Source organism: Phyllostomus discolor, chromosome 4 (assembly GCF_004126475.2).
Source record: "Phyllostomus discolor isolate MPI-MPIP mPhyDis1 chromosome 4, mPhyDis1.pri.v3, whole genome shotgun sequence".
In the NCBI taxonomy this organism is placed as follows: Eukaryota; Metazoa; Chordata; class Mammalia; order Chiroptera; family Phyllostomidae; genus Phyllostomus; species Phyllostomus discolor.
The window spans coordinates 90232855-90377033 of NC_040906.2; the positions used below are offsets into that span (position 1 = coordinate 90232855).

Genomic DNA, 144179 nt, shown 5'->3' on the forward strand with positions numbered 1-144179 from the left:
AGGTTCTGGTTAGAGAACAGGCACCAATTTTTGAAGAACGGGAGTCCTGCACAATATGAATACCCCTTCCCTTCTTGGTACTGGTTTTGTCTTACCTCAGGCACGTCTTTTTTCCTCTCTTTTGGCTTCAGTTTCCCCATGTTTTTAACACAGCTGGAGCCTTCCAGGAAGGTATGCTTGATGACTGACTAATTGGTCAGATGCATGAACCATCTGACAGAACAATCAGAAGAAGCAGCCTTGGAGATAACCTTACTTAATTTCTCATTGAAAGAGAGGGGAACTAAGACCCAGAGAGGGGAAGTATGAATTACCTTCCAGGTAGATACCCACAAGCAAATGAAGAAGGCATATGTTTAACCAACACAAAATGTTAAGTCTGTCTAGGCTGCTTTGGTCCACGGAAATGGCTAGAAATAGCCTTAAATTCCCCCAGATGCCACAGAGGGGTCTCCAGTGGAGTATTTTCTTCTTTCCTTCTTCCTTCCCTTCTGCTCTATCCCTCTCCCTGTCTTATCTTCTGTGATCGTCAGGATTCTGGGTTGCCCCAAGAAGACCTGGGCTCTGACTGTCTAGGGCAGTATATTGGCCCTCACAGAACCTTGGGAGGCCAAAGAGAAACAGGCGGGAATCACAGGCCACCAAAACGACAGCTGAGGGCATGTGCCAGGACACCATGACTGTCGTTGTGGATACCAGATGCCACCACTGGCCTTGCTGCTTTTGCTGCTGAGGGAAGCAATGCCACCTCAGCCAGTAGGACTTCTGACCTGCTCTGCTCTGAGTGTCCTTGCCTCTAGGCTTAAGTCACTGGTGGGAGCCTCCCATCATCTAAACCTAGGGCACCTATAGCTGTCCAGCTGTCCAGGCCAAGGGAAGCAAGTTAGGGCCTCTTAACCTTTTAAGGAGGAGGCAGGGGCAACCCCTCCCCAAGTCTCACCCACTGGCCCATTTCTGAAACATACAGAGGTTGTTGGGATACTAGGTGCATCTACTATGTTCTGCACTTACTTGGCCTCCCATACCCACCCCAACTGGGGCATGGTCCAGAGAGTTCAAGGAGCTCACAGTTCATGAGAAGGAAGCTTGAGACTGAGTCCCCAGGAGACTCAGACTGGGCCCAGCACTGGCTTCTTTCATCCCAGGAATGCTGGAGAGGAGACCCAGTGTCACGCAATATCTCCAGGAAGCATCTCAGTGGGCATTCCAGGACCAAATCCCCCCCGCCCCCCCCAAAAAAACCCACTTCATCAGGGGAGAAGCATGTGGCTTCAAAATGGCCAGGGGCTCATTCCACCCATAAACTATGTATTAAGCAATCAAGGACACAAGACCACAAGGGGACCTCAACAACAGTGCAGTCTTCTCCCTCCCTTCCCCCTCCATAAGTTACATTCAGTAAGTGACAACACAAGCACATTGCTTCCCTTCCCTCTGCTGGATAAGATTGGCACACCCGGTAGCAGATAAGCCACAGATCTGTATCTTGCTTCCCACCTCAGCAAAGTATACGTAGATCACTCCACATCAGAACATGGGGAGCTGTCACTCTTAGGGATGGTGGCAGAATATGCCATATTCATTTATCTCCCTTTTAATAGAGAGTTCGATGGTTTCTATGCTTTGCTTTTATAGTGTTGATGGGTTTTTGTACATACATATGACTATATTTGTAGAATAAATTCCTAGGAGTGGAGTGCTTAGATTTAAATGGTGTGCCCATTTAAAATGTTACTGTATATTCTCAAATTGCCCTTGAGTGGAGGCTGTGTCAGTGTGCACTCCCATGAGCACTGGCTGGGAATGAGAGTATTTGCTCCATGTGCCAGGGTATTGGAATGAAGGGAGGGTAGAAAAGGTCGAACAAGGTGGCCAGTGCTAGTCAGACTCACCAAAATGGCATTGCCTTGTACTTTGCTGGGGCTCGGGTTGTGTTATAAATGTTCATTTTCTGAATGCAAAGTGTCTTGTCAGGACTTTCTCATCCTGATGGCAGAATTGGTGGAGGGCCTCTGTTAGTCCGTAGGGTGATGGCTGTCAGGGAGAAGGAGAGAGAGAGGGAACGTTCCTCTAGCTACACATTCCCTTGCATTAAAAGCTGATTCACCCTGTGGCATGCTCATTGCTCAGTCAACAGGAAGTGGCTGTGGCCCAGATAGATTACTCTGGAGCAAGCAATTCTTCACTTGATCACTGACCCCATATCTCAATTCATCCATCCGTCTGTCTGTCCATCCATCCATCCATCCATCCATCCATTTTTCCTTTTATAAAACATTTCTGAGAACCTGCTCTGGGCTAGGCATTGTTCTATGTTCTTGGAGAGCAATGATATAAGGAGAAGGGGGAGGAGGTGTAGAAATGCAAATAACTAACAACACTGATGTCCTATGTGCTGAGGTAGAAGAAGGCTGGTTACAATAGATCTCACTCCTTGCAGACCCCCAGAAATGATGAAAAAACATCACCTCTCCCCTGAAGAGCCAGGGTCTCCTAGGGAGGAAGAACAGTCGTGCAAAAACCAATAATAGGGAAATATATTCCTCACTGAAAGGGATTAGTTCTTTCTGGCAGTGAAAAAATGCCACGTTATTTTCTCTGCTGTAAATCAAATTAAACTGGCTGCAAGCCCCCATTTCTCAAGATAGATGAGAAATCTGTATCTGTCATGTTTTGGGTGTACTTCACCCAGGGAACATTCAGGGAAAAGCCCTCTGGTCTTCTGCTGTCATCGGTTCCTCTGATAAGGGGTGGTGCCTCTGCTTCCATGTTGGACTGAAGCTGGGGACCTTTACTAAGGTTGGGAGCTTCAGTAAGGTCAACCTCTGCAGGTACCTCCTGTATGGAGTTTGCTGTCTGCTTTGGAAAGTGTTACAAGGAAGGCCCAGAATCCTGCAATATCAGAGAACCCATCCCCAGAATCTCTAAATTTTAATTTCTGGGTCCTGGGAAGACTAATTCCTCCTTTCCTCCCTGGATTTCAATCTTCGCGAACATTGATGTACTTTCCTTCTAGAAAATTCCACTCTATCAATGTCAGGAACCCAGACTTTGAAAACAAAAACTTTTGTGGCCTTTGTCTCCTTGTGAGCCTGGGCAGCTTCTGATTTTCACTGGCTGAGCAGCACAAAATTGTTAGTGACCCGGGAACGAAAGGCTTGTTACTGTCTCTGCAAAGGGGAGGCAAAAATACCTGAAGTAGTATAGGGGACACTGGTTTGATCCCCTTGATCCTTTTTACCGTGTCTGTGTACCCATGCCTTGGTTTCTGAGGGCCTGGTGTCAAATGTCTGTACCTGTGATTCTCTTCAGCTGGCAGCCTTCAGGCTGCTGGAACCACCTTGTTTCACACATGCACAGAGGACCCAGGCCTGTGGAGTGGGTGGCACCCACCTAGGGCAGCCCTGAGATAATAGCTGACTAGGGCTGGGATAGGTAGGCCCTGACTTGCTCTCCTGAGCCAGGGTAGCTGGTTGGCTGTAGGTGTCCGAAGGTCAGATGATGAGGGGTTCCTACCAATGATTCAGGACTAAGAGGAAGGGGCACCTAGAAGCAGGGCAGGTCAGAATTCCTGCTGGCTGAGGTGGCATTGTTGCCCCCAGTAGCAGAAGCAGCAGGGCCAGTGGTGGCATTTGGTTATCTATGGTGATGGTCACAGCATCATGTCATATGCCCTCAGCACCATCTGCTTAGCTTCTTCCCTTTCTCTGTCCTGCACTCCTACTCCGTATCCTCTTCTCCTTAACTATTTACATGAATCTGCATCTCAGGGTCTGCTTCTGGGGAACCTGACCTATAACAACCAGTGAGGACAAAACACAAATTATGGCCTATTCCTGATGCTTCCCTAACAAATGCAATAACTGTGGTTTCAAAACTGAGTTTCACAACTGAAGGGACCCTGAACCCCTTCCAGTCTCCTTTGTCTTAGATGCATCAACCAAATGAGCAGCACAGACCAAGGAGAGGTGGCCTTCCAGGGCACAGGTGAGAATGACATGATTTTTGCTGACTTCAAGGACAGGGCATTCAGCTACCCTGTATTAATGAATGCCATCATGCAGGGTGCTAGCAAAGCTGGAGTCCAGAGTGAAGGAAGTGAAATCCTACTTAAACCAGCAAGATCATATGTCCCTGAAGTTGTAGGCTCAGCTGGAGGCCGCAATAAAAGAGGGACATTAACTCTCTGGATGGAACCTCCAAGGTGGCCTAGTCCTCAATGGTGAAGGGGTTAGAAACCAAAGTGTGTGGCCCAGGACAGCTTGCTCTCTCAAGACAAGGTGCAAGGTGATCTTTCTTTCTTTTTTAAAAATTTTTTTAAAATATTTTATTTATTTATTTTTAGAGAGGGAAGGGAGGGAGAAAGAGAGAGAGAGAGAAACATCAATGTGCTGTTGCTGGGGGTCATGGTCTGCAACCCAGGCATGTATCCTGACTGGGAATTGAACCTGTGACACTTTAGTTCGCAGCCCATGCTCAATTCACTGAGCTATGCCAGCCGGGGCAGAGTGATCTTTCTAAGAGGACTGAAGTCTGGATAGAGTAAGTGAGGCTTGCGCTTTGAAGGATGAAAGGGCAGCCATTTGAGACAGAGAGAGCTTGCCTCAGACTTGCTGTGTAACCTTGGACAAGTTATTTTACCTCTTTAAGCCTTGCTTTCCTTTTATGTAAGATGAAGGCAATAACAGTACAGTGAGTCCTAACTTGATGTTGTTGATAGATTCTTGGAGCTGCAGCAAAATGACATATAATGAACCAGTTTTACCATAAGCTAACTAATATAAACAAGTAAAGTTCCTACATCATCTCATCAACACTATAGCAAAAGGGCATTGAATTCAACAATGTTATTCAAGGATCTGCTATACTTAATTCCTAGAGTATTGTAAAGATTAAGTAAACTCTTCAAGTGGAGAGCTTAGCACAGGGCCCAGGGCATAGCAAATGCAGAGGAAACATTAGCCATTATTATAATATTTATATGAGAAGATAAAGAACCGAAGGTGTTTGAAATGTCTACTTGACAAACACCTATAGGTATATTGCAAGAAGTAGACCAAATGGAAACATCTATTTCTTTTCCCTTCACTTTAGAACTGGTCAGCCCCTCTAGGTGTCCCAGGATGGTATGCACCCTGGAGTGGGTGCTATAGTGTGCCACACATATCTTCCTTCTGGATGGAGACCCTCATGTCCCCAGCTGCCTAGGGTATTGCTGCAATGGTGCAATGGTTGTTAAGCCCTCTCTGGGAGTGCCATTAGCTGAAGGCAGATGCCTTGTCCAAGTTCATACCATTGCTGGGATCAGCCCACATTCTAATTCTAGGGGAAGGGAAAAGGGAAAGGCCAGTCTTCCTTCCTCAGTTCGAGACAAATCCAGAGGGCCATCCAGCTCAGAGCTCCTAATAGTCAACTGAGGACTCTGGTGTGACTGCATCTCTGTTTATCTTAACTTCTGCCCCATCTTGCTTCTGTCATTCCCTTACCAGTGTCAAACTTCTGCATGCAGACCTAACATTAGACACATCTCTGCATTTTCTCCATGTCTGTTTCCTCTGATAAAACTGGTGAACTTTAGGCAGTCAAGGGCATATGTTCTCCTCACCAGTGTCCCCAGCACCTAGCACAGAACAACACAGCATATTAAGATTAGTCCAGATGCTGTCAGAGCCAGAGGAGAAAGTGCCCAGATAAAAGGCATGGCTTCCAAGTGGAGATGGCTTCTGAGCTAAGTTCAGTGCTAGCCCTGGGTGTGCCAACTTGACTGGCCAGCTAAGCTCAGGGGACTCTGCTCAGGTGAGGGACTCCAGGACTGGTACCCATCAAAAGGCTGCAGGTTCCTGAAGAGGGTGGTGATCATGAGCTCCCAGCGCCCTCTAAGGGACACGTGCTGTAAGCTACAGTGGGAAGAATTCACAGGGAGAGGTGTGTGGGTAGCCATTTCCATCAGTACAAAAAGGTGGAAGGAAGCAAAGCTGACCCTGGAATCTCCAGCCCGAGTGGGCAGGGAGATGGGTGTACATTTATCTCCAACACAGCTTCTGGTGGTGGGAGTGTGGAGAGAATGGGCAAAGCCTATGCGAACACATATGTGGAACTGAGGAGATTTTGGGAAGAGCTCTACACATAAATTGGATAGGCATCGGGGTAGAGGTAAGAGCTGAAACTCAGAAAGCCAGCTGGATAAAGTATTGTAGAGTGAAAGGAGAAGGCCAAAGATCTGACATGGGGCAGGGGAGGTATAGGGGTGGGTACTGATGGCCAAGATGGGAGGTCAAGGGGAAATGAGACAGAGGAGAGCCAAGAAGGTATCAGAAACCAGAAGTGTCAAATGTTGCTTAGATATCAAGGACACTGAGGCCAAGGAGATCCATGGGCTTGGTTTGGGGATGCCCTTGGTGGCCTTGTGGGGATTGACTAGGGCAGGGATTTAGAGCATGGGGTTTAGAATCAGAGCTGAGTTCAGACTGTAGCACTTTTACTTGCTGCCTGTGTGTCCTTGGGAAAATCACTTAACCTCTCTGGTCTTTGTATCTGGATCTGTAAAATATTTATTTATTTTTAGAGAGAGGAGAAGGGAAGGAGAAAGAGAGGGAAACAAACATCAGTGTGTGGTTGTCTTTTGAACGCCCCAAACTGGGGACAACCTGGCCTGCAACCCAGGCATGTGCCCTGACTGGGAATCAAACCCACGACCCTTTGCTTCACAGTCCAGCGCTCAATCCACTGAGCCACACCAGCCAGGACAATGATCTGTAAAATATGATTGTCACAGGAACTAAAGGAGATGATAGTTGAGAATGTGCTTGGTACAGTGTCTTGCTGTGCGGGGAGCCAGTTACGAGCAGCTGTCATTATTGCTGGGTAGAGCAGCTTCTGTAGAGGGTAGAAGCAGGGAGGTGAGGATACTTAAGAGCGCACCAGGGTGAGAAGGATTTGTAAAGCTGGGGATGCATTTCACTGTCAATGTAAGGGGCACAGGAGTGGGCAGACTGAAGATTCAACTGTGGGGAAGGTAACTAATCTTGGAGATGTGGCAGGTGCATAGGTACAGAGAGGGGAGAGCCTGAAAGCATTCCTGGGTCCCTCCAGGCATGGAGGAGGGGAGGGGGCAGGGCCCTTTGTTGGCAGTGGCGTGAAGCCATTTCCCCTCATCATGAGTCTGATCATGGTCATAAAATGTGGAATGACACTAGATTTGGCCATTAAGTAAATGGGATCAAGGAATAATTGAGAAATGAATCCCTGCCCAGAGGGAGTGCAATTGTTCCCTGTGTTATTGTCCACATCCTGCTCCCTGAGAAATAAGGAGAGCCGGGTTAGTACAGACACCAGGCTTAGGCAAGGTGAGAAACTCCACCTTGAAAACAGCCCAAAATAAGCCCGGACTGGAAGAGCCTTTGTGTCCTGAACAAAAGGAGGAAAAAACCCCAAGTGTTTTTTGGGAGTGGGAGGAAAGGGGAGGAAGGGCACAGCCACAATGAGTTCCTGAAGGTTAAACTAAACCTAATGCACCCCTGGTCAAGGGCCTCATGGGGTGGCCAAGGGGCTGGGATGGGGGACATTCAGGCTGAGGGAATGTGGAGGAGGTGGGTTGTGTGAGGAGCACAGTACTTTTGTCTTCAAGTCAATTCATCTGTCCCTTGGCTCCTGCAATTGTCATCCTTATGCTCAACCCTCAGCACACTCACCAAAACAGAGCTCCTCCTTGGTCTCTCTCTGGTGGGCAGAAAGTTGGGGTTATGGTTATCCAAGACACAGCCCTGGGAGGAAGAACTGGTTTTCTGGTGGAGGACCGGTATGGAGAGGGTGGATGGGAACCTCATCTTTCCCATATCCCCCTCCAAAACCTTTACAGAGAACTGTGTTGTATCAAAATGCCACTCTGATATGCCTGTGGGCTGCTTCAGACCTGACCTCTGGCCCCAGTCCCACCCTCACTCAGGAACTCACAGCCTAGACTCCCATTCCACATCCCTCCCACTTTTGACTTATTAAATGCTCCAAAGCAGAAATGGTGCTCTTTCCTCCTGCTGTGTCTTCCTGTCCACAAGCACTGTATCAGACACTCACTGGTCTTCACAACATTTGCTTGGCTTCCCTCTAAAAACAAGTCAGGGGCAGCCCCAGACAGAGATTCCTAACTTCAGTCAAAGACGAAGTACTATTTATTTGCTTTTCTATCTCTAGATTAGAAGAGCGTGTCCCAAGGCTCTCAGATGGCTGTAATATCAGGCTCACTTCACGTACTTGTTCAAAATACAGATTCTTGGGTCTCACCCCAAAGCCATAGAGCCAGAACCCCAGCATCAGAACTGTATTTAAATAATCAGATTCTTAACTTGAAAGGGAAGTCTCTGCTTAGAATGTAGTGTCCCCAGGTAAGGACAGATTTGTCTGCATGAAAGTATGTGCAAAAAAGTTACAGAATGGTCCTTTGTTTTACAAAAAGTAAAAACATTGAGCCCTGGCTGGCGCAACTCAGTGGATTGAGTGCGGGCCTGTGAACTGAAAGGTTGCTGGTTTGATTCCCAGTCGGGGCACATGCCTGGGTTGCAGGCCTGGTCCCCAGCTGGGGGCATGCGAGAGGCAACTGATCAATGTATAGCTCTCATACATTGATGTCTCTCTCCTTCCCTTCCCCTCTCCCTAAAAAAAAATAAATAAAATCTTTAAAGGTACATTGAAATTCTCCAAATAAGATATACAAGGATTCATTTTGATAAGCATTGAGGGCAAAAAAAATTACTAGAAGATAAGAATGAAAGTAGAATGAGCAAGCTAGTAATGGAGAAAGGGGGAATTTTTTACCAAAACAGTTTTTTCTCACCCCATCTCTATTTGATATCCATGGAAACAAATCATTGGTCATGTAGCAAAAAATAAATTTTTAAAAAATGTGCTATGCCTGTGCACATGCATTAGTGGCTTTCTGTACAATGAAGGAAATGAAAGGATAGTGGGAACAGTAGTAGAGTCGTCAGGATGTGGTCGACCCCTCCTGCCTGCTGCTGGAACCCAGCAGCTCTGTGTTTGACCTCCACGGACACCTGTATAAGCTGTTTCTTTCACTGGTGTTGCCTATGGAGTCCCAGTCTGTGCTCACTAAAGGTTTTACTGAGTAACCCATCCCTCTTAACTGAAATAGAGAACAGGCTGACAGTGACCAGAGCAGAGAGGGGAGGGAATTTCAGGGGAAAAGGTTTGCTGGAACAAGTATAAAGGACACATGGACAAAAACAAGGAGGGGGGTGGAAATGGGAGGGAGCTGGGGAGGGCTTGGGAGGTGGGCTGGTATGGGAGTAAAAGGCAGAAAACTGTACTTGAACAAATAAAATAAAATAATAAAATAAAATAAAATAAAATAAAATAAAATAAAATAAAATAAACACCTCACCACAGGACCATCCTGCCCTGCCCCTTTCACATTAATGTGGAAATTGTTTTCAGACATGACACTGTCCTTTGGTTTCTCAGGAGCCATAACCAGTGAGATCCCCTCAGTTGTCCTCACAAGAGGCACTCAATCTGCTCAATCTGCCTCAAGGGAATACCTGAGCAGCACCAGTGGGAATCTGTCTTCCTAATGTGTGCTCAAGAGATTTAAGACATATTAAGTTGGGGGACCCATGGGATGAGATGTTGAAGGTCTCTTGCAGTCTTTTATGTTTCTATTGCCTTTCTACTTGGAGCCCTTATGGGCCTTCCTCCCACTCCTTGCCCACTCTCAGCCCCCTCCCCAGAACTCCTGCTATAGCTGCTCCTTATCATTAACCTTAACTGTTGCTCTAAGCGCAATCCTCAATCCGCCACATCCCTGACTCAGCTCCTGCCCCTTTGCTTTCAGTTTCCATATTCCTTTTATTCATTTTAAAACACTTATTGATGTACAGGAAAATTCACATTTCTTGTGTATGAATTTTGAGGATTTTGAGAAATAAATATATTTATGTAATCACTTCTGTAAGCAAGATTGAGAACAGGTCCAATTCCCCCACGATGACCTCTTACCATCCCTTTGTAGTCATTTTCTTCCCTTGTCTCTAGCTCCTGACAACTACTGATTTGTTCCTATTATTTTGGCTTTTGCAGAATGTCATAAAAAGTCTATGATATTTTCCAGAATCTCATAGAATCACATAGTACATAGCCCTTTGATTCTGGCTTCTGTTACTTACCATAGTACATTTGAGATTCACTGTGTCGTTGCATATGTATCAATAGTGCACTCCTTTTTATTGTTGAGTGGTATTTCATAGTGCATTGTATGGATATACTGGTTTGCTTATTGGTTCACCAGCTGAAGGATGTGTTGGTTATTTCCAGCTTGGGGTGATTGTGAATAAAACCACTGTAAACACTTGCATACAGGTTTTTGTGTTCACAGTATGTTTTCTTTTTCTAGGGTAAGTGGGATTGTTGGGTCATGTGATAAATTTAACTTAGTAAGAAACTGCCAAGTTCTCTTCCAAAGTGGCTGAACTCTTTTGTGTGTATGTGTACACAGTGTATGTGTACACACATGTTCATACACAGGATGTATACACAACAATGAGATCATTGTTTTGTTTACATGTATATATGCATGTACATACATATGTATACATGAGCAATGTATGAGAATTCCAGTTCCTCCATACCTTCTTCAGCATTTGTATTTTTTTTAGTCATTCTATTAGGGGTATAGTCATATTTGTTCTTTTTAAAATGTATTTTATTGATTATGGTATTACAGTTATCCCTTTTTTTCCTCTCCGTTATTCCCCTTTGCCCTGTACCCACCTCCCACCATCATTTCCTCACCTTAGTTCATGTCCATGGGTCATACATATACAATCTTTGGCTTCTCCATTTCTCATACTATTCCTAACCTCCCCCTGTCTATTTTGTACCTACCATTTATGGTTCTCATTCCCTGTACCCTTTCCCCCATTCTCCCCACTGACAACACTCCTTGTGATCTTTATTTCTGTGAATCTGTTCCTGTTCTAGTTGTTTGCTTAGTTTTTTTTTTTTTAGATTCAGTTATTGATAGTTGTGAGTTTTTTGTTATTTTACTGTTTGTATTTTTTATCTTCTTTTTCTTAGATAAGTCCCTTTAACATTTCATATAATAAGGGCTTGGTGGTGATGAACTTTAACTTGACCTTATCTGGGAAGCACCCAGATAAGGGTGCCAACCTATTCTAAATGATAGCTTTGCTGGATAGAGTAATCATGAATTAGGTTCTTGCCCAGTCATAGTTCACTGTAGTCTTAGTTTGCATTTCTCTAAAGACTAATAATGTTAAGCATCACTTTTATCTGCTTATGTGCCATCCATATATTTTCTTTGATGAAGTGTCTAAAATTTTTGCTCATTTTAATTGGATTGTTTGTTTTCTTGCTATTGAGTTTTCAGAGTTCTTTTTTATTCTGATATAAACAATTTTTCAGAAATGTGTTTTGCAAACATTTTTTTTCACATTCTGTGATTTGTCTTTTCATTCTCTGAACAATGTCTTTCACTGAGCAGAAGTTCTACATAGAGATTTTTGCCTAATCCAAGATCAGGGATATTTTCCCTTATGTTTTCTTCTAGCACTTTTATAGTTTTAGGTCTGTGTTTAGTTTTCCTTTGGATTTTCTATGCAATTAGATCATCTGACAATAAGATATCTTTATTTCAACTTTTCTAATCTCCATGCCTTGTATTTCTTTTTCTCAACCTTATTGTACTAGTTAGGACCTCCAAAACAATGTTAAATAGGAGTGGTAAAACTGCACATTCTTTCTTTGTGTTGAGCTCAGGAAAAAGCATTCAGTCTTTCATCATTAAACACAATGTCAGTTGTATGTTTAATTTTTATTCATTATTTTAAAAAAGATTTTATTTATTTATTTACTTTTAGAGAGGGGAAGGAGGGAGAGAGGGAAAGAAACATCAATGTGTGGTTGCCTCTTGTGTGCCCCCTACTGGGGACATAGCTCATAACCCAGGGATATACCCTAGACTGGGAATCGAAGCGGCAACTCTTTGGTTCACAGGCTGGCACTCAAACCACTGAGCCTCACCAGCCAGGGCCGTATTTTTTTTTAAACATTTTATTTATTTATTTTTAGAGAGAGGAGAATGAAGGGAGAATGAGAGGAAGAGGAACATCGATGTGTGAGAGAAAAATCAATGTTTGCCTCTTGCATGTCCCTGACTGGGGACCTGGCCTGCAGCCCAAGCATGTGCCCTGACTGGGAATTGAACCTGTGACTTTTTGCTTTGCATGACAACGCCCAACCAACTGAGCCATCCCAGTCAGGACAGTTATATATTTTTTGTAGGTGGGGGATGTTTCTTTATATTACTAGATTGCTGAGAGTTTTCTTTTTATCACACATGGATGTTACATCTGTTACATGCTTGTCCTGTATCTATTCTGATTATCACATTTATTTTTTTGATTTCTTCAGTTTGTGATTACTTTGATTTTTTGAATGTTGAACAAACCTTTAATTCCTGAGATAAATCCTAAATCTTCATGATACAGTATCATTTTTATATTGTGCTGGATTCAATTCATTAGTAGTTCATGGAAGATTTTCACATGTGTTCATATTTTCATTCCTGATATTAGTAATTTGTGCCTTTTCTCTTATTATCTTGGTCAGTTTGGCTAGAGAGTTATCAATTTTATTGATCTGAAAGAACCATATTTTAATTTCATCTATTCTCTATTATTTTGAATTCTTTGTTTTATTGAAACAATTCGGTTGTTTTTCTTTTTTATTATTTATTCTACTACAGTTGTCCCAATTTTTTTCCCTTTTTCCTCCTGCACCCAGCCCACCCTTCTCTCCCACAGTTAATCTCCTCTCCATGTCAGGTCCATGAGTCATTCATACATGTTTCTTGACTAGTCCTTTGCCCTTCCTTCCTCTCCACCACTACCATCCCCTCCTACAGCTATTAGTCTGCCCCATGTTTCCATGTCTCTGGTTCTATTTTTCTGGTTAGTTTATTTTGTTCATCAGATTCCAATTATTAAGTGAGATCATATGGTATTTGCCTTTTGTTGACTGGCTTATTTCACTTAGAATAATAGTTTCCAGTTTCATTCATGCTGTTGCAAAAGGTAGGCATTCCTTCTTTCTTTCTGCTGTGTAGTATTCCATTGTATAAATATGTAAAAAAAAAAAAAACAGTTGTTTGATCCACTTATTCACTGATGGGCACATGGACTGTGAAACAATTTGATTATATTCTGACCTTTATTATTTCCTTCCTTCTGTTTGTTTTGGGTTTAATTTGTTCTTATTTTTCTAGTTTCTTAAGGTGGCAGTTTTGTTAATTGATTTGAGATCTTTCTTTTTCTAATATAATCATTAATAGTATAAATTTCCTTTGAAGTGTTACTTTAGCTGCATTTCACAAATTTTTCATAATATGAAAATATTATGTTTTCATTTAATTAAAAATATTTTCAAATTTCCTTAGTGAGATTTTCTATGACCTATGTATCTCTTTAAAATTTTGTTGTTTAATTTCCAAGTATTTGGGGATTATCCACATATTTTTCTGTTATTGATTCCTAATTTAATTTATTATGTCTGAGAAATGTTTTGTATGATTTCAATTCTTTAACATATTAAAACTTTTCCCCTCCAAGTGGTTTGGAAAATATTCTTTGTGGAAAGTGTTTTTTGTGTATGCAAAGAGAATGTATGTTTTGCTATTATTAGTTCCATTAGGGCAAGCTTGTTAATAGTATTATTTGGTTCTTCTATATCTTTACTGATGTTCTGTTTAATTTTTCTATTAGTAACTGGGAGAAGAGTATAAAGCCTCCAAGTATAATTGTGTATTTCTCTGTTCATGTGTTTTGCAAATTTCTGTGGATGTGTTTTGCAAATTTGTTTTTCAGTGTATTTATATTTAAGATTATATTGACTCTTTCATCAGTATGTCATATCATTCTTTATGCATAATAATATTCCTTGTCCTGAAGATTACTTTGATATTAATATAGTCACTCTAGTTTTCTTTTTTAAATTATATTTTATTATTTATTCTACTACAGTTGTCCCAATTTTTCACCCTTTTCCCTCCTCTAGACACTCCTCTCCGCTCCTTCAGGCAATTGCCACACAATTGTCCATGTCCATGGGTCATGCATATACATTTTTTGGCTGCTCTATTCTTTATGCTGAACCTTATTTTAATTATTTTAATAAAGAGGGGAAGGAAGGGAGAAAGGAAGGGAGAGAAACATGGATGTGAGAGAGATACATCAATTGGTTGCCTCTTTCATGCCCCCATCTTGGGGCCTGGCCTACAACCTAGGCATGTGCTCTGACTGGGAATTGAACTTGTGACCTTTTTGTTTGCAGGCTGACACTCAATCCACTGAACCACACCAGCCAGGGCTCTGTGCTGGTCTTTATATCCCCATGATTATTCTGTTGCTCCCAATTTATACTGAATCTCTTCACCTTTTCTGCCCTCCCCCCTAACCCTTGCCCCACTGGCAACCATCAAATTTTCTCTATATCTATGATTCTATTTCTGACCTGCTTATTTGTTTATTTTGGTTTTTAGATTCAATTCGTGATAGATATGTGTTTATTGCTATTTTATTGGTCATATTTTTGATCTTCCTTTTAAAGAAGACCCTTTAACATTTCATATAATGCTGGTTTGGTTGTTTGAATTCCCTTAGGTTTTTCTTGTCTGGGAAGCTCTTTATCTGTCCTTCAATTCAAAATGATAGCTTTGCTGGGTACAGTAATCTTGGTTGTAGGTTCTTGCTTTTCACTGCTTTGAATAATTCTTGCCAATTCCTTCTAGCCTGCAATGTCAGAGAAATCAGCTGACAGTCTTATGGGAGCTCCCTTGAAGGTAACTAACTGCTTTTCCCTTGCTGCTTTTAAGATTCCCTCTTTGTATTTTAACCTTTGGTATTTTAATTATGATGTGTCTTGGTGTGGGCCTGTTTGGGACTCTATGAGCTCCCTTAACTTGTATGTCTATTTCCTTCACCAAGTTGGGGACATTTCTGTCATTATTTTTTCAAATAGATTTCCAATTTCCTACTCTCTATCTTCTCTTTCCAGAACCTCCATAATGTGAAGTTATCTAAGAGCCTCCTTATCAGGGGTGTCCAAACTTTTGGCATGTCTGTGGCATGGAAAGAAGAAGAGTTGTCTTGGGCCACACATTAAATACACTGTAACACATAATCACAAAAAAAACTCATAATGTTTTAAGTAAATTTATGGTTTTGTGTTGGGCTGCATTCACAGCCATCCTGGGATGCATGTGGCCCACAGGCCATAGGTTAGACACCCTTCCTTAACACTATTCTAATTTTTTTGGATTCTTTTTTCTTGTTGTTGTTTTGATTGCTTGTTTTTTGTTTCCTTACAGTCCAAATCCTTGATTTGATTCTTGGCTTCACCCACATTACCCTTGTTTCCATATAAAGTGTTCTTTATTTCAAGAACCTACTTTTTTTTTTCTTGAAGACAATATATGGTTTGATATTTTTGAAAAAAATCCAGTCTGATAATCTGTTATTTAATTGGGATTTAGATAATTTATATTTAATGTCATCATTGATATAGATTTATTTTATTTATTTTCTATTTGTTTCTCTCTTTTTCCTTCTGCTTTCTATTTTTTGTTTTCTTTTGATTATTTGAATATTTTTAGTACTCCACTTTAATTTATTGGCTTTTTACCAATGTCTCTTTGTATTTTCTTATTTATTTTTAGTGGTTGATCTAGAAAATATATGTAAAATTCTATTAGTTTCGTCTGGGTGCTGTAACAAAGTATCACAAAGTGGGGGCTAGAAGTCTGAGGTAAAGGTGTTGGCAGGGCCATATTCCCTTTGAAGGAGAGTATGGTAGATCCTTCCCTCCTAGCTGCTGATAGTTCTTTGGCTTGTGGTAGCACAATTCCCATCTTCACATGGCATTCTCCCTGTGTTTCTGTCTCTGTCCAAATTTCCTCATTTTATAACTACACAGTTATATGGGATTAGGACCTACCCTAATGACCTCAATTTATTTCGATAACCTCTGTAAAGACCCTATCTCAAAATAAGGCCACAATCTCAGGACTTCAACATGTGAATTTGGAGGAGTGACAGGTCAATCCATAACAGTAACTAATTTTTTTGTAGTCTACTTATAGTTAATATGTTATTACTTCAAATAAAATGTGCAAGTAACTATACAGATCCTTTTATTCCATCCTCCCACTGGCCTTTTTGTTATAGTTTTCATATTGCACATGTCCTACACAAACTACTCTAGATGCTATTAAAATTTTTGCTTTGACTAGTCATATGTACTTCAAAGAACTTAAAAGCAGAAAACCTTTTTCTATTTATACAGATATTTGCATTTTTGTGGCTCTTCTATTATTTTTTATTTCTATTTTTTTACAAGTAAAGATTTATTTAGAAAGTCACAGAGGTAGAAGAAGTGAGCCAGCTTGGTACATGGACTCAGGAAACAATTTACAGAGGCAAAAGAAGGTCACTTGGAGTTTAGGAGAAAGAAAACAAAGGTATGTGCCTTGAGGGAAGAAAGGGAATGAAAAAGGTAGAACATGCTGAAGAGATGGAGAGAGCCTGCTCTTCCTTCATTCTTGATGTTTCCAGTTTCCAAGTGGTATTATTTCTCTTCAGCCTGAAGAAATTATTTTATTGTTTCTTTCTTTTCTTTCTTTCTTTTTTTTTTTTTTTAAATAGAGAGGAGAAGGGAGGGAGAAAGAGAGGGAAACATCAATGTATGATTGCCTTTTGCATGTCCCCTACTGGAGACCTGGCATACAACCCAGGCATGTGCCCTGGCTGGGAATTGAACTGGTGACATTTCAATTCACAGGCTGGCACTCAATCCACTCAGCCATACCAGCCAGGGCATTATTTTATTATTTCTTTTAAAGCAGGTCTGCAGGTGATGATTCTCTTCATTTTCCATTTTCTGAGAATATCTTTATTTTGCCTTCATTCCTGAAAGACATTTTCAGGGGATATAGAATTGTGAATTGGGAGGTCTTTGCGTTTAAAAAATGTTGTTTCACTGTCTTTGGCCTCTGTGATCATTCAAATTATTGTTCTCCAAGAAAGCAATGCTTTTTTTTTCTAGTGCTTTCAAGATTTTTTTTCCTTAACCTTTGGATTTTACTAGTTTTAGTTTGATGTATCTGGGAATATTTTCTTTGAGTTTACCTTGTTTATTTTTCTATGAACTTCTTGAATCCATACATTTATGTCTTTTCCCAATTTAAGACATTTTTGGCCATTATTTATTTTTTCTTTCTTCTTGTGGTTTTTTTTTTTTTTTTGCCATTGTTTCTTTAAATACTTTTTGTGTCTGCATTGATATCTCTCTCTTCTCCTTCTGGGAATCCAATGACACACATTTAGCTCTTTATATTATCCAACAGGCCCCTGAGGCTCTCTTTATCTTTTCAGTCTCCCCCTCCTTTTCTGTTCTTAAAATAGTATAATTTCTATTGAGCTATTTTCAAGTTCACTGACCCCTCCTGTCACCTCTGTCCTGCTATTGAGATTCATCCAGTGAATTTTAATGTCTGATATCATATTTTAATATTTTATAATCTATTTCTGTGATGAGAATCTTTCCATTAATTTCAAGTGTTTACCACTCAGAGTACAGTTATTGTGGTTGCTTTTATATCTTTGTCCGATAATGCCTCACTCCAAACAGAGCACAGTAGAATTCACCTCATTGTCTTCACTATTCCCAATTTCAGAAGCTCTTTAGCACAGAAAGAAGGCTTTAGCAGCCCATGTCTCAACCTCTGTCAACGAAGTCCTTTCAACCACTTCCCTCAGAGCACACTCAAAACACCAGAGCCTACAGTGCTCCTTAAAGTAACTGCTTATTAGTATCACAGTCCAGAAAGCTCTGTTCTTGTTCTGATGTTCCTGTTCTAACTTCTCCATATTCTGAACCATCTTTAAGCTCTGAGAGAGTCTCACAGAGGTGGCTTGGTTGAAAACAGATCTGAATGGCATCAGGGCACATGAGAAGATTTTACAGGCTAGGGCCATCTCAATCTGTGTGGATATTCAGGCCTCAAGGTTCAGAGAACAGGTTAGGGTGAAATCAGATGGAACTTGGAGTCCAAAGCATGCCAGGGAGTCTCAGGGGCTTAGGTCATACCTGAATGCTGTCATGAAGAAACTTGGGAAGCTTGAAGGCAGCTTGAACATTAGAACCCATAAAGGCTGAGAGGATCATCAGATCTGAGTACAAAACACTGAAAGGACAATGCCCTGAGGGTTGGGGTAGGATATCTTCTGGGTCCTGAACCTTGAGCTTACCTGCTAGATAGAAGCTGAGCAGTTTGCTGAGGGCAATGAGCGTAAAGCTGGCTTTCTTGTCTTGATTTGTGGGAGGAAAGATTTTAAACAAAACACATGAAGAAAAAATATACAGGAATAAGTTAACAATAAATTTGATGTCAACACGAACAACTTTAACATGACAAAAGAAAATAAAATTAAAAGACATGTAAATAATGAAAGAGCATATAAGAAAGTTTCAATATACAGAATATATGGACTCCCACCAGCCAAGAAAAAGGCACAATCCAATAGAAAAATGAGCAAATGAACAATCAGTTCATAACATAGAAAGTACAAATGGCTGGAAAATGCCTTGCAAGAGGTGGAGCCATTTGATCGATGTCAGAAATGCATGAGCTGTTGAGCTGTGTGAAGAGTGCAATGACCTATAAGTGGATGCAATGCCTGGTAAGAGTGAGCTCCTGCAGATGGTGGTAAGCAGCGGGAACCAGAGCCATCACGAATCCTTCCCTCAATGGACCCTGCCACAGGTTGAGGAGGAAATCCAATGGAGGAGGAGGGAGCCCAGCCAATGGTAGAGCCAGAGGGTAAAGGAGGCCATGCTAAAGACCCCAGCCCTGAGCAGCATCCAGGCCACATTCAGGTTCCTGACTTGAAATCGAGCACAAGGTGTAACAGGATGCAGCCAAGTGGGATGGTGGGGGGGGGGACACAAATGGGGATTTATAATGGTATCCAGAACTCAGGGTATCCAGGAAATATTAGAAAAAATATATATATAGGATGTCCTCACCCCCACAAGTTTGAGTTGGGGGATGGGATGCATGGAGCAGGGCCATTGAGAGTTGTTCTGAATAGCAATAGTTTTGCAGATAACCTCTAGAAGGGTCATTTAACATATCTGTAACCTTTAACTGGTTTCATAGATATGTTAAATAACTGTGGCCTTGCTTTGAGCCAGGGGGATGGAAGTGACTTCTACCCAAGACGTAACTGGGAACTCCCCCTGGTTACAGTGCCTGAGAGCTTGAAGATGACTGGCTCCATGCCATGGGGCTGTGCCTGTCCAGACTTACTATGGCAGCCCAGTAAAGCTGGAAGAATAGGGAACGCTGGCAGGTATAACTGATTGTGGGAGGAGTTGGAAATGGTGCTGCTGAGGAAAACTGGAGCTGGGATTTAAACCCTGATGCAGCAGCCATACTGGGGCTTTTTGGGACCATGCGACTTTGGCAAAAGTTGGGACTGTGCAGCTTTAGGGTGCTCCCTTTTTGCCACATGGCTTAGGAAGGAGGAGAGACTTTGCCTGGAAGAAAAGGGCAGTTCTGGGGGGCTGTTGGACTGTTGCTGGGGGGCCATAAGAAGGTGCCACATGGTTTTGGATTAACTGGAGATTATGGTGGCAACACAGTTGATGTTGCCGGAACCAAGGGGCTGCCTGAACCATGGACTTCTACTTCTTTTCCTGAGATATGGTACCCTGGACTGGGCAAAGGCGGGAAGAAAGGGCTGTGTGTGTCTGTGGGTATTCTAAAGGACTTTAGTGTTTTTAATGAAGACATTAAGTCATTACCCAAAGTCTGTATAACCTTTTAAATAAATAATTCCTTTCCTTTTCACCAATTTCTGACATTGAGAGACATCTTTCCCTGGTGGCGGGCAAGGTATGGGGGGGGACCTCCAGAACAGAGGGGTGGGTTCATTCAGTAATAGTATATCATTCGCCCCCCTCCCCGGGTCTGTTCTGTAACAAAGGGAGAGGAATTTGGTGACTGGGAGGACAGCTATAACTATCTGGAAAAGGAGCTGCTGAGTTGTGTAGGCTACAGAGTATCAGCCACCCGTGAAGAAGCTAACAAGATGTTTCTGAGAATATCCAGAGCAAGAGAAGCTGCTCTGGATGGAAGTTTTGGAAGCATTAGGAGAAGACTCCATTTGATCAGTTGGCTTTTATTGAAGAGCTTTTTTCAGTTATGGTTGTCAATCATCTGAAGGAAGAACTTGGCTGTGATTATTGACAGAGGGTAATTAAATGCAGTTAAAAGAGGAAGAAACTACCTGAGGAGAGACCCAACATTCCACTCTTTCTTGGGTTTGTTCCAAATAGTTCTGTGTCAATGAAAAATTTTCTTTTCTTTTTTTAAAAATTATTTTATTGTTGTTCAAATACAGTTGTCCACATTTACCCCCCACCACTCCCCCACCTACCCCAGCCATCCCTACCTCCCTCCCCTGCTTCCATCCCCTCTTGGTTTTGTCCATTGTGTCCTTTATAGTTATTCCTGAAAACCCTTCCCTCTTTTTTCCCCTATTATCCCCTCCCACCTCTCCTCTGGTTACTGTCAATTTGTCCTTAATTTCAATGTCTCTGGCTATATTTTGCTTGCTTTTTTCTTTTGTTGATTTGTTTCAACTTTTATAGGTGAGATCATATGATATTTGTCCCTCTCTGTCTGGCTTATTTCACTTAGCATAATGCTCTCCAGTTCCATCCATTCTGTCACAAAGGGTAGGAGATCCTTCTTTCTTTCTGCTGTGTAGTATTTCATCATGTAAATGTACTATAGTTTTTTTACCCATTCATTTACTGATGGGCACTTAGGTTGCTTCCAGCACTTGGCTATTGTAAATTGTGCTGCTATGAACATTGGGGTGCATAGGTATTGGGAACTGCCCTGCCTGGTTTCAGAAGATGTAACCCCCCATAGCTAAGGCAAAGTAAAAAGACTTCAGGACCATAAGCCACTAAGGAGACAAAGCTTATCTTCCTGGCAGGGGCCCCACCTCTGCCCCTTTTGCTTCACTTTCCTTGGCCCCAGGCAGATTGACTGGTTAGGCAATGATAGATAAGATTCCTCATCTGTCAACCTTAGGTTGTCCCCAGAGAGGGACAACCTAAAACAGGTGTGGTTGTGATGGGGCCATCAGGAACAGACTTGGAGGACTATAGAAAAAGGGGGTGATGAACCTTCACCCCTCAATTTTGACATAACCTGAGTCCTCATACTGTCTGTAAGAAGTTTCCTAATCTCTTGGCTGCCTTACTTCTCCTGCCTGACTTAAGCCTGAAACAATGCTGCAGGGTGGTGTAGCCCTGGGCAGGAACAGGAGGTTGCCCAGGGCAATCAGGCCTAAGAAAGAATGCATAAAATCCTGTAAAAGCAGCTTTGTTAAGAATGCCCTCAATTTTCTGATAAGGGTCCAAGCATAAAATGTATTTGTTTCCCAAAGTTTTATGGCCCTTTAGCTATCTGACCCTGACTCAGAATAAGCCCTCATAGTTATTTGAATATTATCTATTGTTTGATCATTACTGACTGACAATGACTAATGAGCTTTACCTGTATTCCTGTGCAAAATGAACCCAATAAAAGCCCATTGAGGAAAAGGCTATTGGTCCTTCTCCTTTGAGAGATCGGCCATCTTTCCTCCTCAAGCAGATCATGTCTTGGTGGACTTATTCTCAGCCATGGCAGCCAGGGAGAGGGGGTGCTCTGTGGGTGGGGATCTCCCACATATAGGTTGTTTTGGATTGGTGTTTCAGGGTTCTTAGGATATAATCCCAGCAGTGTAATTGCTGGGTCAAAAGGCAGTTCCATTTTTAGTTTCCAAAAAATTTTATTTTTTAAAAAAATTGTTGTGCAGAAGAGGGCAGTGACTGCAGTTGGGAAAAAGGAAAAAAAAAACCTGTTAAACAAAAAGGATCTTAGAGGATTATTGAAAACTGTTTTCAAGAATGCCCTGAAATATCTATGGTTTTGACTGTTATTGATCTAGAATATTTTCTTTGCATTGGAAAAAATTACTTTCATATTTCATTGTAAGAAATGGTTTTGAAAGAATAAGTCATGACCAAGACATATTGCAAGGACAAGAGCCTGCTGATGATAATTACATGACAGAAAGTAATGTATTCAACTTAGGACACTCAATGTCTTTGTGTTATTTGGACTAAAGCCTACTGAGAAAACTTGGAAGATTCTGCTTTGTGATCTAGCCAAGCCATAGTTATCAAAGGCTAAACTTACAGTCTACAATAAATTGAGAATTCTTAGTATACCAGAAAGATAAACATACTACTGTCAAATAAGTATTGTGTGTTACATCTTTTTTTTTCTCTGAATCCCACTCTTCTCTGCAAATTGTGCCACCTCCATTTCTCTGAACTTTAATATCTGTCTCCTCAACTCAGTGAGACCACTGTGTTCTGCTGTGTTCCCTTTCCCTGTGCAGTGGCCTGGACAAAAGCAGATATATACTGATATAAAGCAGGTATGATTTGGGGGCTTGTATAATGAATTTCTCTTCCCTCCTGGGCTATACTGTCTGGTGCACATTGAATGGAATCAGCTCTTTCATACGTTTTGCCCAGTTTTCTAGTTAACCACTGCAGAAAGGGAAATTCAGTACTAGTTACTATGATGTGGCCAGAAACAAAAGTACTCCTTGGAAGTTATATTGATCTACTAACACATAAGAAGGCATAAATCATAGATTTTAATCTCCATGTGTTGGGATTTTTTTCCATGTGCAAGCATTATCCTTTATATTGGCACATTATAATCTTCTTAAATTATTTTGATATTTTTTCTTTTTTATTTAATTATTGTTCAAGTAGTTTTCTATCTTTTATTCCCATCCCAGCCAACCCCCTCAGCCCATTTCCCTCCCACCTCCACCCCTCCCCAGCCTCTGTCCTTGTGTCCTCCACACTGTCCCTGCAAGCCCCTCCTCCCCCGAAACTCATCCCCTTCCTTTGGTCAGCCTGCCCTCCATTTCAGTTTCTCTGGTTATATTTTGGTTGGTTGTTTGTTTTGTTGATTAGGTTCTCATTAAAGGTGAGATCATATGGTATTTATCTTTCACCGCCTGGTTTACTTCACTTAGCATAATGCTTTCCAGTCCCATCCATTATGTCGCACTGGAGGGGCTTCTTTCTTTCTGCTGCATAGAATTCCATTGTGTAAATGTACCATTGTTTTTTGATCCATTCATTTACTGATTGGCACCTAGGTTGCTTCTAGCTCTTGGCTATTGTAAATTGTGCTGCTATGAACATCGGGGTGCATAGATTCTTTTGGATTGGTGTTTCAGGGCTCTTAGGATATAATCCTAGCAGTGGAATTGCTGGGTCAAAAGGCAGATCCATTTTTAGTTTTCTGAGGAAATTCCATACTGTTTTCCATAGTGGTCGTACCAGTCTGCAGTCCCACCAACAGTGTACTAGGGGCCCCTTTTCTCCACAACCTCTCTAACCCTTGTTGTTTGTTGCTTTGTTTATGATGTCCATTCTGACTGGTGTGAAGTGGTATCTTGCTGTGGTTTTAATTTGCATCTCTCTGATAGCTAGCAATATTGAGCAACTTTTCATGTGTCTCTCGATCCTCTGTATGTCCTTGGAGAAGTGTCTGTTCAAGTCCTTTGCCCATTTTTTAATTGGGTTGCTTGTCTTCTTAGAGTGGAGACGTGTCAGTTATTTTTATATTTTGGAGATTAAACCCTTGTCTGAGGTATCATTGGCAAATATGTTTTCCCATATGGTTGGTTCTCTTTTTATTTTAATACTGTTTCTTTTGGCTGTGCAGAAGCTTTTTATTTTGATGAGATTCCATTTGTTTATTCTTTCCTTTATGTCCCATGCTCTAGGGGACATATCAGTGAAAATGTTACTGCATGAAGTATCTGAGATTTTCCTGCCTATGTTTTCTTTTCCTCTAGGACTTTAATGGTGTCATGGCTTATATTTAAATCTTTTACCCACCTTGAGTTTATTTTTGTGTATGGTGTAAGTTTGTGCTTGAGTTTCACTTTTTTGCACGTAGCTGTGCAGTTCTCCCAAACACTGTTTGTTGAAGAGGCTATTTTTGCTCCATTTTATGTTGCTGCCCCCTTTGTCAAATATTAATTGACCATAGAGACTTGGGTTTATTTCTGGGCTCTCTGTTCTGTTCCATCGGTCTATGTGCCTGTTTTTATGCCAGTACCAGGGTGTTTTTATTACTGCGGCCTTGTAATACAGTTTGGTATCAGGTATTGTGATCCCTCCTACTTTGCTCTTCTTTCTCAACATTGCAGCAGCTATTCAGGATCATTTATGGTTCCATATACATTTTTGAAGTGTTTGTTCTATGTCTGTGAAATATGCCATTAGTAATTTAACAGGTATTGCATTGAATGTGTAAATTGCTTTGGGTACTATGGACATTTTGATGATGTTGTTCATTCTTCCAATCCATGAGCACAGTATATGTTTCCATTTGTTTGTGTCTTCCTTGATTTCTTTCTTCAGTGTTGTGTAGTTTTCTGAGTACTGGTGTTTTACCTCCTTGGTTTAGGTTTATTCCTAGGTATTTTATTTTTCTTTTTGCTATATCAAATGGGATATTTTTCTTGATTTCTGCTTCTGCTGTTTCATTGTTGGTATACAAAAATGCCTTGATTTCTAGATATTGACTTTGTATCCTGCAGTTTTGCTAAGTTCACTTATTAGGTGGAGCATTTCTTTGGCGGAGTCGATAGGATTTTCTATGTACACTATCATGTCATCTGCAAACAGTGAGAGTTTTGTTTCCTCCTTTCTGATTTGGATGCCTTTTATTTCCTTTTCTTCTCTGACCATTGTGGCTAAAACTTCCATTACTATGTTGAATAGAAGTGGTGAAAGTGGATAACCTTGTCTTGTTCCTGATCTTAGTGGGAAAGATTTTAGTTTCTTCCCATTGAGTATGATGTTGGCTGTAGGTCTCTCATATATGGCCTTTATTATGTTGAGGAATGCTCCCTCTATTCCCACTTTGCTGAGTGTTTTTTTATCATAAGTGGGTGCTGTACCTTATCAAATGCTTTTTCTGCATCTATTGATATGATCGTGTGATGTTTGTCCTTGCTTTTGTTTATGTGACGTATTACATTTACTGATTTGCAAATATTGAACCATCCTTGCATCTCTGGAATGAATCCCACTTGGTCATGGTGTATGATCTTTTTAATGTACTGTTGGATGCCGTTTGCCAATATTTTGTTGAGGATTTTAGCGTCAGTGTTCATCAGTGATATTGACCTGAAGTTTTCTTTCTTTGTTGTGTCTTTATCTAGTTTGGGATTAAGATGATGCTGGCTTCATAGAAAGAGTTTGGGAGTCTTCCATCATTTTGGATTTTTTGGAATAATCTGTGAAGGATAGGGGTTAGCTCTTCCTTAAATGCTTTGAAGAATTCTCCTGTGAAATCATCCAGTCCAGGACTTTTGAGTGTCAGGAGTTCTTTGATTACTGCTTCAATTTCATCTGCTGTTATTAGTCTGTTCAGGCTTTTTGCTTCTTCTTCATTGAGTTTTGGAAGACTATATTTTTCTAGAAATTTGTCCATTTCACCTAGGTTTTCAAATTTCTTGGCATACCATTCTTCATAGTAAGTTCTTACAATCCTTTGTATTTCTGTGGTATCAGTTGTAATCTCTCCTCTTTCATTTCTGATTGTGTTTATTTGGGTCTTCTCTCTTTTTTTTCTTGATGAGCCTGCTAAAGGCTTGTTTATTTTGTTTATCTTTTCAAAGAACCAGCTCCTGGATTCATTGATCCTTAGAATTGTGCTTTTGGTCTCTGTGTCATTTAATTTTGCTCTGATCTTGGTTATTTCCTTCCTTCTGTTTGCTCTGGGCTGCCTTTGTTGTTGTTCCTTGAGTTCTTGTAAATGTAGGGTTAGGTTGTTTGTTTGAAATGTTTCTATCTTTTTTAGTTAGAAATTTAGGTCTGCATTGCTATGAACTTCCCTCTCAGGATGGCCTTGGCTGTGTCCCATATGTTTTGGGTTCTTGTGAATTCATTTTCATTTGTTTCCAGAAACTTCTTGATTTCTTCCCTAATTTCATTCTTGACCCATTCATTGTTTAATAGCATGCTATTCAATCCCTATGATTTTGAGTGTTTTGGGTTTTTTCCCTTGGGGTTGGTTTCTAGTTTCAGTCCCTTGTGATCCGAGAAAATGCTTGGTATGATTTCAATTTTCTTGAATTTGTGAGGCTTGTTTTGTGTCCCATTATTTGGTCTATCTTTGAAAATATTCCATGTGCATTTGAAAAGAATGCATATTTAGCTTTTTTGGGATGAGGGGCTCTATATATGTCAGTTAAGTACATTTCATCTAGGACATTGTTCAATGCCACAATATCTTTGTTGATGTTTTGTTTGGAAGATCTGTCCATTTTTGACAGTGGGGTGTTAAACTACTATAATTGTGTTGTTGTCAATATCTTTCTAGAAGTGCTCTATGACTTTCTTTATGTATTTGGGTGCATATATGTGTACAATGTTTGTTTTCTTGGTGGATTCTTCCCTTGAATATTATGAAGTGACCTTCTGGGCCTCTCTTTATGGCCATTTTTTGGAAGTCTTATGTCTGATATGAGTATTGCTACCCTGGTTTTTCTTTCCTGTCCATTTTCTTGGAAAATTTTTTTCCAGCCCTTCACTTTCAGAGTGTGTAGTCTTTTGTCCTGAAGTGGGTCTCTTGCCGGCAGCATATGTGTGGGTTATGCTTTCTTATCCATTCAGCTATTGTATGTCTTTTGATTGGAGCATTTAATCCATTTACTTTTATGATTATTATTGAAAGGTACTTAGTTATTGCCGTTTTCGTACCTGTGTTTCTTTCTCTCTTTTCCTTCCTTTCCTTAAAGCAGTCCCTTCAGCATCTCTTGCAGAGCTGGTTTAGAGAAAGTGTATTTTTTTAGATTTCTTTTGTCTGGGAAGCTCCTTATTTGGCCTTCTATCTTGATTGAGAGCCTTGCTGGGCAAAGTAGCCTTGGTTGTAGGCCTCTGGATCTCATTACTTGGAATATTTCTTGCCATTCTCTTCTGGGTTGGAGTGTTTCCATTGAGAAGTCAGCTGCTAACCTTATTGGGGCTCCCTTGTATGCTACTTCCTGTTTCTCCCTTGCTGCCTTTAAGATTCTCACTCTGTCTTGGTATTTTGCCATTTTAATTATGATGTGTCTTGAGATGTGCCTCTTTGGGTTCCTCTTGATTGGGACTCTCTGTGTTTCTGGATTTGTGTGACTTTTTCTCTCATCAAATTGGGGAAGTTTTCCATCATTACTTTTTCAAATAGGTTTTCTATCCCTTGCTCTTTTTCTACTTCTGGTATCCCTATTATACTGATATTATTATGTTTCATATTGTCTTGCATTTCTCTTAATCCCTCTTCATTCTTTCTGAGCCTCTTTTCCTTTTCTTGCTCTTTCTGGGTGTTTTCTTCTACTTTGTCCTCCTGCTCACTGATCCAATCTTCTGCTTCTTTGACCCTGCTTTTGATTCCTTCTACTGTGTTCTTCAGCTCAGAAATTGTACTCTTCATTTCCTTTTGGCCCTTGTTGATAGTTTTTATTTCCTTTTTCATGTTGGTATAGTTTGCAATGAATTCATTGTAGTTTCCCTGTAGTTTCTGATAATTCACTGTGAGCTCATTGAGCTCCCTGATAACCATTGCTTTGAACTCAGTATCTGATAGTTGAGTTGTCTCTATTTCATTTATCATCCTTTCTGAGGCTTCCTCCTTTCCTTTCATTTGGGGATTGTTTCTTTATCTTCCCATTGTTGGTGAGACTCTTCTTGTTGGCCTCAGCTTCTTAAGTTGATCTGTTCTGATTCCCTGGGTGTATAGTGTGAACTTCTATGGTAGAATACCTGTAAGATTCACTGGTGCAGTTCTTGATCTCCCAAGCTCACTGGTTTTGGGTTGTCATTTAAATTGGCTCTGTGTTTGTTTTTGGGTTTTGACTGTTGTTGTGTCTTTCTTTGGTGGGTTGTTCCCACCAGCTGGTTAGGGTAGCATCACTCTCTCCACCATCTCTTGTATTTTGTTTTGCTGGTGAGGGCAGGTTGTGTTGAAGTTGTTTCTTCCATGTGTACAAGGTTTCGTGGATGCTCTTGTTCAGTTGTTTGTTCTGAGTAATTTCTCCACTAATTAGTTATTTCCAGATAGGTCCTGGATTGAGGTTAGTGTGGCTTCCACTCCCTCCTTCACCTTCTTCTGTTGTTATCTGTCAGTGGTTCCTTTGTTGTTGGGTTTCCTCTTCCAGCAGGTATCCTGGTGTTCACAGCTTCCACCTACTCTTTTTTGTAATCAGTTGGAGGGGAAAGGCAAAATGGTTTAAGATAACAACACAGTATTCTATGATATTTACAGTATCAGCTGGTAGAGAAGAGATAGGAGATCCTTTGGCTATGTATAGTGTTAACTGTGATATTCCACCCAATTAGCCACTTTTTTGAAAGGTTAGAGAGAAGATAAAACTCTTGTTGGGGAGGTAAGGGTTGTGAGTTGGATCTAGAAGGCAGTGAGGTTATGGGAAGTCAGATTCTGAAGTAAGGCGAGAGTAAAGGATAGTAAATAGGTGTAGTGTGTTAGAGAATGGAGTTAACCATTACAGTAATAGAGTTCAGGAAACCATGAAGTTGGCTAAGATCTGGGAGGGGTGTTGTGAAGTATTTACAATTGTGTGGAACAGCTATTATTTACAATAATATTAGAGCAACAATCATATGACAGAATCTATGTGATTTGGATAATAAGAATAGGGAGTATAGGACCTTGAATAGTGTGCTAATGGAACCCAAGTGAAGTGAAGGACAGTAAATTAGCAAGACACTATGAAAGAGAGAATAGCAGACAATTGTCAAATGATACAATATAACCAGCCAAGCAAAGAAGGCTAAACAGAAAGAAGAGGAATACAAAAATACTATTAAAATAAAAGATGTAAAAATAATGAAAAATAATAATACAAATATATAATAACTTGCATGGTCTCTGTAATAGCACAGTGAAATTTGTTGCATGGTCTCAGCTGTTGAGATGCTCCCTCTCTGGGTCCATCCCTGGTCTTTTCACAGTTCCAGGGTTTTGTTTTTTTTTTGTCTCACTTTTGGGTATTTAAAAAAAGAGAGAGAGAGAAGCAGAAGAAGTAGGAAGAAGAGATAAAATTGGAAAGAAAGGAAGAAGGAATAAAACAAGAAAATGGAGAGAAAGGAAGAAGGAATTGAGAGATTTATAAAAGAAAAAAAAGTCCTCTTGGTGGTTTCAAACTGGCCACACTGGTTTTTCTGGTCTTGCTGGCTGCAGCAGGCTGAGGGGCTTTTTTCCCTTCCTGATCAGTACTCAGTCAGTCTCTTGCGCACTCTCTCCAGAGCTAGCCTGGCGTCTTTCCTTGGGGCCCTGGGTGTGGGATCCAGGCCTTCTGCAGAACATACTGTCCCCTTGTGGGTGCCCACGCTTGGCCAGGCCGCATTGGCCCCAACCCTATGGGTTTGGGCCTGTGCCCTTCCCAGTGCTATGGGGGCATGCAGGGCTTCCTACGCCCCCTTAGAAGTGCTGCCTGGCTTGGTGGGAAGGAGGCCCAGCGACTGTTGCAGAAGAATTCCCCAAACAGTGTCTTTTTTCATTTTTTCTTTTTGTGAAATTTCTCCTACTCAAGCTTGCTGCTCAGTACAGTGGCCTGGCCTCTCACACAACCCAATTCTCCAGCCAGACCAGGACTATTGGGGTCAGGGCTCATCACAGCACAATTCTCAACTCTCCCCAACCGGCATCCACAGACTCTGTGGGTGCTCATAGCCCCTATGTGTTTGCCACTTAGTCCTTAGTCCCCTCTCTGTGACTTTAAGCAACCAGGTCTCTCCCATTGCTTCTGAAACCTCGTTTGGCCCGGGAGGGAGCAGCCGACCCAGCTCTCTCCCAAGAAATCTGTGGCAGACCTGGTGGGCACTGGGCCTGGGGCTGTAGCTGCCCTGGTCCCCACACTGGTCCCTGGGATTTTATTGTCCTGATGCATTCTCCTTACTGTCTGGTTTCTCAATGCCCGCTATAATTTTTGGTCTCCTATTTTCATATATGCTGGGGTACTATTGGCTGTCTGCTTTGTTCCTCCGCAGATTGGCTACTAGGTTTTTCTCCCGTATGTAGGGGAAAGTGGAATCTGCTCCCTCCTACCGCACCACCATCTTCCTGCATTGTGTGTTATATCTTTAAAATTTTTTATTGATTTAAGAGAGAGACACAGAGACAGAGAAACATTGATTTGTTGTTCCACTTACTTGTGCATTCATTGGTTGCTTCTTGTCTGTGCCTTGACCGGCAATCAAACCCACAGACCTGGAATATTGGTATGATGCTCTAACCAACTGAGCAACCCAGCCAAGGCCATGTGTACTATATCTTAAAGTGCTTCTAAAAGCATCTACAATTTTGTTTGTACATATGTCTTGACCATTTATAAAGCAGTTATGATCTACAATTCAAGAAAATTCATTAATTTGACCATTTAAAAAATATATACTTTATTGATTATGCTATTATGGTTATCCTGATTTTTACCCATTTGCATCCTTCACCCAACATCCTCTACTCCTCTCGGCAATCCCCACACCATTGCTCATGTCCATGGGTCATACGTATAAGTTCTTTGGCTACTCCATTTCCAATACTGTACTTTACATCTATCTCCATGGCTATTCTATAACTACATATTTGTACCCAGCTGCCACCTGTGTGCCCAGGGTCTGCCCACTTCCATCTTGCATACCTGGTGCCACCGCTTTTTGTGCCATGACCGCTCTCCACCTGGCTGGCCATCTGACTCTGCCCTGCCTACCAGTCTGGATGAATGTATCTATTTTAACTCCTTGGTTGTCAGACTCCCATACAGTTCGATTTTCTGTCAGTTCTCATTGTTATTTTGTTTCTAAATTGTTGTCCTTATTTTGGTTGTGCGAGGAGGCACAGTATGTCTACCTATGCCTCCATCTTGGCCGGGAGCTCTCTTCCTTCTTTTCTGTTTGGTTGTTTCTTTCTTCCTTCTGGTCCACTCCATTGATTTGAGTCCCAGTTTCCTTCCCATCACTATTGGTTCCCTGTACATTTTTCTTTATTTCACTTAATGTAACCTTCATTTGTTCATCTAATATGCAACCAAATTCAACCAATTCTGTGAGCATCCTGATCACCAGTGCTTTGAACTGTTCATCTGATGGGTTAGCTATCTCTTCATAGCTTAGTTGTATTATTTCTGGAGCTTTGATCTATTCTTTCGTTTGGACCATTTTTTGTCTTGATGAGCCTGGTGCATAGTGAGAGGCAGAGCCTTAGGTGTTCACCTGGGTGGGGCAACCCATTTGCTGGGTTGTGATGCAGTATGTGGGGGAGGGGTCCGAGAGGGAACAATGGCGCTTGCTCCACTCTCTGCTGGATTTCAGTCACTTCCCCTGCTTCCCCCAAGCCAATTGGGCCCTTCTGGTGCTGATTCCTGGGTGGGTGGGTTTGTGTATGTTCTAGGACCCTGTGGGTCTCTCCAATGAATTCTCCTGTGAGTCTGGGAGTTTCTACCGGCACCTCAAACCCCACAATTGGTGTTTTGAGGCTTTATTTCCCTGAGCTGGAACCCTGGATCGCACAGTCTGTCTCCCTCCCCAGTTTCACCTTGTTTATCTGTCCATGAATGTGGGACTGCCTAGTCTGCCAGCCACCTTGTGCGCCAAGCCCCTCCACAATCTGCCGCCTCACTGGGTCTGCTGGCTGCCACCTGTGCACACAGGGTCTGCCAGCTGCCGCTTTGCCGAGAGTCCTCTCCACCCAGCTGCCCAGCTCTGCCCCTCCTACCAGTCTAGATGAATGTTTTTTCTTTAACTTCTTGGTTGTCAGACTTCCATATAGTTCAATTTTCTGTCAGTAGTGGTTGCTTTTTGGTTCTAAATTTTTGTTGTCCTTATTTTGGTTGTGCGAGGAGGCACAGTGTGTCTATCTATGCCTCCATCTTGGCTGGAAGTCTCCCTATTCATATTTCTTAATCCCTTCATCTCTTCATCCATTCTTCCTACAATCCTCTCCCATCTGACAACCATCAAAGCCCTCTCCATGTCTATGATTTTCTCTCCGTTCTTCTTGTTTGGGTAGTTTGTTTTTTTAGATTCAATTGTTGATAGGTATGTATTTTTGCCATTTTATTCTTCATAGTTTGGTCTTCTTTCTCTGAAAGAAGTCCCCTTAACATTTCACATAATAATGGTCTGTTAATGATGAACTTCCTTAGATTTTGTGTGTGTGTGGGGGGGTGGGGGGAGCTCTGTATCTTCCCTTCAATGGTATCTTTCCTGGGTAGAGCAATCTTGGCCATAAGCCTCTGCTTCTCATGATTTTTGAATATATCTTGCCAATCCCTTCTAGCTTACAAAGTATCTTTTGAGAAATAAGCTGACAGTCTTATGGGGATTCCCCTGTTGGTAACTAATTGCTTTTCTCTTGCTGCTTTTAAGATTAATTATCTCTTTTTCTTTAATCTTGGGTAACTTAATGATGATGCGCCTTGGTGTGTTCCTTTTTAGGTCCAATTTCTTTGGCACTCTCTGTGCTTCCTGGACTTGCATGTCTATTTCTTTCACCAAATCAGAGAAGTTTTCTTTCATTATTTCTTCAAATAGATTTCCTATTTCTTGCTCTTTCTCTTCTCCTTCTGGCACCCCTATGATGCCAAGGTTGGAACACTTGAAGTTGTCCCAGAGGCTCCTTACACTATACTTGTTGTTTTTTAGATTCTTTGTTCTTGTTCTGATTGGTTGTTTTTTTTGTCCTTATGTTCCATATCATTGATTTGCTTCTTGGCTTTATCCACTCTACTATTGTTTCCCTGTAAATTGTTCTTTATTTTTGATTAGTGTATCTTTTGTTTATGACTGGGTCTTTTTTATTCTGTTGAGGCTCTCACCAAGTTCCTTGAGCATCCTTTTATCCAGTGTTTTGAACTCTGTATTTGACAGATTGCTTATCTCCATTTTGTTTAGTTCTTTTTCTGGAGTTTTGATCTGTCCTTTCATTTGGGTCATGTTTCTTTGTCTCCTTGTTTTGGCAGTCCCCCTGTGTTTGTATCTATGTATTAGGTAGAGGTGCTTTGACTCTACCTCTAGGTAGTGTGGCCTAATGCAGTAGGTGTCTAGTAGGGTCCAGTGGCACAACCTCCCCTATCACCTAAGCTGGGTACTTGAGTTGTATCCTTTGTGGGGGCTGAGTACACCCTCCTCTTGTAGTTGACCCTTGGTTGCTATTGGTTCATCAATGGGAGGAATCTACCCAGGCCAGTCAACTGTAAGGATTGACTGTGATCACTGACCACAAACATCTGCCCTCTGTGGAGTATCAGCTGCACAGGGGCAGAGTGTTGGTGTTCTGATGTGGTCTGTAGCTGTCCACTGGGTGTGCTGGTCTTGGGGTTTCCCAGCTGGTGCGGACCAAGGTCAGCCCCCCACATATGTTTTTCCCAGGGCCACCCTGCCTAAGCCATAAAGCAATCAGAGATGGCTGCTACTTGTGCTGGGCTTGGAGATTCCCAAGTGACGCAAAATTGTGAATCTAAGCTGGCTGATCCTAGTGCCAGACCTGAACCTCACTGAGGACAGCTGTTGCTTTTTTGAGAGGAATAAGGAAGTTCTGCAGTATGAGCCAAGACCAGCCACTCATATGGAATAGCAACTTTTGTAGGTCCATAAGTTGGGTGGGGCAGAGTGTCTGGGGATCTCCAAGGCAGTCAAACAGTGTTAGCTAGGTGATGGAGTCTCAGATATGGAACCAGGTTGCTGGCTCTGTGGCTCTGTAGGGAGAGCCTTTAGAAAAGGGACAATAACCTTTGCTCGCCTTGATGCCAGACACTTCAGTTTCTCTCAGTATAGCACTGGTGCCTTTCAAGGTGCTTTCACATTGTTAGAGCTCAGAGGGAATAAGTCTGAGTAGGTGAGTCCATTTGTGTGTTCTTTAAGAGGAACTGCTTGGGGCTCCAGAAATTTCTTCCACCAACTCATCCCTATTGGTTTTTGCAGCCAGGAGTTGTGGGGACTTATGTTCCTGGAACTGGAACTCTGTGCTGGGGGCACCTTGTGTAGGTCTGGGACTCTTTGCTCCTAAGATATGCCTGCTGAATTTTTGTCTAACACATGTGGGTATGGGACCAGCTTGTTCCACATCTATGCTCCTCCTGCCAGTCTGGATGGCTGTGGTTTCTTTAATTCCATAGTTGTCATACTTTCATTCAACTCAATTTATGACAGTTTTGAGTGATGGCTGCTCTATATTTTATTTGTAATTTTGATGTGGTTGTGTGAGGAGGTGAGCCATGTCTGCCTGTGCTACCATCTTGACCAGAAGTGACAACCATTTTTAAAAGTCAAAAATGAAGAAGTCCTTAGTAAACTTTCAAATTCAAACATTAAAATATATGCAAAAGTATAAGGAAAACAAACTATTTCTAAGACCCTCATATATTGGAGAAATTTTCTATTTTACTCTCTGTTTTTCATTTAACTTATAGGCTAAAGACTGGTTGAACTTCATAAAGTAAGAACTGTTAAGTAAAAATTGTCAAGTGAAAGGAAGGCCCTACATTTTAAAAAGATCATGAAACTTATATCATCAACATTTAAAGTTTTAAACCTGTTCAGAAATTCACCTCAGTATCTGAAGTTCCCCTCTGTGTCTTCTTCTAATTAGCTTGTTATTGGTTATGCACCATCATTTGAGATAATAAAATTTCTTATACTGTGTCAAAAAATACAAATGACCAATAATCATAAAAAGGTGACCAATTGCACTAGTAATCAGGGAAATCTAAAGGAAAAAAGTGGTGAGGGAATACCATTTGCAATCATCATATTTGTTAAGAGTGAAATTGGACAATACAAAGTGTTGGTGAGAAAAGATATGAAGAAATGGGTACTTTGTATACTGACACAAGAAACAAATTGTACAGGCAAATGTGAAACTGAAAATTAACAGTACACATGTTTAGATATTAGATCATGGAATCTAGAGTTGTAGGTGTAGGCTTTAATGAAATGTTTCAATTGCTTTGGTTGTCATGTAGCTTGTAGTCAAAGATTAAGAAAGTATATTAGCCACTTATAGTTTAAAGATTAAGAAAATATATTTTTCATGCCCTGAAGGCCTTCCTGTAACATGAATTCCAGGAAAATATGTTTCAAAGTACACTTTGCTTAAAAGTCAAGCATACATACGATGGAATATGACTCAGCCCCCCGCCTCCACAAAAAGAATGAGATCTTTCCATCTGCAACAACATGGATAGACCTAGAAGGTATTGTGCCAAGTGAAATAAGTGAGACAGAGAAAGAAAAATAGCATATGATTTTACTTGTATGTAGAATCTAAAAACAAAATAAATGAACAAGCAGAATAAAACAGACTCATAGGTACAGAGAATATTTTGATGATTGCCAGATGGAAGAGGGGTTAAATGGATGAATGAAAAGGGTGAAGGTATTAAGAAGTACAAACTGGTGTTTACAGAATAACCATGGGGACGTAATGTATAACATAGGGAATACAGTCAATAATATTGTAATAACTATGTATGGTGTCAGGTGGACACTAGTTTTATCAGAGTAACCACTTTGCAGGTTATATAAATGCCTAAAACTAGGTTGTACACCTGGTTGTACACCTAAAACTAATGTAATATTCTATGTCAACTGTAATTGAAAAATAAAAAAATATTAAACAAAACAAAACAAACAAATGAAAGAGTGCACTTTGTTTGACATAATAGGAAAATGGAGCTAGTTATGCATAAGCCAGTGAAAGCTTAAACAATAAAAGTGATTAGGAGATGTTCAGTTTCTGCTTTTGCTTTAAATATCATGTCACACAACTGATACACAATCATAGATACTTTTCAGAATCTTGGTTCCTCACCCTGGTTGGATGGCCCAACCACAGTTAGGAAAGCTCCAGACAAGATGATGTCAGGAACTAGGTTAATCAGACTTAGGAGCACCTCTGAAGCTTACACAAGAACTAACCAATCATCTTCATTTGTGACTCCTGGTCTTTAACCTTCAATCTTGCCTTGAAAATCACTTTATTAAAAATCATCAGGGGAGTTTGGCATTTAAGTGATAGCTTCCTGTTTTCCTGGCTTGATGCCCTGCCAACAAACACTTTAACAAACTCGATGTTCAGTGTTTGGCTCTGCCACCCATCAGGTGGGTGGGTCCTCTTCATTTTAGTAGCAAATACATAGAACAACTTGACTTTTACAACTAAAAATGTTTATATCCCTTGACTCAGCATTCTATTTCTAGAAATATACCATACAGAAATATTTGCACCCATGTGCAAGAAGCAGCTTCGGGCATGTTTATGCATCATCATCTTTGACCAAAGAAAATTGAAATAAATGTTTGTTAGGAAGGAAATGGATTCATAAAGCATATACACGGATAACATGTATTTGGTGGATTTAGAAGTTAAAAGCAATGAACTGGACCAGTGGCTCTCAAACTTTTTGGTCTCAGGCCCCCTTTACATCTTCAAAATTATTGATGCTCTTGGAAAGCTTTCGTATATGTAGGTTATATCTACTAATATTTATAGCATTAGAATTACAAAACTGAGAAATTTAAAAAATATTAATTAAAAGTAATAAAACCATTATATGTTAACATATTTATATTAATGTGAATAACACTTTAATTTAAAAAAGCTATATTTTCCAAAACAAAACAATTTAGTGGTGTCTACATAAGAACATCCAAAGCTGTGGAGAATTTTTATAAAAATTTATGTGAACCAAACAGAGGACATGTCTGGAAGTAAGATCTAAGCAGACTGAGAGCCCTGGCTGGGTGGCTTAGTTGATTTGAACATTGTCCCATATACCAAAAGGTTGTGGGTTTGATCCCCAGTTAGGGAACATAAATAGGTTGCAGGTTCCATCCCGAGTCTAGAGGCAACTGATGCTTATCTCTCCCTTTCTCTCTAAAAATCAATAAACATATCATCAGGTGAGGATTACAAAAAAAAAAAAAACAAGGAAAAATATGGAGTTCTGGCCAAAATGGAGGTGTAGGTAGAAATGCTTCACTTCCTTGAACAACCAATAAAAGGATAACAACCAATCTAAAAACAATAAATGACCAGAAATGCTAGAAAATCAAATGACATAGAACTCTGACAACCATGGAATTAAAGAAACATTCACTCAGACAGGTAGGAGGAGCAGAGATGGGCAGCTGAGCGGAGAGGACACCTGGCAAGGCAGCGGACTGGTGAGATGGGCCTGGCTGAATAGAAAACTAAAGACTTGACGCTAGCTGTAAACTACTGTGGGGGTTGCCATGGTGGGAGAAACTCCCAGTCTTACAGGAGAATTCCTTGGAAAGTGGGGCTAGAGTGGAGCAAGCCAGTGGCATTGTTACCTCTCTGACCTCTCCCCCACAGACAACAACACAATGTGCAACAAGGAGGGTTGCCCCACCCTGGTGAATACTTATGGCCCTGCCTCTTTACAACATAACAGGTGTGCCGAAACAAAGAAATATGGCCCAAATGAAAGAACAAAGCAACACTCCAGAAAAAGACTAGGCGACAAAGAGATAGACAACATATCTGATGCAGAGTTCAAAACACTGGTAATCAGAATGCTCACAGAAATGACTGAGTTTAGTCACAAAATGAAGGATACCCAAAGTGAAATAAAGCAAAATATACAGGGAACCAACAGAGAAGGAAAGGAAACTGGACTCGAATCAATGATTTGGAACAAAAGGAAGAAATAAACATACAACCAAAACAGAATGAAGAAACAAGAATTCAGAAAAATGAGGAGAGCCTTAGCAAACTCTGGGACATCTTTAAACAGTCTAACATCAGAATCATAGATGCAAGAGTAAGAAGTTGAAAATTTATTTGAACAAATAATGAAGGAAAACTTCCCCAGTTTGGTGAAGGAAATAGACTTCCAGGAAGTCCAGGAAGCTCAGAGTGTCCCAAAGAAATTGGACCCAAAGAGGAACACACCAAGGCACATCAGCATTAAGTTACCCAAGATTAAAGATAAGGAGAGAATCTTAAAAGCAGTAAGAGGAAAGGAGAGAGTTACCTACAAAGGAGTGCCCACAAGGTTATCAGCTGATTTCTCAAAAGAAACCTTGCAGGCCAGAAGGGGCTGGAAAGCAGTATTCCAAGTCATGAAAGGCAAGGGCCTACATCCAAGCTTACTCTATCCAGCAAAGCCTTCATTTAGAGTGGAAGGGCAGATAAAGTGCTTCCCAGATAAGGTCAAGTTAAAGGACTTCATCATTACCAAGCCCTTGTGATATGAAATGTTAAAGGGATTAATCTAAGAAATAGAAGAAGATTAAAAACTATGAACAGTAAAATGACAACAAACTATCAACAACTGAACCTAAAAAAAACAAAAACAAAAATTAAGCAAGCAACCAGAACAGGAACAGAATCAGAGAAATGGACTTCACATGGAGGGTTTTCAGTGGGGAGGAGGAGGGGAAAATGGGGGAGGAAAGGTACAGGGAATAAGAAGCATAACTGGTAGGCATTAAATAGATGGGGAGAGGTTAAGAGTGGTATAAGAAACAGAGAAATCAAAGAACTTATATGTACAACTCGTGGACATGAACAAGGGGGGAATGCTGGAGGGTTGGGGTACAGGGCAGAGCAGGCATAAAGGGGAAAATGGGAAAACTGTAATAGCATAATCAGTAAGATATACTTTAAAGAAAGGAAAAAGAAAACTATAAACAGACTGAGAAAAATATGTCCTAGAATGACAGTTTGCATTTTTTAAAATGTATTTGGAATTAAATGAAGGTGGGAAAAAGCTAAGAGAGGATTGGGTAACATGATAGTTAACAAGATCTGTACTCCCTTGAGGGTGATCATGCCTTCAAGGTGTCTGAAAAAGATGATTATTCTGGCATTTCAAAGATGCACAAGAACAATGGACAGGACTTGCTTAAGGCAAAGTCCTTTTTCTGAATAAACCTTTTTCTGAAGAAGTTATATGCCTGGGACATGACAAACCACTATGATCTGTCCAGATAGGAATTTATGAGCAGATCACTCTGTGAGGTTGCTTGACCTTTTTCATCCACAGGGAGAACAATGGTATCGTTTTACATTTTTTTTCAAACCTCTTTAACTCCTGGTTTATTAGAAGACACCTAGATTCTCATATTTGCTTCATGCTATTGCATGTACAATATAGTTTCTTGAAAACTTCATTGTAGACTTGTGAGAGAGTAAGAATGAAAAGACAAGTAACCTCTTAGTGAGATGGTGAAGTCGGAAAAGCCAGCATTTGTGCTGCCTGTCACTACCGGAACCAATAAGTAGAGACAGGGGTTGGATCTTTATGGGCACTTTATTGAGATGCCAGTGATCTGAGAATATGGTGTGTTATGTACCCTCAAAAACTATCTTAACATCTTTCAAGCTGACCTTTTTGTAAGGAGAAAAAAGGGTGGATAAGGGGGTTGGAAAAAGGGTTAATTGGATGAGTTGCAGTCTAGGGCAACTTTTCCTGGTACTTCTTTATTTGTTGATTAAAAACTCAGATACCATCTTCATTGCTTGCAGACCCCCTGGGGCACAAAGGTTAAATTGCTTGTCATCCTCCTGGAGTCAATGTGGTTATGCATTCCAGTTCATGGAATAATAGCTCTCCCCAGGCATTCAACACTTAAGCCTATCAACTAAGGCTAATGATTTTAAGTCTAGGGTTCCCTTATCAATTATGGAAATAGTTTTGACCTTGTGGACCCTCAGAAATTGTCTCTAGGACTAGGCCTCCAGTCCACGTTTTGAGATCCACTAAAGAAGATCAATATATATTTATTTTATTTTACTTTTGTTGTTTTTATTTTTATTTTTTTTTTTTAGAGAAAGGAGAAGGGAAGGAAGAGAAACACTGATACTCGAGAGATCATTGATAGGTTGCCTCTCACATGCCCCCAACTGGGGACCTGGCCCACCACCCAGAAATGTGTCCAGACTGGGAATCAAACAAGCGATCTTTTGGTTTGCAGGCTGGCACTCAATCCACTGAGCCACACCAGCCAGGGTGATATATAGTTTTCTTTTAACGATATTTTTAATTTAGTGTTTCAGCTTGGGTTCCACCAAAAACCTGAGATAAGGGATTGATTGCATTCAGGAGATTTATCTTTGTTTTTTTAAATCATTGTATTTTTTAAAAGATTTTATTTATTTATTTTTAGAGAGGGAAGGGAGGGAGAAAGAGAAACATCAATGTGCGGTTGCTGGGGCCTGTGGCCTGCAACCCAGGCATGTGCCCTGACTAGGAATTGAACCTGCAATGCTTTGGTTCAGAGCCCGTGCTCAATCCACTGAGCTACACCAGCCAGGGCTGAGATTTATCTTGGGAAGTATTTCTGAGATTAGGAGTTCAGGGACTGAGAAGCAGGAAAAGCCATTTCAGTGGTGTGTTATTAAGCCGATGACTGCAGTGGCAATTGGGGTGCATTTTTTTTTTTTTTTTGCTTTTGTTTATTTTCGTTAAAATTATTGGGGTGACATTGGTTAATAATATCATATACGTTTCAAGTGTACATTCCTATGATACGCTTAAATGCATATTGCATTGTGTGCCCAGCGCCCAGTCAAATCATCTTCCATCACCATATATTTGTCCCCCTTTGCTCTTTTTTTTTTTTTATTTCAATCATTGTTCAAGTACAGTTTTCTGCCCCCTACTCCCGTTTCAGCCCCTCCACCCAACCCTCCCCCCTTCCCCCCACCACCCCCCACCCTTAGTTTTTGTCCACGTGTCCTCCAAATTTGTTCCTGTAATCCCTACCCATTCCCCCCTGAAATTCCCTCTTCTCTCCCCTCTGGCCACTGTCAGACTATCCCCTATTTCAGTGTCTTTGGTTATATTTTGCTAGTTTTTTGTTTTGTTTTGCTTTGTTGTTTAGATTCCTGTTAAAGGTGATATCATGTGGTATTTGTCTTTCACTGCCTGGCTTGTTTCACTTAGCATAATGCTTTCCAGCTCCATCCATGCTGTTGCAAAGGGTATGAGCTCCTTCTTTCTTTCTGCTGTATAGAATTCCATTGTGTAAATGTACCATAGTTTTTTGATCCATTCATTTACTGATGGGCATCTAGGTTGCTTCCAGCACCTAGCTATTGTAAATTGTGCTGCTATGAACATCGGGGTGCAAAGGTTCTTTTGTATTGGTGTTTTAGTGTTCTTAGGATAGAGTCCCAGCAATGGAATTGCTGGGTCAAAAGGCAGATCCATTTTTAGTTTTCTGAGGAAGTTCCAAACTGCTTTCCATAATGGTTGTACCAGTCTGCAGTCCCACCAACAGTGCACTAGGGACCCCGTTTCTCCACATCCTCTCCAACACTTGTTATTTGTTGCTTTGTTTATGATGGCCATTCTGACTGGTGTGAAGTGGTATCTCATTGTGGTTTTAATTTGCATCTCTCTGATGGCTAGCGATATTGAACATCGCTTCATGCGTCTTTGGATTTTCTGTATGTCCTCCTTGGAGAATTGTCTGTTCAAGTCCTTTGCCCATTTTTTAATTGGGTTACTTGTCTTCTTAGAGTGGAGTCGCGTAAGTTCTTTATATATTTTGGAAATTAAACCCTTGTCTGAGGTATCATTAGCAAATATGTTTTCCCATACAGTTGGTTCTCTTTTTATTTTGATACTGTTTTCCTTAGCTGTGCAAAAGCTTTTAATTTTGATGAGATCCCATTTGTTTATTCTTTCCTTTATGTCCCTTGCTCTAGGAGACAAGTCAGTAAAAAAGTTTCTGCGTGAAATATCTGAGATTTTCCTACCTACGTTCTCTTCTAGGACTTTAATGGTGTCACGCTTTATATTTAAGTCTTTTATCCACCTTGAATCTATTTTTGTATAAGGTGTAAGTTGGTGCTCGAGTTTCATTTTTTTGCACGTAGCTGTCCAGTTCTCCCAACACCATTTGTTGAAGAGGCTATTTTTATTCCATTTTATGTTGCTGCTTCCTTTGTCAAATATTAATTGACCGTAGAGGCTTGGGTTTATTTCTGGGCTCTCTGTTCTGTTCCATTGGTCCATGTGCCTGTTTTTATGCCAGTACCAGGCTGTTTTGATTACAGTGGCCTTGTAGTATAGTTTAATGTCAGGTATTGTGATTCCTCCTACTTTACTCTTCTTTCTCAAAATTGCAGCAGCTATTCGGGGTCGTTTATGGTTCCATATAAATTGTTGAAGTGTTTGTTCTATGTCTGTGAAATATGCCATTGGTACTTTAATCGGTATTGCATTGAATGTGTAGATTGCTTTTGGTAGTATGGACATTTTAATGATATTAATTCTTCCAATCCATGAATACGGTATATGTTTCCATTTGTTTGTGTCTTCCTTGATTTCTCTCCTCAGTGTTATGTAGTTTTCTGAATACAGGTCTTTTACCTCTTTGGTTAGGTTTATTCCTAGGTATTTTATTTTCCTTTTTGCTATTTCAAATGGGATTTTTTTCTTGATTTCTGCTTCTGCTGTTTCATTGTTGGTGTACAGAAATGCCTTTGATTTCTGGATATTGACTTTGTATCCCGCTGTTTTACCAAATTCATTTATTAGGTCAAGCAGTTTTTTGGTGGAGTCTATAGGATTTTCTATGTACACTATCATGTCATCTGCAAACAGTGACAGTTTTGTTTCCTCCTTTCCGATTTGGATTCCTTTTATTTCTTTTTCTTGTCTGATTGCTGTGGCTAGAACCTCCAGTACTATATTGAATAGAAGTGGTGAAAGTGGACATCCTTGTCTTGTTCCTGTTCTTAGTGGAAAAGATTTTAATTTTTGCCCATTGAGTATAATGTTGGCTGTAGGTTTCTCATATATGGCCTTTATTATGTTGAGGAATGCTCCCTCTATTCCCACTTTACTGAGTGTTTTTATCATAAATGGGTGCTGTACCTTATCAAATGCTTTTTCTGCATCTATTGATATGATCATGTGGTTTTTGTCTTTGCTTTTGTTTATGTGATGTATTACATTTACTGATTTGCGTATATTGTACCATCCTTGCATACCTGGAATGAATCCCACTTGGTCATGGTGTATGATCTTCTTAATGTACTGTTGGATGCGGTTTGCCAGTATCTTGTTGAGGATTTTAGCGTCAATGTTCATCAGCGATATTGGCCTGTAGTTTTCTTTCTTTGTTGTGTCTTTATCTGGTTTTGGGATTAAGATGATGTTGGCCTCATAAAAAGAGTTTGGTAGTCTTCCATCTTTTTGGATTTTTTGAAATAGTCTGTGAAGGATAGGTGTTAGTTCTTCCTTAAATGCTTTGTAGAATTCTCCTGTGAAACCATCTGGTCCAGGGCTTTTGTGTGTTGGGAGTTTTTGGATTACTGCTTCGATTTCTTTTGCTGTTATTGGTTTGTTGAGGCTTTCTGCTTCCATTTTATTGAGTTTTGGAAGGTTATATTTTTCTAGAAATTTGTCCATTTCATCTAGGTTTTCAAATTTCTTGGCATACAGCTCTTTGTAGTAATTTGTTACAATCCTTTGTATTTCTGTGGTATCTGTTGTCATCTCTCCTCTTTCATTTCTGATTGTGTTTATTTGGGTTTTCTCTCTTTTTTTCTTGATGAGTCTGCTTAAAGGCTTGTCGATTTTGTTTATCTTTTCAAAGAACCAACTCTTGGATTCATTGATCTTTAGAATTGTGCTTTTAGCCTCTATGTCATTTAATTCTGCTCTGATCTTGGTTATTTCCTTCCTTCTGCTTGCTCTGGGCTGTCTTTGTTGTTGTTCCTCGAGTTCTTGTAGACGTAGGGTTAGGTTGTTTGTTTGAAATGTTTCTAACTTTTTTAGGTGGGCCTGTATCGCTATGATCTTCCCTCTCAGGACTGCCTTGGCTGTGTCCCATAAGTTTTGGGTTGTTGTGAGTTCGTTTTCATTTGTTTCCAAAAACCGTTTGATTTCTTCCCTAATATCATTCTTGACCCATTCATTGTTTAATAGCATGCTGTTTAATCTCCACGAATTTGAGTGTTTTGGGTTTTTTTTCCTTGTGGTTGGTTTCTAGTTTCAGTCCCTTGTGATCTGAGAAATTGCTTGGTATGATTTCAATTTTTTTGAAATTGTTGAGGCTTGTTTTGTGTCCTATCATGTGGTCAATCTTTGAAAATGTTCCATGTACATTTGAAAAAAATGTGTATTTAGCTTCTTTGGGATGGAGGGTTCTGTAAATATCAGTAAAGCCCAGCTCGTCTAGGGTATTGTTCAATGCCACAATATCTTTGTTGATGTTTTGTTTGGAAGATCTGTCCATTTTTGATAGAGGGGTGTTAAAATCCCCCACAATAATTGTGTTGCTGTCCATATCTTTCTTGAAGTCCTCTAAGATTTTCTTTATGTATTTAGGTGCTCCTATGTTGCGTGCATATATATTTACTATGTTTATGTCTTCTTGGTGAATTCTTCCCTTGAGTATTATGAAATGACCTTCTGGGTCTCTCTTTATGGATCTTCTTTGGAAGTCTATTTTGTCAGATATGAGTATTGCTACCCCGGCTTTTTTCTCCTGTCCATTTGCTTGGAAAATTTGTTTCCAGCCCTTCACTTTCAACCTGTGCAGATCTTTTATCCTGAGGTGGGTCTCTTGTAGACAGCATATGTGTGGGTCATGTTTTCTTATCCAATCAGCTATTCTATGTCTTTTGATTGGAGCGTTTAGTCCATTTACGTTTAAGGTTATTATTGATAGGTACTTATTCATTGCCTTTTATGTACGTGTGATCCTCTCTCACTCTCTCTTTTCCTTTCTTTCCTTAAAGCAGTCCCTTCAGCATCTCTTGCAGAGCTGGTTTAGTGGAGGTGTATTCTTTTAGACTTCTTTTGTCTGAGAAGCTTCTTATTTGGCCTTCTATCTTAATTGAGAGCCTTGCTGGGTAAAGTAGTCGTGGTTGCAGGCCTCTGGTTCTCATTACTTGGATTATTTCTTGCCATTCTCTTCTGGCTTGGAGTGTTTCCATTGAGAAGTCAGCTGTTAGCCTTATTGGGGCCCCCTTGTATGTTACTTCCTTCTTCTCCCTTGCTGCCTTTAAGATTCTCTCTTTGTCTTGAAATTTTGCCATTTTAATTATGATGTGTCTTGAGGTGGGCCTCCTTGGGTTCCTCTTGATTGGGACTCTCTGTGTTTCCTGTATTTGTGTGACTTTTTGTCTCATCAAATTAGGGAAGTTTTCCATCATCACTTGTTCAACTAGGTTTTCTATCCCTTGTTCTTCTTCTTCTCCTTCTGGTATCCCTATTATACGGATATTATTACGTTTCATATTGTCTTGCATTTCTCTTAATCCCTCTTCATTCTTTCTGAGCCTCTTTTCCCTTTCTTGCTCTTTCTGGGTGTTTTCTTCTATTTTGTCCTCTAGCTCGCTGATCCGATCTTCTGCTTCATCGATCCTGCTTTTCATTCCTTCTACTGTGTTCTTCATTTCAGAGATTGTATTCTTCATTTCCTCTTGGCCCTTGTTGAGAGTTTCTATTTCCTTTTTTATGCTGATGTAGTTTTCATTGAGTTCATTGTAGCTTCCCTGTAGTTTCTCGTAGCTCATTGTGAGCTCATTGAGCTTCCTGACAATCACTGCTTTGAATTCAATATCTGATAGTTGAATTGCCTCTGTTTCATTTAGCATTCTTTTTGAGGCTTCCTCCTTTCCTTTCATTTGGGGAGTATTTCTTTGTCTTCCCATTGTTTGTGAGACTCTTCTTGTTCACCTCAGCTTCTTATATTGATCTGTTCTGGCTCCCTCGGTTTATGATGTGAACTTCTTTAGTAGAGTAGCAGTGAGTTTCAGTGGTACTGTTTCCTTGACCCCCCAAGCTCGCTGGTCTTGGGCTGTTGTTTAAGTTGGCTGTGTGTTTGCCTTTGGGTTCTGATTGTTGTCGAGTCTTTCTTTGATGGTTCCTTCCCTCCAGCTGGTTAAATGTGGGTCACTCTGACCACCACCTTCTATATTTTGTTGTGCTGGTGAGGGCAGGTTGTGTTGAGGCTGGTTCTTCTGTGTGTACAAGGTTTAAAGAAATCTTGTTCAGTTGTTTGTATTGGGTACTGTCTCTACTGTTTAGTTGTATTTCCAGATAAGCCCTGGATTGAGGTTTGTGTGGTTACTACTCCCTCCTTCACCTTCTTCTGCTGTTATCTGTTAGTGGTTCCTTAGTTGTTGGGTTTCCTCTTCCAGTGGGTATCCTGGTGTTCACCTCCTCCACCTATTCTTTTTTGTCATCAGATGGAGGGGAGGGCAAAATGGTTTAAGACAGCTACCGAGAATTCTATGCTATTTACAGTAGTAGCAAGTAGGGAAGATATACGAGATCCTTTCACTATGTATAGTGTTAACCGTGATCTTCCACCCAGCTAGCTGATTTTTAGAAAGGATGGAAAGAAGATAAGACTCTTGTTGGGGGAGGAAGGATTGTGCGTTGGGTCTATAAAGCAGAGAGGTTGTGGGCGGTCAGATTCTGGGGTAAGGTGAGAGTAAAGGGTAGTAAATAGGTGTAGTGTGTGAGAGAATAGAGTTAACCACTACAGTAATAGAGTTCAGGAAACTTTGAAATGGGCTACGATCTGGGGGGGGGGGGTGTTGTGAAGTAATTACACTTGCATGGAACAGCAGTTATTTACAATAATATTATGGCAACATTCATATGGCAGAGTCTATGAAATCTAGGTAATAAGGATATGAAGTACCAAACATTGAGTAGTATGCTTATAGGACACAGGTGAGTTAATGGACAGTAGATTAGTAATACGGTATAGAAAGAGATATCAGGGGAAAGCTGTGAGGTCATACAATAAAACCAGCCTAGCAAAGCAGGCTATACAAAAATAAGAGGGATATAAAAATATTGTTTTAAAAAAAAAAAAAGGATGTAGGAACACTGGAAAAATAATAATAATACAAATTTGCAATAACTTGCAGGTTCTTTGTAATAGCAGAGTGACATTTATCTCACTGTCCCAGCTGTTGTGATGCCCCTTCTTTGGGTTCAACTTTGGTCTTTTCACCGTTCCAGGCTTTTGTCTCACTTGTAGGTATTTAGGAAAAAATTTAAAAAAGAAAAAAAATAGAAAAGGCAGACGAAGGCAGGAAGAAGAGATAAAATTGGAGGACAGGAAGGAGGAAGGAATAAAACAAGAAATCAGGTAAGAGAGGAAAAAGAAATCAAAAGAGAATAAAAACAATAAAACTTAAAAAATTAAAAATTGTTAAAAAAATAGAATCAAATTAAAAAGTCTCTTGATTTCAAAGTGGCCAAACCGGTTTTTCTGCTCTTGCTGGCTGAGGCAGTCTGAAGGTTGACTTGTTTGGCTTTTCTTCCTAGGCCCGTGGGGTTCGCACTGGCTCCGCGGCCCGGCCGCCGCCCGGCGCAACCAGCGCGACCCTCGCTCCCCGCGCTCCGGTGAGCGGGCGCGGCCCGTCTGCGCCTGCACGGCCGTCTGCCGCACGCCGGTGCCCCCGTGGGCGGGCGGGCGCGGCCTGTCCGCAGCCTGCGTGCTCACAGCTGGGGAGCAAACAGGCCAGAGCCACTGATCCCTTCAGGAGAATTCCCCAAACAGTGTCTGTGTCCATCCACTCCTTCCTCTTGGGAAATTCCTCCCGATCGAGCCCGCCGCTCTCCAATGGCCCGGTTTCTCTCACCGCCAAAGCTCCAGCCAGAACGGTGACCCTGGGAGTCCGGGTCCGCAGGGCGACTTGGCTCTGGCGTTCACCGCCTCCAAAGCTGCTCGCCACCCGTTGTGCCCGCCAGCACCTGGACTCCTCCCAGAGCCGCCCAGACCTTGCTCGGCTGGGGAGGGAGCAGTTGACCTGGCTCTCTCCCACTAACCCTAGGGCAAACCCAGCCGCGGCCCCCGGGCCTGGGGCTGCAGCCCCGGTACCACACGCCTGTCCCGGGAGCCTACCTTGATGCAGCGATCTGTTCTTTGTTCTTTCGGTTCTGCCTCAATCCTTGGTCCTCCGTTCTCAAAAATGCTGAAATATGTTGGTTGCTTGCCTTTCCACTCCAAAGATCGGTCAGGACTCTCTCCCCTGAGCAGAGGAAAGCCAAATCTGCTCCTTCCTACTCCGACGCCATCTTAGATCCCCCTTGGGGTGCATTTTAATTGGGAATCCTGGGGGGACCATGTAGAGAAGTGATTTTTAATCTTTTTCATCACATGGCACACAGAAGCTAATTACTAAAATTCTGCAGCACATCAAAATATATACTTTTTGCCTACCTGACAAAAATTAGGTATAATTGACTCTTTTATACTGAATGTCTATTGTTGCTTTGAACACTGTCATTTTTTATTTGACAATCTCAGGGAAAAGAGGTAAGTGCCCCTGACTAAATAATCTGGTATGGCATGTTTTAAAAATTCTTGTGGCACATCAGTGCGCCTCTTGCGGCATACTGGTTGAAAATCGCTGATTTAGAGTATGTGATAGAATTGAGTGCCTGAATCTTGGAAGTGTGAAATAGTGATTCACTGGCTTCCATCTTCCAGTGGTCAAGGACTGCTCCAGGGAAGGTTTATTCTTTGGCATTTCTGGGTTTACTGGTGTACCAGAATACCTGAGCCAGAAAGGAAGACATAGAAGGTACAGCTGAAGTAAAGCTGCCAGGCTACACCAGGGAGCAGCTGGTTGTCACAGCAACTGTTATGCAAAAGGCAAGCCAAGAGAGTGTAAGACAAGGGCCTAAAAGATGTCACATCATGTGGGAAAACCAAGTTACAGAATAATGCATACAGTAAGATACCATTTGTGCAAACAACAAAAGCACCAAAATGATAGTATATATATATTTAAGATATACATATGTATGTGTGTGTATATAGGTATGTATGTATAAATAGCTCCTTTTTAATTGGTGTATACATATATACACATATGTATACATGTATGTGTGTATATAGATTGTACACAATCAATTTTAAAGATCTGGATTGGGGACGGGGGTCATCTAAAAGAATGTTAGCTTTTTCTGTGATGTACTAATATTTCTCAATTCCCCAAGCTTTAAAAACAGAAAATTTACAAACTTAAACAGATTCACTGAAGTTAATTCATGGATTTTGTCTGTTTGCCCCCTCTCTTCAGGTGGGGTGGGGTTGGGTTTAGAGCCAAGACAAGTAAGGGACTCCAAGAGAATAGCTTGTAGAGTGTGGGGCGCCACAAGAAGGAGGAAATGTCTTACATCTCTGAGCAGAATGCTTGCCCCAGGGCACCAGAGTGACTGGCCAGTGAGGAAATTTTGGGAAGAGCAAACTGTGTGTCCTTTTTCTTGAAGCTTTTTACAATATCTTTCTTTGGCCAGAATCCTAGGGGAGATTTCAGGGGAACATCTTAACAGAATATTCATTGGCTTTTCAGGTGTGTCTTTTAATATGTTGATTCATCAAAATGTGCGTGTAGAGGGATCAGGGGTTATTTTCAGTTTAGTTTCATTTTTAAAGAACATCACTGAGGAGGGACCTGGACCGTGGCTGGTCTGTCCCAGATGGTCTGGAATGTGTGAACCAGTTGCCCCTAGGGGTCCTTAGTTAGAGAAGATAAAAACCTTGTGATTCATTAGCTGGCTATAACTTGCTCAGACTGGCCTTCTTTAATTATATTGTCTCAGTTTCCCTTTCCCACTTGTGAAGGAGTTTCCCTAGCTTCTTACTATCCTGTCACTGGTGGGTCTGAGCTGGAGGTTGAGGAGAAGCTTATGCCAGACTGAATCTTGATGTAGACAAGGCTGTGCTTTCTGTGCTTGAAAATACTACTCTGATTATAAGAGCTCAGCATGTCTGTAAAAGCTGTGGGACTGCCAGTGTTACTAGTCCTCCAGGGTGAGGAAACGAGCCCTGATAGAGCAGAGCTGAATAACAGCAAAGAGAGGAAAAAGAAAGCCATTTGTTGTCTATGCCCATTGAGTGCTGCCCATTTGGTAAATCAGCTATTCCTATTTGTATTGAAAAATATGTGTGTGTAGGAAAAGCTATAAGCAAATATGTCCAAATGTTACTTGTGTTTAGCAGACTGCAATTCCCTGTTCACCTCCAATCGTGTCTGCATTTCCTACAGAGCCCCACTTTTGTCCAGTATCCAGCCAGCTCTGTGAAGTCCCATGGTCAGGAGAGCCAGGTGGTCTAAGTCAGTAGTTCTCAAAGGACGTGGCACCATTCCTTAAGTGTATTCTGGAAATTGGTGGGGGCTTTTTTTGGGAAAGCCCCTACTATAGACATTGAGTGAAGGGGGTCTAGGAATGCTAAGCATCCTAGTGTGTGAGGCAGTCCTTCTTGGTCCTTCTTAAGAGAATGGCCCCATATGATACTCGAATTTCTGATGTCCTTTTGAGACATTCATGCAAGTGAAAAACCCATTTCTAAGCCTAAAACTTTATTCCATTTGGCATATAAACTCTGAGTATCTTTTTGCATGTTTTTAAATATGCCATGACTTTTCTAGGAAAGTAACTCCTGCATAAATCAAGGGATAATTGCACTGTGCTTTGAAACTTTATCAAGAGTTGTTCACCATTTTGGAAAATTGTTGTGTCAGTGGCAGTGGCCTTGTACTAGTTGAGTCATCTCTGGCATCTGCCTGCATTTCTAGCTGCCAAGGCCTTGGCATTTCCATGTAGCTGCCAGCATCTCACTGATTCATCATGTCCTATAGAGTATGCTGCCTGTGCATTTGCTTATTAAAAGATAGATTAATTTATTATAAATTACCTTTACTTTCTCCCTGTATTACAGCTAAAGCATCACTTTGATTCTCTTTTGAAATGTATATTTATAGGTAAATTATGTTATCTATGAATTTGGTTTATGAATTGAAGGAGGGTTGTTATAAAAATAATTGTTTTTAAGAGGGCTAGCTGGTGATGGGTTGAGCAATAGTCCTTGTTCTAAGACATTCAAGGTGTCCCTTTCCCTTGCCAGTAGCAGATTTGGGTGTGAATACGGGACATAATCTAGATAGTGAGATATGTCTGCTAGAAGACTTTGGGGGAAGGTTTTTTAGTTCTCAAAAGAGACCCAAGGAAGACATGGCTTTTCTTCTACTTCTAGGCATTGTCCTGTTTACTCCTTACCTTTTTTGGGGTAGCCATGAGGTTAGGAAGTCTGAGGACAAAGTCCACATGCTGAGGGGCAACACGGAAGGACCTGGTCTTTGGTCACATTGGTGAGCCACTAAATAACCAACCCTAGAGCCACCCTCATTTGCCCTTAATCTACCTGGAAATCAGTTGATATTAGCTGAGACTACAACTGAATGTCATTGCCATCCTTTTTCTTATTAATAAAATTTTTTTGCCTGCCAGAAAAAAGAAAACAAAGATAGAATCTCTTCCAAAGGAAAGAAGTAATAACACACATAAAAAATAAAGCACTGTATAAAAGTGTTTGTCAGCTGCTTTCTATCAGTCTTCCCACTCCCTCCATCAGTCAGCCAGTCTCTTTCCTAGAGATAACAAATGTTGCCAGTTTTTAATGCCTTCTTCCAGAAATATTATATGCACATATAAGTATTTATACATATGTATACACACACACTTCATTTTCAAATTATTTGGGAAATTCAGATGTGGGCCACACCTTGGCAGGCAGGGCCACCTGTTTGAACTTTCCCCAGGGCTTGTACGTGCTCATAAATTGTGTGGGTAGGTCACCTGCCACACCAGTGCTCCCCCAGCACTTCTTCTGGTGGCCTCTGGAGGGTGAATGGTCCTGCTCAGTTTCCTCCAAGAACATCAGATAAGCCCCTTCAAGTGCAGAGAGTTGGGTAGGACAGTGAGTCCTCTGCAGAGGAGCAGGACATGAGAAGGAAAGACGACAGTCAGGTGTGGTAAGGGCCAGGAGACATCTGGGTGGTGATGGCTAGCGACCAGACTTACACGGTGACAAATGCCAGGGTCAGGTTGTGTGACTGAGTGGCAGGCCAGTTCCCAGAGAGATGAGAGCTGCACCAGATCATGAAGGAGCAATAAGGAGGAGGACCTAGAGCACAGGTGACAAACATAAGGCCTACAGGCTGAATCCGGCCCTCTACCTTGTTTTACCCAGCCTGGCACCTTGATCCTACCCAGTGGCAGTGCCGAGCTCTTGCTTAACTGTTAAGGACTAGTTACATTTATACAGTCCTAAAATTACATTTGGCCCTTTGGAGGCAACAGTGAGGCTGATATGGCCCCCAGTGAAAATGAGTTTGACACCCCTGAGGTCCTACAGGCTAGCAGAAAGGGGGATTTCCAGAGGGGCACAGGCCACAAAGCAAGGTCAAGCTTGGGGATCAAGGGTGAACAGCTCCTCTGGTGGACCTCCCAGAAGGTACATCAGCAGCCTAGAGCATGGGTGTAGGTGGCATCTGTGTGGGGAGCAGAATGAAAGCTAATGGTGGCCCAGAGACATGGTGAGACGGGCAGTCCCATAGCAGAGGCCAGGGTAGGAATTTGGAAGAAGAGTGGAGATCCTGCCATTTAGCTTTTCGGGCCCAGTAATTCAGTGTACTTAGAAAATCACTGTTCACATGCAAGTTTATTGTGGGATGTTGGAGGGGCTGTGGGTGTGCAGCTGGGGCTGCCTGTGAGAAATGCTGAATGGTCTGTGTCCTAGTGCAGGACTCTCCATTATGCTTGGTCATGGGGTGAATAAAGAGGAGGTGCTAAATATTTGGGTGTCTGGAGAGATATGGGGAGACCATTACTGATATTTGTGAATGCTGGTTATGAGAGAGGGCTGGAGGCCTGGAACATCTTGTCACACCACACAGAAAAGGATGCTCCTAAACATTGCCAGGACGTGGTCACAAGCACTTAGGAGCCCCTCTGACCAAAGATGGGAGTATTTGAATATGATTAATGCTAATAACTACAATGAATTGAAAACTACCAGATAGACTTACGTCCACAAGATAGGGCAAAAGTAAACAAACAAAACTCCCAAGATACCCAAACCTGATTGATGCTAAAAGCAAGTATATTACTAGGAAAACTGGTAATTAAAGAGAAAGAACAAAACATCTTGTCTCCCCCATATAAATGTTACCACTGAGTAACCAAATACTATAGTAGATGAGAAGAAGTATCTCTTCATAAAAGTCAATAAAGATGGAACAATAGGTTTGGAATATCTGTATTGTAACCTCTAGTTAACGAGGAGTTTAAGCACTGAGCACCAACCACTGCTATCATCACAAAAAGAGAGGCAATCAGATATAATGTGCCTTCCCATGGAAGAATACTTGCCAAACATCTAACCTCCACCTGAACAAGGTCCAACTACTAATTTATAGCAATACAGAGAATAAAGAAATGAGTAATTTACACCATGGGGTTGTAGTCAACAAAATTCAGATGGTAGAAAATTTAACAGGAAAATCAATGCAGTTTTTTTTCAGTAATTAAATCACAAGTGGGGAGAGAGCGAGCGAACATTGAGAGCTGTGGGAATCCACAGACTAAATGAAGCTTAAAAATACAGATCTAGCAGTAATGCATGGATCTTATTTTTATTTTGTTTCAAACACACAAACTGTAATAATATGGTGTATTTGAGACAACTGCAATTGGAACAGTGACTAAATATTTCATGATTCTAAGTAATCATTGTTAATTGTTTTAAGGCAAGATAATGGTATTGCGGCTATGTGTTTTTTAAAAGTTCTTATCTTTTAGTAAATTCCCCTAAAATATTCACAAATGAAATAATATAATGTCTGGGATTTACTTCAAAATAACAGAGGAGGGGTAGAGTGGGTGGCAGTATGTGCAAGACAAGATGGGCCATGTGCTGATCATTGCTGGCACAGGGTGAAGGGTACAGGAGATTTTGGTACATTATTCTATTTTTGCATATACTTAATTTTTTTCATAAAAAGTTTTAAAAATTAAAAAGTGAGGGCTCAGGATCAAAATGGTGGGGTTCTGCCATCCTGGTTCTGCCATACCCATCACGTGCTTTGGGCATGCTCCTTAACCTTTCCCAACCTCAGGTTTTTCAGCTACAAAGATGGACAACAGTGTCCACCTTACAGTGCTGTCAGTGAAAATTAAACAAGTTAACATTTGTAAAGCATGTAGAATTGCCTGAAACATAGTATGCACTTGATGAATGTTAGTCATATTGCTATTGTTATTTTGTTACTCCCCCTGTCTAGTAGTCTTCAGCAGAGACTTATTTGAATGCTCCAGCCTACCTGTGTGGGGGTATAATGGGAAGGCTGGCGCATCCCAGTTGGGCCATTGTACCCAAGGAAGGCGCTGACCCCACCAAGAGGCCCTGTGGTCATGTCAGCAGGAATCACCTGGGGGTACAGGAGAAAAACTGACTCCAGCTCCTGGACATCAGATCCAGCTGGTCCTCCTTGGCAGCTGCCTGCGCTCTCCATAGGCAGAGCCAGACCCTTTCTTGCACCACAGTGGGTTTCCTGCACACACTCTAGTTGCATCATCTGACTGCATCCTTTACCTTTTAGTGTTTTCAGCTAATCTGGAGACCCTTGGGGCAGGGGCCAGCTGCTCTCTCTGGTCTCATGCCCACTACCCTGTGAAAGTACTTTGTTGCACCTGTGCTTAAATCCTCGGGAGAGCACAGGAGGCGAATCTACGGACTGGAGGTTTTAGGGATACTGTGGGAAAGAATTGGGGGGAACTTCTCTCAGAAGAACAGCACGACCCATAAGCAGTCCCTGTGGTTGGAGGGTAGTCGGCATGTATGTATCCATGCTGGCTCTGGGAGATAGCACTGGGGGTGAGCCAAGGGCTAGGTGTAGACTCAGACTCTTAGGTAGACGAGCACTGGGGACCTGACAGGACTTAGGTCCTCTCTTAGCTTCCTGGTGAGACGCATGCTTGAAGCAGGTGCAGCTATATCACAACAGGGCTGTGTTCTGGGAGAGGGACCTGACACTTGCTGCTCCCCTTTTGTAGGGTGACCTGAGTCATGCAGGAGGTTACTTGAGTTGCCTGGGCCAGAGTGGGGCACCTCCAGTCCCAGCTAGCTCCTTTAATGGGAAGGCAGGAGAACCTTCAGGGTCATTGGCAGCAGCTAACCATGTCCTCTCCCCCCACATGGAGGGCACTGAAGCTTGCACTTAACTTGAGGGCCACCATTTTAAGCAGAGTGACAGGGTCAGATTTCCATTTCAGAAAGTCACTCTAGAAGACAGGAGGAGAGAGTCAGATAATTAAGGTGTGGAGTCTGAGAGTTTGGCCAGGGAGGGACACTGTGTGGAAGACCACCAAGGCCCAGGCGATGACAACATCACACTGTCATTTGGGACAACTGCACGGAACACTCCTTGCTGGTTCGTCCCACTCTGGCTTCGGCAGGCAGCACTAGACAGCTCCAGGCTGGTGGGACTCAATCTCTTGCCCCAGCTATGGTTCTTGTCAACAAAAGCTGAGGGCAAAGGGTCACTAACAGCTCCATACTCTACACAGAGGAAACCATTAGGAGAGCCAGACCCCTCCCAGGATGTACAAACGGAAAGCCTCATCAAACTACTACATAAGCAGAGAGGGAGCTAGAGAAAGGGCAGGTAGTGAGTGGTTGGCCTGGGGGAAGCAGGACAGCTATCCCTCCTCTGGGGCAGGGCCAGAGGCCACTAGCCTCTGAAGCCAGGGAGGGGCTGAGGAGAAGGCCTCTCAGCCATGGGGGTGCCTGCAAGAGAGCAGGCTGGTGTCCCCTTCCTAAGAGACAGGAGTGGGGATGGAGGGGATATGCTGGCTGAGCCTGCAAGTTTGGCCTGGCAGGGTGCTGCAGAAAGGAGCATCACTGGTGCCCACCCTGTAGTGCAGAAGTAGGGGGTGGCAGAGGAAGGAACTAGATGGGGATCGCCCATGAGAGCCACACAGCCCTCAGAAAACTTCAGCAGACAATCCACCCATGCCCCAGAGAGTGGCATGCACTCCTCTGGACATTAGCCATACAGATAGTGTCTCCAGAGAGACAGTGACAGCTGGGAGAGGCCAGAGCAATACCTGTCAGTAAGTGATTATCACTCTTAGCCCCCTCCCAGCCCACCCCCCACTGTCCCCAGAGAGAGAAAGTATCTTAGCAGAGGGAAGGCAGGGGAACGAAATGCAGACCCGTCTCCTTTCTGCAGGGACCCGAAGCCTGGCCCAGGCTGGCTGTGCACAGAGGAAATATGTCCGTTGGACATGAGACTATGGTTACGAATGGGGCTGGACCTGCCTGAGATGTTCTTAAGAGACACAAAAAGGGGTTTTGACAAAGCCCAAATGAAGACAGGGACTGAGAAAACAGAGTCATTTTACACCTCTACCCAGTGCAGTTGAGTCTGTTATAAACTTGTCCCAGGATATCATTGCCCTCATTTCATAGGCAAGGACAAGGCACAGTGAGGTGGAGAAAGTGCCCTGAGTTCACACAGCTAGTAAGGGACATGGGAGGCAGTATCTGAAAGGGCCCCAGTGCCCCTCGCCTCCTGGATTCACCCACAGGTCTGTCTCTCCACACAACCAATCAGAACCTCCTGTGGAGCCCCCAGAGCATGGAGGAGTGGTGGTGGTAGCTTCCCAGGCCAAGTCACAAAAGGCCTTGCCATCACTGTGCCATGAGGTCTCTCAAAGAGCTTGTGATGAGGAAGTGAGACTCCCAGCCACTAGCAGGCACCAAGTTGCCAGCCATGAAGGTGAGTGAGGCACCATGGAAGTAAATTCCCAGTCCTCATTAAGCTCAGTGACGAGTACAGTCCCATTGACATCTGACTACAGCCTCTAAGGGACTCCAAGTCAGAACTGCCTCGCCACGCCACTCCAGAATTTCTGACCCACATGACCTGTGGGAGACAATCCATAAGTATGGTTGTTTTGAGGCACTTAGTTTTGGGGCAATGTGTGACACAGTGTCAGAACACTAATACATTACCAGAGTTGGGATTTGAACCCAGGTAGTCTATCTAGTTCTAGAGTCTAAATTCTTAACCACTTTGCCAGTGGGGTGCATGCTCCATGGGGGTGTGTGCGCGAAAACCCCTGGAGGTATAGGAAAACTATGAGACTTTTTATTTCTACATATTTTTTAACTGAAATTAGAAAAGACATGTACGGTGGTCTTTCTCAACCTGTAGTACAGATTGACTAGGCATCCTGGGTGGTCATGGGACATGCACATTGCTCCCCCACCTGTCCTCAGGGAAGGGGCTCCCCAGTCTAGAGGAGACTGGATCCCTGGCTGATTCCCTTCCCAGACTGCTGGGATATGTGTGGCTCACCCATGCGCAGGCAGGCACACTCACCAAGCAAACCTCCCAAAGCAGACACAGCTCAGAAAGATGCCAGCCAAGTCACCTAGGGCTGACCAGGATACTGAGAGGGGAACCCAAGTGAATGAAAAGGAAGGGCAGAGCAGACACCCTGCTCCTAGGGGGAGCTCTTTATCAAGCATAAGGAGAAAAAGAAGTAACTCACTAATCAGATCTGACAGTATCAAATACATACCTTGCTCTCACTAACAGTACTTTTTAACATCTTTTAGTGAGAACATGAAAAGGCTCTTATTGGGTACCATTAAGACATAAATTATAACATTATCTTGAAAATCTTTATTTTATTGTTATATCTTCCTATTCAATATGTAATTTTGCACGTGCTTTATAATACATATAATGATTAATGCCCTATATTAAAAAAATAAACGAATATGCAAATATACACTTGAGGGTGCTGAGAAGCATGCATAATCAGGAAAGGCTGGGGCTCATGGCACCACTCTGCCTGCCTGGAGAAAGGCCACAGGGCCACCACCATCCCAGAGAGAAGTGCTTTAGAAAGGAGATGGGAGTGAGCACCTGGGCTGCTGTGGAGCAGAGCTTCCCACCGGGCGCCCCAGTGGTGTTGGTAGAGCCTGACAGGTGAGATGCTGGTTCTCTCTGACCTTGAAGGGTGGGTTGGGGCACCCACAGTCCCCTGGTTACCTCCAGTGCAAAGCAGCCTCATCCTATGATCCCAGTGTGCTATGAAATGTAAGGTGGGTACACTGCCCAGAAACCTGAGGGTCTACACATGTGCATAGGTTTGATTTACCTACAAGTCCTGGGGACCTTGGTGGGAGTAACTTCCATGGTTTCAAGGGGCAGGAGCCACATGGCAAGCTGAAAGCAGGAGGTGAAGTCAAGGAGCCCCTCCCTGGCACTGTTTTGTATTCTGCTCCCTACCCCACACAGACCACACCCTAGCCCTTCTCTGTGGCTTTGTCATTGCTCCCTCAGCTGCCCAGCACTCATGCTCCTGTGCCATCATCCCTCCATGTGGCATCAGTCATGGACTTAACCCCCCTCCGATGGCTGGACACTTAGATGGGTCTGATTTTTCATAATTATGTACATGGTTGCAAGGACCTGCTTTAATAAATAAGGCTTTTAAGAATTTAAAAATATTTTTTGGTGAATTATTTGTGGCCCTTCTTACTACTCCATTCCCAGCCCCCTTGATTTACTTTGCCTCTTTTTAAAAAAAGATTTTATTTATTTATTTTTAGAGAGAGGGGAAGTGAGGAAGGGAAACATCAGTGTGAGAAACATCACTTGGCTGTGCAACTGGGGACCTGGCCTGTGACCCAGGCATGAACCCTGGCTGGGAATCAAACCAGTGACCTTTTGGTTCACAGGTCAGTGCCCAACCCACTGAGCCACAGCAGCCAGGGTTCTTTGCCTCTTTTCTTGAACCTTCCTCCCTTCCTCCCCTCTCCTCTTCTCCTAGCTTGTCCTGTCTCCTGCCCCACATTCCACTGTGGTACAGTGAAAAGAGCACTGGGTATGGACTTGGAAGAGCTGAGCCTAAGGTAGTATTTGCCACTTCCTAATTGTGTAGCCCTGGGTGCAGTCTGCCTAAAGCCTGTTTTATTTCTGTCTTTGAAAACAAGAAAAATACAGATGGGGCACACAGGGTATTTAAAGCAGTGAAATACTATAATGATAGATACAATCATTACCCATTTGTCCAAAACCATAGAATATAGAACACCAAGAGTGAACCCTCGAGTAAGCTGTGGACTTTGGGCTCTACCAAAGTGTCAGTGTAGGGTCATCAAGTATGACAAATGTACCACTCTGTGGGGTCATTGATAATGGGGGAGGCTATGCACATGTGATGGTAGAAGGCAAATAAGAAATCTCTGTACCTTCCTTTCCATTTTGCTGTGAACCTAAAATAGCTCTAAAAAATAAAGTCTTTATAAAATATGTAAGAAATAAATACCGGCCCTAAATATCTCTGTAAATTTAATAAAATTTTAGAAATAAGCCAATAATTCATCAATAGGAGACTATATAAACTGAGTGGTAAATATAAACAAAACATCTATAAATCATTTCATATGTTAGAGCACTGTGCATTTACCAAAAACAGTGAGCTTAGAAAGATGCACATGTATGGTACTTACAACTGTGAGTTAGCACAGAAGTTGCCAAGCCACGTATGAAGCACAATCCCCCTTTTAACAACTATTGTTCCAAATATTAATGCATTGCAAAGAGGATACACAATAAATTATTAACGACATAATCTCCTATAGACTGAGAGTAAGGGAGAAAATATCTGGGGGTGGTTTTTACTTCATACTCTTATCTAAATGTTTCTAAACAAACATGTATTAATTTTGTAATATAAATAATTTTTGAAAAAAAACCCCATCTGTTTGTCCTTTTCCCAGAGTGCTGAAAATCTACTGACATACTAAACATGAAAGCCCTTGGTATTACACAAATGTGTGCATAGTTATTAATTCTACTCTTACATTGCTCTTGGCCTTCTTTGCTCTCCAGCCCCCCTCCTCAAGCCTTCCTCTCTCCTCCTTTCTCTCTGGTACCTTCCCCTTCAGTTCCTGTTATCCTTTTCAGCTTTTCTCTTCTTGTAGATAGTATGTGACAGAGATGACAGGTTGGAGGAGGAGGATGAGTCTTAGATCCATCCTAGTTCTCTGTTCCCCACTCACCCCTCTTCAAGTTCTGCTCAGAGAAGGACAGAACTGGAAGACATGAATGCCAATTCCCTGTGGCTGCCCTCCCCAGCCCCCCATTACCCAGGGCTACATCAGCTGGTCTTGGGATGCTCCCAGCCTGCAGTGCATGTGCTCCAGAGCACTCTGCTCACTGAGACACCCGTGACCAGAGTCCCCAGGTCCCTACAGTTACCACGGAAGAGCCTCTTCCCTAGAGCAGGGCAGGAGCAGAGCCCAGCACTGCCAATGGGGCCAAAGCCCTCAGGATTTGCTGTGTAGTGCTGAGCTCAGAGCTGACAGATGGAGTCATATGAGCAAACTAATTATATTTTTCTTTTCTTTTTTATCCTTGGCATTTGTGAGTCTGTGTGAGCTTAATTTTGTATTAATTACACCTCAGAGCTAAAAGAGGGGGCTAGAGTGCCTTCGACAGCCTTTGCATTTTATTAGGAAACATTGCACACACGTTTGGCTTTGTGGAAACAGCTACTGAAGCTTCCTTCTGGGGAGCTGGGGGAGCCTTGGGGGGCCTTGCTGGAGACAGGCAGTGCAGGTGGGTGGCCCAGGTGGAGCAGCTTTAGGCCAGGCTTCTGCTTAGCCTTGCAGACAGACTTTCAAACCACCTGATTAACTTGCTCAGCTCTCCCGCCAAACCCTGTCCACTGAAGGGAGATGGTCCCCTGGTGGCACCCCAGCAGCTGCCCCAGCCCCCTTAGCTGTTGAGTGGGTTCCTCCCTGATTGGGTGTGGGGTTGTTGTGTTGAGCCTCTATTTTCCTGTCATGGCCCAGCAGTGAGGCTATTGACATGTTGATAGAGGCTTGGGCTTCTGGAAGGGAGTTTCTGGCCCATCCCAGTGTCTGCTGCCAGTGAGCCATAGTGACCATGGCCCTCAGGTGGGAGGAGAGAGGGCTTTCTCTTCCTGAGTCTAGACTTGATAGCAGCTGGTAGTACTGAGGTGGGGAGTAGGCTGGGGGAAGAGCCCTTACAGTGGCCAAGAAGTTGGTAGAAAGAAAGGCACATTCTTCTAGCCGTACCATAAGGTCTATTTAATCCCTCCTTTTCACCCCCAGTTCTTTCCCAGGTCTTGCTGGAAGCTCCTGGTGTTGCTGTCCTGTGTTATAGGAGTGGGAATTTGGGGGAAAAGTTCTGAGTCTATTCTTTGGCCAGTTTTCACAGGGGAAGCAGCACCAAAGGCTTCATGGTGGGAGGTTGTTGCTGTCAAAGTGATCACCAGAGAAAAAAATAGAAATAAGGCCTTGGGGTGGGGACAGCAGTCTCCTACCTCAGAACCACCTTGGCCCCCCAGGCCTAACCTTGGAGGGTCTACATCTGCAGGGAGCACATCTTTAAAAGGTTCAAGAAAGGCCCCGGGCTCTCTGGTGCCTGCAGGCTGACAAGTACCCTGGCTTGGCTGGATAGTGGCAGGCCCTGAACGTTGGTATGTCCTGCCACAGCCTGATGGGGGCCTGCCATCTGCATGCACCTCCCATCCCTTCCCTATTGTTCTGGTTCTTTCACAAGTCAGTACAGGGCAGGCCCACTTTGTGCAGCTGGCTGAGGCTTACAGAAGTTGTTACATTGAGAGGTAACCCTCAGTAGGAAGTTCAGAGGAAGTTTTTTTAAAAAAAATTCTTATTGTATTTTTTTCCATTACTGTTTAGCCCCCTTATGTTCTCTTCCCCCCATAATCACCACACTGTTGTCCATGTCCATGAGTTCTTTTTCCTTTTTGCCTAATCCCTCCACCCCCTAAGCTCCTCTGCCTTAGCTGTCATCCTGCTCTCCATCTATGAGTCTGTCTCTATTTTGCCTATTCATTTTGTTCATTAGATTGCATATATGAATGAAATTATATGATATTTGTCTTTTCTCTGCCTGGTTTATTTCACTTAGCATAATGTCCTCCAGATCCATCCATGCTGTCATGGGTAAAATGTTCTTTTTTATGCTGAGTAGAATTCCATTGTGTAAATGTCCCATAGTTGTTTTATCCATTCATCTACTGATGGGCACTTAGGCTGCTTCTATATCTTAGTGATTGTAAATAATGTTGCAATGAACATAAGGGTGCTTATGTTCTCTTGAATTAGTGCTTCAGGTTTCTTTGAATATATTACTAAAAGTGGGATTGCTGAGTCAAAAGGCAGATCCATTTTTAATATTTTGAGGTATCTCCATACTGCTTTCCACAGTGGCTACACCAATCTGCATTTCTACCAATAGTAAACAAGGGTTCCCATCTCTTTGATATTTGAAGTGCCTTATGAGGAGGAAGGTGAGGGTTTGGGGCACACCCACTTGAACATGAGTTCTCTGAGGGCAGGAACTCTTGTCTGCTTTGTTCACTATATTCCAAGAACCTAGAAAAATACCAGGTGTTGAGCCGATGGTCATTAAATAAGCACCTGGGCAGTGGTGTTGGGAAGGGTGACTACAGCTGCTCCCACACCATCTTTCAGGCAAAACAGACAAATAGGAGACAGATAAGTCTCAGAGAGGCCCTGGCATCTGCCTGAAGTCATATAGCTAATTAAGGGACAGGCTGGGTCAGGCTGGGTCAGGCGTGATTTGATGGGAGCTCAATTTTCATCCTCCAATTTGCTATTTAGCTCAGGCTGCAATAAGAGAGTAACAGACTGGGTGACTTATAAACAACAGAATGTATTTTTCACAGCTCTAAAGGCTGGGAATTCCAAGGTCAAGATCCTGGCAGATCCAGTGTCTAGCAGAAGCTCTTCCAAGTTGCAGATGGCTGACTTCTTGTTGTATCCTCACATGAGAGCAGAGAGAGGAAGCAAACTCTCCAGCGACTTTTCTTGGAAGGTCACTAATCCCATTCATTAGGGTTCCATTCTCACAACCTTATGTAAACCCCAACCACCTCCCAAAGACCCACTTCCTAATATCACATTGCAGGGTAGGGTGCCAACACATGAAGTTTAGGGGGGACACATTCAGTCCATAACACCTGCCTCTGTTACTCAGACCCTGGCCATCACATTCATGGCTGCTTCCAACAAGCTGCATCAATAACAAGAAATTTACTTTGCTGGATGACATGGGTGATGCTCAGAATTTTTGTGCCCCCCAAGATAACTTGATACATGGAAATTCCTATTAGTGGGATTCCATCACCTCAGTGAAGTTTCTGGTTCTTGCATTTATCAGGGGAAGGCTGTGGGGAATCTGGGAGGAGGGAATGACTGCCTGCCAGGTGCTTACAGGCTGAGGGCTGATGAGGGGCTTGGCTTCATGGAATTGCCCCCTGCAAGCTCACCCTGGGGAGGGGCTTGGAGTCTTGGGGATTCCTTCCTGCTTATTCCAAGCAGCATGCCTGCTATTGGCTGTCATGCCAGCTGGTCTGTGCAGGAAGCATGTCGGGTATAAGAGGGGGTGGTGAGGGTGGGAGTCTCCTCTGGAATCAAGCTAGAGTCCCCTCACAGAGTGACCCTGTCATGTTCACCCAGTCACCAGCTCTCCCTCATCCACCCAAACGGCAGCTCTCAGGGAGGTAAAATTGTGCTTCTGTGATCATCCTGGAATTGGGTGCCTGATGAGTCACCTTTTTGGGGGAGGGAGAAAGTGTTGGCTGCTGGCCTTCCCACAACGGCCTGGATGTAGCTGGTCCTGACACCTTTCCCCCAAGGAACCCCCAGCTTGCAGATACCTGCTGTCTCTGGTTTCCTCTCTGGATCCTCAGGCTCTGATGTAAGTCTTTTCCAGACAGGATGGATGGAGCCTGCATGATCTTTCTGCAGAGAGCGCTGCCTGCCCGAGAGGTGGCCAGTGTGTCTGACAGATAGTGCTCCGGATCCAGGCTGTCCAAATGCATTTGTCTCGTACTGTCAAATCGAGCCAGCCCAGGAGAGAGGTCTAACTCTTCCTGACAGAATCAGTTCAGCCATGTCCTCTGAGCAGAGCCTAGGGTGGTCAGGGGGCTGGCTAAGGTTGGCTGGTCTCTCTGATAGTTGCTGCTAGCATCCTGCAGCTGGGGGATGACACACAGGGAGCCCTGGTGGGCCCAGCAGAGAGGGTCCTGCCAAGTGGACAGAGCTAGAGCCATGAGAGGGACAGAGGGGTCTCTGCTTTGGTAGCTTTTCCCAACCCCAAGGCAAACGTAGGGAGGAAAGCAAGGAGTGGGGCCTTGTTTATTTTCTTCCCTTCTCATCCCTGTTTCTGTTCTGAGGCCCAACTCATGACAAGCCCATGTTGTTTGGAATCAGAAATATATAGCCTGGGTTTGAATCCCAGAGATATAGGTAAGAGAAGAGGGATTGTCTGAACCCCTTTTAGAGCACACTCCAAAATCCCCACTGAAAGTCTGACCCGCCCACCTTAAATAGACATGCCCTTGGGCAGAATGCTGTTCCTTCTGCATCTGAATAACACCCTAGGGTGTCCTGATGCCAATGCCTGAAAACCCACCGCTCAGATCCCACTCTTTTGTTTAAGCTTTGTGTCTCCAGCTTCTTTAAGAAATTGCAAATTCACAATACTTGTGAAAGCTCATCTTTTTTTTGAAGGATGGAGGGAGTGGGGAGCTCATCCACCCCACACTGTGGATGTCCCTTGGAGGTAGGGAAGGGAGTGGAGGTCTGGGGTGGGAGAAAGAAAGGGGGTCATGCTGTTCAGGAAAGGGAGGCAGGTTTGTGCCCAGCATCGTGAGCCTGTCTCCATGTCGAGACTGTGGAAAGGGTGATAAGGGGCCATGAAAGTCTCACTGCTGGGTCTTTCTGGATGTCAGAGAACAGGGTCAGGTTGCTGAGGTGCAAACAGAGTCCATCTGGGCCAGAGCCAGCTGCTTCTTCTGCCTCCAACCCCACTTTGGCACAGGGGCCAGACAACAGACTAGGGAGCTGAGTTTTACTGGGGTTGTTCAGAGAGGCTGAAACACTTTTGGGGGCTTAGAGGTAGATGGAAGCCAGTGACTCACCACCCCTTAGGGGATCAGAGGATAGCCACGATAAAAATTCCTTACCTAAAGTATTATATCGTAATGCTCTCCTCACCACTACCCATATGACAACAAGCCATTAATGGACATGTGTGATCATAAGTAGTGTTGCACTTTGGGGAAGCAGAGCCTGGAACAAGAGTGTCAGTGAGAGGAGTTTATTTGGGAGGTGAGGCTAGGGAGGGGGGTGAGGAAGTGAATCAGGCTGGGAGGAAAGGCATGCGAATGTGTCTTGCACTTGTTCCTCTTAAAGAAGGACTTACAAGCCAGCTCCCACCGGCCACTGGTTACGGGCTGCTCAAAGAAGTTTTGAATTCCTGGGCTTTTCTGGCCTCCTGGGCAAAGGAGCAGAGTGCAGAGTGGGTCCTTGCCACCAGTCAGCCCTTTCTGCACCTCAAATGCAGAGATGCAGGCGCTGGCAGTTGGAAGGGTGGCTTGCGTGCACTGAAATGGTGTGGGCCAGGATGTGTGCTATAGTGCTACAGTCCCATTGCCCAGATGATGAAATAGAGGCTCACAGAGCTCTCTCATCTAAGGTCAAGAAGGTGATAGCTGTGCTGGGACCTGACTCTGAAGCCTGTGCCCTTTGTACTCTAATCCTTGCACATTTCACTCTCTGTCTAATAGTTGGCCAAGGGCAGTGTGTCTGTATCAACTCCAACAGCCAGCCAGTGGCATGATGTTGGTACCTAGTAAGTGACAAATAGAAATATTTTTTCTGGCCTCTAAAATCAGACTGCAGACAGATAGGCCTTGTTAGGTCCATTGATGTGGACCTGGAGAAAAGATGAGAATCAAATTCTCTTTTAAATGCACCAGGGAGCTCACTTTTAAAGGGCTAGGGCTGCAACTTCTGTTATGAAATGAAGAGTATGTTCTATCTGTGTTATTGGCTGAATTGTGCCCTCCTCAAAATTCATGTATTGATGCCCTAAACCTTGGGATGTGACCGTATTTGGAGACAGGCTTGTAAAGAGGTGATTAAGGCTAAATGAGATCATATGGGTGGACCTTAGTCTAATAGGACTATCCTTATAGGAAGAGATTAGGACGCAGACAAAGGAAAGGCCAGGTGAAGACAACAGAGAGAAGATAGCCAAGGAGACTTGTAGCCCCCAGAGCTGTGAAAGAATACATTTCTGTTGCGTAAGCCAGCCAGTCTGTGGTATTTGGTACAGCAGCCCTAGCTGTCTAATACAATGTTTCACCTACTTAGAGTTTGTGTAATGTTTGAGCTTGTAGATAACTTAAAAGTGACCCCTCCCACCCTCTTATTTTACAGAGGAGGCCGTAGACCCACAATGGAGCCTAATGTACTTAGATGCATATAGAAGTAGAATTAGGGGCAGAGAAAAAACTAATTTTCTCATAACCTGGGTGTGCTTAGAGCAAGGCAGTCACATCTCACCTCCCCTTTCCCCCACAACCCTGGTATGTAAGCATCCAGGCTTGGAGGTTTAAAGACCCTTAGGGATCCCCCATCTGCCATAGGTCAGGGTGTCTGGGACCTCAGGGTGTCAGGAGTCCTGGCTCTTCACCCCCAGAAAAAAATAAAGGTACCTACGACATCACCTTTAAGCTGGCACTGCCAGACCCCCATCAGTGTTCTTGTTTCCCACCCAGAGAAGGAGGCCTGGGGCCAGGCCTGCACAGTTTTCTGGACTGTGAAATGGGGAAATGTAGCAACAGGGAGTTGATGAAGGTACCACCCCTATGGACTGGAGGATCTTGGGTTGTGGGGGAGCAGACGGTGAGGCATCATCACGGAGAGACTGGGTGACTCTCCTCCAGGCCTAGTCTTATCGAGTGTCAAATGGAGATCATGGAGTCTAGGATCATGGTGTGAGGGTAGTGGGCTGTGATGGCCACCGCAAACTTGCTTCAGACATTCAAACCCTTGTGGGACCCAGCAAAAAGGGTGTTAGAGGCTACATGTAGAGCTTAGTTTATACCATTAACTGCAGGGCGACCCTGGGGCAGCTACTTAGCCTCTCCGAGCTTCAGGTTCCTTATCTGTGAAATAGAGCTAATTATAAATTTCTGGTGGGGTTGTTATGAAGATTACATAAGAAAACAGGCAACATGGCTGTCATCCCCAAAGGACTATATACACAATTTGCACCCTGCTTTCCTGCTCCCCTTTGCACTTTCAAACCCTCTTATGATTTTGTGGGAAGATGGGGAATTTCTATTCTTGGATTCCTCTGGGTGGAAATGCTATTGGGATGGGGACTTCAGTATCCTAAGGAATGGGCCAGTGCTCATGTGGGTGGTGGTTCCCTGCCCAGTTCCCTCCTGGTCCCGGAGCCCTCTGTTACTGGTGGGCTGGGTTCCTTTGTCTCTGAGTCCACTTTATGAGTCACATAAACTGAGACACAGAAGGGGTCCTTTAGAACAATGTTTTTCCTTATCTGTAAGGGATCTGACTCTCCAGTTTCCACATTAATGAGGGTCTAGATCAACCCAGGATTTGGCAAAGGCTGGTCCTCACTTTCAACATTGCCAACAGGCTCCCTCATGCTTCTTATCATTCCTACTTTATTCTACCACCAGAAGTAATCCCCTTCCTCTCTCTGCCTTCCCATATTTTACCAGACTTTGAGGTTCCAGATCCCCTCTCCTTAATGCACACCAGTTTTTGCATGTGGTTTTCTGAGGTCCAGAATGCCTTTCCTTTCTTTATTCTATGGTTTACAAAATGTGTATCACATGTTCTCTTTTCTCTGAGAACCAACCCCTTCCATCCCCAGACAGAATCAAACCCCCACCCTATGACCCACCCCTCCATCCCTACTGCTGTGGTCTAACCATAATGAACTTGGGCAAGAGACTAGACAGTAATAACAGCCCTCTGCCACCAGGGGGCGCCCACACAGAAAGAGTCAAGGGGCCACACACCTAAGGTCTTGTACCAGTTTGAACTCCAAGCAGGAAGTGACTAGGCACAGGGACAGCAGTTGGAATATCTGCAGACACGGTCCTCAGGCAGAGACAAGGATTGTCGCCCCGCCAGCATCTGTAGAAGTTCACAGAAAAACTGATATGGATCAGGGCTTCCCACTTCCCTTCCCCGTAGATGGGCCAAAGCAGAAATATGCCCAGTCTGGAGCTCATCCAGGCTTCTCAGCAGAGGCAACAGGTCAGTGATGCTTAAAAAATCTTCTTCATAAAGTCTTCAGCAAGGGGCCCTGATGGGATAAAGTCTACCTGGCAGTTAGAATCAAGATTCTGATCTGGAGTGGGCAAAACGAGTCCAAGAGATCCCTCCCCAAATTCCATCCTGAAGAAGCTCTTGTCTCTCTGGGTGATGGCTGCAACTGCTATGTACTTCTCAGGGGCTCTTGTCCTCTACTTGTCTGTCACCCTCACCAGGTGGGGGCCCCTCAAGATCATATCTTGTTCACTCTCATGTCCTAGGTGGGCCCAAGTTCATGTCCTGTAAACGCCTCATTGAGTCCTGCCCCCTCCAGAGTTCACCAAATTCTTTGGGCACATATTCTGTACATACTTTGTAGCCCTATGCTTCTGTATCTTTCCTTTTTTAAAACAAAATTATTTATTTATTTTTTTGAGAGAAAGAGAGAGAAACATTGATTTGTTGTTCCACTTATTTATGCATTCATTGGTTGATTCTTTTATGTTCCCTGGCTGGGAATTGAACCTACAACCTTGTCATATTGGGATGATGCTCCAACCAACTGAGCTACCCAGGCAGGGCCACATGCTTTTGTTTCTTTTCTTCTTAGCTGGAAGACTACATCTTTGCACTATGGGCACATTGGAAAGGCCTAAATGTCCCACATAAGAGAGGTGAGGGGGAGCTCCCTGGGCAAGGCTCTGAATGAGAGGTAGAGCAGGAGATTGAGCTCTGGTGGAATTAATGGATGTGTCCACTCTTACTGCCTCTCAACTGAGTCCCTACATGAAGTTCTCTAGACCTCCCTTGTCCTCTTCTTGGGTGGTATGATGTTTGGTCTTAAGTTACCTTGACTAGACTGTGGGCCCCCATTGTTCAATCAAACACTAATTTAGGTGTTGACATGAAGGTATTTTGTAGATGTGATTAAGGTTTATAATTAGTTAACTTTAAATAGAGGTGACTACCTCGACAATCTGGGTGGGCCTGATTCAATCAGTTAAAAGACCTTACATTAGTTCTGAATTTACATTTCTTTAATTGAAATAAATACTAATGACAAAAGTATATATGTACAAAAAGACCTTAAGAGCAGAGCTGAGGGTTCCATGAAAAGAAGGAATTCCACCTGTGGTCGGACAGCAGCTTCCACCTGTACCAGAGAGTTCCAGTCCGCCTTTCCCGAATCCTGCCCTGCAGATTTTGGACTTGCATAGTCAGCCCACACAGTACTGTGAGCCAATTCTTTGCAACAGATCCCTTAATATGTGTCTCCTACTAGTTCTGTTTCTCTAGTGGAATTCTACCTATGCCAAGTGCCAGGCATAGGTAGAATTCTCCCTGGAAATAGGAAGATTTCATAGGAAATCTCCCTGTGCTAGGAAGGGGAGGATGAATTCGGGTGGTAGAGTGGTTTTCATATCACTGTATGGCAGTATGGCAGTATGCGAAGACTTGTATCACACTGAACCTTCTGAGTATCATTATGTCACATGTACTATTATCATCCCCATTTTCTAGATAAAGCAATGAGGTACAGACGAGTTATGTGATCAAGGTCACACAACATTCTGTAGGCCAGGATCAGAAACTCCTGGCTCCAGAGCTCAAGCTCCCAATCTTTTTTGTGCCAACAACCCCTTTTGCAGCCTGGTGAAGCCACGGACCTCTCCTGAAAAGATTTTTTACTATGCATAAAATAAAATGCACAGGGTTACAATGGAAATAATGTTTTAAATAATCAGGATGTTTTAAAAATATTTTATTTATTCATTACTAGAGAGAGGGGAAGGGAGGGAGAAAGAGAGAGAGAGAAATATTAAAGTGTGAGAGAGGGGCTAAGATTGCGTCAGAGTAGAAAGGAGCAGATTCAGCTTCCCTCTGCTCAGGGGAGAAAATCCTGACCGGTCTATGGAGTAGAAAAACAAGCAACCAACATACTTCAGCATTTGTGAAAATAGGGGACCAAGGATTGTGGCAGAACCGAAAAACTGGACCCTAAGAAGAATGCGGCAACAGGGTAGGGTCCCGGGGACTAGCGTGTGGTCTGGGAGCTGCAGCCCCAGACCCAGGGCCCGCTGCTGCGTTTGCCACAGAGTCCTTTGGAGAGAGCCAGGGCAACTGTTCCCTCCCCAGCCAAACAAGGTCTGAGCAGCACTGGGAGGAATCCAGGTCCTAGCAAACACACAGGGGCTGTGAGCACCTTTGGAGGCTGTGGACACCAGAGAGGCTGGGTCTCACAGCAGACCCTGTCCCCCATAGTCACCTGTCCGGCTGGAGAGTTTGGCGGCAGCGGGAGAAGCCAGGCCACTGTGGGCACGGCAGGCTTGAACAGGAGGAATTTCTCAAGAGGAAGGAGTGAATAGGCACAGACACTGTTTGGGGAATTCTCCTAAAGTGATCAGTGGCTCCAGCCTCCCTGCTACCCAGCTGTGGGGGCGGGTGCATGGGCACACAGGTGCGTGTGCAGGGAGAGCATCCCCGCACCCCAGCCCACAGCAGTAACCCTGGGGAAAGACCTGATTCCCACACCCAGGGTGCGTGGCTGAGGAGCCAGTGTGAGCTCCGCTGGCCAAGGAAGAAAAGCCATACCAATCAGTTCTCAGCCTGCCGCAGCCAGCAAGAGCTGAAAAACGGGTTTGGCCAATTTGAAACCAAGAGACTTTTTAACTTGATTCTATTTTTTTAACAATTTTTAATTTTTAAATTTTTATTGTTTTTATTCTCTTTTGATTTCTTTTTCCTCTCTTTCCTGATTTATTGTTTTATTCCTTCCTTCTTCCTTTCCTCCAATTTTATCTCTTCTTCCTTCCTTCATCTGCCTTTTCTATTTTTACTTTTTAAAATTTTTTCTAAATACCTACAAGTGAGACAAAATCCTGGATCTGTGAAAAGATCAAAGTTGAACCCAAAGAAGGGGCATCACAACAGCTGGGACAGTGGGACACATTTCACTCTGCTACTACAGAGAACCTGCAAGTTATTGCATATTTGTATTATTATTATTTTTCCAGTATTCCTACATCTTTTTTTAAATTTTATTTTAATCATTGTTCAAGTACAGTTTTCTCCCTTTTACTCCCATTCCAGCCCACCCACCCAACCCTTCCCCCTTCCCCCCATTACCCTACACCCCTAGTTTTTGTCCATGTGTCCTCCAAATTTGTTCCTGTAAACCCTACCCATTCCCCCCTGAAATTCCCTCTTCTCTCCCCTCTGGTCACTGTCAGTATGTCCCCTATTTCAGTGTCTTTGGTTATATTGTGCTAGTTTTTTTGTTTTGTTGTTTAGATTCCTGTTAAAGGTGATATCATGTGGTATTTGTCTTTCACTGCCTGGCTTGTTTCGCTTAGCATAATGCTTTCCAGCTCCATCCATGCTGTTGCAAAGGGTAGGAGCTCCTTCTTTCTTTCTGCTGCATAGAATTCCATTGTGAAAATGTACCATAGTTTTTTGATCCATTCATTTACTGATGGGCATCTAGGTTGCTTCCAGCATCTAGCTCTTGTAAAATGTGCTGCTATGAACATCGGGGTGCAAATGTTCTTTTGTATTGGTGTTTCAGTGTTCTTAGGATAGAGTCCCAGCAATGGAATTGCAGGGTCAAAAGGCAGATCCATTTTTAGTTTTCTGAGGAAGTTCCATACTGCTTTCCATAGTGGATGTACCAGTCTGCAGTCCCACCAACAGTGCACTAGGGTCCCCTTTTCTCCACAGCCTCTCCAACACTTGTTTGTTGCTTCGTTTATGATGGCCATTCTGACTGGTGTGAAGTGGTATCTCATTGTGGTTTTAATCTGCATCTCTCTGATGGCTAGTGATATTGAGCATCGTTTCATGTGTCTTTGGATTTTCTGTATGTCCTCCTTGGAGAAGTGCCTGTTCAAGTCCTTTGCCCATTTTTTAATTGGGTTACTTGTCTTCTTAGAGTGGAGTCATGTAAGTTCTTTATATATTTTGGAGATTAAACCCTTGTCTGAGGTATCATTGGCAAATATGTTTTCCCATACAGTTGGTTCTCCTTTTATTTTGATACTGTTTTCTTTAGCTGTGCAAAAGCTTTTAATTTTGATGAGGTCCCATTTGTTTATTCTTTCCTTTATGTCCCTTGCTCTAGGAGACATGTCAGTAAAAAAGTTTCTGTGTGAAATATCTGAGATTTTCCTACCTACGTTCTCTTCTAGGACTTTAATCGTGTCACATTTTATATTTAAGTCTTTTATCCACCTTGAATCTATTTTTGTATAAGGTGTAAGTTGGTGCTCGAGTTTCATTTTTTTGCATGTAGCTGTCCAGTTCTCCCAACACCATTTCTTGAAGAGGCTATTTTTATTCCATTTTATGTTGCTGCCTCCTTTGTCAAATATTAATTGACTGTAGAGACTTGGGTTTATTTCTGGGCTCTCTGTTCTGTTCCATTGGTCCATGTGCCTGTTTTTATGCCAGTACCAGGCAGTTTTGATTACAGTGCCCTTGTTAGTATAGTTTAGTGTCAGGTATTGTGATCCCTCCTACTTTACTCTTCTTTCTCAAAATTGCAGCAGCAATTTGGGGTCGTTTATGGTTCCATATAAATTGTTGAAGTGTTTGTTCTATGTCTGTGAAATATGCCATTGGTACTTTAATAGGTATTGCATTGAATGTGTAAATTGCTTTTGGTAGTATGGACATTTTGATGATATTAATTCTTCCAATTCATGAACATGGTATATGTTTCCATTTGTTTGTGTCTTCCTTGATTTCTCTCCTCAGTGTTATGTAGTTTTCTGAATACAGGTCTTTTACCTCTTTGGTTAGGTTTATTCCTAGGTATTTTATTTTTCTTTTTGCTATTTCAAATGGGATTTTTTTTCTTGATTTCTGCTTCTGCTGTTTCATTGTTGGTGTATAGAAATTCCTTTGATTTCTGGATATTGACTTTGTATCCCGCTGTTTTGCCAAATTCATTTATTAGGTCAAGCAGTTTTTTGGTGGAGTCTATAGGATTTTCTACCTACATCTTTTTTTAATAGTATTTTTGTATCCCTCTTCTTTTTGTATAGTCTGCTTTGCTAGGCTGGATATATTGTATTATCTGAAAGCTTGATAGCTCCTGATATCCCCTGATATCTCTTTCCATACTGTATTGCTAATCTACTGTCCTTTAACTCACCTGTGTCCCATTAGCACACTCCTCGAGGTTCTGTACTCCCTATTCTTGTTACCTAGATCTCACAGATTCTGTCATATGATTGTTGCCATAATATTATTGTAAATATTTGCTGTTCCATGCAATTGTAATTACTTCAGAACACCCCCCCACAGATCTTAGCCCATTTCAAAGTTTCCTGAACTCTATTACTGTAGTGGTTTACTCTATTCTCTCACACACTACACCTATTTACTATCCTTTACTCTCACCTTGCCCCATAATCTGACCTCCCACAATCTCCCTGCTTTATAGATCCAACTCACAATCTTTCCTTCCACAACAAGAGTCTTATCTTCTTTTCATCCTTTCTAAAAATCAGCTAGCTGGGTGAAAGATCACGGTTAACACTATACATAGTCAAAGGATCTCCTATCTCTTCCCTACTTGCTACTACTGTAAATATCATAGAATTCTCTGTTGCTATCTTAAACCATTTTGCCTTCCCCCTTCAACTGATGACAAAAAAGAGTAGGTGGAGGTGGTGAACACCAGGATACCCACTAGAAGAGGAAACCCAACAACAAAGGAACCACTAACAGATAACAACAGAAGAAGGTGAAGGAGGGAGTGGTAACCACACAAACCTCAATCCAGGGCCTATCTGGAAATACAACTAAACAGTAGAGACAGTTCCCAATACAAACAACTGAACAAGAGCAAGAGAGAATTCTTTAAACCTTATACACATGGAAGAACCAGCTTCAACACAACCTTCCCTCACCAGCACAACAAAATACAGGAGGTGTTGGACAGAGTGACCCTCATTCAAACAGCTGGTGGGAAGGAACCACCAAAGAAAGACCCAACAACAATCAAAACCCAAAGGCAAACACAAAGCCAACTTAAATGACAGCCCAAGACCAGTGAGCTTGGGAGATCAAGGAAACTGCACCACTGAAACTCACTGCTATTCTACTAAAGAAGTTCACACCACAAACCCAGGGAGCCAGAAGTGATCAATTTAAGAAACTGAGGCTAACAAGAAGAGTCTCACGAACAATGGGAAGACAAAGAAACAATCCCCAAATGAAAGGAAAGGAGGAGGCCTCAGAAAGAATGCTGAATGAAATAGAGGCAATTCAACTATCAGATATAGAGTTCAAAGCAATGATCATCAGGAAGCTCAATGAGCTCACAATGAGCTACCAGAAACTACAGGGAAGCTACAATGAACTCAATGAAAACTACATCAGCATAAAAAAGGAAATAAAAACTCTCAACAAGGGCCAAGAGGAAATGAAGAATACAATTCCTGAACTGAAGAACAAACACAGTAGAAGGAAAGAAAAGCAGGATCGATGAAGCAGAAGATCGGATTAGCGAGCTAGAGGACAAAGTAGAAGAAAACACCCAGAAAGAGCAAGAAAAGGAAAAGAGGCTCAGAAAGAACAAAGAGGGATTAAGAGAAATGCAGGACAATATGAAAGGTAATAATATCCGTTTAACAGGGATACCAGAAGGAGAAGAAGAAGAACAAGGGATAGAAAACCTATTTGAAAAAGTAATGAAGGAAAACTTCCCTAATTTGATGAGAGAAAAAGTCACACAAATCCAGAAACACAGAGAGTCCCAATCAAGAGGAACCCAAAGAGGCACATCTCAAGACACATCATAATTAAAATGGCAAAATTCCAAGACAAAGTGAGAATCTTAAAGGCAGCAAGGGAGAAACAGGAAGTAGCATACAAGGGAGCCCCAATAAGGCTAACAGCTGACTTCTCAATGGAAACACTTCAAGCCAGAAGAGAATGGCAAGAAATATTCCAAGTAATGAGAACCAGAGGTCTGCAACCAAGGCTACTTTGCCCAGCAAGGCTCTCAATCAAGATAGAAGGCCAAATAAGAAGCTTCCCAGACAAAAGAAGTCTAAAAAAATACACCTCCACTAAACCAGCTCTGCAAGAGATGCTAAAGGGACTGCTTTAAGGAAAGAAAGGAAAAGAGAGAGTGAGAGAGGAACACACATACACAAAAGGCAATGAATAAGTACCTATCAATAATAACCTTAAATGTAAATGGATTAAATGCTCCAATCAAAAGACATAGATAGCTGATTGGATAAGAAAACATGACCCACAAATATGCTGCCTACAAGAGACCCACCTCAGGATAAAAGATCTGCATAGGCTGAAAGTGAAGGGCTGGAAACAAATTTTCCAAGCAAATGGACAGGGAAAAAAAGCTGGGGTAACAATACTCATATCTGACAAAATAGACTTCCAGAAAAGGACCATAAAGAGAGACCCAGAAGGTCACTTCATAATACTCAAGGGAAGAATCCACCAAGAAGACATAGATATTGTAAATATATATGCACCCAACATAGGAGCACCCAAATACATAAAGAAAATCTTAGAAGACTTCAAGAAAGATATGGACAGCAGCACAATTATTGTGGGGGATTTTAACACCCCACTATCAAAAATGGACAGAGATTTCAAACAAAATATCAACAAAGATATTGTGGCATTGAACAATGTCCTAGATGAAATGGGCTTTACTGATATATACAGAACCCTCCATCCCAAAGAAGCCAAATACACATTCTTTTCAAATGTACGTGGAACATTTTCAAAGATTGACCACATGATAGGACACAAAACAAGCCTCAACAATTTCAAAAAAATTGAAATCATACCAAGCATTTTCTAGGATCACAAGGGACTGAAACTAGAAACCAACCCCAAGGGAAAAAACCCAAAACACTCAAAATCAGGGAGATTAAATATCATGCTATTAAGCAATGAATGGGTCAAGAATGATATTAGGGAAGAAATCAAAAGGTTTCTGGAAACAAATGAAAACGAACTCACAACAACCCAAAACTAATGGGACACAGCCAAGGCAGTCCTGAGAGGGAAGTTCACAGCGATATAGGCCCACCTAAAAAAGTTAGAACATTCCAAACAAGCAACCTAACTCTACGTCTACAAGAACTCGAAGAACAACAACAGAGACAGCCCAGAGCAAGCAGAAGGAAGGAAATAACCAAGATCAGAGCAGAATTAAATGACATAGAGGCTAAAAGCACAATTCTAAGGATCAATGAATCCAAGAGCTGATTCTTTGAAAAGATAAACAAAATTGACAAGCCTTTAAGCAGACTCATCAAGAAAAAAAAGAGAGAAGACCCAAATAAACACAATCAGAAATGAAAGAGGAAAGATTAGAACAGATACCACAGAAATATAAAGGATTGTAAGAAATTACTACGAAGAACTGTATGCCAAAAAATTTGAAAACCTAGATGGAATGGACAAATTTATAGGAAAATATAATCTTCCAGAACTCAATGGAAAAGAAGCAGAAAACCTGAACAAACCAATAACAGCAAAAGAAATTGAAGCAGTAATCAAAAAATTCCCAACACACAAAAGCCCTGGACCAGATGGTTTCACAGGAGAATTTTACAAAGCATTTAAGGAAGAACTAACCCCTATCCTTCACAGACTATTCCAAAAAATCCCAAAAGATGGAAAACTCCCAAACTATTTTTATGAGGCCAACATCATCCTAATTCCAAAACCAGATAAAGACACAACAAAGAAAGAAAACTTCAGGCCAATATCGCTGATGAACACTGACGCTAAAATCCTCAACAAAATATTGGCAAACCGCATCCAACAGTACATTAAAAAGATCATACACCATGACCAAGTGGGATTCATTCCAGGGATGCAAGGATGGTACAATATTCGCAAATCAGTAAATGTAATACGTCACATAAACAAAAGCAAAGACAAAAACCACATGATCATATCAATAGATGTGGAAAAAGCATTTGAAAGGTACAGCACCCATTTATGATAAAAACACTCAGCAAAGTGGGAATGGAGGGAGCATTCATCTACATAATAAAGGCCATATATGAGAGACCTACAGCAAACATCATATTCAATGGGCAAAAATTAAAATCTTTCCCACTAAGATCAGGAACAAGACAAGGTTATCCACTTTCACCACTTCTATTCAACATAGTACTGGAAGTTTTAGCCACCGTGATCAGACAAGAAAAAGAAATAAAAGGCATCCAAATCAGAAAGCAGGAAACAAAACTCTCACTGTTTGCAGATGACATGATAGTGTACATAGAAAATCCTATAGACTCCACCAAAAAACTGCTTGACCTAATAAATGAATTTGGCAAAACAGCGGGATACAAAATCAATATCCAGAAATCAAAGGCATTTCTGTACACCAACAATGAAACAGCAGAAGCAGAAATAAAAAAAATACCATTCAACATAGCAAAAAGAAAAATAAAATACCTAGGAATAAACCTAACCAAAGAGGCAAAAGACCTGTATTCAGAAAACTACATAACACTGAGGAGAGAAATCAAGGAAGACACAAACAAATGGAAACATATACCATGTTCATGGATTGGAAGAATTAATATCATCAAAATGTCCATACTACCAAAAACAATTTACACATTCAATGCAATACCTATTAAAGAATCAAAGACTTACTTCACAGACATAGAACAAACACTTCAAAAATTTATATGGAACCATAAACGACCTCAAATTGCTGCTGCAATTTTGAGAAAGAAAAGTAAAGTAAGAGGGATCACAATACCTGACACTAAACTATACTACAAGGCCACTGTAATCAAAACAGCCTGGTACTGGCATAAAAACAGGCACATGGACCAATGGAACAGAACAGAGAGCCCAGAAATAAACCCAAGTCTCTACAGTCAATTAATATTTGACAATGGAGGCAGCAACATAAAATGGAATAAAAATAGCCTCTTCAAGAAATGGTGTTGGGAGAACTGGACAGCTACATTCAAAAAATGAAACTCAAGCACCAACTTACACCTTATACAAAAATAAATTCAAGGTGGATAAAAGACTTAAATATAAACTGTGACACGATTAAAGTCCTAGAGGAGAACGTAGGTAGGAAAATCTCAGATATTTCACAAAGAAACTTTTTTACTGACATGTCTCGTAGACAAGGGACATAAAGGAAAGAATAAACAAATGGGACCTCATCAAAATAAAAAGGTTTTGCACAGCTAAAGAAAACAGTATCAAAATAAAAGGAGAACCAACTGTATGGGAAAACATATTTGCCAATGATACCTCAGACAAGGGTTTAATCTCCAAAATATATAAAGAACTTACATGACTCCACTCTAAGAAGACAAGTAACCCAATTAAAAAATTGGCAAAGGACTTGAACAGACACTTCTCCAAGGAGGACATAGAGAAGATCCAAAGACACATGAAACGATGCTCAATATCACTAGCTATCAGAGAGATGCAGATTAAAACCACAATGAGATACCACTTTACACCAGTCAGAATGGCCATCATAAACAAAGCAACAAAAAACAAGTGTTGGAGAGGCTGTGTAGAAAAGGGGACCCTAGTGCACTGTTGGTGGGACTGCAGACTGGTACAACCACTATGGAAAGCAGTATGGAACTTCCTCAGAAAACTAAAAATGGATCTGCCTTTTGACCCTGCAATTCCACTGTTGGGACCCTATCCTAAGAACACTAAAACACCAATACAAAAGAACATTTGCACCCTGATGTTCATAGCAGCACAATTTATAATAGCTAGGTGCTGGAAGCAACCTAGATTTCCATCAGTAAATGAATGGATCAAAAAACTATGGTACATTTACACAATGGAATTCTATGCAGCAGAAAGAAAGAAGGAGCTCCTACCCTTTGCAACAGCATGGATGGAGGTGGAAAGCATTATACTAAATGAAACAGGCCAGGCAGTGAAAGACAAATACCATATGATCTCACCTTTAACAGGAATCTAAACAACAAAACAAAGAAACAAGCAAAATATAACTAAAGACACTGAAATAGGGGACATACTGACAGTGACCAGAGGGGAGAGAAGAGGGAATTTCAGTGGAGAATGGGAAGGGTTTACAGGAACAAATTTAAAGGACACATGGTCAAAAGCTAGGGGGAGGGTGGTAATGGGAGGGAAGTGGGGAGTGTTGGGTGGGTGGGCTGGAATGGGAGTAAAAGGGAGAAAATTGTATTTGAACAATGATTAAAATAAAATTAAAAAAAAGGTGTGAAAGAAACATCGCTTGGTTGCCTCTAGTATGTGCTCCCAGGGACAGGCCCGCAACCCAGGCATATACCCTGACAGGGAATCAAACCTGTGACTTTTCGCTTTGTAGTCCAATGCCCAACCAAAAGTGAGCCACACTGGTCAGGGCTATCAAAATGTTTTACAACTCAAATTTATACTATGTTAATACACGTGCTTTTCTATTAATGTGTTTCATTAACTATACTGGTGAGCATCTGCATATCACATGACTGTATGTCATATCTATAATTACTATACTATGTTATGAAGATGCCTGTGATTCTTCTTGGTGACAAAGTCACAAGTATTGTTAACACTTTATGTAGTTTCTTGCTTACCTTCCTAATGCAAGGAAATGCTAAATTTCAATTAGAGTGATAATAGAGATGAGTTTCTCCCCCATCAAAGTTCTGAGATCCCCTGAATGAGCCCCCATTTAAGCACAGACATCACTACCCCCAGCCCTTGTCGTACTTGCTTTGCAGGGCTGACAATGGAATAAGTTTATTGACTCGAATGAAGCCCTGGCACTCAGTGGACACACAGCAGACGTGTCTTTTCCTCTTTCCACTCCAGGACTCAACTGAGCAGGAGGAGTGAGGGTCCCAGAGGAAGTCACAGGGAGCTGGAGTGGCTTCTGAGCCAGGCTCAGCCTGACAACCCCTGAGGGCCTGGGCCCACTTGCATTCCCCACACATCCCTGCCATGGGGCTGCCTGGCTGGGCAGCCCTTCACTGTTCTCTTGTAGACAGAGGCCATAGCTGCTCGTGTTCCCCACAGATTCTTCCCATGTTTGTGTCAACATGGGCCACACTCAGCCATCTGGCTCACCCTCCTGCGTGGAGAGTAGGTTTGTCAAATGGTAGCTGAGAAGGGGCAGGCAGGGCATCCCCAGGTGGAGAGCCAGGAAGGAGCCAAAGAAAGGTAAGCTAGCCCAAGTTCCCTCCTACCTCCCAGGTATCTGAGAGGGGATCCTCATGAACAGCAGCCCCAGAGGCACTCTGCACCCCACACTACCTCTGCCAACCCTGAAACAACCAGGCCAGCCCTAGTGAAAGTAAATCTCCCAGCATAATGGCCCAATTTCAGCTTTAGCCTCACTCCCACCACTATACCCTGTGCCCTTCATGCCAGTTCTCTCACTGATAAGAAGGCAGGGGAGAGGGGACTAAATGCTCTGAGTGATTATTATGTGCCAGGCACCTTGGACACACGATGCTATCTACTCCTGTCCAGCACTCAGTGAAGTGATGCTATGATGTCAGTTTGACAGTGAGAAAACTCAGGCTCAGAGATGTGTCACCTGGCAGTAAGAGGCCAGAATCTGAACCCAGCTCTGGTGCCAAGATTCATTCTCTTTCCACTCACCTGTTGCCAGTTGCCAGGCTACCCAGGGGATCTTTGATCATTCAGAAGGCTGTGATCATACTAATCCAGGCTACAGTGTTTGTGACTCAATGGGTTACTGTTTGCTAGGGTATTTGAAAGGTAGCTGTGCTCAACTCTCAGAGAATCACTCTGTCATATGCACAAAGGCTGAGCAGAGTTCTTTGGCATTTTAAAGGGCAGGAAAGGTGGGGAGTGTTTAAGATCATGCTTCCCTACATATGTTGTCAGTTTGCCTCAAATAAACTCTAATAAAATTTAAAAATAAAAAAAGGACAGAAAAGGTGTGTGAAGCTTGGATTGGGTGGGCAGAGCTGGGCAGGTGGTGTAGCAGAGACTACCATGACCAGCTACATTTGAACCACTATTTGGACTGAGCTGCTCCTACCAGTCCTCACTTTGAGCCTCAGGTCTTTGTGAGTGAATTGTGCCAGCCACCAGGGAAGCCTGCATCCTCTGGGAGGGGCCACTGAATCCACAGCCTATAGCTATGATTCCATTTTTGCTGTCACTGAAAAGAGAGGTGGAAAGAACAGGAGAGGTGCCCCTTACTCTGTTACTCAGGGATTGGAGTGGCTGGGGGACAGGAGCCACGGTCCAGGAGAGGACATCTGTTTCTTCGCTGCCTCCTAGGGCCCATCCAGTGTAATTCTTACTCCACTCCTACCCCACCTCTGAGTAAACAGGGCTCAAGTGATTGCACCCATCCGACAGAGGAGGGAACTGAGGCCTGGAGTGGGGAAGTGGTTGTAGACTCTTGCTAGGGCCTGTACTTGCAGGAGGGAGCACAGTGTGGGGAGGGGGCTTCCTTTGGTGACATTAATTCCTTTCCCTCATTTTTAAGAAGCACGAGCTTTGAAAAGGTTTCCTCCTTTCCAGAACCCTGCATGGAGTTGACAGGCCAGGGCAGTCAAGTTAGGTGTGCTTAGGGGTAACTCTCAGGGAATTTGAAATTGGGAATGTTATCATAACCAACCTCTCACTTCCTCTTGCAAATCCCTGGATCCTGCTTTCTTTTTTTCTCTTCCCTTTACCCCCCAAAAAGCCCAAGATATGTGTATATGTGTATATATGTGTGTATGTGTGAAATGGGGTTGAAGGAATGGGCAGGGTTGATGTTTACCTGTAATCCTCCCTCAGATTTAAGAAGTAATAAGTATTGGTAACTTGTTAAGATGAGGAATAGGTTCAGGGAAGTGGTGCAACTTGCTCAAGGTCACACATCTTGTAACTGGAGGAGGCATGAGTCATTCATGCTTTTCACTTCTTTGTGCTAGTGAATGGTGGAGGGTGTCACATGCCACCTTCCCAGGCAACATGCAAGCATGCACAATTAACTAATTCATTATTCCCATGATGAGCACTCTGCATGTCCCAGGCCTTGTGCTATGCACTTGGGCTCTGGAGATAGACTATAGTTCTTGCTCTTAAAGAGCTCGTGGCACCATGGGGGAGAGAGACACACATAAAGTAATCATTCCAATTTTCTGTAACAAATTCACCCATCAAAGACCACTCCAAGCCAAAATGCTGTTTTGAGTTTTTAGAGAGTGACTTTTGCTTGAGAAATTCACAGAAGGCTTCTCCTAAGAGGAAACTTTTAAGCTGGCTTTTGAAGACTAAAAAGAATTCATTAGGAGTTTGAAACAGTGAGAAGGATGTTCCAGGTGGGTAAAATGAAACAACTTGTGCAAAAGCTGTGGCATTTCTGTGGAAGCCTTCCAAAGACAGTGCCTTAACCCAGCACTTACCAGACTGGGTTTCAGGAATATTAGTGTCCCTGCTGATAATAATGTTAGGCAACAGTGTTCCAGGGATTACTGTATGCCAGACACCCTTTTAAGAGCTCTCCACATTTAATTCATTTAACAACAACCCTATGAAGTAGGTACTATTATTATCCCCATTTCAGAGATGAGGAGATAGTGGCGCAGGAAGATTAAGGAAGTTGCTCAAGGCAGCACAGGTAGTCAATGGCAGAGGCAGGGCTGAAAACTGAGTCAGAATGTTCTAGAATCCATGCTCTGAGTACTCCATGTACTATATAAAAGCTGGCCAACTATGTCAGGGAAAAATAGCATGATGATTGTTGGCATAGTAAAGGTTCTGACAAGTGCATCAGTGAAACAAACACACTGCAAATATTTTGATTCAGAATTTCCCAAACCAATTCTACTTAAGAATATTTTTTTTCTTTCAAGTATGAGCTCATGGAAAACTCTTTGACGATTGCTGTTTTGTTCCTAAGAGTGACTATAATGGAGGCCAGAATTTTGGTTGAGGTGGGCACTGGAAGGCTTTTCTGGATCCTGATGACTGCCAGTCAGGCCCACTGGGTGACCACCGTCTCCCAGAGCTACAACCCTCCCTCAGTGAATCTGTCAGGACCATGTGTTCCTCCCATCTTTACAACACAAGAAAATCAAACACATTTCAATGCAGAGGAAGCACGTTTGGTGTCAAAGCTGCACTTTTAGCCTTGCACTTGATTTCTGTCTCCTGACTGGGAGGAAATTGAGTGGTTGCCTCATTACAGCTGTGTTTCATGGTGTGTGTGTGTGTGTGTGTGTGTGTGTGTGTGTGTGTCAGAGTGGGTACACAGAGTGAGTAGCCAAGAGGAAGGAAAGCTGGGACCCAGAGAGAACAGTTCTTCTCAGCAATCCAACCTCTGGCCTGGCCTGGGGGCATGTCTCTTGAGTAGGGGTGAGGCCAGGAGAGGAAGGCATACATGGACTCTCCAGCGTTTCCACACAGAACTATAGCCTCACATCAAAGCTGGGAACATGAGTTAATTCTTGGATTACTGAAACAGGATCCCTTCCTGCCAAGGGAAGTCACTCAGCCACAATCGTTAGCACCATGGACAGCGACAGGCCCTTCAGGTGCACCCTGTGGAAGGGAAAGAAAAGGCTGGACTTCTTTCACTCAAGGAGACACTGATGGGACTGAGTTTTGATAGGATCACAGAGTATTTTTGCACTGCATAGATGGTATCTTAGCTAAATTTGCCATCATTTTCCATCTAAATCTTCCCCCCACCCCTAGATATCCCATCAAATGGACACAGAGTCCATGAGAAAAGAAATGCTTGCCAGGGACCCACAGGATGGTCACAAGGGGAGAGTGAGTGGTACAGAAGATATAGCCATGTTCTCCAGGAGGGCACAGAAATGGCAGAGGTCCCAGGAGCACTGTGGCACTGTATTATTTTTTCCCCTGCCTTTTCAGTGTCTTCAGGGCCAGGAAGTATATTCATTATTCAGCCTGGAGTAGCTGCTCCATTAATGTTGGAGAGGTGGGAGGAGGGTTCTGCTCCATGGCCAAGTTCTCCATCTGCATGAACAAAAGATTGCATTTCCCTATAGGGGAAATCCTTATGGTCTCTGATGAACTTTTGAATCAAAAGCCTGTTTCCATTTTCAGTCAATAGGTATGTTTCCAGACATGGAAACTTGCTTTATTAACAGCACAAAATAAGCACAGGCCTGAAAAACAAAACAAAACAAAACAAAACAAGAAACCACACCCCTCTGGTGGTGTCAGGGGCTGTTGGTGGCTTGCTGTGCTGCCCAGAGTAGACACATGCTCAGCAGTGGGCTTTCCTGTCTCATTCTGCTCCACCCCACAATGGCGTGTCGAGGACCCAGTCCCAGGGCCAGTTCTGTGGGATCAGGGTCTTTGAAGAACATACAGCCTCCTACAGGCAAAAAGTTACTCAGAGAAGTAAGATACTGCAAGGGTTATTTGAGATTGTCACTGGTCACATGTGTCACCCCAGCACTGGGGCATAGGTGACTCCAGTGAGGTAAAATCCATGTGGACGAATATTATCAGGAAGGCAAAAAGGGAGGTTGGAAAGATAATCTGTGTAAGTGTACTCAGCAAGTGCAGAGTGTTTATTTTAGCTGGATACCCCGTATCTTGTACATAGTAGGCAATCAATATTTGCTCCGTGGATGAATAATGAAGCCATACCACCCTACCTGCTGAAGGACTGAGAGAAGTAGAGTGGGCAGTGTGGCTTGACTGTCTGGCACCTCATGGGGATAAGGCTGGCTCAGTGAGGAACCCAGCTTAAATCAATACCACCTGAGGGTTCTGAGGGAATTGTCTTTGGCAGTTGGGGGGATTGCAGGGGGCTGGGGCCCTGGAGAAAGCAGACCAAAACCAGCTCCTTGGAAAAACAATAACTAGGGCTGCAGCCACAGTCTCTGAGGGGGCCAGGCAAGGGCTTCCCCAGCTGGCTGACATCCTTGACTCAACTATATTGCTGCTGCTTCTGGGCTAATGGGCCTGGTGGGCACTTCCTCATTGGCTTCTGAGTAGGACTGTCTGAATATCTTCAGGGGCTGGAGTATTTTTCTGCCACTCCCTCAGCTGTGAGCTCTAAGGAGCTAGAGCTAGAAACAGAAAAGTGCACTCAGGTCACAGTGGCCCAGCATCTCAGAACAGTGGAAGCTGCATGCTCAGCCTTGTTCTTGCCTGAACAAGGACCTCCTGGAGAGGCTGTGGTGCCCATACTGCATAGAATACTGACCCCAGAGCCCAGTACAGAGTAGAAAATGTTATTTCCTTTATTTTTCTTTCAAAGTAATTGCTCAATATGCAAAGTGAAAGTCTAGGGGCTAGGGGCTGGGTACACAAAGAGAGGCACAGGGCAAGGCCTAGTATAATAGCTCCAGAATGTTAAAAAAATGATGCATAAAGAAAATGGACCTGGAGGTCAGAGTAATCATTGTTTCTGGGGAGTTGGGGCTTGATGGCTCATGCAACTTACAGTCTCGCCAGCCCTGTACAGACCCCTCTGCTCTGTAGAGACCAGCCTATTCACTGTGCTCCAAACACCCTTTGGTGGATAGCTCCACCTCTGTTATCTATCCACATCTCTTACTGGTTCAAATGTCACCTGTCCTTTAGGGTTATGCTATGTCTCTTCATCATGGAACAGGCTTCGTCAGGTATTATGGCCACAATGACTTGCTTTTACCAGTCTCTTTCTGTTTACTCCTTGTCTACACTGCCTAAACAGATATCTTACTATTTGTTAGTCTATTTGTTAGTGCTTTCTATTTGTTAGTCTCGTCCTCTCAAATAGACTATATGCACTTTAACAAGGACATCATCTTGAATCCTCCTCTCTCAGCACAGCATTCTGTATATGGTAGATGCTCAGTAAAATTCTTACTGAGAGAATGAATGAGCAAGTACATGACTAAGGAAAGAGGGAAGGAATAAAAAAAAGAAAGAAGGCAAGCCATTCTGGTTTTTACCAGGCTAAAGGGAACTTTCATAGCTGGCAAGGTTGGTGTTCATTCTTTACCCTCTGTACTTACTCTTCCATCATACTGTCTTTTAAGATTTTCAATTCTTTCAAGCAATATAAAATACTCAAGAATTAGAAATGTTTATTGAACACTTACTATGTCCTTGTGATAGTTTCTGCTCTCCAGAGGCTTACAGTCTAGTTGGGAGATAGGCATAATGCATACATGAAGACTTCAGCTAGAATGGCCAAGTGGCTTGAACTCCAGGCTCTGACAGACACCTGTCTGGGGTCCCACCATGCCTTGGAGCAACTACTCAAAAAATTACATACATTTGTACACATACAGATTTATCTGAGTTTCCTCATCTTTAAAGTAAGGTCTCATGTCTTATAGAACATTAAAAGAATATACATCTAAAATTCTTGGCATAGTGCCTAGCACATAGTTAGTGCTCAATAAATATTACCTATTATTACTCCTAAAAACATAAAACATTTATTGAACTTTTGTTATGGGTCAGACTGCATTATTCTAGCTCTCTCTTGATTGTTGATTTCCCCCACCACGCTATATCATTTCATTAGCAAATAAACACGCTCATATTTCTCCCGTCGCTGACCTTAACTTTGTGACCCTACAGCATTCGGTTGTCACCAATTTCTGTTACTTTCCTCTCAAGCTTCTCAAGAGCTGACTACACACAATGTTTCCATCTCTTCTCTCACATTTACTCTTCAATCCACTGCAGTCCAGCTTTCCCTCCCACTACTCAATTGGAAAGGATCTTCCTACAGTTTCTGTATTAGTCAGGCTAGGCCAACTGCTGTAGCAAATAACCACCCAATTTCAGTAGTTTAACACAATTTAGATTGATTTCTCACTTAGGTCTTTGCTCAGTGTGGGGTGGCATGAGCCTGAGGGAAGAGAGAGTTCTGCTCCACAGTCATTCAGAGAGCCAGGCACCCTTTATCAAGTGGCTCTGCATCTCTAGGAACCTCAAAGCCTCTGTGTTTAGCTATCAAATCAAGTAAAAGAGAGCTTAGAAGATTGCATGGAAGATTTTAGGGGCCAGGCCTGAAAATGTCTTACATCACTCCCATGTTCTGTTCAGTGTCCCCACCATTCTGAAGGAGAAACTGGGAAATATAGTTTGGCTCTGCCCAACTATAGGAAAAAAAGGAAAAAGGAAATGGTTTTGTGAGCATACAGCATTATCTCTGCCACAGCCCTGAGCTACTTCTATGTTGCCATACCCACTGGATACCTTTTTGTCCTCATCTTACGCTATCTTTTAGCACATTTCTAAGTAAATGGTTATATCTTCCTTCTTGAGATGCTCTCCTCTGTAAATCACTCTGCTAGGTGTCTTCTTTAGTCTGGATGCTGCTTCTCAATCTCTGGTGAAGATTTCCCTTTCTCCTCTAATCCTCTTTGTGATGACTAGGGTGGAGGGGTTGTTCTTCACGAGACTGGGTTCTCCCTCTTCCACTACCAATCCTCATTCTTCATTCTCAAGGCTATGAGTTTGACCTCATCTCTGAGTCTATTAGCCATGTAGTGATTTCATTAAATATTTTACTGACACCTCATATTTAACATTTACTAAAGTGAGCTCGCAAATCCTTTCACCTCCCACCTTCCATCTTCTGCAATACATTGTTCTTCCTCAAAAATCCCCTTTCTCATATTCATTCACCCAGTTACTTAAGCCATGTCTAAGGAGTTAACCCTGATTTCTCCTCCTCTCTCAACTTTCTTCTCAAATCCATTAGCAAGAGCACTGTATTCCACGTTCAAAATACATCTAGACTTCACCCACTTCTCTTCTACTAACTCACACCAAAACACCATTGCCTCTTGACTGGATAATGCAATAGCTTTCAGACTAGTTTCTTCATTTCCACTCCCTCCCCCACACCATTCACCACAGCAGCCAGGGTCATCTTTGAAAAATGTGCATCATGTCACTCCACTGCTTAAAACTCCTTAAGAGTCTCTAGATTGTGTTCAGGATAAAAGCCACATCTTTTAATGTGGACCCCAAGGCCTTGTATGATGTGGCCTTTTATGTCATGCTGCCCTTACCCTTGTGGATGGAGCCAAGAGATTGGCCATTGTATTCAAGATGATTTCTCTAAAGAGCTTACAGTCTAGTGGGGGACACAGGTCTAATTCAAAGAAAATGTGTCAATAAACAGCTATGCCAGATAGTGGCAGCTCAGATGCAAACCTAAGAACATAAGTAGAAAGAGGAGGAAGTCGAGGAAGGCTTTCTGGACAGCCAAAATGGAGGGGAACCATCCCTGTATTGTTCACCACTACACACTCGGCATGCAGCACAACTGAATTCAATGAGTATTTATTGAACAAATGAATGACACATGCATGCATGAATGATTTCTGCCCTATGGGAGTTAAAGCCTGTTGTAGGAAACTAAGAAGTAAACAAACTTTTCATCATGATACATGATGGCAGGGATATGCATGTTCAAGGTACTCTTTATCCTCAGGAATTGTCAACTCTTCTTGGGGAGGGTTCAGGGAAGACTTTGGACAAGAAGGTGAACTGGACTTAGCTTGAACTTGAAGGATAATTAAGGATGAGTCTAGAGGGAAGAGTAGAGACAAGCATTCCAAGTTGAAGACACTGTAATGCAGATGAATGAGGAGGGTACCTGTTGCTGGCCATTAGAGCAGCAAACAAAACAGCCTGTGATCAAGTGTCAAACCATATGTCATAGACCATGAAGGCTTTGGCGGGTAAAAAATTGGAGGTGACTAGTTGTCAATGGATGCTGGTGGAAGAAATGCAGGCTGGACTACTAGGGGCAGTTTTGTGCATATTTAATTCATTACTGGGCCTTGAAATGTAAAAATACAGTCAAAATGGAAGACAACATGCTAATAAAGATTACAATAGTAATGAGAAGATAGTCACTGATGATGTGAATCTCTCATGGGGAGCAGAAGCCAGGTAGATGAGAAAGTGTGTCAAATAATCCAGCAGGCCACTCTGTCTGGCTCTGTCACTGTAGGAGGAAGGAAGGGAGGGAGAGAGGGAGAAAGGGCAGGTCTCAAGACTTATGTGGTCTGGGATGGGAGGCTGCCTGCTCTGTCTTCTCTAGCTGTGGCTTTCCCTGCCCATGGTGGAGGGCTGAACTTGGAAGAAAGCTGCTTCTGTGTAGGGCTGTAGGTGCTCCTGGGAATGCTGATCCTCAGGACAGGTAGCGTTGTCTGTGAGGATGAAAAGCTGGATCTCATACATTTGTTCCTCCTTGCTTCTTCCCTGACAGATCCTGCAGGGCCAAGAACACTAGGATTTGGGGATGATAGTCTGCAGGGCCAGGAAACTAAAAAAGAGTAACTATCTGCCTGAAAATGTTTGTCCAGGTGGAGCTGATGACCAGAAATAGTCTGGTCAGTCTTAAGATAGGGCAGGAAGCCTGAGCATGGCAGGCTGAAGGGAATGTGGGAAGCACAGTGTGGTTCCCTTTCTTGACTTTAGAGAAAGATAGGGTGTGTGGGGTATCTCTGGGTTTCTCTCTTTCATAAATCATAAACTCATCTCCCCAACCCTGCTTACTGACCACGTATCTCATCTTAGTGGTCTTAAGCATGATGGTAGAGGTCTAAAGTATCAATGTTAATAATAATAACTAACATTTATTGAGCCAGCTATTATGCTAAGGCCTTTATATTAATTCACTCATTTGATCTCTAAATAACTCTGAGGTAGGTACTTTTGTCATTCTTATTCAACATGCATGGAGACTGAGGCTCAGAGAAGTGAGGCAATTTGTCCAAGGTCACACAGACACAAAGTTGCAGAGCCAAGCTTGGAACCAGGTGGTGTGGCTCCTGGAGTCACTGTGTCTCACTAGTTCTAGGTGTGGCCCTGGAAAAGGGAAAAGAGTGTCCCCAGAACCCAACAATCCAATGAAGACTGTGGCCAGGAGCTAGTTGTCAATTCTGCATTCACTGCCAGCCCCTGGACTTGGTGTGAGGAGGAGCCTGGCCTGGTCATGTGGGTGGAGAACACTGGCATGCAACATACATTTTCAAAGCCTTTGTTTTTCATCTATATAATGGGGGAATTGCTAATGCATAGGACTGTTGGGATGAGTAAATGAAGGAACACATGCAAAGTGCCTGATACAGTTTAGCAAATGCCCAGTAAAAAGAGTTCCTTGTCTCACTTCTCTCCTAGGTAAAGTTTTTATCAAGCTCAGTTTAGTTATCTTTTCTACAAATATGTACTGTGGGTGTACCAGGATCCAGATCTTCTGTTAATCTCTGGGGAATACACTGATAAAGGGAGAGACTGGAGCAATGTGGGTTGGGGTGGGGAAGTGGTTCAGAGTGACGACAGAGCAACAAAATGGATTTTAAAGGAACCCATGAGAACACAATACCTGATAAATGAATGTTCTCTTTAAAGCAATAGCCTCAAGAGGGCACAAGATTGTTTCAGAGATGCTGATACTCTGCAAGACACTGATGTAAGCCTGTGGGTGGACTTTTCTCCCAGGCTTGGCCAGGTGTATTCTCCACATCAGGGAGGGCTGGGGCAGGAGACAACTGGTCCAAAGTCACATAGCTGCTGAGGGCAAGAGCAGAACCAGAAGACAGAACTTTTGATTTATGAGCTGGAGGTCTTGCCAATCAATACACAGGAGTATTCACATCCTTCCTTTATTGTTTCAAGATGCACTGGAAAAAAATAATTCTCTAAATCTGGTGTCACCACTTAGTTGAGACTTCAGCTCAGAATGGTTTCGAAGTTTTTTGTTTTTGTTTTCTTTTTAAATAAACCCACCTCAGTAGGAGAGGGCTTCTGATATCCACAGACACCTGCCTGCCTGAGGATCTGACTGGTAGTGGCCAGCTGGAAGTGGGAGCAGAGTGCACCAAGGTTACCACCAAGTGCTGGGTGTTTAGCATTTGCATCTCTAAATGAACTTTATACAGCAGACAAAGGCCAGGCATTTTATGGGTGTAAGAAGGGGGCTGAGGGCTTTTCAAAGAGCCATTAAAAGAGTTGATGGGGTGGTTTTCTGGATCCTCTATAGCAGCTTGGAGTCCTCAATCTACTTAGAAGAGTGATTTATTCTGAAGAAGTAGCTCGGGAGGGCATTCAGAAAGTCCTTTGCACAGGGCTTCATGGTCTGAGATCTCCTTGGTGGGCCGAGGTCTGGTCCTGCACGGAGGTAGGGGAATGGATTGGTGACTCTCCAAGACCTTGCTGGTATCAAGTTTCTGGGTGCCTTCGTGGCCATATGGAGGTGCCTGTGTGCGTCCATAAGTGCGCCCGTGAGCGTTCTTGTGTGGTTGGTGGGAGGCGCGTGAGAGTGGCCTGCGATGGGTGTGTCTGAAGCGCTGGGCTCCCGGCTGTGCCCACTGCGCCCACTTGTGGCTCCCAGGCACCAGCAGAAAGAAATGTGCCTTTCCCATCTCTTTCAGGGACGCCGCCCTAAAGGAGGAGTAAGGAAGCCTGGTGACTTGAGGGCGCCGTCTCCGGTCTCCCGAGTGATGGCAGCGTGCGTTGCCTCGCCGCCTCCGCATCTCAGCCCTGGACTACTTACGTCAGGGTAGCTGGGTACCCACTCAGCGCTGCAGCCAGTGAGCGGCGGGAGAGCAGAGCAGAACTCACCGCAGACACCCGGCACCCTCGCTGCACAAGGAGCCCCGCGGAGCCCCGCCGCACCCCGCGGAGCCGAGTCAGAGTCGCCGAGCCCACCCCTGACGCAGCATCCTCACCCTGTGCCCCCGCCGGCCGGACCGTAGGGCACGGGGCTTGCCCTGTGCATCCCCGCCATGCGCGCTGAGCTTCTCGGCTCTCCGGGACAGCCCTAGCACAGTGAGCACCTGCGCCTGGGCTGGGGCACCACTAGCTGAAGTAGTTGAGCGTCCGGTGTAGGGGATCACCACGTCGGAGGTGCGGCCAGGACCCGCGGAGTCGGCCCCCGAGCGCGGGGAGCTGGGCCGCCCGCGCCGCCCAACCATTACCTCCCCGGGCGGCAAGGCGGAGCTGGTGGCGGTCGCTTCCCGGCAGTGGCAGCGTCGGCGGCGTGCCTGCCTGGCGGCCGTCGGCGTGCTCCTGGCCATGGCACTGGGGCTGCTCATCGCGGTGCCACTGCTGCTGCAGGCGACAACCCCCGGAGCAGCACACTATGAGATGATGGGCACCTGCCGCATGATCTGCGATCCATACAGCGCTGCACCGGGCGGGGGCCCTGCGGGCGCCAAGGCGTCGCCACCTGGACCCAGCACTGCTGCCCTAGAAGTCATGCAAGACCTGAGCGCCAACCCTCCACCCCCTTTCATTCAGGGACCCAAGGGCGACCCCGGGCGACCTGGCAAGCCCGGGCCGCGGGGGCCCCCTGGAGAGCCGGGCCCGCCTGGTCCCAGGGGTCCTCCAGGGGAGAAGGGCGACTCGGGGCGGCCCGGGCTGCCAGGGCTACAGCTTACAGCTGGAGCTTCAGGAGGTGACGGGGTGGTGGGTGGCGGAACCCGGGGCGGCGATGATTCCGAGGGCGAAGTGACCGGCGCTCTCAGCGCTGCCTTCAGTGGTCCAAAGATAGCCTTCTACGTGGGTCTCAAGAGCCCCCACGAAGGCTACGAGGTGCTCAAGTTCGATGACGTGGTTACCAATCTCGGCAATCACTATGACCCCACTACCGGCAAGTTCAGCTGCCAGGTACGCGGCATCTACTTCTTCACCTACCACATCCTAATGCGCGGCGGCGACGGCACCAGCATGTGGGCAGACCTTTGCAAGAACGGGCAGGTCAGTGACCCTCCCTCCCATCCCCACCCCTGTCGGTTCCACAAGTCCCTACAGACCCTTGTCCTCACCCGGTGCCCCGAAGGGCTTGGGAGCCAACGTCCTTTCTTCTCGCTTGCAAGCGCGAGAGCGAGCCCGAGGAGGGAGCGTGCCACAGGATCCGGCTTCCCAATGTACCCTGGTCGCGTCCATCCGAATGTAGCGCGGGAGGTTTTGCCCAGAGCGCCCAGAGGCCCGCTCCTCAAACTGCTCTCCCTGGCTACTTGCGTAGTTTGCCTGCAGTTCTTTGGGCTCCTAAAGAAGAAACCTTTCTTCTTTAGCTCCTCCTGTGCGCCCAGCTCACCCCTTTGCCCTACAGTCTGCACGCTTCCCTGCTAGGTCAGTGTTCATGAAGCGTGGTCTCTTTCCCGGACTTGCCAGCAGAGAAGAGGGGACCGAGAAGGAGTTAGCTAAGTTGGAGAGAGAAAGTGGAACCTGGGTGGGAGTGTGGGCCCCGGAGCCAAGTACAGAAGGTGGCCAGGGGGCGCGCCAGGTGGGGGCCGGGTAAGGGTCGAGGCAGAAGTGCCCCAACCCAACAGCGCCGGTGGTTTGCCCCCAGGTCCGGGCCAGCGCTATCGCGCAGGACGCTGACCAGAACTATGACTACGCCAGTAACAGCGTGGTGCTTCACCTCGATGCTGGGGACGAAGTGTATGTGAAGCTGGATGGCGGGAAGGCGCATGGAGGAAATAACAACAAGTACAGCACGTTCTCCGGCTTTCTTCTGTACCCGGACTAGAGTCGCAGTGAGCGCGAGGTGAGGTGGCTTCAGGCCGCCCCATACTCATGGGGGCGCGCTGTTCCCTAGCAAGGACCACTCTCGCTTCATGACGGTTCTGATATCGCTGGAAAAGATACATTCCTGCTGTCCTCCCTGCCCCGCTCCCGTCCTCAGTGTGTCTGCGACTCACTGCGCTCTGGGCAGTGCTCCTGGTCCATGTCCCCAACCTGGGGAGGGGGAGGGCAACGCCAACGTGGGGAGATGAGCGTGACCTGAACTCCAGAGGCGGTGGACAGTGGCAGGATGGCCGCAGCACAGTTTGCAAACCTGATTGGACTGGGCAGGATGGGTGGAATAACTGCCCTCTTCCAGTCCCTCCTCCTCCGAGTGCCCTGAGACGGGGGCCTTCCACTCCTGGCCAGCGAGGTAGGCCAAAATGAGCATGACCTCCCTGGGGTGTCCTTTGAGACTCTAAATACTTGTGCAAATGTCCCTGTCCATCAGTCAAAACCCCACCGCTGAAGAGTCCCAGCAAAGGGAAAATTCGCTTCTTCACCGTACTCCTGACTCAGACCAACTGCGATGCATTAAATTATGTTTCTAGACTACGGGCTGTGATGTTTTTGTCAGGGTGGCCCCAAAGCCAGACCTCCAGATGTCCACCTTGGCATAAAGACCTTAACTGAGTCCCGAATAGCCTCATCTATGCCTGCTTGTCAGCCATTGCCTTGTCCCTGCCACCTGAGGTGGGTGAAAAGATGTGGGGTGGTGGAGCAGCAGCGTCCAGCCCTTCCCGGAGCATTTCTCCCCTGAACCAGAGAAGTCCAGAGGAGGTGGGGGAGAGAAAATTAGATGTAGACAGGAGAGGAGTGGCTGAATCACCAAGTTCCCAGCCTTGCTGGGGGAAGTCAAAGGGCAGGGGTTTGTGGAGAAGGAAGGGGTAGAGGATGCAGAGTGGAGGCAGGAATGAGCCAGTTGTCAGCAGCTCATCTCTGAGATGTTTGTCCCTTAAAGGAAGTGCAGAAGTCCAATCAGGAACAAACCCACTCAGGTACACACTATACTCAGTACCTGTCCATTTGCTCATACCACCAGCCAGGGCCACAGCTCTCAAAAGAGCTGGTAAACGGAGGCAATCTGAGAATCATCCAGCTCTCTGAATTCACCCAGGACTGTGTCGGAAGAGATGGATACAATCCCTTTGTCAGGGACACCCTTTTCTGGGGTCTTCCCTACCCAAGTGCATGGTGCTGTGGGCACCTGCTCTGAGCCCGAATGTGTGTGGTCTCCTCTGTCCACATTCCACCCACACAAGGGAGGAAAACACTGCACCTGGTTTTGATTTACTTTTTTTGTTTTTAGATCATTAAATTCCAATAAACAATAAATTATCTATAAAATAACCAGTTAACCACCTGTTAGCACTGAGTTCATTTTGACCAGTTATTTGAAGAAATGTGTGTACACAGGGGTAACCCCACAGTGTGTACCTGTGTAAAGCTGGAGGCATACACACACGCACACACTCATATGGATATACTGTTGTGGTTGTCATCACTAATCTATGTTACACATGCACACACACTTATGCATTCATAGGTTCATGTGTGTGACAATGTTATTGGTTGTATGTCAGCCCCCAAATCACGGTGTGATTGACTTTAGTTGCTGGAGGACATGAAAGCTGTAATTCCCATTTAAAAGACAATTATATCCCTTGTTTCACATCCTGTCACTGTTGCTATTCTTCTTTATGCTCTTATTTTATTTGAATAATGTTTCATTGTCATTCACTTGAATATTAGCAATGATTGCAGTTGTTTTGAGTCCAGGGTTAAGGGGCTTAAAAACAGCAAGGTGGAAAACACACATATACACACGTATATGTATCTGATATGTATGTATACACACACACACACACACACACACACACACACAAAACACCATTTCCCCAGTTCTAGACCAAACCCGAACCCCAATTCCTCAGCCACACTTCACCCCTGCTGATTGTGGAGCCCAAACCCAGCTGAGCCCAGGAACTGGGGAGGGCAGAGTTGGGCCCCATCGACAGTTGCATACGTATCAATTTCTGATGTCTTGTTGATTGTATCATCCAGAAATGCGATTAAAACCAAATGTCTGAGACGCAAATGAAGTCTAATTGCTATGGATCTGCAATCCCCAGTGGGCTCCTAATTCTTTTTGACTTATTCTTTTTCTTCCTCCAATGAGATGGAGCTTACACACAAAGCCCTTGGTTTAAATTTCAAAAATTAAAATTGACATGCAGCAGTGGCTTTCCTGGGAGCAGGAGGAATTTCTAAGGAGGTGCCAGCACCCAGCTTTATCCTCTGCATTAAGAAGCAATTTGTACTTCTAACAAAATCCCCATTGCTCCCCTTTGGCGGAAGGGCACTAGAAACCCCTTGCCTGGGTCTGGCTGTTCATAATACTTAGACAAATTTGAATCTGAGATTCCTCCATCTGTATTCCCTGGTGCAAACAGGCTTCTTGCAATTCTAATGTTGGGCTGCCGGGAGGTGCTGCCAGAGGTGTCAGCTGCTAAGAGGATGATAGATTGATGAGGCAGCCAGCAGGAGGCAGGGCCAGCTCAGGAGCAACCTCCTTCTGTCTGCATACACTCCATGTCCAAGACAGGACCCTGGTGGTCCACTGAGGTCCATGATCCCATGATCTTCCTGCAGGACTCCCTGAGAAGGAAGCAGGGAGGGAGGGGGAGACTAGGCTTCCCACCCCTACCAACTCTGTTTGCCATCAAACTTGGGGTGCATGTGGAATGCAAGAAACCCTTTGTCCCAAACACTTATCATTCTTGCTTCTAGTTGAATAGAGAGTTATCATTCATCATATTTATAAAGAATTGTTTAAATTTCCTAAATGCTTTTAGGTCCATTTCTAACTGTGCTCTTAGGTTGCGATTGTCATGCTGGCATCTCTCAGAAGTAGGAGGGTATTATCCTGTCCAAGTGGAAGATGGGGAAACAAGGGCTCAGAGAGGGCCAGTGACTGGCCCATGTTTACAAAGCTTATAAGAGACTGAGCTGGGACTTGAACCCAGACCTCCTGGCCAAGCGTCTGCCTGACTGCACAGGTACACATATGCACCTTCCAGAGTTCCCAAGCCTTTGAGAGGAGAGCAGATGGGTCAGGCTCACTTCCCATCCCTTCTTCTCTTCAGGGAGTTGCAAGACCCTCTGCAGTGTTAGGTGAAAAGAACCAGCTCTGATTCTTTGGCCCTGGACTCTCTCAGACAGCACCCACTTTTGAGGAATTTGGCTGAATATCCTGGCCTAGGGGTCAGAGTTGATGGTCCAGCAGGACCCTTTGGTCACAAACCCCAAATGCTTCATCTGGACCTGTCTCCAACAGTAAACCCCTATTCTTAGGGCCCACTGACCCTTTCTTCTGTAACAGCTCTCCCTTCCCCCTTTTGGGGTGGGGAGGGGACATCTTGCAGATGCAGAGAGTTTAGCTGAAGTGAGCATGGTTGTCCCTAATTGGCAAGGGGGCTCTTTCTTCATTCCCAGGGTCTGTTTCTATGTGACTCATTTTTTTCAGGACTGCTTGAGTACATGAGATACTCACCTGGCCCTGGAAATTCAGGTAGATGTTATGGTTTCTGCTAAATCTGTGTGAGCAGATGGTTCTCTTGGGCACCAAAGACAAACATCAGGCATCCCTCTGCATTGAGCCATGATCCCACCACGGAGGGACCACATAATGTATTATAAAGACCAGTTGCTCCAAGCTTCACCGATTCTATTGAGCAAATGCTTTGGAACACTCACACCCAATATGTGTTTCTGATTGATGAATAACTTATGTATCCTGTCAATCCATACCTTTAAAAAACTCTATCTTTTTGTATTTATATTCAACAGAGGACTTGTACATTCAAGTCAGTATCTATATTGCAGCTGGCTAACCAAGTCTGGAGAAGGCCTCCTCTCACTGAAACAAAAAGAAACAAGAGTTAGTTTATGTGTTTCCCTCCAACTCGCCATTTTTCCAGAATCTTAGATGAGAAACTTTGTCCTTTCATGAGTCATAGGTAAGGCTGTGCACTTTAAATCTTTGAGTACAGAGTTTCAATTCATATTTTAAGTATTAGTAATGCTTGACTTTCTTTTTTTTTAGATTTAAAATAAATAAAATTAAGGTTTCAATATTTCCTTTTTACACTTGATTTTGAAGCTCTGATGCTGGCATTGGAACCCTCATAGAATCAGGATGGGCTGGGGGGGTGGGCAGGACAGGACCCCTCTGAGTACTGGGGAGGATGAACCTGGCAGGTGAAAGTGGAGAATTTTGGAGGAATGTTTTGGTCTCCTGTTACTGTCGTATTCTAATGAATGAATATGCACTTCCCAAAGGAGCACTTCCCAAAGGAACATGCATCATAGCAGCCGTTGCAAAAAGTTATATGAGCAGGAGTTTAAAAGAATTTTTATTATCATAATTTCAACAATAATCAAAAGTTAAAAGAAGAGAGTAGTGAGCCCCCATATGCCTGCCGCTTTCTGCATCACAGTCAATCAGGCAGAACTACAGTTCGGGTTTATTCAGACTTTATGATGTGCCAGGAATTGGTATGAGGGCACAGCTGCTTCCTCACGACACCCCTGAGAAGTAAGTATTGCTTTAATCCTACCTTACAGATGAGGAAACTTGAGGCTCAGAGAGGTGAAATGACTTGCTCAAGGTAAGGACCAAGGTTTGTCTGACCCCAGAGCCCAGACTCTTTTGGGAATATGGCCAGGACAGGGAAGTGAGTCCTTACAAATGAATCACAGTATGGGCTCATGGGTACGACAAGCCTCCCCTCTGAGTCAAGCACTATGAAGGTGAATCCAGGGCCAAGGCTGTTCTGTAGAGGCCACCTAAGTGTCCGCTCCCTTGGGTACTGTATTTGGGCTCTCTCTCTAGGACTTCTCCCTCTCCCTTTTCTTGTTGTTCCCTCTACTTGGTCCTCTCCTCTAGGTCAGCTCCTACCCTTCAGCTGGCTCATCACTTGTAGTAGCCCCCAGCCCTCACCCTGGTACCCAACAGTTTCCTCTTCTGTTCTCTGAAGGTCCGTGAACCCTGATCTTTCCTCCCATGGCGCCTGTCACACTGCTGTAATCACAGGTTTGGTTGTCTTTTCCTATGGATTGCAGGCTTCACAAGGGCAGACCCAGTATCTGTGTGGGTCACCACTGAATGCCTCACCCCCTGAAATTAGAATGGTGCCTTGTACACTGTAAATGCTCAATAAATATTTATGAAAAGGATGGGTGGGGAATACTGGGGATCCAAACAGGATAGATATTAGAAAGTTTTCCACCTGAGTGTCTGACTTGATAGTGGGATCAGGGGAGCTCTAAGCAAGATGAATACTGCTTTTAACCAATGGGCTGCCACCCCTTCCACCCCAGTCCTGAATTTGTAAGGTTTAGGTGAGGGGGAAGACAATGTGCAAAAATGCATATATTTCAACCGTTAAGGCCCTTGTTACACCTCCCACATGGACAGAACCTTTTGGTTGACATGAGTTTATGACCACTGCCACCCTGGGCTGATGCAGGGCTGCTTTGGGCCCCTCCCTAGGTCATCCAGGATGTCGTTTAGTCTTCTGGGGCTGTTTGGCAGCAGCCTCACTTCCAGTGGCATCTCTCAGTTTGGCACTTTTGCTGTTGAGATTTTTTTATTTTCCTCAAATAAATAACATCTTTTGAAAAACTGTTGATGTGATATGCATTTACAAAATGTAATCAAGTTATATAGAAATATAAGAGAGAAAGTAAAAATTCCCTCCCTCCTTATGCAATCTCTTTCCCCAGAAATAATAAAGAACATAACACTCTAAACACTGTTCTCTACTGGCTGTTTCCTGGAATGATCCTCTTGAACAAGTCTCTTTTGACCGAGGTATACACCACTGTATCAGCGACCATGACTTCAGTGGGTTAAATGACCTGGGAGCTGTTCCTGATGTTCCTGCTCTAGCAGAGGTACAGCCTCTGTAAACATCATTGCCCTTGCACTTAGATATAGGCCATCCATTTCTGCCTTCATGTGAGAAAACCCCACCTTACTTTCAAAGCAATATAAATGCTGTCTTTATCCAATTTACAGGTACTCAAGTGCTTCCCTTCCTTTGGTACGCACTGTCTACCTCTTGGTGTATTATCTACATCAGCAGTCCCTGAATTGGGACTGAGTGAATTAAGGAAAGAGATCAACTCAGCCAGACCAGTTTTGCTTCTGGTGGCACAGGGAGTAGGAAGGGACTCCTGGCTCTATTTGTGTGTGTGTGTAAGGGGGGTATTCTGTGCTCCAGTTTGGTTGGTCCTTGCTGCTGCCTGTGTTTTGCTTCCAGCTTTTTAAACCCTGTGAAAAATACACTATATCCAAGGCAGTGTGAAGGTTCATGGAGGCAGGGCCACTGGAATTTGGGGTCCGATGGTGCTGGAGAATTTCCTAGAGAAAACACCATTCTTGATTTTGACTCTTGGGCAACAGACTGGCAGAGTTGTGCTTTTTAATGGTGTGTGTCTTCTTCTCCACAAGGGCTTTTGTGGGAATTAGTAAATGAATCCTCTTTCCTCAGGTGGAAGCAGCATTTCACAGGGTCACAGTTTCCTGAGTGCAAAGGAGGCAGGAATCTGACTTCCATTCATTACTTCATTGTCCCCAGGGCTGAGGTTTGGAAAATGGTCCCCTTCTCTCTCCTCCTCCATTCCAGTCCTGGCTGTGGGGCTGGGTGCTGCTTCCTCTCCCCAGGCATTGCACCTGGGAATGGGGAGAAAGATAGGGAAAGGCAGGTTGCTCTGCTCTGATGCCCAGGGACTCCTGGCCAGCTGCAGAGATTGACACAGGCACAGGGAAGCAAGGCCACTTTGGGTATCTGATGTGTGCCCTGCAGCTAGACTGAGTGGTGAGCAGCAGCTGAGTGCACCGAAATAGCCCAGCCCATTAAAAGCAACCAGGTTACAATGCACAGTGGAAAGAGAAAAAAAAAAGGAGAAAAAAAGGTGGTTTTAACCTTTTTCCATTTTTATTAAGCTGAGCTTTTTATTTGTTATCTTGCTTAATTTCATCAATGAAGGAAATTGAGGCTCAGCTAGTGAAATGGCTCAAAAGTTATGGCAATCTGTGAGGGCTGAAACTAAGGCACAGAGAGGGCTAGTGATTTGCCCAAGATCATATAGCAAAAAAGTTTCCCAGTCTGAGGCCCAGGTCTGTCTCATTTGAAGGTCTTGTCTCTTGTAATCCAATGCCCTGTTTCTCATACTGGATTGCTGGGTATTTGAGGCTTGTCACATAACCTCTCTAAGCTATGATTTCTTCTTCTAAAGCACCACCTATTCCTTAAATGGGTGAATGAATGAGCTAATGGAGGTCACTATGTTAATGAAGTGCTCAATAAAAGTGGTGATATCAGCATTCAAATATTTATTTCAAAAATGTCACTTTTTCTTCTATACCAGTTGGCAAGTTTTTTACATTACTGACATTCAGTGGAATGCAATAATGGCTTTTGAGCTTGGATTTAGGCTCACTTTTACCCTAAACTGGCTTTGCAATACTTTGACAGATATTTAACTTGCTCAGCCTTACTTTTCCCAACTGTAAAATTGGGCCAGTGTTCCTACCACATGGGGAAGATTTTAATGAGATGTCACAACACAGTATGAGGCACAGAGTCAGTGCTTGAGGCCCAGGGATGGTAAGTGTTGTTGTTGAAATCATTCTTAGGGAGTATACTGTTCTCTCCAGAACACATTTCAAGAAACATAAAACCTAGGCCATTTGGAATGAAAAGGGGCAGGATTTCAGTGTCAATAGCTGGCATTTATGAGCATACCAGTGGTTTAGGAGCCACCATGGACATTTCCCAAATGTGTCTACAATCCTTTCAATAAGTCTGTGAGGTAATAATAATTGCACCCATTTCACAGATAAGGAAGTTAGAAGACATTATCAACAATTGTGTGTCAAAGCCATTTCAACCTGGTGCCTTTACCACCATTCAGACCTTGGCATCCTGGAGAGGAGAGCCCCATGGGAAGCATTGCTGAGCTGGTTCCCATATGCTGGTATGTGTTCAATGATCTGGTGCAGATCCTGGCTAGATCCTTTGTTGACTCCTGGGCTAATAAGCCCCTGCATAATTGGGTCTGGAGCTGTAACTAAGTCTCACAGTTCTGCTACATGAATATGCAAACTCCCATTGACTCCCAGCTCTATCACCACTGATTTCAAATTGACAGGCACATTCTGGTGGCTCAGGGCCTGTCGCCATGCATAGTAAGATCACCCGCTAATCCCTGTTGAACTGCTATGGCTGGGTGACAGGGTATATTGAGGGCATGCAGTCCAGGCCACAGCCTCTTTCAAGGCTTGCCCTGCTTCTGTGAGATCAATATGATTTTGCAAGTCTTTGGAAAGTGGCCTTCTGCTTTTTTTCCCCAGCTGCGGGATGCACATGGAAGCTCAGACCCTGCCCACAGACAGAGTGTGATGGCAGAAATCTGCTGGCCTTCAGACATGTGGGAAAGCCAGCTTTACCACATGTTCCACTCAAAATCTGCTTAATGGGTGTTCATTGTGCCCCTAGCACTGTGGTAGGATACCTGGTTGCCACCCTTGTTCACTCTGGCTGGTGACAGAAATAATCATTATCAATAAGAGATAATACTCCTTTGAGTACCTACTGGGAGGCACACATGACTTGTGTGACCTCATGTGAAACTCTCTGTGGCCTTGCAATGCAGGCATTATTCTTTCCATCTAATAGCCGAGGAACTGGGACTTGAGAAATTAACTAGCTAAGAAATGGTGGGGCCTGAGTTCAAGTCCAGATCTGTCTGGCCACAATGCACAACAGAGATGCTGAGGTGTGTGGTGAGACTGCACATGAGGAGGGGTTGCTCAGATGGCTCCTCTAGGCACGGGGGATCTCCATCTGGAAGCCAGAAGGTCAGGAATGGTTAGAGTAGTCAGGAGGAATGCCATATGAATTATAGTCATCATCCTTTAAAAAAATAAATTAAAATTTTTTTAAACTTTTCTTTTTTTTAAGATTTATTTATTCATTTTATTTTTAGACAAGGGAAGGGAGGGGGAAAGAAGGAGAAAAACATCAGTGTGCAGTTGCCTCTCATGCACCCCCTACTGGGGACCTGGCCTGCAACCCAGGCATGTGCCCTGACTGGGAATTGAACTGGTGACCCTGTGGTTCACAGGCCAATACTCAGTCCACTGAACCACACCAGCCAGGACTAGTCATCATTCTTAATGGGCTTGCAATGAGGCTGAGCAGAAAAGACACATACACGGAAAATATACTCGTTATTTATTAATTCTTCAAAAATTTATTGAGTGCCTACTCCATCTACATTGAGCTCCGTGCTGGGCCCCAGAGTATAAAATGTCCTGAGAGGCATCCCAGCCTTGCAGGAACTGTCGGTGGAGGAGAAGAGGCAAAGCAGGGCCCAGTCCAGGAAAGTGTCACCTAGAGCAGGGAGGAGACAGCAGCAAGATGGGAGTCATTGAGCCCAGAGTACCATTCTAGTGGGAAAGGACCAGGATGGACAAAGGCATGGAAGTGGGGCTTGCCTCTGGAAAGGGTCTCCTGGAGTTTCTCCTTGCTTGAGTGTGTATGTATGTGTAGGTTTATTGTGGCCAGGGTGCTTGTATGTGGGTGTATTTGAGTGCTTGTTCATATTGGGGGGTGGTGATAAGATTGATTGCAATGGTGCTACCTGGCCCAGAATCCCCCATTACTTGGACCCTTCTTTCCCACACTGGAAAGATGGAAGAATTTTATGTCATTGGGTCATTGCACTTGCCCTCAAAGCATATAATAAATGTTGTGGCTGACTTGCTTTAATATGTGTTTGTAGTTTGTATTGGGGTGGGTTAGAGAGGGGGCGTGCAGGGCTGAGGGCTGGATGATTGGGGAGTGAGGGGCTGGGGACAAAGAATATCTCAGAGCAGGGATTGAAGTTGCCTAAAGGACAGAAAGCAAGATGTTCTAGAAATACAGATGCAGATACCTGGACAGGTAGCAGCAGCAACTTAACATTTTTATAGACTTGATTTGATGGATATTTTCTAAGGCATATTGGCAGCTATTTTCTTTCATTTGCAGTGATGCTTCAGCTCCCACACTCACCAGCATGGTGAGATTACAGAGAACTCCTTCCCATTTGATTTCTGTAATGACACTGGTCGCTGGGTAGGTTGACTATGACATCTCCATTTATCCAAGTGACTGGCATCAGAGCACAAGAAGCTCCCCACTTATAAAGCTGAAATTGTGAGGCAAAACTCAAGATCTCTCCTACCTGTATGTGAGGTAGCTAGGTATCTGGCTTCTCCTTGGGATGCAACCCAAGGTGCTTCTGGTACCTCTGCAGGATCGTGAGAGTTTGGGGCACAGCATGCCTTTTACCTTGAATTTGGATATGTCATATGCCACATGTGGGATCTGTCTGAGCCCTTGTTTGGCCCCTGGCCACAGGCTATACCCTCTGCTTAGCTGGCCACCCTTGCTGAGGGGTGTGTGGAGGGTACTGCATGTGCATTCCCCTTTCTGGTGGGGAACTTCATAAGTCCTACACTATGTAGCCATGTTGGTAGGTCTGGCTGCAGAAGGAGAAACTTAAGCCTATGTCTACTCTATTTCTTCTGCTGAGTAACTATTGGAGGGGAGGGCTTCCTGTGGAAATAAAGAAGGATGCTCTCAGCCTGGTGCATAGGAAGAAGCACTGTCACAGCTGAGCTCTAGGATCTGAGGGTTGTGAGAGTTTGTCTCTAAGATGTGTATTTTGGGGAACTGGTTAACTAGTCCTCAATGCCCACTGCCAGCTGTGGGCATATTGCTGTATTAATGAGGTTGCCGAGTTAGAGACTCTGCAGCCCCAGCCCTCAAACAACAAGTAATTGTTTCTACTGTGTGAGCTGACATCACTCTATGAGTATTCCCCGGCAGCTGCTGGGGTCCAGGGATCCAGATGCCCAGATGACCAGGCAGAGTTTTCCTAATTTACTCTCCATCATTCCCATTCCAGGCATATAGGCAAAAGAAGTCCAAGCATTTTCAAATGGCAGTCCCCTCGGCTCCTTGCTTGGTAAACTTCCTGTGTCAACCAGTGTTTATAGAATAACCTCCAAGTCCCAAAGCCAGGGGACTGGTGAATCTTGCTTCAGCCCCACCTCCTCCAGCTCACCTCTTTCCCTCCACCTTGCTCCCCAGCCAAATGGGGTTTATTGTTCCCTAACATGGAGGCTCTTTTTGCTTCCATGCAAGACTGAGTCCCAATTGAGGAGAACATTTGAGAAGATGCCAAAAGAGACTAAGTAATCAAGATAAGTAATTTTAATGCAATATCAAAAACATAAAAATCAGTGCTGTCCTGCTCTGGTTAGGTGGCTTAGTTGGTTGAACTCATTGCATACACTGAAAGTTTGCAGGTTTGATCCCTGGACAGGACACATACAGGAGACAACTGATCTGTTTCTCTCTCTCCCTTCCTTTTTCTCTAAAATCAATAAGCATACCCTTGGGTGAGGATTAAAAAAATCAACTCAATCCATAAGAAACAAAATATCAAACTTTTAAATAAAGATGCCATCAGTTCAGGAAAACGAATGTATCATTTTTCTTGCGGGTGGATTCCTGATTCCTATTTGATCCCAGACTAGCACTAGATTGTAGGAGGGGAGAGAAAGAAGAGGAAGGAGGGAGTGCTAAAAGTTCAGAAATGGGATGCCTGACTGTATTAATCTTTACCTCCTGCTACTAATCATCCATTGTTTATTGAGTACTTATTTAGTGCTAGGTGCCACTTTGTATACTTTTTATTTATGATATCATTTTTCCCCTGCAGAGTCAGGTGTGATTCCACTCATTTCATGGACTTGGAAACTGAGGAATAGATCAGGCAGCTTGTCCGGAGTCACACAGCTGGAAAGGGTGGAACTGGAACTGGCATCCAGGTCTGACTTCGAAGCCTGTCCTCTTCCAAGATATCATACAGCATATCTCCTCTGAGGGATAATTTCATTCTTACTTTTCTCCCTGTTCTAACAATGATGATGATTATATTAATAGATAAACTTTACCAGACCCTTGCTATGTGTCAGGTACTCTTCTAAGTGCTTTAAACATGTTACCTCATTTAATCCCCCCAACCAGCAAAGAATGGCATAGGAATTATACCCATTTTATATATGAGGAAATTGAGGCACAGAAAAGTCAAGTGGGTTGACTAAGGTCCTAGAGACGGTAAGTGGCAAAACCACCACAGGCTGGTACCAGAGCCTGATCCTTCCTGCTGAGTAAGGTGCTGATCAGGATCAGGATTGTCCCTGCCCACGTGCTGGGGTGGGGAAGACATGGGTAATGCCACCAACCCTGGTCCGGAGCTTCACAGAGTCTCCTACAGGCACCCAGGCTGGTGCCTTTCCCACCCACTCACACAGAGGCCCCTTCTTCTGTCGCTGCCACACCAAGTAAAAGCCTTCATCTTCATGGAAACCTGCCAGGGGGACAATGAAGGCATTCAGGGGCCGTTATTTATTTATTTCTCAATAAAGAAACTTCATGAATAGATGGATATTTATTCACCTAATTCACTTTTGCAAATGCAGTGTCCTTCAAAGGATGATTTGTTTGCTGAGTGAGGCTGAGGCAGGAGGTTAAAAATAGCTCCAGGCAGTACCGTATTTCTCAGTAAATCACTGTTGATAATTTAATAATAAAATTAGTATTACATCAGGTACCAGGTAATGCTCCTCTGACATGCAAATTGAATTCAGCTTCCTACCCAACTTGGGCCATTTGTGAAGCTACAAATTCAGCAGCCTCAGTTTTGGGGACACTAAATTTAGAGCTTTTCTTTCCTGGGTCAATAGGAGTGCCTCTAAAATGCCTCTTGCACTAATGTGATAATTTGTAATATTCACTAAGTTCAGAAAGTAGATTCCTGGCCTTTTCACTTCAGAGCTGTCATGTTCAGCAGGATGGAAGAGACAGCCTTTGCACACCTGTCCAATTTGGCGAGATCACTCTAAATTACTTTGAGTTCCGGGGCGGAGGAGCTGCCTCCCACAAGGTGATTTCATTTCCTCTCAGTAAGAGTTTCATGGCTACCTACTATGTGCTAGGTCCTCTAGTAGGTGGTGGTGTGGCAGAGATGACCTAGGAGTTCATACATGGTCTGGTAGAGGCATAGACATATCATAGGGCATCATGGTATAAGGGCAATGAGAGAAGCATGTACAAGATCTAGGGCAGCACAACAGAGGGAAGGGCTAATGTTACCTGTGAAGGAAAGAACACATGATCCAGGAAGCCTTGCCTTCAAAAGAGACACCTATACTGGGTTTTGCAGGAGGAATAGGAGTTTTCTGGACAGCTGGGTAGGAGTTGGCAGCACAGGAGAGCACATTCCAGGCAAAGCACATGGCATATACAAAGGTGTGGATGCATAAGGCTGGTACTGTCTAGAAAAATTAAAATTAGGGTTTTTTTTTTATAGCCACATACTAGCAAGAGGGAGGCCAAGGAGTTCATTGAAGGGCCATATGGCCTGTGTAACATGAAAGGGAGCGGAGGTGTTCTTCTGAAGGCATGGGGAGCCAGGGAAGTGTTGTAAGCAGGGGGGATGTCAGGTCAGGTGTCCATGCTGAAATATCATCCAGGACACAGTGTGAAGGGAGGGTGGAGGGAGAAAGGCAAGATGATTTCATTCTCCTTTAAAGAGTAAGCACCCCATTTTCTATAGGGTGAGTTGGGTACTCTGTGAATGATGCAGGACATGGGCTGAGGAACACATAGGAAGTAGAGAATACAGAGGGTGAGAAAAGAAAGCACTGCTCAGGAAGAGCTGACCAGGAGTGAGAGCTTCTGTCCCGAGTCCTCTGGGGGAACCCGGGTGAGTTATTCAACAAGCTCCTCTGTTTGTATGACATGTGCCATTTACAAACCATTTCCACACTGATCATGTAATTTGATCCAGACTATAATCCTTTGAGATTGGCAGGGCAGTCACTGTGACTCCCATTTTACAGATGAGGAAACTGAGGCTCAGAGAGGTAAAATGACCTCCCCATGGTCACTAAGATAGAAAATGATAGAACTTGACTCCAGATCAAGTCCTCTTAATTTTTAGCCCAGGCTCTTTCAAGTATCATTCTCAGTTTAATGAGTTGGGCACCTGTAATGATTTTATATGTGGGGAATGGGAAATAGAGGGTTAAGAGTGACTCACTCAAGATCATATAGATGATCCAAGGCCTGAATTTAGATTTTGTTCTCCTGAGGCTTCATTTACTTATCCACTCATTCACTCACCCATTGCATTGTCACTGCCATCTGGCATCACCCCTCTGTGGCCTCCTGTCCTCATTCATAGTTGCTGGGCACACTGGCCTCCCTGACATCTTGTAGTTAGCCAAGCATTCTCCTGTTCATGGCCTTTGCCCTTGCTGCTTCTCTGTCTAAAATGCTTTTCCCACAGGTATCAGCACAGCTCTTTCTCTTACTTTATTTAGGTCTCCACTGAAATGTCCCCTTCTCAGAAAGGCCATCTCTGACCTCCCACTTATGCAGCACATTCCTTTGCCCCATTCTCATCTTCACCTTTAGTTTTCTTTACAGCATTTACCCTTACACTGCTATTTCTTTTCTTGTGCAATATCCGTCTTCCCCACTAGGAAGTAAGTTCCAGGAGGGCAGGGACTTTGTTTGCTGGTGCACTTCATTTCCTGTCTTGTTGCATTTGGTAAATGTCTGTCGAGTGAATGCATGCTGAGTGCCCCCAGACACATGGCTCCAGACACATGGCCTTGTCCTTGGATTCAGGATGATCTCTCTCTACAGGAGCTAATTCACAGTGTACTGGGGACATAGGCTCTTGGGCTTTCACCAACTTGCCACTGTGACAAAGGCCCTATCAATGTATGTGAGAGCTTTACTCAGAGCTGAAAGACAGTCTGGGACTCTGTCCACTGCAGCAGTGGTTGATGGTAGAGGAAGTGAAATGCGTAGAGAACTGAGGCTCTGACCATAGGCAAGGTGGCCTTGCCTATGGTACACTCAGGTGCACTTTAGAATGAATGTAGAGCATCAACAAATGTAGAGACTGTATCTGAAATGGAAAACGTGCAAATTGCATCTAACATGGCCCAGAAGATCAACCTTCGTTAAAGACAGTCTGTGGTACTTGTTCATATCCAGAGCTATGGGTCTCAGTTTACCAAGTAACAAAGTGGTTGGAAACTTCCTGGTTTTACTTATCTCATGAAGCTTGACATTTCTGTCACTCCTTCCAGGGGAAGTCAGCTTGGAATTCGCATTCCTTTCTTCTCCCTGCCAAGTGCTCAGCTCTGTGCTGGAATGGGAGATGATGGAAATCTCCCCACTTTTCTCCCCCAAGAGTGGGTGGGGCCTAGGCCTAAGGCCCCCTTGGCTTCAGAGAGTCAAAGTGAGAGACAAAGGACTTGGCCAGGAGCAGGCAGAGTTGCAGTCCTGGGAGCTGGTTCCAGTAAATGCAGGCATATGACAGTACATTTTATTATATAATAAAAAGGCTTTAAGAAAAATACAAAAATGCTTAGGGGAAAAATAAGAGGGAAAAAGGAAGATGATGGAATTGATGAAAAACACTCCATCAGTGCCTAAGAAGATCAGTTTCAATGACGTACTCTTCCAGGTATTAAGATGGTGGGGTGGGGCTGGGTTGCAAGCCTCTTCGCTGTACATATTCCCCACCCACACCCCACTCTGGAAACCTCTATTCTCAGGTTACTGACCAGCTCCACTCAGCTATTGAACTGCCACCTCAATTATACCAAGTTCAAAACAAACTCCTGAACCCCCTCACCCAGAGCTGATGGCCAGCTAGTAGACAAGTAGGGCTATAATTGTGGGTAAAAATACTTACATATTTTATTTGTATATTTTTACATATTTTATTTAAATACATATTAAAAGCTTTAATATTGATTAATAAACAGCCATTGCCCTGAGGCACCCCAGCTGGCCTGATCTCTCCTCTGGGACCCTTGGACCTCCCCATGTGACAGCTACTGAAGGGTCAACCACTGGTCCGGTTAGAGTCTTTGAGAAAGTCTCTTCTGACTGGTCAGTGTCAATGCCAGTGGGTTTCTAAATATCTTGACTATCCCCCCCTACTCCAAGCTTCCCTCTCACACCCACCTACTCTTCCTCTCCAGTGCATGTGAATGGCATGCCATCAACACAGGTGTGCAAGGAAACATCTGGTGGGGTGGTCACGGACATACCCCCACCCCATCACATACCCACACACACAAGGCAGACCCAGGGTCTTGCATCAGCTCTGAGACTCCCTGAGGTCAAGCACTGTGCCTGCCTGTTCACTGCTGAATCCCCAGCCTGGGGCCTGGCACTCAGTTGGTACTTGATAGATGCACTGTGGTTGGTTGAATAATGCACCAAAGATACCCACAGCCTAGTCTCTGGATGGTTCAGGGGAGTATCTGTTCCTGGCCTCTTCCAGCTGCTGGCAGCTGCCTGTGTTCCTTGGCTTGCAGCTGCATCACTCTCATCTCTGCCTCTGTGATCACATGGCCTTTTCCTCTTCTGTCTCAAAACTCCCTCTGCCTCACTCTTTTAAGAACCTTTGAGATTACATTGGACCCACCTGGATCATCCAGGATAATCTCCCCCCTCTCAAAGTCCTTAATTTAATCTCATCTGCAAAATTCTTTTTCCCATATAAAGCAACTTTCACAGGTTCTGGATTCCCAAAGAAAGGAATCAATCCCGCTGACACCTTGATTTTAACCCCTGGTCCCAGCCCCAGCAATACTCAATTCAGATGTCTGGTCCTCAGAACTGTAACAGAATGAGTTTTGGTTATTAAAAGCCACCGATTTTGTAATTTGTTACAACAGCCATAGGAAACTAGTACTCACACCCAACTCATCTTAACCATCTGGTAAGTCCAGGTGGGTCATGACACTGTGGCTAAAAAAATTGTTCAGGACTGTGGCCCATGATCTTTCAGAAATACAAAACCACTCATGTCCTCTCACTCCCTCTCTGTCCTGTAAACTTCATCCTGGCTCCCTTTTACCTGAGTTGCCTGAGGCCTTGAGCCGGCACCAGGTCCTTGTGACTGCCCATGCTGGTCCCTGGGGTCCTTTTCTCCCAGTTCCCCACACACCCCACATGCTATTCAGCCAAACCACTGACATTACATTTTCTCCAGTCTCATTCTACATACTCTAACTCCTTAGTGCCTTAGTCCTAAACCAGTCACTATTGCCAGGGAATTACCTTCCCCTTGTTCTTAAAGCCAGACCAGGAGTTCTTCCCCTGCTAGCCCTGTGGCTTGGTTCCTGCCTCCATAGTCCATAGTGTTGTACCAGTTGCAGTGCTGACTGAACTGAGACATTGGGCATGTCCTTCACCACCTAGGAAGGGTGACCCCATGACGAACCTATAACTTCCTCCACCCCTCCCCTCCTGCCTATCTCCAGTCATAGGCTGAGCTCATACCCAGCTGGCCACAGCTGGGGCTTGTGGCTTACATTCAATGAAACATGGCTCAGTGACTTCCATCCATCTGGCAGAACAGGTGTGGACACCTGTGGCTTGTCTGAGCCTGCTGCAGGTCCACCATGGGGAAGAAAGAGGCCTGAACTCCTCAACTCTGCTCCTGGTAGCTTCTAGGTATTTACTTGCATATTTTAGTTACAAATTAGATAAAACATATTTTCAACCTGCTTTTTGTTCCTATAATCCTATGGGGATTTTTTTCTTAGTATCTGACATTTTCTAGATAATATGTATGAAGGGGGACCCCAATCCCATAGAATTTATTCATAAAAATTTGTGTATCAAGGAACAACTGTAAAGGACACCTGGACAAAACCAAGAGGGTGGTGAAAGCAAGGGAAAGAGGTGAGTTTGGCTTGGTGGGGGGTAGTGGTGGGGGTGAATGCAGACAAATGTAATTGAACAATGATTAAATAATTAAAAAAATAAAAATAAAGAAATGCTTGCAATCGCAGAACTTGAAAAAATTGTGTATTCATTGTTACATGTTTCAACTTCAGTCACCTTCAAAGTACTCTCCATTTGATGCAATAGACCTACTGAGACATTTTCCCCACTGCTCAAAACAATTTTTGAACTCATCAATTTTGATGCCTTTTTGTGCTTCTGCTGATTTTTTTCACCTCCTCTTCCACATCTGCAAAACATTTCCCTTTGGGGACTTTTTTCATCCAGGTACACACAAAAAAGTTGGTGGGGTGAGATCAGGTGAATAGGGAGGGTCATTTTTGGTCAAAAACTGCTGAACACTCTGAGTGGTGTGGGCAGGTGAGCTCATAAATCACCCATCATGAAATGGGCAAATGCATTGAAAGAGTCTTCAAAAAAAATTTCACTGAAGCCTCTCACAGCCTCTCACAATACCACCATATGGTACATTGATACAGATGGGTTCCTAGAACACTCACTGCGTGGGGAAGCCTGTACTACAGGAGGTTGGCCCTCTAGAAAATAATTCTTTTTTTCTAGGGGTCTCCCCTTGTATAAGTAAATAAGGGGCAAAGATGTCCTTTATTTTCCTATATTAAAAATGGGCTTTGTGATTTTTTTCTGGCTCATTAAAGTTCTACATGTTCACTGGAGAAAACTGAGACACTATGAAAATGATACTGCTTTTGAGGAGGTAAGAGAGCCCAGCACTACCTTCTCTCTCCAAACCCCCTTGGCTCTCACTCCCTGCTCCTCTGCTGCCTCAATGTCCAGCCACTGCAGCTTTGAGCCTTCCCTTCTAATATCCTCAATTCTGTGGGTTCTTCTTGTAGACTGCCTGATACCACTGTTTCTCTCCCTCCCCAAAGCCATCTCTTAGCTCCTCAATCTTCTCTCACTCAAACCTGACTAGTGGCTCTGACTTTCTTTTTTTTTTAATTGAATTTATTGGTTATACAGGTTTCAGGTACACAGTTCCACAACACATCAGCTGTACACTGTATTGTGTGTTCACCACTCCAAGTCAAGTCTCTGTGCATCACCATTTATTCCTCATACCCTCCCCCCTCCAGCTCCCCACCTCTTCCTCCAGCAGTCACCACACTATTGTCTATGTCCATGAGTTCTTTCTCTTTTTTGCTTAATCCCTCCACTTCTCCAGAACACTCTCCTAACCCTGACAGTTTCCACATGTGACTGAGAAATCAAATGGTACTTGTCTTTCTCTGGATGGCTTATTTCACTTAGCATAATGTTCTCCAAGCCCATCCATGCTGTTGCAAAGGGTAAGGTTTCCTTTTCTATGGCAGAATAGTATTCCATTGTATAAATGTACCAAAGCTTTTTAACTTGCTCATCTACTTATAGGCTCCTGGGCTGGTTCCAAATCCTGGCTGTTATAAATAATGCTGCAATGAACATAGGGGTGCATATGTTCTTTTGAATATGTTTCAGGTTTCTTTGGATAAATTCCCAGAAGTAGAATTGAGAGGTTGTAAGACAGGTCCATTTTTAATTTTTTGAGGTAACTCCACACTGCTTTCCAAAATGGCTGTACCAATCTGCATGCCCACCACTAGTGTACAAGGGTTCTCTTTTCTCTACATCCTTGCCAAACTTGTTGTTTGTTGATTTATTGATGACAACCGTTCTGACAGGTGTGAGGTGATATCTCATTGTGATTTTAGTTTACATTTTTCTGATGATTAGTGACATTGATTGTCTTTTCATATGTCTATTAGCCATCTTATATGCCCTCTTTGGAGAAGTGTCTATTCAAGTCTTTTGCCCATTTTTTAATTGGATTGTTTATAGTTTTGGTGGTGAGTTTTATAAGTTTTCCTTAAATTTTGGATATTAACCCCTTATCACACTTACCAGAAAATGTGTTCTCATATTCAATGGGTTGTCTTTTTGTTTTGATGATTGTTTCCTTTGCTTTGCAAAAACTTTGATGTGGCCCCATTTGTTATTTTTTTCTGTTTCCCTTGCCAAAGGAGATATATCAGAAAAAAAATATTGCTATGAGAAATGTCAGGAGTTCTGGTCAAGATGGAGGTGTAGGTAGAAACCCTTCTCTTCCTCACACAACCAAAAGGAGGATAACAACCAATCTAAAATCAGTAAACAACAAGAAGTGCAAGAAAATCAAACTGCATGGAACTCTGACAACTGCGGAATTAAAGAAACAGTGGAACAGAACAACCAGACCAGTAAGGCAGCAGACGGAGAGAAACTGTGGTGAGGTGGTAGACCATGGGGGTGGGGCTGGCTGCAATGAGGCAGCAGGCTGTGCAGGAGGGGCTGATTTAAGGGGAAAATGAGACTCAGGGTGGCTGTGGACTACTATGGTTGCTGTGGTGGGGGAAACGCCCAGTCTCACACGACAGTTCATTGAAAAGTGCACTAGAGGCTAGCAGGTGAGCTGAGTTTTTCCTGGTCTGGCCTTTTCGCCACAGGCAGTGCCACAGCACAGGAAGGAGGTTTGCCCTGCCCAGGCAACTATCTAAGGCCCCACCCCCTTACAATTTTACAGGAGCCCTGTACAAAGAGATAGGGCCAAAATGAAAGAACAGAGCAAAACTCCAGAAAGAGAGCTAAGTGATGAGGATATAGGCAACGTATCTCATGGAGAATTTAAAGTCCTGGTAATCAAAAGGCTCACAGAACTGATTCAGCTTGGTCAAAAAATGAAAGAACAAATGTAGGATTCCCAAAGTGAAATAAAGCAAAACATTCAGGGAACCAACAGTGACAGGAAGGAAACCAGGACTCAAAGCAATGATTTGGAACAAAAGGAAAAAAATAAACATCCAACTGGAACAGAATGAAGAAACAAGAATTCAAAAAAATGAAGAGAGTCTTAAAAACCTCTGGGACAACCTGAAATGTTCCAATATCTGAATTATAGGGGTGCCAGAAGGAGAAGAACAAGAGCAAGAAATTGAAAACTTATTTGAACAAATACTGAAAAAGACTTCCCCAATGTGGCAAAGGAAGTAGACTTTCAGGACAGAGAGTCCAAAAGAAGTTGGACCCAAAGAGGAACAAACCAAGACACATCATCATTAAGTTACCCAAGATTGAAGACAAAGAGAGAATCTTAAAAGCAGCAAGAGGAAAGGAAAGAGTTACCCACAAAAGAGTGCCAATAAGGCTGTCAGCTGATTTTTTTGAAAGAAATCTTACAAGCAAGAAGGGGCTGGCAAGAAGTATTTGAAGTCATGAAAGGTAAGGACCTACATACAATGTTACTCTATCCAGCAAAGCTATCATTTGGAATGGAAGGCCAGGTAAAGTGCTTCCCAGATAAGGTCAAGTTAAAGGAGTTCATCATCACCAAGCCATTATTATATGAAATGTTAAAAGGACTTATCTAAGAAAAGGGAGGTAAAAAAATATGAACAGCAAAACAATAACAAATTCACAACTATCAACAAATGAAACTAAAAAAATAAAAGAAAGAAAAACAATGAAAACAAAAACTAAGCAAACAACTAGAACAAAAACAGAATCAGAGAAATGGAGATCACCTGGAGGGTTTTCAGTGGGGAGGGGGAAGGGAGGAATAGGGAGGAAAAGGTACAGAGAAGAAGAAGCATAGTTGGTAGGCATTAAATAGATGGGAGAGGTAAAAAATGGTATAGCAAAGAGAGGACTCAAAGAACTTATATGCACAACCCATGGTCATGCACTAAGTTGGGGAGATGCTGGAGGGTTGGGGGTGCAGGATGGAGTAAGGGATAAAAGGGGGGAAAATTGGGAAAACTAATAGCATAATCAATAAAATATACTTAAAAAAGAAATGTCAGAGATTTTACCAAGTGTTTTCTTCTAAGATTTTTATATTTTTATTCTTTTTTGAGATTAACATTTAAGTCTTTAAACCATTTTGAGCTTATTCCTATGTATGGTGGAAGAAGATGGTCAAGTTTCTTTTTGTTGCACGTTATCTGTCCAGTGTTCCCCAAACCACTTATTGAATTGACTATCTTTACCCTCTTTTTACAATTAATATTTTCAACTAGTATTTTTCAATTAATATTTGTCAATTGCCTCCTTTGACAAATATTAATTGACTATAAAAGCATGAGTTTATTTCTGGGATCTTGATTCTGTTCTATTAATCTATATGTCTGTTTTTATACCAGTATCATGCTGTTTTGAGTACTATGGCCTTGTAGTATAGTTTGTTATCAGGTAGCATGATTCCTCCAACTTTGTTCTTCTTTCTCAAGATTCCTGTGACTATTCAGGGTCATTTGTGGTTCCACATAAATTTTTGAAATATTTGTTCTAGTTCTGTGAAATATGCTATTGGTATCTTGATAGGAATTTTATTGAATCTATAGATTGCTTTGGGTAATATGGACATTTTAATGATGTTAATTCTTCCAATCTGTGAGCACAGTATATGCTTTCACTTATTTGTATCTTCCTCATTTTCTTTCATCAGTGTCATAATTTTCTGGGCACAGGTTTTTACATCCTTGGTTAAATTCATTCCAAGGTAGTATTTTATTCTTTTCTTTTTCTTTCTTCTTAGCAATTGTGAATGGGATTGGTTTTTTAGTCTCCCTTTCTGATAGTTCACTATTGGTGTATAAAAATGCAACTAATTTCTGGATACGTATTTTGTATCCTGCTATTTTACTGACCTGAATTCATTATTGATACTAGTATTTTTTTTGGTGGAATCTTTGAGGTTCTCTACATACAGTATCCTGTCATCAGTAAATAATGACAGTTTTACTTTTCCCTATTGGGATGCCATTTATTTCTTCTTGTTGTCTGATTGCTGTGGCTAGGACTTCCAGTACTCTATGGAATAAGAATGGTGAAAGTGGATATGCCTGCCTTGTTCCTGATCTTAAAGGAAATGCTTTTATCGTTTGCCCATTGAGTATGATGTTGGCTCTGGGTTTGTCATATATGGCCTTTATGTTCCATCTATTCCCACTTCGTAGTTTTTTTTGAAATCATAAATGGGCATTGGATTTTATCAAATGCGTTTTCTGCATCTATTGATATGATCATGTGGTTTTATCCTTTGTTTTCTTTATATGATGTATCATGTTTATTGATTTGTGAACATTGTACTGACTTTGAATCCCTGAAATAAATCCCACTTAATTATGGTATATGATCCTTTTAATATATTGCGGGATCCAGTTTGCTAATATTTGGTTGAGGATTTAGCATCTACATTCTGAGGGATATTGGCTAATAATTTTCTTTCTTTGTCATGTTGTTATCTTGTTTTGGAATTAGGATAATACTGGTGTAATTTCTCTACTCAGATGATCTGATTCTTTCTGATTCACTTTTGGAAGATTGTATATTTCTAGAAATTTATCAATTTCATCCAGATTGTCCAATTTGTTGGCATATACTTGTACATGATATTTCTTAAAATCTTTTGTATCAGTTGTTATTTCTGATCTTTCATTTCTGCTTTTGTTCGAGTCCTCTCTCTTTTTTTCTAGATGAATCTGATTAAAGGTTTGTCAATCTTGCTTATCCTTTCAAAGAACCAGCTCTTGGTTGTATTGATCTTTTGCATAATATTTTTTAGACTCTATTTTGTTTATTTCTGCTGTGATATTTTTATTTCCTTCCTTATATTCAATTTGGGCTTTGTTTGTTGTTCTTTTTCAAGTTTATTTAAGTATAAAATTAGATTGTTTATTTGAGATTTTTTCTTGTTTTTTTGAGACACACCTCTAATTCTATGTATTTCCCTCTTCGGACTGCTTTCTCTGTGTCCATGGATTTGGGACTGTAGTGTTCTCATTTTCATTTGTATCTTTGAAGGTATGTTTTATTTATTGATTGATCTCATTGTTAACCCATTTATTGTTTAGTAACATGTTATTTAGCCTCCATGTCTTTGTGTGTTTTTTAGTGTTTTTTCTTGTGATTGATTTCCAGTCCCATACCATTATGGTAAGAAGGAATGATGAATATGATTTCAATTTTTAAAAAATTTTTGAGACTTGTTTTGTGTCCACAGTGTGGTCTATTTTAGTAAAGTTTCAAAACAATATATGTTCTACTGCTTTGTGGTGAAATGCTTTGAAGATATCAATTAAATTCTTCTAATCTATTGTATCATTTAAGGCCACCATTTCCTTGTTGATTTTCTGTCTGGAATATCTATCCATTGATGTCAACGCAGTGTTAAAATTTCCTAATTTTACTGTGTTACTGTCAAACTCTTCCTTTAAGTACATTAAGACTGGTTTTACATATTTAGGTGCTCTAATGTTTGCATAGGTACATAAATTTTACAAGGGTAAAATTAGGTTGGATCACTCCCTTTTTCACTATGTAGTGTCTTTCTTTGTCTCTTACTATAGCCTTTGTTTTAAAGTCTATTTTGCCAGATATAAGTATTGCTAACCCAGCATTTTTCCTTTCAATTTGCATGAAATATCTTTTTCTTCATTTCTTTACTTTTTTATCTTTGTGTACCTTTTGATCTGAGGTAGGTCTCTTGGAGACAGCATATATATGGGTCTTGTTTTCTTATCCATTCAGCTATCCTAGGTTTTTTGATTTGAGCATTAAAGCCATTTACATTTAAGGTGATTATTGATCAGTATGAATTTATTGCCATTTTATCCTTTTAACAATATTTCTCTGTTTCTTCTTCTCCTTCTTCTTCCTCTTTCTCTTCATTCCCCTCTCTTCCTCCTTATTCTCTTTCATTTTTTTAATCCTCACTTGAGGACATTTTTTCATTGTTTTTAGAGAAAGAAGAAGGAACAGAGCAAAGAAGAGAGAGAAATGTCAATTGGTTACCTCCTATATGCTTCTGAATTGGAGATCATACATGTTTAGAACAGGGATTGAACCTACAACCTAGGTATGTGCCATGACTGGGAATCAAACTCACAACCTTTCAGTTATGGGATGACACTTCAACTAACTGAGCTACACTGGCTGGGACATTTCCTTCTTCCTCTTCAAGCAAGCTTTTTAACATTTCTTGTAATACTGCCTTTGGTGGTAACAAACTCCTTTACCTTTTTCTTGTTTGTAAAACTCTATTTCTCTTTCAATTTAAAATGATAGCCTTGCTGGGTAAACTAGTCTTGGTTGTAGGTCCTTGCTTTTCATCACTTTAAATATTTCCTGCCAATCCCTTCTGGCCTGAAATATTTCTGTTAAGAAATCAGCTAACAGTCTTAAGGGAGCTCCTTTGTTGGTAATTGCCTGTTTTTCTTTGGTGACTTTTAAAATTCTCTTTGCCTTTAGCCTTTGCCATTTTAATTATGATATTTCTTGGTGTGGGTCTCTCTCCATCTTGTTTGGAACTCCCTGTGCTTTCCAAACTTGTCTGCCTTTTTCCTTCATCAGATTAAGGAAGTTTTCCGTCATTATTTTTTTCGAATAGGTCCTTGATTCCTTGCCCTCTCTCTTGTTCTTCTAGTAGTCCATAATGTGGATGTTTTGATTCATATTGTCCCCAAAGTCCCTTAAATTACCTTCATTTTAAAAAGTTATTTTTTAAAATGATTTTATGTATTTATTTTTAGAGAGATGGTAAGGGTAGGAGAAAAAGAGAGAAACATTGATTGGCTTCCTCTCATATGTTCCAGGGACTGGACCTGCAACCCAGGCATGTATCCTGATAGGGAATTGAATCAGCGATCTTTAATTTCCCTGAACAACACCCAACCAACTGAGCCACACCAATCACGGCTAAATTTTTTTTTCTTATTGCTGCTCTGATTGGGTATTTTTTTTTTACCTTGTCTTCTAAATTGCTGATTTGATCCCCTGCTTTATCCAACCTACTGTTTATTTTTTCCAGTGTATTCTTTATTTCAGATATTGTATTCTTAATTCCTAACTGGTTATTTTATGGTTTCTATGTCCTTTTTTATGCTTTTCAGCATCCTCATAGCCATTACTTTGAACTTCATATCTGATAAATTCTCATCCCCATTTCATTTAGCTCTTTTTCTGGAGATCTCTCTTATTCTGGAGATTTCTCATGTGGGGACTGTTTCTTTGTTTCCCCATTTTGGTTGCCTCTGTGTATTTGTTTCCATGTATTAGAAAACTTAACTTTGACTCTCAGCATTCATGGTGTGGTCTTACGTAGTAGGTGTCCTGTGGGATCCAGTGGTGCATTACCTGAGCTGGGTGCTCCAGAATATCCCTTGTATAGATTATATGGGCTCTCTTCTTGTAATATAGTCTGGACTGATATTGGTTCCTTTGTGCATTCTCAGGCTGGCTGACTGTGAGGCTCAACCTTAATTACAGCATGTAGGCTGCTGTATAGGTGTTGACTCCACAAAGCTGAATTCACTTCAGCAAGGTTTGGTGCTTGTCAGTATCTCCCTTTAAATATACTGCTTGTGAAGCTTAATGGAATTTTCTCTGTTTTTGTTTGAACCTGGCCATTGGGTGTGTTGGTTATTGTCATCTTGGGAGGGACTCCAGTACAGACCATGTCAGACACTCCCAGTGACTGTCCCTGGATAACCTTTTTGGAGCCACCAGCGATCCACAGCTTGTGATTCCCTCCCAGGTTTGTGGACCTGGGTTCACATTAAAAGGACCAAGCTGGACATTGATGCTGACTTTTACCAGCACCAGGCCCAGGAGCAGGTCAGAAAAATCCCAAGGCACCTGGACAATATTACCTCTCCCTGCCTCCACCCGCCAGTTGCCTGTTAGGCTTAGTCACTAAAAGAGTGTCTGGCTTTACTTCTAAGCAGGATATAAGCTCCACAGGGTGGGTTGACAGGGAGACCAGGGAGTGCAGCTATTCCTTTCACCCAGGCTGATGCCACACTGAAGGGAGTGCTCCACCCAAGAAAGATAGTGTCTGGTGCTGGAGAATTACTCACCACAGAAATCCTGGCTGTTATCCATCCCTTCAGTTCTCTTCTCAGAACCTCAAACCCCAGACTCTTCTCATACAACTCTAGGCTTCTCGGCCCTCCCTCTACCAGAGCTCAGAGTGAGTGGCTATAAAAGAAACTTTGTGCATTGGCCCTTTAAAAGTGTGCCTGTATCTCCAGTGGCCTCTGACTCTCCCTGGCAGATAGAAACTCCACTACTTTTCACAGCCAGGTGTTATATGGTTGCTTCTTTTTGGCTCTGGTGCTCTGGGATGGGGAGTCTGGCTTGGGGTTGAGACTCCACGCTTATCAGCAGAACTCTACCCCTACATATGAGATATCCCTTTGGAACATCAGCTGCTTCCCACAGGAGCAGGGCCAGCCCTTTTGGTGTCTCCACCCTTCCTACCATCTCTGTTATGTCCTGTGTAAATCCTTGGTTATAAGACTTCTCTTCAGTTGGTTATTTGGGATGATTGTTCTATAATTTAGTTGTAATTACAGTTTGGCCTTGGGAGGAGGTGAGTGTAGCTTCCATCTAGTCTATAGCCATCTTGGATCCTCATGGCTCCCACTTTCTTTCTCTTCTAATTTCTCCCCCTTTTAGTTGTATGGCTCACAGCAGAGAGATCTTCTGAAGGGGCCACCTTGGTGTTGCTTTCTTCCTGTGGCTTTTCGTGACCTACCCCATGAAGCCATATTCATTGGCACATCTGGTTCCCAGCCCCTGCCTCTACCATCCTAGGCTATTTGACCACCAGACTGGACCCATCCTTCTCTAGCAGCACTGACTTTCTCTGGTCTGTGCCATGGACTGTGTGGGCTCTGTGGCTTCAGGTATTTACTTCCCTGGGCTGCCTTTGGATTTAAAAAATAATATTCACCCACTCCTAACCACATGGGGCTGGAAGGGGAAAGTCATTTCATGGAAGCAGGAGAGAAATGAGATCAAAGGGTCAGGGAAGGGCTGGGAGGGACATAGGGGAGGCCTGAGATGAAGAAGATCAAAGCCCTACCCTGCTCCCTTGATTTCCTGATGATTTTCTCAGCCAAGGGAGCATAGGCAGGGACAGAGCCAAAATCTGACTGGGGCCACAGGAGAAGAGAATACAGGTTCCAGCAGGGTTCCAAAGGCCCAGTGGTGCTCTTGCTGCCTGTCCTAGGAGCTCTGGTGTGCAGAAAGTGTCCCAGAGAGAAGGCCAAGGAAGGCAGCTTTCCTGGAAAGCATCTGCCCAAAGCCTGCTGCAGCCAACTTGGCTTGTAGACCTATCCTAGCCCACACTGACCACTTAGTCATTAGTACTGAGTGCTTGCTGAATGCTCAAGTCTGTGCTTGGCCCATGGGTCATGTACCTGAGGCAGAAAAAACCTCACATTATCTGAGTACTACACATCCGAGCACTCACATTATCTTGGCATGTACCAGGCTTGGTGCTTAGTGCTTTACGTGGATTATGTCATTCAATGTCCATGACTACCCTATTGGGTGAGTAGGGTAGTTATGTACCTTATTTTACTAGGTACATAACTAATAAGGGCAGGGTGGGAGTTCAAATGTATGTCTTTTTTTCTCCTACCCCACAGAAAAGCCAAAGTCCCAGGTCTTGTGGAGCTGACAATAGATCAAGGAGGCAGACCCTGAGTGCTCCTGTCATATAAAATGCTTCTTGAAGTCTGTCTCCTTCAGTCAGCCACTGTGGGTTGCCAGCTCAAGGAGAAGAGCTGACTGTGAGGAAGTTACACCTGGATGCATGGAAGATGTTGACACTTTCTGCCAGGACCACAAAGAAATTGCTTTTGGGGCTGGGGGTGGGGAGGGAGAGACAGGGATAAGGGTCAAGGCCCCAAGTTTGTTGTCAGGAGGGCTGGAGGGTCCCTCACCACTGGCGGCCAAGTTCCTGGGTTCTGAGGCAGCATGGTCACAGAGCAGAACTGGGGGTACCTCAAGGCAGGGCTATGCTTGTTCAGTTCACCACTGCCTGCTAGGGCCTGGCATCTCACAGCAGGTGCTCATTGAGAGAATGAATGACTGAAGGAAGAGGTGAATGAGTGAGTGCACCCCACAGACTGGAAGCTTCATGATCTGGACAGGGAGTAGGAAGCATGAGAGAAGCCATGAGTCACATGTAGGACTTTTGTGCCCCTGCTCAGGAGACGAGGCCAATGTCATCATTTGGGAAGATGGAAAGGGAGGAGGAATGGTTTTATCTCCAAATCTTAATCCTGTAAATCCAAGCAGGGGTACTTTAATTACTCAGCTTTGAGTTGTTTTATTTTTCAATTTATCAAGTCAATATTTGGAAATTAGTGTCCTTGTTAGGAATTAGCAGCAGGGCAGACTCTCCTTAAGATGCTAAACTTTAGCTAGTCAGGGAGGGAGAGTGATTGGGGGTGAACCCCACCCAGCCCATTTCCTCCACCCATGGGGTGAGTTGATGTTTCAAGCTCTAACAGTGGAACTGGAGTGGGGGCTTCTGGGAGTTGGGTGAGGGATGTCCTGAAGCCTCTGCTTCCCCTCACTCACTTCCCCAGCAAGAGTCACTCCAGGCTCAGGTAGGGATGGCCATCAGCTCAAACCACAGCCAGGGACCAGGAATCATGGACCCTGTGACAGGCTTGTGCACACAGCAGGTGCTCAATGTTGAACATTGGAGCAGGTGCTCCAATTGTTGAATTGGGGTGCAGGTGGAAAGGGCAACCAGACTCAGGACCTGGTATGAGGGTGGTGATCTGGGTTCTGACCCAGGCAAGAATGTTCTGGGGCAGAGAATGGTGGGGACTTGGGGTTGTCCCATGCTGTTCTTCCCAAGGATGTGGCTGGTGGGGAGGGTGAGGGGAGAGAAGAGAACTGAGGGTGCCAGTCTGGGCTACAATGGTTCTCTTTGGTCATGAAGCAACCAATTCTGAGCAAATCCTAGCCCAAGAACTAACAACTGTCTGGCCTTATAAAGGAGAGTTCAGGAGGCCACTGACTGCCTCTGGAGGAAGATGCTAGTCCTCCTGGAGATTGAGCAGTCAATGGAGTCCCCAAGGTTCTTTTATCAGTGTTAGGACTGAATTGTGACCATTCAACATTCATAAATGGAAGCCCTAACACCCAATGTGACTGTATTTGGAGTAGGGCCTATAAGGAAATAACTGGGATTAAATGAGGTCATCAGGGTGGGGCCCTGATCTGATAGAATTAGTGCCCTTAGAAGAAAAGAACACCAGAGAACTCATTCTTTTTATCTCCCTGCCATGTGGGTACACAGTGAGAAGGTGGCACTCTACAGGTCAAGAAGAGGACTCTCACCAGAAACTGAATCAGCTGGCACCTTCATCTTGGATTTCCAGCCTCCAGTATTGTAAGAAACAAATTTCTATTGTTTTAGCCCCATAGTCTGGAGTATTTTGTTCTGGCAGTCTGAGATGACAGCTAATAACCAGTGGCATTTTGAATGGGGCTATGGGCTTCTAACAGCCCTGGGAGAAGGCTGAGTAGTAATGTGAAATGGTCAAGGGTGCACAGTTAGGGAGTGGCAGTCAGGACAGAGCCAGGCCAGGTCTTGCAGTTTCTAAGGCCAGAACCTTTAATGATGGTGCTGCTGATGAAGATGCTGATGGTGATGGCAGTATTCACATGGGACACAATGGAACAAAAGAAATGGATCTGGCTACAAAATACAGAGTAACCAGGGTTAGAATAAAATAGGCTCAAAAAGGAGCAGAAGCATCTGCGGATGGCCATGCCTCAGAGGGTCTAATGGGAATAGTCTACCCCTTCTAGCAGGACTCACCTGGGAACTCACCCTTTTTCCTTACACTCTCTCAGAGGCCTGATTATGGGTTTAGAATCAATGTTTGTAAGTAGATATTGAAGGGAAAAGACCCAGGCCCAAAGTGGGGACCCCAGAATGCTACACCTTCTGGACTCTGCTTCAGCTGGGGATCTGAGGTGGCTTGGGGACTCTCCTTCCATCCAGCTCATGAAACACCCACACCAAAAAGGTTTTCTTCTCCCAGGCTGGCAGCATTCTGGTGGACAGAGTGGCCACATGGATGGACTCTTTTCCATTATGCTTCAGACACCCAGTTGGGACCACTGGGTGGTCAGGAGCTCCTGTCCCAGAGAGGGATTCTCACCTTGGCTATGGGAGGGGCTATGAGGAAGCTGAAGAGAACAGAAATATGTATACATGGTTCTGGGGTTCATGCCAGCACATACATAGCACAACACCAGGATCATGTTTCTTATTTTTTTCAAAGAGATTATATGAAAAAGCTTACATTAATGCAACATGTCATCTTTCCGGGAGCCATCTTTGAGATTAGAAGCCTCAGCTGGGCACCTGCTCAATACCACAAAGGTGATTAAGCAAAATGTCAAGAACCGAAATGTTGTTATTAGGCAAGCAGGGACTCAGGTTAATGAGGGAACATTTGGGCCTGGGAGAAGGGAACCCCCTGACTGCTCCTAGGCTGTCTATAGTCGTGTGCAAGGATCCCTCAGCACTCTGGATGTTTGTCTTTAGTGCTAGGTCTCCAACTCCTTTGTTGTGTGGCTTAAATGAAACAATTGCCCTCTCTGAGCCAAATCTAAATCCTCATCTAAAAGGGAAGCGGGTGCCCTTAATTGTCTTTGAGATCTGCATTTCTCTTATGATGTACAGAGCTTTGTAGCATGCTTTTTCATAAATTATGTTTTTTGAAGTATGCATCTCTATTTTCTGTATATGCTCATGACCAATTATTCCTTGGTCTTTGCTCTTGTTCATTTAATTATCCCACTGACAGCTGTTTTCCATCCACCAGTGGGGGTAGGGGGTATAGCCCTAGTCTTATAGGCCTTATGTGCTGACCAACTGCTAATTAAGGGGCACAGAATAATCTTTGTAAACAGAATGAGTTTTGGCCTCAGACAGAGCTGGTTTGAATACAGGTCCCTCTACTTAATGGCTGTGTGACTGTGGGCAGGATATGAAACCTTCCCAAGTCCTGGCTTTCTTCTCTCAAAAACAGAACAAATGTCAGCTCTCTTGTGGGATTGACAGAACTGTAGATAAACAAACACTCACCAGATTGCTACAGTGCACTTGCCACGCTTGTCATTCTCCATCTTTCATTATGAATTCTTCACCTCGTCCTCCCAAGGAGATTCTCAGGTTCTCACAGGTAGGAACATGCATAGGCCTCTTGTAGCTTCCCACAGAGCCTAGTGCACAGCTTGCAGATAGCATTCATTGGCCCTCGGTCTTTGAAGTTGCAGTGGGACTCTCTTGGCTGCCGTTTCCTTCATTGACAATCCAGAAGCCCCTTCTCAGTGGCCACATTTGTATTGCATATATCCTGACTTGTTTGTCACTCATTTTTAAGACAATCAATGAGCAACTACCTGTACATTTTCTCCATTTTATATTATTTATTTATTTAATGAGAGTAATGCCTTGGCCAGTAAAAAATTCAAATGTAGATGTATATAGAATAAAAGATGAAAGCCCATTTTAACCCTCCTCACAGTCCATTCCTAGCTCCAGAGCTGACCAGTTAATAAAGATGGTTTAATATTTCCTGACCCTCTTTTTATATATTACAAACTCTCAGCATAACTTATGTACTTATACGCATGTGTTTCCTAAAAACATAAAATGAGTTCATTTTCCAAACTTACTTCGTTTTATAAATACTTAACAACATATTGCTTATGTCAGACATATTCTTCTTTTTTTAAATAATGTATTTTATGGATTATGCTATTACAATTGTCCCGTTTTCCCTCCTCTATTCCCCTCTGCCCTGTACAGCCCCTCCCACCCACATCCCCCTCCACCCCCGCTTTAGTTCATGTCCATGGGTCATACATATAAGTTCTTTGGCTTCTACATTTCCTATACTATTCTTAACCTCCCCCTGTCTATCTTCTACCTACCATTTATGCTAGTTATCCTCTGTACCTTTTCCCCCTCTCTCCCCTTCCCACTCCCCTGCTGATAACTCTCCATGTGATCTCCATTTCTGTGGTTTTGTTTCTGTTCTAGTTGTTTGCTTAGTTTGTTTTTGTTTTAGGTGTGGTTGTTAATAACTGTGAGTTTGTTGTCATTTTACTGTTCGTATTTTTAATCTTTTTTCTTAGATAAATCCCTTTAACATTTCATATAAGAAGGGCTTGGTGATGATGAACTCCTTTAACTTGACCTTATCTGAGAAGCACTTTATCTGCCCTTCCATTCTAAATGAAAGCTTTGCTGGATAGAGTAATCTTGGATGTAGGTTCTTGCCTTTCATGACTTGGAATACTTCTTTCCAGCCTTTGCTTGCCTGCAAGGTCTCTTTTGAGAAATCAGCTGACAGTCTTATGGGAACACCTTCATAGGTAACTGTCTCCTTCTCTCTTGCTGCTTTTAAGATTCTCTCCTTATCTTTCATCTTGGCTAATGTGATGATGATGTGCCTTCGTGTGTTCCTCCTTGGGTCCAACTTCTTTGGGACTCCTGAGCCTCCTGGACTTCCTGGGAGTCTATTTCCTTTGCCAGATTGGGGAAGTTCTCCTTTATTATTTGTTCAAATAGGTTTTCAATTTCTTGCTCTTCCTCTTCTCCTTCTGGTACTCCTATGATTCAGATGTTGGAACATTTAAAGATGTCCTGGAGGTTCCTAAGCCTCTCCTCAATTTTTTAAATTCTTATTTCTTCATTCTGTTCTGGTTGGATGTTCCTTTCTTCCTTCTGGTCCACACTGTTGATCTGAGTTCCAGTTTCCTTCCCATCACTATTGGATTCCTGTGCATTTTCCTTCATTTTGCTTAGTGTAGCCTTCATTTTTTCACCTAATTTGTGACCAAATTCAACCAATTCTGTGAGCATCCTGATTACTAGTGTTTTGAACTGTGTATCTGATAGGTTGGCTGTCTCTTCGTTGCTTAGTTGTATTTGTTCTGGAGCTTTGATCTGTTCTTCCATTTGGGCCTTTTTTTTTGTCTTGGCACACCTGAGCCACAAAAGGTTAAGTGCCTAAGTCAGGTTCTGCTGAAAGGACTGATGCACCCAACTGACTTGGAACATGCAGATAAAAATGCTGGAGTAACCTGTGCCAGTGTAAAAAGTCTACCTGCATCCACACAACTGGTGTTCCTTTGAAGAAAGTACATTCTTGGTGGAAGGGATGGATCACAGCTCTTTTCTTTCCAAGTTTTCCATCTCTATTATTCTTTTAAAAATTAATGATAATCTTTAAATTACAGTAAAACTGATTTTAGAGTGTACAGTTCTGGAATTTTAACTCACATAGATTTGCATAACCACTACTACCACAATCAGAATATGGAACTGCTCTACCACCTCCTAAAATTCCCTAGTGCTGCCCTTTCACAGTTCCATCCCTAACCCCTGGTAACCACTGATCTGCTTCTTCACTACCATGTTTTGTCTTTTCAAAAATGTTACATAAATGAAATCCTGCATTTTGTAATCTTTTGAGATTTTTTACCACTTAGTATAATGCCTTTGAGATGCAAGTTGTAACAATTTTTATTGTTGAGTACTATGTAATTGTTTGGATGGATCACATTTTATTTATCCATTCATCATTTGATGGACATTTGGGTTTTGTTGGTGATTATGAATATAGCTACTACAAACATTTGCATACAGATATTTATATGAGTAATATATTTTTATTTCTCTGAGATCCACAGGAGTGAGGTTGATCAGTCTTATGGTAAGTGTATGTTTAATTTCATAAGAAACTGCCAAACTATTTTCCAGAGTGGCTGTAGCATTTTGAATCCCCACCAGCAGTGTATGAGGGTTCCTGCTGCTTCAAATCCTTGTCAGCACTTGGTGTTGTCAGTATTTTTAATTTTGCCCATTATATTGTAATATTTGTGTAGTGGTATCTTTCTATGGTTTTAATGTGCATTTCTAAATGGCTAAAGATGTTGATAAGATGTGCATCTTTAAAAAAGCATTGAAATGCTTTTGTTAGCAGGTATGTAGTTTAATCAAAGTGTACTTTTAGTGCTATTTATTGAGGTGGAGTCTGGCACTCTTTGGGAATAGGAGGTGAGTTTCTGCTGATCTGCTCTGGCCTGAGCTGGTCCCTCTCACACAGATTTTGCCTCCAGACCAGGAACTGAGGTTTAGCCAACATGAGCATCAGCCAACACCACTTATTAAAAGAGAGAGTCTCATAATAAATAGATCTCATTCACAGTTGGATGTAAACAGGGATTCTTGAATTTGCTGAGCATTCTTGCTGCCAAGTGTGATTTAGTTGGACCTTCTTACTTTCTCATCAATAAGAAAACAGGCATCAGGATAAAAACACAAAAACATTTTTCATTGTTTGGTGCCTAAAAATGTGTTGATCAATATCCAGACAATTGACTATATGGCTTACATTTCTATGCATACAATTGGTGTCACTTAGACACAGCTTAAACCACTCAGATCTTCTTTGTTTCAGTACCAAGCATAATTAGTATCACAGAATGATAGATACCTGAACTTGGATGAGCCCTCAGGGGTCATTTTCTATCCTGATTCAGACATTTGTTCTTCAGCTTCTTCCATGAATCATCTCTCTAGTTTAGGGGCATAACACCTTCCTTGGTTCTGCCATTCTAAAGGAGAGCCTCAGAAGGACAAGTTTGAGGCATTAGGAAGCCTGGGTTCCCATTCTGCCCAGGCCCGGACAATTCATAGTGTCTGTAGGTCTCATCTTCCTCATCTTGGAAATTACTGCTATCTATGACACTTTCCTCATTTTGAGGGACTGTTCTGAGTCTCAAACGCTGAGTCATCATGATGTGGGGGCCAAGCAGACCCTGGCTTGAATACTGTCTTGGACGCATACAAGCTGAGGGACAGGGTTCTGAACCTCTCTGAGCCTCTGGTTTTTTATTTGGTAACATAAACCTTGAAGGGCTGTGGAAATACCATGCAAAATGGTTCACATAGCACCTGGCATACAGTAGGAGCTCAGCATATGGTAGTCATCATTGTGAATTATGAGTGAAGTGTTTGGTACACAGCAAATGCTTAGGGAATGGTAACACAGTTGGACGGAGTGGAGGTAGTTAGAGATCCTTCTGGAATCTGAGTCCCAGGGATGCCGTGGATCTTTGGGGCAGACTTCTGGTCAGTGTTTCCAGGGAGCCCTGTGCTTGGTCCTCCTCATCCAGTGAGTTCAAGTGTGTACCAGAGACCAAGCCTCAGGGCAGCTAGAGCCAACAGGCCTAGATGCAGATATCCTGGTGCTTCTTATTGCTCATTTGTCAGGCAGCATCCCTGGGCTCAGAACATAAGGCAGAGCCCTGGCTGGCATAGCTCAGTGGATTGAGCGCGGGCTGGGAACCAAAGTGTCCCAGGTTCGATTCCCAGCCAGGGTACATTCCTGGGTTGCAGGCCATAACCCCCAGCAACCACACATTGATGTTTCTCTCTCTTTCTCTCTCTCTCTCTCTTCCTGCCTTCCCTCCCTAAAAATAAATAAATAAAATCTTTAAAAAAAAAAGAACATAAGGCAGCAAGAGTTTTCTGATCACAACCAACTGTGTCCTCTGGACCATCCTTGAGCAGCTAACATGCTCCTCTGGCTCTGAGCAGAAGGTTGTCTGGCTTTGGGGCTGTGTAGAAGAAGGACTGACCTGTTAAATACTGAATTACCCGACCCCAACCCCCTCCTGCTGAATTGAGTAGGAACTCTAAAACTTAAGTTTAATAACCTCCTGACACTAAACAAACAACCTTGCAAAAGGAGTAATTTGTGAGGCAGAAAGAAAACAAATAAGGTTCAAGGACACAGCATGGCAGTGGCCAGGCTGATTACATTCTGGGAGCCACCTAAGTCCGACAGCAACAGAGAGCATATAGATCTTGGTTGCTCTCCACTCAGGGAAGTCTTCAAAACATGGCAAGGAAACTTTGCATTAGGCCTATGGTGATGGCACATCATTAGAATTCTGGGGGCATATTAAATGCCATCTAGTTGCTAACACAATGCATCATTTTCTGCTAAATAATTGATCACAGTGCAGAGATTGTGTTTGTGGAGTTTTAAAAAGTGATTAGAGCAAGGAACATTTCTGGGAGGCAAGTTGCATCTGTAACTCGGAGCCTGCTCTGCATACCTTCCCTGGGGCCATTGGGGATTCTTGGCACACTGGAGCTGGGGTGCAGCCTAGGATCGCTGACACAGCAGGATGCCAGGTGGTTGTGGGTGGGGAGGGGGGCATACACAGATGACAAGGATGGGGTAGGAGCAGAGCCCTTGTGATGGTCTAAGGGGCTGTGCTGGCCTTCCACCCTGCTGGAGGGATGGCAAGAGGCCCTGCCCAGAGAGCCACAAATGCTGTGCTCCTCCCATGACCCCTGGCCACCTAGTGGCTCCTGAGGGCCAGGTCTGTCCTGAGAACAGCTTGTCTCAAGATCCTCAGTTTTCTTTCCTTTTTCTGCCCTGCTGTCCTGCAAAGGCAATCTTTTTTTCCCCTTCCCTTCGTTTTGGAAAGAACTTGAGACCCCTCCATCTTCACCTCTAAGTAAAGGTATGCTGTAAAATTTAGAATGTGTGTTAAAAGACTTTGGTCCTGGTAGACAGGAAAGCCATTCAGAAGCTGTGCAGCTGTTGGGAATAGAGATTTGAGGTATGGACTGTAGGGTATCTGGGAGGGGGAGGTGGTGAGGCTTCAGTGGGTGTTTCATACTGCTGGAAAGTGGAAAGATCTAGTGCAGAGTAAAGAGAGCATTTCTCAAATGAATACAATAGCCCTCAGCAAGGATCCCAGCTCTCACAGAACTGACTGGCTGTATGCCCTTGTGCAAACCTTGGAACCTCAGTTTCTCTCTCTGAAAAGTCTCTATGTGTGTGTGGTGATTTTTAAGGGTCCCTTGATCCTTATGTTCTGTGGTTTTAAATTAGCTGTTCTTCCTGGACACACTTTAGAATCCCCTGGGGACCATACAAGTGCTGGAGCACAACTCCCAGAGGTTCTACTTCAATTGGTCCAGGGCTGGGTTTGGGCATCTGCACTCTTAGGATCTTTTCCAGTGACTGTCATGTGCAGTGAGGGACAAGAACTTTTGCCTTGGGAGAGAGTGGGTAGTGTAGGAAAGGCAGGAACAGATCTGGGCCAGCTTGCTCAGGCTGGGTGTGAAGGACCTCAACTGTGGAGCAAGAAGTGAAAGATTGGCTGCTGTAGAAATAGTTTCAAATATCCAGCTGCTATGGAGTGCTGGGGAGATGAAAAATGTTGGCTTTTGGCAGATGCTACAGCTGCAGGGCTCAGTGGTAGCCTCCTTGGGGAGGATGGAGGACACTGGAGAGGGGATACAGGCTCTTCAGAGAGATAGCCATCAGAGGAAAAGCTTCCTTCATAGAGGGACTGTGCAAGGTTGTGGCAAGAACCATAGCCCTCACATCCTGCATGTTCTTAGAATGGGTCTGTCTCCTAATGGCTCAAGGCATATGCAGAGGGCTTTAAGATGGTCTCATCAGTCAGCTGCATGCCTCTGGCCCTGCTCCCTCTTCCGAAGTGACCTCTTCCTACCCTGAACTGTCTAGAATTTTTCCATGGGTTCCAAATATACACTGCACTGACTGAGTTCCAGGACACATGTCCAAAGAAGGTAGAGCTGTTCACAGTCCCTTCCCCAGCAGCTAAAGAGTGAACTTTCTGAAGACCCAGACCCATTCTCCCACCTTCCTGACATCATAAAGTGCTAGACGCTCTTGTCAGTTCATTAGACTCTCATCTCACTGTACAGGCTTCCATCCCACCACCCTTGCCATGTATCTCAGCCAAGTCCCCTTCCCTGCTCTACGCCCTTATTTCCTCATCTGAAAACAGAGTGGGTCAAGTTTTATAGACTCTGATGGCAGTGGGTTCTGTAGCTCTGAGGGGCTGATGGAGATAACCACTTCTAGGTCCATTTTAAAGATGGAATAACTGAGGTCAGGGATGACCTGACTTCACCATGGTCATTCAGCCAGTAGGTGAGGGAGTCAGAAGCAGAACATATAGTCCCTGAATTCCAGTCCAAGATAACCTGCATTTGAAAAACAAAAACTGCAGGCCCAAATCACAAGGATGTTCCCAAATCCCCAGTCTGGAGACAAATTTAGTTTTTGTTAGGAGACAAGCACTTATTCTGAAATGAGCTTTCTTACTCTCTCTCTCTGGGCAGATCTGATTCATTCCCTGCTGTCACCTGGATGTTTCCGGGTTTTGTCTGGGACTTCTGCCTGTCAGCTGCCTAGTGAGCTGGAGGGTGGATGGCCTGAGCCATACCTTTAGCTCTACTTTGCTCTGTCATGCACTGCCCTTGTCCATGGGTTAGGCCACACACTCACATAGTGTTTGAAGAAGATTGGTTTTTAGCTAAAGGTCAAGGCAAATTGCCCAGGGATTCCTGGGGAGGGCTTTCTGTGGATACACATACCAGCCATGGCCAGCAGGCAGCGGGCAAGGCCCTGTGTCCTGGGTCACAAGGTCGGCATTAAAAACGGGGACTGGCTGGGGGTTGGGGCTGGGGTGGAGGGCGGTGCGAACCTAGGCCCAGGATACTCACCAAGTGTGCCTCTGATGACTACCAACTGCCACCCAGTTTATCCTCATAGCCTGGGGTGTTAGATAACCGTCAGATGTCAGGCCTACAGAGCACAGACAGCAGGATGACTTTGGGAAAATTACCCTTTAGGTTATTTTAGTTTGAGATGCAGAATTTTGGACTGGGAGAAGGAAGAATGGGGCTCTTCTTCTTTCCTTCCTTCTGCCCACAGGACTAAAGTAGTCTAACCTGGTCTTTAACATGTATGTCTTTTATATTCTAGTCTCTTTTTCAAAGACAGTGTGGTCCAGCCCAGCATTCCTCCAACTTCAGTGAACATCAGAATTACCAGGGACTTGCTAAAACACAGATTCTTGGGTCTATCCCCAGAGTTTTGATACAGGAGGTCTGAGATTCATACTTTCAGAATCACAGGTCTAGCCTCCTCCTACCTCAGTTCCCAGCCTAGCTGGATGGGTTTCTTAGAAGGAAGGGCATCAACTGTAGATCCAGACAGACTTAGAGTCCTGTTCTGCTTCCATCTGTGTGACCTTGGGTGAATATCTCATCTTTTCTGAGGTGAGATTTCATCAGAGTTAAAGCAGCCTCACCCTCCATTCCATTGCCCTGTGCATGCTGTCACTCACCAAGACTGCTGAGCCACCACTTCACCCAGAGGCTGACTCCTCCCTCTGATAATCTTCTCCCTGCCCCCACTGGTTCTGCTGGGGCTGGGAGCAAGGGAGATGAAGTGCTGGGCTCACTCCCCACTTCCTGCAGGTGCACAGGGGCTGGGCAGAGACAGTCATCCAGGAATGGGCCACCTCACATCTCTGCTCACCTGTATACCTCTCTCTGGCCTATGGCTCCATTTTCCATGTGTGTTAGACATGGCCCCTCCCCTTATGCCCCCTCTATCCTCCAATATCTAGAAGACACCCAGGAGCAGTCCACCAGCCCCTTCTCAGTCTTTATTTTTTTCACTACTCCCCATCAGGCCCCAGAATTAGAACCAGAGTCTGCAAAAGTATTGGCTTCAAAAGCCCTGATGCCTGCGTCCAGAGATCCGAGGTTGTGACTCCCAATTTCGATTTACTCATTGATGAAATGAGAGCCCACAAGAGTACTCCCTTATTTCTCCTCCTCAGAAATTCTGTCCTGATGCTGCCCCTTGAAGTCCCTTGAGCACCACCTGGAGAGAAGAGAGGTGGTCTCAGGAAAGATCATTTTTATGTCCTTGGGGCTAGTATCCACCTGATTTTCTTTTCCTTATAGAAATTGGAATTGCCTGACTAGAAAAGCAGTCCCCCTAGGATGTGTTGCTGGCTCCTTTGTGCCTCTGCTCAAGGACACCCTCCTCTTGGAGGCACTTCCTACACCCCTATCCCTCCCTAATCCCCCCAAGAACCCCTGCTCACATCTCAAGACTGACAGGGTCTCCTCTCTGAATTTTTTTCTGATGTTCTCACTCTATCGGATTGTTATTTGTTTACTTGCTCTCTGTGCTTCTAGGAGCCCTGTGGGGAGAAGGGTCTCCTTGCCCCCAGAGCTCAGTCACAGGCAGGAAGGGCCAGGGCAGTTGCCAGCACACAGGTGGTATTAGTGTGTGTGTGGAGGGGGGTGTGGATTTCCACTGTGCCTCTTTTCAGGGCTTCCAGTCTCTAAGAGGAACTCAGCATGTGTGTCTACTGTGCTCAGTGGAGTGGGAAATCTGTCCTAGGGTCCTCTTACATTTTTCCATCTTGCAACATTTATGAAGGTGTAGAGAGGCTGAGGGCCCCATAGGCCCAAAAATTTAACTTTGGAAACAAAGATTCCTGTTTGAGGAATGAGCCAAAGTTGAGAGAGAATCTTTTATATCCACCCTCCTCCCTGAAAATGCTCACAACTTACCCAACCCATCCATTCTCCTTCCTGCTCCTCATCCCCACCCCAGACATCCCTGTGTGTACCCACCTTCTACACACTATACTATGAGGGCTTATTAAACCCCTGGGTGTGTGCAGGGTCTCTTTAGGTTGTCCTCCATTAGTCCTCTTTTGGAAGGAGACCTCAGGGCCTGTGTTGTGCCTTTACCAGTCACTGTCATCTCTATCCCAGGCATGCTGGGCTCCTCCAGCTCTTCCAATCCTCCAAAGACCCACAAGTGTTTAGCTCAAAGAAACCCTTTGATGTCCTAAATGACAAAGCCAGACACTGGAGGAGGGAGGAGGCTTCAGGAGACAACTCTCTATAGACACCTCAGGAGGGGCAGCTGTCTGGCTGTGGGCTTCTGGCCATCTGAAGCATTTTGTTTCAGCTCCACTTGGGGGCTTTGTTGTCAGAGCTGCCTCGCCTGGCTTTTCTTGGGTTTCCTTGGGGAAGTGCAGAGTCACCAGGCCAACCTAGCCCAGCTGTGCAGGTATGGGCACAGGGCCTGGGTCTGCTCCAGCAAGTAGGAACCCTGCTTTGCCCAAGGCTGCCCAGGCCTTCTGTTATCCTGCCAGAGTCCTCTTTCCCATCCAGGCTCCTTAGCCATCAGATCTCTGGACACAGGGGTCAGAGCTTTTGCAGCCGAGACTTTTGCAGACTCTGGTTCTAATTCTTGTATCTGGACAAGTCTCACTTTCCTCATCCATAGAATGGGGATGATAATGATAATGCCAACCCCAGAAGATTGGACGACACAATACACACTGTGGCAGAGCCTCTGGCACATGCAGGCCATCAATGAGTATGAACTCTCACTCTCTTTCTCTTCCCTCTTCTTCATAACTCAGTGGTTCTCAATCCTGGCTATTCATTAAAATCCCCCAAGGAGCATTTGCAAAGAACCAGTTCCCAGACTCGACCAAACCTGATGACACAGGAGCTCTGAAGGTGAGGTTTGTTTCTGCACTTTTTTAAAGCTCCTGAGGTGATCCTGGCAGTCAGCCAAGGGACAGAGTCCTAACCCCACTCTAACAGGGCCCCTCTTCTTAACCTGCCCTGTCCAATATGGTTGCCACCAGCCATAAGCAGCTATTTAAATATAAATTCATTAAAATTACTTGAAGTGAAAACTTCACTTTCTTGATCACACCAACCACTTTTTGAGTGCTCAGTAGCCACGTGTGGCTAATGGCTACCTTATTGGACACACAGGTCTAGAATGTTTCCAGCATTGCAGAAAGCCCTTTTGGAAAGCACGGCCAGACCAGCAGTGGCCAATGGAAATACAATGGCCATATGCAAGCTACATATGTCTTATGTAATAAAATTTTTTTCTAATAGCCACATTAAGTAAAAAGAAATAGGTGAAATTAATTCAGATAATATATTTTATTAATCCCATAATCCAAAAGGGTATTTTAATTACAACATGTAATCAATATGCAAAAATTCATGAACTTTTTATACTTTTGGTGTACTAAGTCTTCAAAGTGTGGTAACAGTTTACATTTTTGGTGCATCTCCCTCTCACAGGTAGCTTTTAAGTGCGCAACACGATGTGCCCCACTCAACATGTATACCTGGCAAGTATGAAACCATTGCCCATGACAGAATGAAGTCACTGAACCCACATGTAGTGCTTCAGGACTTATGAAGCACTTTGATGCCTCCAAGAGCCCTCTGACCTAGTACTATGATCTTCAGGCTGGTCAGAAGCATTGCCCAGGAGAGCAGCTTGTGCAACAAGAAGATGGCACTAGAACACACATATCCATTTATCTGTGTGCTGTTGTAGTATCCCCTGGGTCAGTGAGTGTCCAGTCCTGGCTAAGTGCAACTTGTGCTGGCCAAATAGACTGGTCATTCCGTGGGGACAGAGTCTGTCTCCTATGCTTGTTGGACTCATCCTAATATTCCCTCCTCCAACCCACCTGTCCATGAAGTAAGATGTTACCTGATAACTTGAGTGGTTCTGGAAGGTCTCTCAGGCTAGAAGACATGGGGCTGGAGGCTCCCACCATCATTCATCCTTCCTGCTGAAGCATCCATGCCACCATCACCCCAAATAATATGGTAGATGTGTCACTAGGGAAAGTTTATGTAGGCACCTACCATTTGTCATTAGTGCCTTAATATACATTGATTAGTCATGTTGGTTTATATTAGAGGGTGGCCAGGAATGAATGTAATGGACAACAGCTCCATTGTAATAAAAGAATGTGGAATGAAGACCAGGAACACAGAGCTCTGTCTAGGATAAGAGATGAATCAGGGATGAGGCAGGACAGGAAGTCAGGGGCCAGTGAAGATACAGGAGGCAAGCTAGTCCAGAGAAAAGAGCTCTGGCAGCTGGAGAACAGCAGGGGCAGACAGCCATGTCCATCTGAAGGTCAGCCCCACCTTGGCTTCTGCATGCTGTGGGCCCTAGTGGATGTGCTGAAGGGGAATGTATATATGTGACATTGGAAGCTTGAGAAGTGTGTACAAGGTGGAGTCCTGCTCTCTGCAGACTTCCATCTCACAGCTTCTTCTAGGAGCCCAGTGGATAGTGCTGTGTTTAGGAACTCGAGAGACCAGCTGGCAGACTGGCTGGGCCATCATCTCTTGCTGGCCTCCTGTGTGCAGTAAGACCATCTCTGAGGTATGCTGCTGGCACCATGTAAGAGCAGTTCTCTGAAACCCTCACACCATTCCCTGTCTTTATTCTGACCGTTCTCCCAACCACTACCCGCAATGTGTACCTGATATTTCCAAATTATCTACTCATGGGGGTACCATACCTGACCCTGAGAGAATACACCCTGATGTGTTTCTGGACTCTAAACTTTGCTCATTTCCTTAAACAGGAAAAATGGGGCCTTTCCTGGGGCCTTTGTGACTTATACTCCATTCCTCCTCTACGTCCCCCAGCTTCCCAGTGCAGACCTTGGCCTAGCTACTGGGGATGTCAGCCATTCTAACACCTCCCAGACTCCACGGTGGGACAAGACCTGACTCCAAGTCTCCTCTAATTACTTTAGCCAGAGTGATGCTGGCAGGAAAAGTGATGTATTGCAGGTTATGACAGCTATTCAAATCCAGGGACTGCCAGCCAGGGCCAAAATGCTTTTTTTCATCCACCTGAAAATGCTCCTTGAGCACCAAATCCAGACCTCACCCTGTCTCCCAATCTCACTGGTTGAGGCTGCATGGATTACTTTTGGCTAATGGGCTAATGAATCAGGATCATGCAAATAGTTTTCTCCTGCACTGAAGTGTCCAAATGCCAGGCAGCTCTGTTCATGGACTCAGCATGTAATGATCCCTCCTAGAAAATCATAATCCATCAATCTCTCCTTTCAAGACCATCAATCAATGTTCTAGAATCCATGGCTTCGCTGTCATTCCAGGAGTTTTCAATCACTTTGCTATTCCCTCGTTCTTGCAGAACAAAGCAGTGACACTAGGAAATTGTGTTTTGACATGAAATCATTATGTGTTTTAAAACCTCTCCTTCAATGTTGGACTTTTCCTGCCTTCTGTGCTCCCCTGACACATCTCCTGCTATGACCTGCAGAGTGAGCCCATTCCTTTGTTAAACTCTCAGGCACAGGTGAGGGACACACAGTCCAAAAGGAAGAGACAGGAAAAATAAGCTGCCCATTCTACTTGGGCACGAGCATGTGATAATTAGTCTGTCTCATCCAATTGGAGCCTCTTAGTATATTTCCTACAGGGATGTCTAAGGGACTGGTGTGTGTCAGAGTGGGGGAGGGGGCATTGGGGCAGGTATGTGTGCAGGAAAGTAGCACATAATCAGAACACTTAATGTGAAATTTAACTGTACATGTTCAGCACTCAGTCAATTGATCAGTAGGAACAGGGGAAGATTAAAATTCATGGTATGCTGATTCTGCCCATTGACCTTCTCACACCAACCCAGAGTGAAGGGTGACAGGAGGTGTGTGCTGGCTGCCTCATAACCATGTCCTCATCCTGGCACACCTTCCCCACTGGCCACACCTCTCTTTGCTGATGCTGATTCTAGTGTTTAGAAACATGTATTTCTTGTAGAAAGAGCTCCTAGACACACACTGATTATTGATCTGATGCTCAGCCAAAGATGAGAGCTGGAAGAGAAATGGACCGAGTTGGGTTCCAGGGAAGTGCAGTGTGTCTGTCTCATCTCTTTCCCAGGGCCTTTCCATGGGAAATTTTGATTCTACACAATTCTTCATAGACATGATGATGTTAGATCTAAGCCCCTGAGGATGGGCCTAAGCCACATTTGGCAGGCTCAGCCTGGCAGAATCACGTCAGGCTTAATGTGGACCCTGCTAGCTGTGTCTTTTCGGTCATATTAGTTAACCTCTCTGAGCCTCAGTTTTCTCATCTGAAAGCGAGGGCCAGTAATACCTTGCTTGTAGGGTTTGACATGAGAGTTAATGATAAAATATGCTTCTGTGGGACTTACTGGGTGTGCAGCAAATGGTAGGTCTGTTATCATTATGGATAAATGGGTTCTTGCTGAGGGACACTGAGCTGCCAATGTCACCGAGGTGCTTCATTTAAAAAAGAAGAGATGCTGTTAAGTTACTTTCTGCTGAACAACAATAACTTACACTGTAAATAATTGATGCTGTGAGCAGACTTCCAGTGTTCACATCCAGGTAAGGTGTAGGAATGATGGCTCCACATACTAAATCACCTCATCTTTTCTTTCTTGAATAAATGGAGTCTCTGCTGGAAGTCAGAAAGAAAGTCATACAAGTGTGACTCCCAAAGAAAGTGCCACTGGGGGAGGCTGCAGGTTTGCCCTTCTGTGCTGTGGTGGGGGAAGTACCAGCTCCCTCTCTCTGCAGTTTTGAGGCAAGTAAAATTTTTACCCAGCACCTGAAGTCTCCCCTTTCAGTGGCCCTCCTTTCCTTTTTGTATCCACTGTTTCAAGGGTTTTCAAACTGCTTTTCAGTGTTGCTAAGAGGTTCTATTCTAGCCTGCTGTTTCTTGGTGGTACCCTCCCTTAATACCTGCCTGTCCTGAGCCCAATCTCATGGGACCTGAGTTTGGCTAGCACTACCCCCAATAATCTCTCACTCATTTTAGGACTGCTTCATAGTGCATTATACTGGAGCTGAAAGGCATCTTTCTGTAGGCTACCCTGCCCCAGCCCCCATTTTTCAGCCAAGCAAGATGGGGCTCCCAGTCAGCCTCACAGCAACTTTGACTGTAATTCATTCACACTAAGCTCTGATCCCTCTGTCAGGCAGGTGAGGAGGTGGGACTCAGAAATTGGCTTTGGGACTGGCCTATGGGTGGGAATGGCATAAACCATAATTCATATATCTATGCTAAAAAGGGGAGAATGTAGACTGGCTTCTCCATCTTGGGTGCTGAGTTCTGTCTGCAGGGGTCTGATCTGGGGCCTCTGGGTGGAGGTGACAGGTAAAGTCAGGCTAGAGGTTTATTCATGATCTGGATGCTCATTAGCCTAGGAGCTATGGGAGGGGCTGGTCTCAAAAGGAGCTGGATGGATGCAGGAGAGCTTTAGGTCTCCTCCAAGAAGTGGGGTGAATCCCTCCACTTATTGAACACCTTCAATGTGCTAGGCACTGTTCAAAGGATTCTCACGTGTTAACTCCCCAAACCCCAGAAGGGCCCTTGGAGGCAGGGGCTGATGCTACAGATGAGTAAGTGAAGTCCTGGAGGTGCAGTCACTGGTCCGTGATAACACATCTAGAAAGGGGAGAACCAGGACTCTGGCCCAGCCCTGCTGTTCTCAAAGCCCATGCTCCTTCCCACACTCTCCACAGCCCATCAAATTCTCACAGCTGGCTCCAGGTCAACAGAAAAAAGAGATGATGGGGAAACTGAAGCAAAGCCCCCACAGGAAGTTAAGGCCAAGATGTAGTGGGGAAGCAGGAAATGGCCATAGCCCCACCCTGGTGAACTAGATGATGGCCCTTCTGCAGGTGGCAGGGCGGGGGACAGGAGGCGAGGCCAGCATGTTTCCACCTTGGCCAGGTAAACTCAGGGGCACATCCCAGGCCCCATGCTTGCTTCTCAAAAGGCAGAAACTGGGGTGCCGCACTTGACTAGGGAGCTCCTGTAGACTCGGAAGGAGGATCACCATAAGTTTCCACGCACTGTGGTGGGCTCTGGGTAGGGGCATTTTCCTGTGAGGGTCTCCATGAATTATAATTTTGAGGTGACCCACCCCACTGGTCAACATGAAAGACCAGCCTGCAAGTGCCTGAGGGAGGCCATGCCCACTCTCTCTAATGAGAACTTGCCTGCCCCAGCAGTTTAGTCAAACTGCCTGCAGGGCTACCTGCTTTCTAGTTCAATGAAGCCCTCTAGGGAAGGAACTTTAAAAAGGTTTCAAACCATAACAGTGCTTTCCCTCTGCTGAAATCACAAACATTTCCCTCCCCTCCATCACAGCAAGGGCACACACAGACAAAGATATCATTGAGGAAATCCCATTTTTGGCTGTCAGGATAAGCAGGGACAATGAACACTTACTTAGCCGATCTCTTTCTGCTGGAGAAGCCATCCTTCGGTTGAGTGTGCAAGCAGACCAGCATGGGGTGGCCTCCACACTAAAGTCCTGTCGGAGGAAGGGTAGCAGTTGCCCAAGGGTGGGGGCGTTCTTCTCCACTCAGAAGGGTCACTTATCCTTGAGGTACATGCCATGGCACCCCAGTGAACAGGAAACAACAACAATAATAAAGGTGACATCAGCAGCAGGACAATAAAGCAGAGCCTTCTTTTCACTTCCTTTTGGGTCTCCTGTCCAGAGGAAGCCAGGCTCAGAGGGGAAACAAATGATGGACACCACAGGGCAGCTAAGAGAACTTGTTGGGACAGGCTTGCCAAATGTATGTTGATGTCCAGAAATAATTAGAGAGACTTGAGGGATAGATCAGAGGTCCTGCAGTAGTGGGTGAAATCAATTCAATGAGAAGCTTATCACAAAGATTGTGCCTACCAGGATGTGAGGCACAAAGTATGCCCCTACAGTACTTTGTGGTTAATGCATTGATCAGGGACTTCTTTTTCAGTGGGGTACACATACTGACTTTCTCTGAATCGCAGTCAAATGGAAACCTGTATGGAATAATAATCCAGGCTTCCAAGGAGGCATTGCAGGTGGCTCTGCCTTGGAGACCCTTCTGGAGTTGGGGGTGCCTCAGTCAGCTTCCTCGGCTATCTCGGCCACCTAGCTGTCCCCAGCTTGAAGCCAAGCTTCCCTGGCTTTCTTTGCACTGGGAAGGCTCAGCTCCAGGTGTCCCCAGCCTCCAGCAAGTCTGTTTGGGACACAGAGGGGAGACCAAGGCTTCTGCATGTCTGAGAACTTTTGTGAGTTACTCTCTTGTTTGTTCTCTCAGACAAAATCTTCGAACCACCCTCACTCAGTCTCCCCTTCCCAAGGCACTCAGTTCCCCATGGCCAGAGGGCACAGGGAGGGCAAAGGGACAGGGGAGTGCCATGGGCAGCAATGGGTGAGGAGGCCCTCCCCTATAGCTGGGAGGGCTTGCTTTTCCATCCACTTCACTCCAGTACATTTGATTCAGAGCCACAAGTGGCTTGTTCCTCTTCTAAGAGCATTTGAATTTAATAGAAGACCCAAGAGAGGAAACACTTAATCCAAAGGAGTGAATATTTAATGTTGGCATTTTAGGTTCTGTGTGGGGAGGTCTTAGAGGGGTCTTTCCCAATGTTCCTCAGAATAACACCCCCTCCACCAGAGCCCGCCTCTTCTGCACAGGCAGCAGGCCAGCCTGGCAGAAGACCCTTGGAGAGGTTCTTCTCTCCCCGGGGTGGGGATGGGAGTGGGGGAATAAGGCTCCTGGCTGGTCTCAGCTTTCAGTGCCCCTGAGCAGGCAGCTGGCTCCAGTGTTGGGGCTCTGAATGTGGTGACCCCAGGACCAAATCAAGCCTGTATTTTTTTAACTGGGGCTGCAAGACCCTTCCCGTGAGACAAGTGCCCTCTGGCTCCCTCCACTTCCCACCATGGTTCCCTCCACTTCCTTTAGCCTAGTTTGTGCCCATCCTGCCTTAGTCATTGACTTTACCTCCTGGCCTCAGGGTGTATTGGCATTTGGACCCCTGCCCCCACGACCCCTGCTACGTAAAGTTATCATGGGAACCTGGGGCAGGATTTAAGATGCTTTGAAAGCTTTTTCCTGGCATAGATATGACAGATGAATATGACGACAGCTCCACTTCCTTTTCTGTCTCCGGTATCCTTGGACTAAGCCGGGAATCTGACATAGATTATCTCATCTTATTTACCCACAGGCAGGAGGACACCAGACTCCCTGTCTAAGGGTGGAGCCAGGGTCTGAGGTGCCCCAGCCCATACTCTTTCCTCTTCACAGTAGCCTTAGCACTTTTCCTAAGACCCACTGATGAATTAGCTTATGTTGGGGGTTCCCTGGGTGATCCTGCTGTGTGGGGAGCAACCTTGAATGTGTGGCATGGGATGGAGAAGGGGAAGACAGGGGCCTCAATTTTTCTTCATCTTCAGTGGGAAGTTCTAATCTCAGGAATTGGTGCTCCAAGGAAGGATGCTGCCATTCAATGTGTTCCTTGGGTTCTTCCAGATGGGGGCCTTGAAAAAGAAATTCAGGATCATTGGTGCCTATCACTGTCGACTGGGCTGACAAGCCCCTTGCAAATATCTGTCTTGCTGAAATATCACACCAGTGGCTGTGGTCACATCAGTATTCCTCTGCTCCTTTGGCTGCTAGCACCATGACCCCATGTGCCTTAACCTTGTAGAAGAGACAACTAATATGAACAGTGGGCAGTGGTCCTGTTGTTACAGGGTGCAGCCAAGAGGGGGGACCCCAAATAGGCATTTGAAATGGGGTCCAGAACTCAAGGTGTCCAGGGGATTTTTGGATGTCCTCACTCCCACTCTCCAGGTGTGGGCTGGGGGAAGGGACAAATGGAGCAGGGCCTTTGAGAGCTGTTTTGCATAGCAACAGCCTTGCAGCTAACCTCTGGTGTGGTCATTTAACATATCTATAGCCTTTGGCTGGTAGCTTAGATATGTTAAATAGCTGTGGCCACGCCCTGAGCCAGGGGAATGGAAGTAACTTCCCCACCAAGATGTGACTGGGGGCAGGTCCCCAGAGCTACAGCAC

At 43.8% G+C, this 144179-nt stretch overlaps 1 protein-coding gene and 1 long non-coding RNA gene across 2 annotated transcripts; both read left to right on the forward strand.

Annotated features, from left to right (window-relative positions):
- The first annotated feature begins 33283 nt into the window (after positions 1-33283).
- Positions 33284-53511, forward strand: LOC118500133. Its single transcript, XR_004902664.1, has 3 exons — positions 33284-33413; positions 35106-35111; positions 53497-53511. It is a non-coding gene; the product is annotated as an uncharacterized LOC118500133 (long non-coding RNA).
- Positions 53512-91159: 37648 nt separating this feature from the next.
- C1QL2 (complement C1q like 2) lies at positions 91160-95436 on the forward strand. Its single transcript, XM_028533517.2, has 2 exons — positions 91160-92949; positions 93545-95436. The coding sequence occupies exons 1-2, from the start codon at positions 92266-92268 to the stop codon at positions 93722-93724; spliced, it is 864 nt and encodes a 287-aa protein (XP_028389318.1). The 5' UTR covers positions 91160-92265; the 3' UTR covers positions 93725-95436.
- Positions 95437-144179: the final 48743 nt, after the last annotated feature.

Excerpts from the sequence above, each read along its gene's own strand:
- C1QL2 (XM_028533517.2), top strand. The coding sequence starts at position 92,266 with ATGGCACTGGGGCTGCTCATCGCGGTGCCACTGCTGCTGCAGGCGACA. Across the intron at positions 92,950-93,544 it reads ACCTTTGCAAGAACGGGCAG|GTCCGGGCCAGCGCTATCGC; the intron begins GTCAGTGACCCT and ends GTTTGCCCCCAG.